Genomic DNA, 144,179 nt, shown 5'->3' with positions numbered 1-144,179 from the left:
GAAAATCCTCCTCATATGGTCTTCACTTTACTTCAGTAAATAAAAAATATTTGTTACTGTTGTTCAGTATACTATTATTCATGCACACATATGATACATAAAACTTGTAATACTTCATATTTAAAATCTCACATCTTCATCGTCGTCCTACATACGTCCCCCTGCGGGTCCGGGGGTTAGAATAGGCCTGAGGTATTTCTGCCTGTCGTAAGAGATGACTAAAAGGAGTCTCACACATTTTGGCCTTTATCTGATGGTCCCCTGTCAGGTTTGACCTCCACTTTCTAAATTTTCCTGAAGGGTGAGCCGATTGGGGAAGGGCACCTTACATGGTGCATCATGTCCATGCATTGAGATCTCTCGTCCACTTTCGCATCATCATATTGCAGTCCCACTCATTCTCCATCTCTTGGGCGAGGACACCTTCCTGGTTGCATTTTCCACCATGTACTATGCAGTGTCACTTTCTGCATGGATGATGATCATGGACTTCTTAGCACCTCATATCCAGTACATTAGCCAGTCTTGTTTGTAGCCCCCTGACCACACAGGGATCACTCTGCTGATGTCTGTGCTGTTAACTCCCCACATGTGCCAAGGAGTAGATGCCTGTCACCCTGGGGCATTGCGACTCCTGGCAGTGGCCATCCTACCAGGTGGCCCTTGCTGAGGCTGGGTGGCGCCCGTGAGGAGGGCCCCTAGTTGGAGTGGGTGGCATCAGGGCGGATGACACACCATGACGCGTAGTACGTCATCTCTTGCTGGTGGTCCTCCGCCAGCAATCTCTAAGCGGCCAAAGTCTAACTTCAATGCTAAGAAATATGACCCCAAATTGTACCCCTCCCTGGCCACATCATGCGAGGAACGCCAGGCTAAGGATAGCAGTGAATTTTATTCGGCCGGTACTTCATATGTACGAGAGTTGATGGGGAATCTTTCATGTCCATGAAGCCTCAGTTTTTTGTAGAACATTTGCAGGACAAGTTTGAGGAGGTGGAGGGCTTGTCCAAAATGCGCTCTGGGTCAGTCTTGATAAAAACAGCATCTACTCACTTGTGACAAGTTGGGGGATGTTTCCATTACCGTCACACCCCATAAGAGCTTAAACATGGTCCAGGGTATTATATTCCACAGGGACCTTCTTTTGCAGTCTGGCAACAACCTGCATGCCAATTTAGAGTGACGAGGTGTTCATTTTGCCTGGCGTGTCCATCAGGATCTGAGAGATAATCAGGTTGCCACCGGTGCCTTCATCTTGGCCTTTGAGGTTGACATATTGCCCGAGAAGGTCAAGGTGATGGTCTACTGCTGTGACATCAAGCCATACATCCCTCCCCCAGAACGGTGCTTTAAGTGTTGGAAGTTTGGCCATATGTCTTCCCGCTGTACTTCAAGTGTCACATGTCAAGATTGAGGACGTCCATCACATCCTAATAATCCATGTGCCCTGCCTCCCATTTGTGTCAACTGCAGAGAGCATCATTCACTTTGCTCACCAGACTGCAGGATTTTTCAGAAAGAGAGGAAAATCATGGAATATAAGACACTGGACAAACTGACCTACACTGAGGCTGAGAGAAAATTTGAGCGCCTACATTCTGTCATTCTGTGGCTATGACCATCTCTTACACTGCCGCTACGAGTACAGTTGTCGCCCCATCAGTTGCTCACATTCCTTTCACCTCTCAGAATATGAAGACTACACCTGCCCCCTTGATGGTGGGGGGCATTTCCCTCCCTGTTGCTCCCGTACCACCTACTTCAGGAGCAACAGCTCCACCTCCCCCCCTTAACCGTCGGGGACGTCTGAGCTGGAGAAGCGAAAGTCTTCTTCGGCCTCTCTCACTAGGAAGGTGTCCCTTGGGTCACTCCCTTCCCAGATTTCTGCTAGTGAGGAAGATGACACGTGTCAGTGGCTGGAGAGCCCAAAAGCAGCTGTTTGTGGGGCTTCATGATCATCCTCAGTCCTGGAGACTGAATCAGTGAAGACTGAATCAGCCTGGGGAACCCAAGGAGCATTGAGAGAGAGCCGAAAAGAAGGTATCCAAGACCAAGGGAACTGCAGTGGCACCCACACCACCGCTACCTGCAAGCTCTGCATCTGCGAATGAGGTGAAGATTTTGGCATCCACTGAGGACCTAGATCTCGCCGGACCCTCAGACTCAATGGATATAGACTGCTCAGGCAAAACGTCAGTGGCAGTAGGTCACCCCAAGACACAGACTGCCCCATTGAATGTTCCATGCCTTCCCAGTCTCAAGATGATGTCATCCTCCAGTGGAATTGTGGCAGTTTTTTCCACCACCTGGTGAGCTACAGCAACTGTTAAGCTTTATACTTGCCCTCTGCATTGCCCTCCAGGAAATCTGGTTCCCAACAATGTGGACCCCTGCCCTCCACAGCTATAAGCATACTACAGGAACCATAGCGACTACAATCGAGTGTCAGGTGGAGTTTGCGTTAATGTCCTAAAATCAGTCTGTATTGAAACTGTGTCCCTTCAAACCCCTCTTGAAGTGTGCCTTGTGGGGTGGCAACATGCTTACTGGTTGAGGCAGAGATGTCAAAACTTTACTGTCACAATTTGACCTCTGCCCCTTAGATACTGGGGCTGCCACACATTTCAGTGTGTCTCATGGTAGTTACTCGGCCATTGATTTATCAATTTACAGCCCAGGACTTCTCCCACCTATCCACTAGAGAGCACATGATGACCAGTGTGGTAGTGACCACTTCCCCATATTCCTGTCACTGCCCCGGTGTCAGGTTCACAGATGCCTGCAAGATGGGCTTTAAACAAGGCAGACTGGGAAAATTTGACCTCTGCTGTTACTGTTGAATCTCCCCCACACGGTAACATCGATGTGATGGTTGAGCAGGTGACTACAATCGTTTCTGTGGCAGAAAACATGATCCCTCACTCTTTAGGGTGCCCCCGGCAGAACGCAGTCCCTTGGTGGTCACCGGAAGTCACTGAAGCAATTAAGGCTAACTCTACAGTGGCACCCTTCCTTGGAGCACCTCATTGCCTTTAAATGGCTCTGTGCCTGCATTCACCAGCTTATCAAACGACGGAAGCAGTAGTGTTGGGAGAGATGTGTCTCGACCATTGGGTGTCGTACATCACCTTCCCAAGTCTGGGCAAAGATCAAACATCGTTTCAGGTACCAGATCCCAACAGGTGTTCCCGGTGTTAACATAAATGGCGTGTTATCTACAGATGCAAATGCGATTGCCAAGCACTTCACTGAGCACTTTGCTCAAGCCTCTGTGTCAGAGAAAACCCAACAGCCTTTCACACTCTCAAACGGCGGCTGGAAGGGAAAGTCCTCTCATTCACTACATGCCACAGTGAATCCTATAACGCCCCATTTACATAGTGGGAGCTCCTTAGTTCCCTTGCACATTGCCCCGACGCAGCTCCTGGGCCAGATCGGATCCACAGTCAGATGGTTAAACATCTCTCATCTGACTACAAGTGACATCTTCTCATTATCTTCAACCGGATTTGAGGCAATGGCATTTTTGCATCACAATGGCAGAAGAGCACCATCATTCCAGTGCTCAAACCCAGTAAAACCCCGCTTGATGTGGATAACTATCAGCCCATCAGCATCACCGACATTGGGTGCTGATCACTTGGCCTACTGGCTCCATGTCAGGGTGGCTTGCACCTGGGTTGCTCTACCACTGATAATCTCGTGTTCCTCGAGTCTGCGAGTCTGCCATCTGAAAAGCCTTTTCCAGATGCCAACACCAGGTTGCCATCTTTTTTGATTTACGAAAAGTGTATGATACCACCTGGTGACATCATATCCTTGCCACATTATACAAGTGGGGTCTCCGAGGCCCGCTCCCAATTTTTATCCAAAATTTCCTGTCTTTTCGTACTTTCCATGTCCAAGATGGTGCCTCCCATAGTTCCCCCTGTATCCATGAGGAAGGGGTCCCGCAGGGCTCTATATTGAGTGTGTCTCTATTTTTAATGGCCATTAATGGTCTAGCAGCAGCTGTAGGGCTGTATGTCTCCCTTCTCTGTATGCAGACGACTTCTGCATTTCGTACTGCTCCACCAGTACTGGTGTTGTTGAGCAGCGCCTACAGGGAGCCATCCACAAGGTGCAGTCATGGGCTCTAGCCCACGGCTTCCAGTTTTCGGCTGCAAAGTCGTGTGTTATGCACTTCTGTTGGTGCCATACCATTCATCCAGAACCAGAACTTTACCTTAATGATGATCCACTCACTGCAGTGGAGACATATCAATTCTTAGGACTGGTTTTCACAACCCAATTGACTTGGCTTTCTCACCTTTCTCAGTTTAAGCGGAAGTGCTGGAAGCACCTCAATGCCCTCCGCTGCCTGAGCAACACCAACTGGGGTGCAGATTGCTCTACGCTGCTGCAGCTCTTACAGAGCCCTTGTTCAATTCCGCCTTGACTATGGAAGTCTGGTTTATGGTTTGGTGGCGCCCTCAGCATTGCGTATACTCAACCCAGTGCACTACTGTCGCATTCACCTAGCGATAGGAGCTTTTAGGATGAGTCCAGTGACCAGCGTTCTTGTGGAGGCCGGAGTCCCTCCATTGCATGTTAGGTGTGCTCAACTGCTGGCCAGTTACCTTGCACATATTTGTAGTTCTCCTGCACATCTGAATCGCCATCTCCTTTTCCCACCCACGGCAGTTCATTTCACACATCGGCGGCCCAGGTCGGGGCTTCCAATTGCAGTTTGTGTCCAATCCCTTCTTTCCGAAGTGGAGTCCTTGCCTTTACCACATCTACTTGTGGTCCATTCACGTACACCTCCATGATGTTCACCTAGGTCACAGCTTTGCCTGGACCTTTCACATGGCCCTAAGGACTCAGTTAACCCCACGATTCTCCACTGCCACTTCATCTCAATTCTTGACGTTTACCGAGGCCACGAAGTGGTTCACATTGATGGCTCGATGGCTGCAGCTCATGTCAGCTTCATGTATGTCCTTGGAGGACATATCAACAGCATTCCTTGCTTGATTGCTGCAGTGTACTCACTGCTGATCTGGTGGCTACATCTTGTGTTCGTGAGCAGATCCATTCATGCCCTGGGGAGTTGTTTCTTCTGTGTACTGACTCCTTGAGTGGCCTATAAGCTATCAATGAGTGCTACCCTTGTCATCCTTTGGTAGCGACCATCCAGGAGTTCATCTATGCCCTGGAACAGTCCAGTCATACAGTGGTGTTTGTCTGGACCCCAGGTCACATCAGAATCCCAGGCAACGAACTTGCCGACAGGCTGTTCAAAGAAGTTATGGGGAAACCGCATATGGAGATGGGCTTCTCTGCAACTGACCTGCGTTCAGTACACTGCCACAAGGTTTTGTGGCTTTGGGAGATGAAATGTCATAATCTCAGCACCCACAACAAACTGTGTGCCATTAAGGAGGCTACAAATGTGTAGCAGTCCTCCACGTGGGTCTCCCGCAGGGACTCCGTGGTCCTCTGCCGGCTCCGCGTTGGCCATGGTTGGTTGACACACAGCTACCTACTGTGCTGTGATGGCCCACCTCAGTGTCAGTCCGATGCCCGGCTGACAGTGGCCTGTATCTTAGTGAGCTGTCCTTCTTTGGCTGCCCTGCTATGGACTCTTCAGTTACCAGACTCGTTACCCTTAATTTTAGCTGACAACACCTCATCGGCTAATTTAGTTTTACATTTTATATGTGACTGTGGGTTTTATCATTCCATATAAATTTTAGTGCATGTCCTTTGCCTCTTTGTGTTCTCCACTCTAATGCTTTTAGTGGGGATGGGGGATGTTTTAATGTGTCGCAGAGTGACTGGCTTTTCCTTTTTATTCTTGTGGTTGGCCAGCCACGGTCATCTGCTCTCTCATTTTTACACCTTCTACCTGTATCTTGCTTCTCTCTGTGGTTTTCTTTTCCTCTTTCATCCATGGTAGTGTTGGTTGTCCTCCTGTCATTCTTCTGGTTCTTCCTTTCTCCTGTTATTGTGCTGTCTCCTTTCTTTTCTTCTTTCCCTTCTGTAATTACTTTACCAGGAACAAGGAACTGATGACCTCACAGTGTGGTCCGTCTACCCCCCCCCCTTTCCCTTCTTTTAAACCAACCAACCATCTACAAATGATGGGAGAGTGTAAAAACAAAAAAAATGTGCAAATAATGACATAATATGGAGATGTACAGTTTCTTTTTTTCTCCACTTGAATGTCACATATCAAAGATATGCCATGGCATTTGTCTTCATGAACCATGGACCTTGCCATTGGTGGGGAGGCTTGCGTGCCTCAGCAATACAGATGGCTGTACCGTAGGTGCAACCACAACGGAGGTGTATCTGTTGAGATGCCAGAACAAACATGTGGTTCCTGAAGAGGGGCAGCAGCCTTTTCAGTAGTTGCAGAGGCAACAGTCTGGATGATTGACTGATCTGGCCTTGTAACACTAACCAAAACAGCCTTGCTGTGCTGGTACTGCGAACAGCTGAAAGCAAGGGGAAACTACAACCGTAATTTTTCCTGAGGGCATGCAGCTTCACTGTATCGTCTCCCAGGAAGTTTCATATCAGCACACACGCCACTGCAGAGTGAAAATCTCATTCTGGAAACATCCCCCAGGCTGTGGCTAAGCCATGTCTCCACAGTATCCTTTCTTTCAGGAGTGCTAGTTCTGCAAGGTTTGCAGAAGAGCTTCTGTAAAGTTTGGAAGGTAGGAGACGAGATACTGGCAGAAGTAAAGCTGTGAGTACCGGGCATGAGTCGCACTTCGGTAGCTCAGATGGTAGAGCAATTGCCCGCGAAAGGCAAAGGTCCCGAGTTCGAGTCTCAGTTGGGCACACAGTTTTAATCTGCCAGGAAGTTTCATATCAGCGCACACTCTGCTGCAGAGTGAAAATCTCATTCTGGAAACATCCCCCAGGCTGTGGCTAAGCCATGTCTCCACAGTATCCTTTCTTTCAGGAGTGCTAGTTCTGCAAGGTTTGCAGAAGAGCTTCTGTAAAGTTTGGAAGGTAGGAGATGAGAAACTGGCAGAAGTAAAGCTGTGAGTACTGGGCGTGAGTCGTGCTTCGGTAGCTCAGATGGTAGAGCACTTGCCCGCGAAAGGCAAAGGTCCCGAGTTCGAGTCTCGGTCGGGCACACAGTTTTAATCTGCCAGGAAGTTTCATATCAGCGCACACTCCGCTGCAGAGTGAAAATCTCATTCTGGAAACATCCCCCAGGCTGTGGCTAAGCCATGTCTCCGCATTATCCTTTCTTTCAGGAGTACTAGTTCTGCAAGGTTTGCAGAAGAGCTTCTGTAAAGTTTGGAAGGTAGGAGACGAGATACTGGCAGAAGTAAAGCTGTGAGTACCGGGCGTGAGTCGTGCTTCGGTAGCTCAGATGGTAGAGCACTTGCCCGTGAAAGGCAAAGGTCCCGAGTTCGAGTCTCGGTCGGCCACACAGTTTTAATCTGCCAGGAAGTTTCTGGTCAAATGATGATGGCGTCCTCTTGGGTAAAGTATTTCAGAGGTAAAATAGTCCCCCATTTGGATCTCCGGGTGGGGCCTACTCAGGAGAATGTTGTTATCAGGAGAAAGAAAACTGGCATTATATGGATCGGAGCACGGAATGTCAGATCCCTTAATCAGGCAGGTAGGTTATAAAATTTAAAAAGGGAAATGGATAGGTTACAAATAGATATAGTGGGAATTAGTGAAGTTCGGTGGCAGAAGGAACAAGACTGCTGGTCAGGTGAATACAGGGTTATAAATACAAAATGAAATAGGGGTAATGCAGGAGTAGGTTTAATAATGAATAGGAAAATAGCAATGTGGGTAAACAACTACAATGCATTACTATGGCCAAGACAGATACGAAGCCCACACTTACCACAGTAGTACAAGTTTATATGCCAACTAGCTCCGCAGATGATGAAGAGATTGATGAAATGTATGATGAGATAGAAGAAATAATTCAGATAGTGAAGGGAGATGAAAATTTAATAGTCTGGAACTCAACAGTAGGAAAAGGAATAGAAGGAAACGTGGTAGGTGAATATGGAATGGGAGTAAGGAATGAAAGAGGAAGCTGCCTGGTAGAATTTTGCACAGAGCATAACTTAATCATAGCTAACACTTGATTCAAGAATCATAAAAGAATGTTGTATACATGGAAGAAGCCTGGAGATACTGGAAGGTTTCAGATAGATTATATAATGGTAAGACAGAGATGTAGGTTCCAGGTTTTAAATTGTAAGACATTTCCAGGGGCAGATGTCAACTCTGACCACAATCTATTGGTTATGAACTGTAGATTAAAACTGAAAAAACTGCAAAAAGGTGGGAGTTTGAGGGGATGGGACCTGGATAAAATGAAAGAACCAGAGGTTGTAGAGAGCTTCAGGGAGAGCATTAGAGAACGGTTGACAAGACTGTGGGAAAGAAATACAGTAGAAGAAGAATGGGTAGCTTTCAGAGATGAAATAGTGAAGGTAGCAGAGGATCAAGTAGGTAAAAAGATGAGGGCTAGCAGAAATCCTTGGGTAACAGAAGAAATATTGAATTTAATTGATGAAAGGAGAAAATATAAAAATGCAGTAAATGAAGCAGGCAAAAAGAAATACAAGCATCTCAAAAATGAGATCGACAGCAAGTGCAAAGTGGCTAAACAAGGATGGCTAGACGACAAATATAAGGAGTTAGAGACATATATCACTACATGTATGATAGATACTGCCTATAGGAAAATCAAAGAGATCTTTGGAGAACAGAGGACCACTTGCATGAATATCAAAAGCTTAGATGGAAACCCCGTTCAAAGCGAAGAAGGGAAAGCAGAAAGGTGGAAGGAGTATATAGAGGGTCTATACAAGGGTGATGTTCTTGAGGACAATATTATAGAAATGGAAGAAAATGTAGATGAAGATGAAATAGGAGATATGATACTGCTTGAAGAGCTTGACAGAGCACTGAAAAACCTAAGTTGAAACAAGGCCCCAGGAGTAGACAGTATTCCATCAGAACTACTGACAGCCTTGGGAGAGCCAGGCCTAACAAAACTCTACCACCTGGTGAGCAAGATATATGAGACAGGTGAAATACCCTCAGACTTCAAGAAGAATATATAATTCCAATCCCAAAGAAAGCAGGTGTTGACAGATGTGAAAATTGCCAAACTATCAGTTTAATAAGCCACGGCTGCAAAATACTAACACGAATTCTTTACAGACAAATGGAAAAACTAGTAGAAGCCAACCTTGGGGAAGATCAGTTTGGATTCCATAGAAATGTTGAAACACGGGAGGCAATACTGACCCTATGACTTATCTTAGAAAATAGATTAAGGATAGGCAAACCTATGTTTCTAGCATTTGTAGACTTGGAGAAAGCTTTTGACAATGTTAACTGGAATACTCTCCTTCAAATTCTGAAGGTGGCAGGGGTAAAATACAGGGATCAAAAGGCTATTTAGAATTTGTACAGAAACCAGATGGCAGTTATAAGACTCGAGGGGCAGAAAAGGGAAGCAGAGGTTGGGAAGGGAGTGACATATAGTTGTAGCCTATTCCTGATGTTATTCAATCTGTATATCGAGCAAGCAGTAAAGGAAAAAAAAGAAAAATTCAGAGTAGGAATTCAAATCCATGGAGAAGACATAAAAACTTTGAGGTTCGCCGATGACATTGTAATTCTGTCAGACAGAGCAAAGGACCTGGAAGAGCAGCTGAACGGAATGGACAGTGTCTTGAAAGGAGGATATAAGATGAACATCAACAAAAGCAAAATGAGGATAATGGAATGTAGTTGAATTAAACCAGATGATGCTGCTGGAATTAGATTAGGTAATGAGACGCTTAAAGTTGTATATGAGTTTTGCTATTTGGGGAGCAAAATAACTGATGATGGTTGAAATAGAGAGGATATAAAATGTAGACTGGCAATTGCAAGGAAAGCGTTTCTCAAGGAGAGAAATTTGTTAACATTGAGTATAGATTTAAGTGTCAGGAAGTCGTTTCTGAAATTATTTGTATGGAGTGTAGCCATGTATGGAAGTGAAACGTGGACGATAAATAGTTTAGACAAGAAGAGAATAGAAGCTTTCGAAGTGTGGTGCTACAGAACAATGCTAAAGATTAGATGGGTAGATCACATAACTAATGAGGAGGTACTGAATAGAATTGGAGAGAAGAGAAATTTGTGGCGCAACTTGACTAGAAGAAGGGATCGTTTGTAGGGCATATTCTGAGGCATCAAGGGATCACCAGTTTAGTATTGGAGGGCAGCGTGGAGGGTAAAAATCGTAGAGGGAGACCAAGAGATGGATACACTAAGCAGATTCAGAAGGATGTAGGTTGCTTTAGGTACTGGGAGATGAAGAAGCTTGCACAGGATCGTGTAGCATGGAGAGCTGCATCAAACCATTCTCTGGACTGAAGACCACAACAACAACATTGTCTTCATTCTGGGTGTAGTGGGTGTGCACTTATTATTCACAATCTGATGCAGTGGCAGAAGACATCCATTTTTATAGCCCAGGAATTATTATTACCCTTCATACTCGCATTTTCAGTGGAGAGAACCCTGACCAACAGCATCCGTATCTGCTCGAACAACTATAGTTCACTTGTTAAAGTGTCAAGCATTGTGCGCCACAAGACTCAGAAGTTATTTCATTGCACACACATGTTCATGTCACCACACTTGACCGTCCACTTTTTGAAAGACACATATAGCTGTCCAAAACATTGTATAAATTGCTTGTCTTCAAATTTCATTTCTTCTTATAGAGTTTGATTTCCAATGAAAATTCATACAAGTATTGAACTACAACAATATACATAACATGATAGATTATACCTATGGCTGAGAGTCCATCCATTGCTTATACTATGAACATAAATTTCTTAAATTTTAAAATGTCATAAATTTTTCATTAACTGGGCTCTGTGACTACAGTTTGTTAGCTTTGTCTTATCTTCGTTCACATCACATATACAAATTAATTACATATCACATTATTACAACACAATACAAGCATATGATACTTTAATACTTCATTTTATAGATAGGCTTTTATCACTTATGGGAACTCATTTCTTCCTTGGATAGAAAAGGGAGGAAAGCATTGGAAATAGGACTTAATCGTCACTCATTGCTGATCTAACTGTGCTTGGCCCCTCCTTCTTGTTTGAGAGGGAAGAAAGGAAATGCTTATCTACTGGTTCAAGGATTTATCAGGAAATGTTACTCGTAGAATGATGGACTAGTTGCCAAGGAACATTTGCTTCATTGAAATAATGTGTACCAACTAATCACCCATGTAGTATCATTTTGTTTCTTCATGTGTTAGTGCTGTTTACTTCAATTCACATGTAGGTTAGTGTGAAATATGATGTTTTAACCATCGTAGGCTTATCTTTTTAAAATACCTGGAAATGTCATTATTCAAGCTTTCATGTGACTCAATAAAAGTTAAGTGGTTTTTGTAAAATTTCACACTTAAATATTTATGTGTACCCTGCAGTGAATAGGTATTGATAATTGTCACAGAGACACACTTCAACAATGTATATTTCATTTTTCATTTGCCTTACAACCTTTGTATAAATATCCTTATAACTAAATTGTTTACTTGAGGTACGGCCAATTTCTTCATTTGGTACTTGCTACTCTTGACGTAATTCTCTTCTTCTGCACCGTGACGATGCACTGGTCACTGAAAGATAAAAACTTGAAACTATCTTAAAACTAATTGCATTACGTAGCTCGGTGCCCACTGATAAATGTGGTCATTGCATACATCCACAGATATTTCCATAGTTTGTCTAAATTCATAAACATTCGATTATTTTCTTACCCATTATCGCCATTTACTCTGCAAAGAAAATTATTTGACATTTCTCATGGTATTTTGTCATTAGTCCTTAGCTTACATGTCCTATAAAGTTTTTCATTATGCTTCCTTTTGGTTGTAAATATGTTGTACATAGCTTAGTATTTAATTAAATCTCTGTGTGCATATATCAATAGGTTCCTTAGTTCATAGACAGTAGATTTATTTACATAGTATTTCTGTTTACTTTGTTAGGTACATTGCATTCCTATTTTGGTTCCTTCTGCCAGTCTGTCACACATGTGGGTGTGCACAGGTCAATGTCTCCTCTCCTGCTACTGACAGTGATTATTGTCAAGTGCAGACAGTTGAGCCATACATTAATTTTGTTTATACTTTCACTTCTCATGAAGCGGTGTATTCCTTCTCATTACTGTTAATTTTTATGCCTACCTGTACAAATAAAAAGAATTACTTATGCATATAAACATTACTTTATCTTAAAATACACTCCAGAAGAAAGATTATTCTTAGAATTATGTACACTATTTACAATTATCTTATGATTAAAAAAAAAAAGAAAAAAAAGAAAAAAAGAAAAAAAAAAGAAAGAAAAAATGTTACCACGCTTCATCGTTCTATAAAGGCTTTTATATCTTTGTGAGGGTGGAGACCCCTGTCTCTCCCTGTTTTCTCATAGGCTATTCTGTATGTACCAGGGTATGGTATTTTGAAAATTACATATGGTCCTGAATATAGTAATTGCCACTTATTCAGATTGCCAAATTTTGCCGATTTAGGGTGTGTCTGTAAGAGGACTTGTTGCTTTTCAAAAAACTGTGTAACACATTTCAGTTTCCTGTTATAAATTTTCCTTCTATACTTGGCCCTGTTTTCTAGTGTAACCATGGTTTGTTTGATTTTGTCTTGTAGTGTCATTTCTGTAGTGCGTACTTTTGGTATGGGCAACTCCCACTCATTCGTTTGTTTTGTCTGGAACATCAATTTGTTAGATGTGAAACCTGTTGAAGAATGTGGAAGGTTATTGACAACTTGCATGAAAGGAGTTATGTATTCTACTCATCGGGTGTGTTTGTGAAGGGTGTATGTCCTAATAAACCAGTCAAATTCTTTAAAGACTCACTCCACGGTACTTGCTTCTGGGTGAAAAGGCTTACTAATATGTGCTTCATGCTCTGTGAGATCATAAATTGTGTACACTTTTTGCCCAATGAAATATGAAGCATTATCAGTTAGTAGTACCTTTGGTTTACCTACTCTTCTCAAATAGTCTCCCTCAATTCTTTTTCTGATATTTGTGGCTGTTGCATTTTTAATGGCATACATTTTCATATGTTTCGAGAAAATATCATATAGCACTACTAAATATCTCACTCCTCCTTTACTTCTTGGATATGGACCAGTTATGTCCAGGGATACTATATATAAAGGGTTTTTTGTGAATATTGTGTGTAGCTCAGTATATTTTGACACATTGGACTGTTTTGATTTTTTACATATTGCACACTTTCTTAATATCTGTAGGTCTTGCCTTCTCAAATTTGGAAAGTAACTATGTGTTGCAATTTTTTCAACACATTTGCCTACTCCATATAGCACCCATGTGTGTGTCTTATAAATTCATCGATATAATCTTCAGGAATACACACACACCATTGATCATTTTCTATGAAACAAAACCCTTGTACTCTTGATACCATTTACTTACCTTTTTACCTTTATCTTGCTTGAGGTTTTGCATGACTTTACTCCATCCACAATCTTGCTGTTGTATAATTGTAATTTGCTTACAAAACTTGTTTTAATCAGACTGTTGTGTTGTACTTTGCATTAATAATGTTCTGAGTTCTGCATACTTCTCTGTTAATTAACCAAATTCCTCTAAACCTTATGGAACTAGGACAAGGCATCTGCAATAACGTTCTGACTTCCTTTAATATAAATGATCTTGAAATTGAATTCTTGTAAATATAGACACCACCTAGCTAATCAATGGTCTAACAGTTTACATGTTAAAAGAAATGACAGTGACTGATGGTCACAGTAAACTTTGGTATTCTTGACCCACAAAAAATATTCAAACTTTTTAAATGCCCCATTACAGCTAAACTTCCCAATTCTGACACAGAGTAAGATCTTTTTGCTTCTGATAATGTGTGACTATCAAAACCGATGACCTTGGGTACTTCTTTACCTTCTTCCTCTTGTATCTGAAACAAGAATGCCCCCCAGCCCTTGAGATGAGGCATCTGTGCATAGACAAAAATCCTTGGACATATCAGGGTGGCTAAGAATGTTTGCATTGACTAATGCTTTCTGACACGTATCATCCCATAACCAAAGCCTATTTTTTCATAACAAGTTCAGTGATGCATCACTGTTCATCAGTTGTTTTGGAACGAACTTATGAAAAAATGAAGCTAGTCCTAAAACTGCTTTTATTTGTTTTTTATTCCTTGGAGCTGGACAATTGCATATGACATCAAGTTTTTTTTGATCAGATAATATTCCTTGTTCTGACACAATATGTCCTAAAAATTTGACTTGCTCCTTACCAAAACTAGACTTTTTTAAAATTGGATGTTACTCTGTAATCTGTAAATCATTGAAGCACATGTCCAATGAGGCTGATAGGTTCCAACCAAGTGGGTGTAGCTGTTAACATGTCGTCTACATAAACAGTGACTTTGATAAGCAATTCTGGTCCTAAAACCTTGTCCTATGCAGATATAAACACTCCTGCACTAATGTTCAGTCCAGAAGGTAGAACATGGAATTCGTAACTTCTGCCACCACAAATAAATGCTGTATATTTTCAACTTTCTTCATGGAGCTTTATTTGCCAGTAGTACATTTTGAGATTGAGTATACCGAAATATTTTGTATTTTAAAACTTTAGAAGCAGTTTGTCCAAGTTGTCTGGTATCATGTGTACTGGTACTATAAATGTATTGATACCCCTAGCATTGAGAACTAATCTTACAGAACCATATCATTTGCTTACTGGTAATATTGGACTACAATAGGGTGAAAATGAAGGTTCTATAGTTCCCATTTAATCATATGATTGAACTCTCCCTTACTGCCTCTCGTTTTTCCCATGGAATAGGGTATGACATTACACAAAATGTCTCATGTGGATAGTCTTCAAATTTATATTCATAGTCTTTGATTCCTCCTGGCTCCTTACTGAAAACATTTGCATACTTAAATGACAAGTTAGAAAGTTCCTGCCATTGCATATCATTTAGTATCTGTGATTCACTTAATTTCTGCTCTACCATTTTGTAACTAACCTCAGTGTTTGCTTCTTACTCAGTATCAAATTTGTTTGTGAAATATACAGCTGGAAATGAATATTGTACTACTACATTTGACTCTGGTTCGTTTTTGTTACTTTCATCAGATGTTTCACTAAATCAATAGAAAAAAAGATCTGATCCTTTACAAAAAAAGAAGCATTTACCATTACCTATGTCAATCTGTGTTTTGTATGTTCCAAACATGTCCATGCCAATAAGACAATTAACTATAAGTTTTTCAATTATAAGAAAGTTGCACTTCACCTTAAAATGCTCAATTTGTAATGGTAAGTGCCAGATGTTTAACCAATTTAGTCCTACTACCTGCAGCAGTTTGTACCTTGCACTTTTAGATATTAAATGTCGGGGATTTTCCTCTCTTCCTCAATTCACACACACACACACACACACACACACACACACACACACACACACACACACACACGCACGCAAATGCATTTGACATTAGGTTGGTAGTTGAATCTGTATCTAAAATTAACTGTGTGTCAATGCTAAATATTGCCACCTCAATGCTCAATGATTGCTTTTACTTGTTCTTCCTTGACTTTATCTACTATATCTAACTCATACTGATACAAATCATCCTTAATGTCACCTTGTTTATCAAACCTTAAGAAACATGTTTGTAGTTTTGCTTTGCCTCCACTCCCTGAGAGGTCAATAGCCTGGGGGTTAACTATGACCAGTTAGTGTTTTCTGATGGCATAGTGTGAATTAGTTCATTACTTGGAGTAATTTCTGTGAGTTGCACTCTGTGTGTACTTTGCCAATTTGTCTCGTTAGCTGCTGTGCAGTTATTCTGCTGCCCAAAGGTCGGCCGTGGTACAGCGTAAGGCAAGGCATTGTTGCCGCGTGTTGGTTGCTGCTGTGGCTGGCTGTTTAGTATTCATGTTCGGCATAGGGCCTTGTGATGGTGAATTGTAATTCGCTCATGCATTGAAATTACCCTTGTTGTTTTGAATATTTTTTTAAAATCTTTTGTTTTTTCCATTCTCGTTACCGTACTCGTTACCTCTGGGTACATAATTTTGCTGCTGTGTGTACCATTCTTCCTGTGTGTTTACATCACATTTTACTGACTGATTTACGTAACTATGTTGTTGTTGTGACTGATTTTCTGTTGCTCTATTGGGTACAGGTCTTTCCTTGTAGATTAAGTTGACAGAATCAAGCAATGACAGAAAATATTCAGTGTTGTGCTCTGGCATTGTGACTAATTTTTCTCTACTGTGCAATGGTTAATGACTTTTCAAAATTTTTAACACGTCTACCTGTGATATTGTGTTCATCCAGTAGCGTGTCTTCTTCATGTATTTTTCAAGGTATCCATCCACCATTGAATGGTGCTTGGTTGAAAACGTCACAGCTGAGTCTTTCTTGATTTATTTTGAAGATGCTGAGCTGCGATAGGCACAATAAAAAGATTCACACAATCATAGCTTTCGGCCATTAAGGCCTTTACACACACACACACACACACACACACACACACACACGCACGCACGCACGCACGCACGCAGGCGCAACTTGCACACACATCTGCAGTCTCAGAGAGCTGAAACTACACTGGGCAGTGTAATTTCAGCTCTCTGAGACTGCAGATATGTGTGTAAGTTGCACTTGCATGAGAGAGAGAGAGAGAGAGAGAGAGAGAGGGGGGGGGGGGGGGGGAGTGTGTGTGTGTGTGTGTGTGTGTGTGTGTGTGTGTGTGTACTGCTGACAAAGGCCTTAATGGCCGAAAGCTATGATTGTGTGACTCTGCTATATGGTGAGTAGCAACATTCCTTCTCTCGTATTGTTACATTCCATCCTGGATTTTCCATTGTCTGATTTATTTTGATTTATTTATTGATCCATTTTCATCTACAGCTGCACAATGTGCAAGAGATATTTGGATCTTTATGTCAATATTAACAATTTTACATATAATATATGTTCGTACATAATAACACACATTAATATATCAATTAATGCTGAATACTTAAATAAATGTTGTTGCACTATATATAGAGAGAGATAATACACAAATGTTCTTCTGTATGAGACTACATTGAGTTAACGTAGAAAAATTTATTTTTGTGGATATTCATTTACTGTGTAAAATCAGTGATCAACCAAGTACAACTTCAATTTAGATTTGAAGTGGCCAATGTTTTGTATGTATTTAATGGTATCTGGCAAGGCACTATACAGTTTGATACTAGGATGGATAAGACTGTTTTGAAATAGCTTTGTGTTGGCATTGCCTCAGACCAGTATTTGTCGAGGAAAGCTTGTTCAGATTGGATATAAGTTGCCTATAAAAGCACATCACCTTGCTTGTATCCCATAACATATCTAATTTTCTGTGCTTCCGTCCAGTTGCTTGGAAATACATGACGAAAAGCACTGATAAATACTACGGGATTCATTCTTTTACCTTTGGTAGTGAATGTAGGAAACTGCCGATGTCTTAGCAAACCTTTGTCAGCAAAAATAGTTGATAGACACATGACATTTTAGGTCATATTTATGATGTTATTGTAGTTTCCTGTAATTCTGGCTTGTAATTATTCAGGTATTAGAGTTGTGGGTATGTTTACATTTTGCACTCTACAACTGTCACTGCTACCTGCTGTGGGACTCATGACAATTTGTGGATAAATACTGACAGGTTGTGGTTTGTTCACTGTAGCCTCTGTATTATTTACATGCATATTTTGAGATCCTGTAATAATTTCTTCTAAAAGATTGTGGATCCTATCTTCTGCAGCTTGTAGATTAATGTTTACCTTGTTCATGATTTCATTTTCTTTTTTCTGAATAGCCATTTCTATTACATCTGTGGATATCTTACAATTGGTTACTAACTTCTCTGCAATGGTATTACTTCATCTAACGTACCTGCTTCAGCTTGACTAATGATATCACTTAGATTTTCATTGATCCTGCCTCTCCTTCTTAGCACATGCTGAATCACCTTCTAATGTTTCTACTCTTAAAGTAAGCTCTTCTACAGCTAGAGATACACTTTCATAGCCTTTATTTAGTTTGTTAATGACAGTGGTTACCTTTTTTACTGTCGAAACCAAGTGATTTTGTGTGGCTTAAGTGTTTGTGTTTGGGTCACTGATTTTCTTTATCTGTGGCTCTACTAGATCGTGATGGTCATTAAAAGAATCTATCTTCTGGTTTAACTCCATAATGTTACTGTTAACTCCAGAAAGTACTTTATGCTTTACCTGTGTTTTTGTATCCTTCAATTTTTCATCAATTTCAGTGCGAAATCTTTTGGCTAAGTCATCAAATTTCTTAGAGACCATGTCTTGCAGATCCTTGAATACTTGTTTTTGTTCCTGCTTCATTGCGTTTAGATCTTGTGTAACAGTGTTTTGTTGCTGTTTTACCATGTTCATATCTTGTGTGAAATTACTGATATTGGTGTTCATATAGTGTTTCATATCATTAGATTTCACATTTATGTTAGATAGTAACTGCCGTAGCTGTGCTTCACTTGTACTACTGTTGTTGCTGTCAGCTGTACTTCCCAAGTTAATGTTTGTGTTGTGACCAAGTGGTGTTTGTAAAAAGTTGTCAAAATTCATATTGGAATTGTTCTCCAATGTTTCATTCATGAGCAGTATGTCACTCTGGGAGATGCATGACATTGCCTCATCAATTGTAAACATTGTGTCATCTAGGTTGTTCTGCTGTGGAGTGTCACTATCATTTGTCACTCCTATGACACTCATTTCTGATATATTTAAACTTTCTGGAGTAGCTATGCATGGTGCCTGAACTTCAATTGTTTGATCATGAAGTTCTACACCATCTTGGCTGATGACGTTTTCGCTATTGCTATCAACAATGAGCATATATTTTTTGGGGCCATGTTATATGAATATGCAAAAAATATAAATTTCACAGAAATGTTAAAATTTCATATGCTAATTATTATACAGGGCTATTACAAATGATTGAAGCGATTTCATAAATTCACTGTAGCTCCATTCATTGACATATGGTCACGACACACTACGGATACGTAGAAAAACTCATAAAGTTTTGTTCGGCTGAAGCCGCACTTCAGGTTTCTGCCGCCAGAGTGCTTGAGAGTGCAGTGAGACAAAATGGCGACAGGAACCGAGAAAGCGTATGTCGTGCTTGAAATGCACTCACATCAGTCAGTCATAACAGTGCAACGACACTTCAGGACAAAGTTCAACAAAGATCCACCAACTGCTAACTCCATTTGGCGATGGTATGCGCAGTTTAAAGCTTCTGGATGCCTCTGTAAGGGGAAATCAATGGGTCGGCCTGCAGTGAGCGAAGAAACAGTTGAACGCGTGCGGGCAAGTTTCACGTGTTGCCCGCGGAAGTCGACGAATAAAGCAAGCAGGGAGCTAAACGTACCACAGCCGACGGTTTGGACAATCTTGCGGAAAAGGCTAAAGCAGGAGCCTTACCGTTTACAATTGCTACAAGCCCTGACACCCGATGACAAAGTCAAACGCTTTGAATTTTTGGCGCGGTTGCAACAGCTCATGGAAGAGGATGCGTTCAGTGCGAAACTTGTTTTCAGTGATGAAGCAACATTTTTTCTTAATGGTGAAGTGAACAGACACAATGTGCGAATCTGGGCAGTAGAGAATCCTCACGCATTCGTGCAGCAAATTTGCAATTCACCAAAAGTTAACGTGTTTTGTGCAATCTCACGGTTTTTTAGTTTACGGCCCCTTTTTCTTCTGCGGAAAAAAAAAAAAAAAAAAAAAAAAAAAAAAAAAAAACGTTACAGGACACGTGTATCTGGACATGCTGGAAAATTGGCTCATGCCACAACTGCAGACCGACAGTGCTGACTTCATCTTTCAACAGGATGGTGCTCCACCACACTTCCATCATGATGTTCAGCATTTCTTAAACAGGAGATTGGAAAACCGATGGATCGGTCGTGGTGGAGATCATGATCAGCAATTCATGTCATGGCCTCCACGCTCTCCCGGCTTAACCCCATGCGATTTCTTTCTGTGGGGTTATGTGAAAGATTCAGTGTTTAAACCACCTCTACCAAGAAACGTGCCAGAACTGCGAGCTCGCATCAACGATGCTTTCGAACTCATTGATGGGGACATGCTGCGCCGAGTGTGGGAGGAACTTGATTATCGGCTTGATGTCTGCCGAATCATTAAAGGGGCACATATCGAACATTTGTGAATGCCTAAAAAAACTTTTTGAGTTTTTGTATGTGCGTGCAAAGCATTGTGAAAATATCTCAAATAATAAAATTATTGCAGAGCTGTGAAATCGCTTCAATCATTTGCAATAACCCTGTACTTGACAATTGTAATTTACGTGATGTCAAAGCCTATTTTGTATTAATTATGATGTGCAAACTATTGTGTCACAATTATTTATGTTGTACTGACAATGCATATCACACTGAAAAATTTCTGTAAATTTTTCGCAATAAAATTCAAGGAAGGGAATAATGAGGAAAAGATTTCTGCCTACTTCAAAAGAAACGCTACCGAGTGTAACCATGCAAGCAACTTGCGTAGCCGTCCTACCTTTGCTGTGCCAAACAAAACATTTTACTACTGAAAATTTTTATGTAATCTGAGTCCAATTCTTATTCCTTTCCAAAATTTCTCCTCAATTTTTGCATTTTTGCAATACTTGCTCCCCATTGTGATTCATGCAAACAGAAAATACAGACAGTTAGTCTTTATGATTCATAACAATGTCGTAGAAATTTCTTACTATAACAATTGTTAACAAACACTACACACAACCGGTGCCCTGAAGTCCTGGCACACAGTTCGCCAGTTGTGTTGTAATACAAAAGATAAATAAATATAAAATAAATATTACTATTACTAAATATTGTTGAATATTCATATTAACACACACTTTTGTAGGATATAATGCGATTGTGCTATTAGAAATGTTGTGTGCTTATTTGATTTTTTTTTGTATCGGACTTCACTTTTATTTCAATTGAAGTTGTGGGCAGTGGACTCTGAGAACACCAGCACTTGTCATAATCAAGGAAATCCTCCTTATATGGTCTTCACTTCACTTCAATAATAAAAAAATTTTGATACTGTTGTTCAGTATACTATTATTCATGCACACATACAATACATAAAACTCATAATACTTCAAGCTTCAAATCTCAGATCTTCATCGCCCTTCTACATTTGAGAGACAGTGTGTGTAAAAACAAAAACCAGTACAAATAACTGAATAAATGTTTTTTCTTTTGTCTCTGCCTTCATAATTAACGTGTTTGCCAATCCTTCTGGTCAATTGTTGTTTCATTTTTTGTTTTTTAATAAATATTAACTTTACGATATCTTAGGGGTCTTTCATCATGTACCTACATAGTGACTACATTGAAAACTACTGTCACGTACTTGTGTCACTTTGAACAGTAGTGAAGCATTCAATGAAAGTTACTTGTACTGCTATGATAATGTGTAACCTACTTTTTGAGCTCGCGCTCAAAATTAATGTGAACACACCACAGCATTTACACCACAATTTCATCTTCACATGATTGTCATCTTTATACAGACTGGAGAGTAAAAATTGAAATAAAACAGCTTGTCATTGCATTAATTATTTATTTCAGGTAAATATAAATAGGAAAGCAGTCACATTGCTAAAATAGTTTATATCAATAAACATCTTCAATCATAACAAATTTCCACCTTTTGCTCATAATCTTCCCAGGAGAAATTGTAATGTTCTGTTGAAAATGCTTCTTGCGGACAGTGTTTCCATAACTGTTTCACAGAGTCTTCATTCTGACGTTTCTGTGTTGAATTGAATTGAATCAAATTTTATTTGATCCTGTAAGATTACATTGTGTATAGTAAATGTACGTGTAATATAGGACATATCAAAGTATTAATATTCATTATCACTTATTTTTCTACACCTTTAGCTCACATTTTTACATCACTGATAATGAATAACAATATATACAAATTTAATGGCATAAGTATTCTGCAACACTGTAAAACTCTTTTTCAATGAGATAGTCTTTAAGTTTCTTTGGAAAGTAATTGTGAAGTACACTATCTTTGCAGGTTTTTGGGCAGACATCTTAGTAGTCTGATACCAGAGTACTGGGGTCCTTTTTCTAGCATTGCCAGTCGGTGGGGTATGCTCTGTACTTCATTCTTCCTTCTTGTATTGTGGGTGTGTACACTAGCATTTGTAATCCAGTCCTCACTACCTTTTGTGGTGAACATTATTGTTTTGTATTTATACAATGATGAAAAAGTTAAGATACCTAAATTCTTGAAACAGTTGCTGCACGTTTCAGAGGTCTTTCTTCTTAAAATGGTCCTAATTGCTTTTTTTTTTTTTTTTGTAATGTGAACACTCGTTTTGTCTCTTGTTTGTTTGAGTTTCCCCACACAGTCACTCCATACTGTAAGTATGGTTCGAAAAGTCCATGATACACTGTACACAGAAGGTTCTTGTCTGAATACTGTGATAGCTGCATCATTAAGAATATGACAGAGCTCAGTTTCTTACAGACATTATTAATATTTTTTTTTCCATTTCAGTTCATTCTCCACAAGAATACCTAAGAATCTAGCAGATTCTATTTCTTCCAGCCTTGTTCTATCAACATCTAAATCCATGTCTACAGCCTTTTCCTTGTTTTTAAACATTGAATACATAGTCTTTTTTAGATTTATAACCAGTTCATTTTCCAACAGCCATTGAGCTGTGACATTTGCAGATATGTATGCTCTTCTCTCAAGCTGTTCCATATTTTGGTCACTATTTAGTATTGTCATGTCATCAGCATACAATATTTTCTTTTCTTCCTCCTCAACACCTATATCATTAACAAACACATTAAATAACAATGGCCCCATTACCGAACCCTGTGGCACTCCATATTTGATGGGTTTGGTTTCTGATTGGTATGAGTTTCCTAATGATACATACTGCTTGCGGTTGCACAAGTATGATTTTATCCATTCACCTGGTTGCCCCCGAATGCCATAGTTGCGTGTATGATTTATTCCAGGTTCAGGTTTGTCATGAACTGGTCCACCTTTCCTGAATCTCTCTAGATATATTTTTATATCTTTTGGAAAATTGGCTAGTTTCGCTTGTTCTAGATGAGCATTCACAAGAGGTTTTTTTTAGAAACAGCTGACACCTGTCTTTATTATCTGGGTGGTTGTTCCGAAAGATGGTGATTGAATTAAGTCTTGCGATATCAAGATGTCAATAGAATAATATGAGTGTCTATCTCTTGGTTATTCTGGCTGTTGTATATGATCCACAGTATCCACACCATCCTTGGTACAGCTGTAGTCTCAATTTACTGTTGATTTTCCACTTTTGATGTCAATTTCATTTTTATCACCCAGAGTGGAGGGGGGTGGGGGGGGGGGGGGGGGGATCACAGGTTCTTTTCCTAGAGGCAGTCTAAAATGAGCCAAAATCATACTGAAAGCCACTAAGTGTCACTTTGAGTCCATGTGGATTACCAGGCTGAAATTCACGTGGAATTTCCTTCCCCCCTGCAAAATGCCGATAGTGGTCAACTTTTTATCCAGAAGATTCTGAGCTAGACCATGGCAAGTGTAACAGTTATCAGTGATGACATGCCTATTTGTGCTCTTGATGAATGTTATCAGTCATTTGACGACATTTTCAATTTTTATTTGATTTTAGGCATAGTCTACCCAAGTGTCTGCCACAGTATACATCAAAAGTTAGAGTATAAAATGTTTTGACATCAGTAAGGGCATATATTTTGATACTATACTTCACAGGCTATTTGGGATGTAGTGTACAAATCCACATTGGCCTTTCAAAACTTGCAGAATCTCATCAGTTGTAACAAATTATCTGACTTTAAAGTGAGCAATATAGTTATTTACAACTTTTTGAAACTCGTGAAGAGGTTCCAATTTATTTGTAGGTTTTTCTTCAATTATAGCTTCTGTGTTGTCAAACCTAGTTGCCCTAAGAAGAAAATGGAAACATTTGTAATGGAAAAGTGGTCTGAAGATAGTCATACCAGTGCCACTGGCTGACCACATTCCTCTGAAATTTGCAGGGTTTCCTTTTCTTTCTAGCGATTTAAACAATTCACCAAAAAGAGCACAATTTCCTTCAGCTTTAGTTTCTATACAATCTCCAGCTTGAGAGTAGCTGATATCACTATGATTTTTTTCTATTCCATCTGTTGGTGTGAGTTACGATGTCTCTATCATGTTTTCAACTATACCTGCTGTAACATCATGTACAGCAATTTCCTGACTGTCTTCTTCTGATATGAACTGTTCGAATTCACTGTTGAAGTCATCAGCATTTGTAACTTTCTCTCTCATACCAAAAGTGTCATCAGATTCATCATACATCAACTCATCATCCAAATTTCTGCTAGTAGCTGTAGGATCTCTTCAGGATTTAATACAATATCACTTTCTGGAAATGAATATACCCATAACACAAACATTTAAAACTTAAATATGAATAAATATGCAAAATATTGTAAATATGTGTAACAAATAGTAACTATATAAAGTTGAATGAATAGATATGTGATTAGGTTTGTCATGACAGTTGCCGCACTGCAGAGACTGGACTGAAGTTAGGAATGGTGTTACAGCTAAAGAATGGCTAGGTCATGTTTCAAACAATGTCTTACACACTCCATCTGTGATGAAGATTAAACACTAGACTGCATGAAAGCTGACTAGTAGCACCAGCCATGATTCAGAAAACTGAAATTTCTGGTGCGTATATGACAGTGTACTCACTGGAGCATTGAACTACAGCTTTAGCTGAAATAGTATTAACAAAATAAGAGTTTGAGCTAAATTACTTGATTCCTAAGTGACATTAATGAAATTGCTACATTATTTCTGTTAAAGCTGTCTCAACTGCAATAGTGTAATACCGTCACAATGAATTTTCTCTGTTTTCCTTTGATTTTATTATTTGTGAAGAGTGAGATATATAGAAAAAAATATTTTCATATAATTTTGTCTTTTGTTGAGCTCTGAAGTAACCCAGACATCAGCAATTAATAACTTAACTACAAAGAAAGAAAAAATGTTACAGCACCATATCACCAAAACTATATTTTAATAACATGATTTACCATGTATTGCTACTCACCACATACGGGAATCATTGTGCAGCAGAAAGATTATTTTCAAAGCAGACTAAGCTATAGTTTTTTCACTGTGTCTCAAATGAATTCTCAGGGTGGGGCAGGGAGTGGAGGAAGCAAGCTCTGCACACCAGCTCCCAGTACATGAGTACATGTGAGGGGGAGAGATGGTTCAGGAGAAACAAGCCACTCTTTCATCACACAGTGCCGGTGCTACAAGTGTGCCTACTGGTTGGCACACTGTAGCATGACTATTACTTCACAACAAATACAATACACTTGCAAACTGTGTTGTTAGATGCACAATATTGGCAGTGGACAGATTCAAAATACTTATTGGCCCAAATTTGACCAGCTTCAGCCTATCCAAAGCTAGGGAGCCATCATTTATAGCACTGTGAACAAATAGTATTGGACAAAGATCTCCTTCAGATTTAGAAAAATGCACACACACTTGTCCTCTGTCATTTCCTGGCGTAGAGATCTGACTACAGTGAGCAGCGATCTCAATTGGGATGGGTAGTGAGGATTCAGAAGAGAAGTAGTGTGGGGGGAGGGGCGGGGGATGGGATAGCAGGGTTTGAGGGGGGAGGGAGAGAAGCTGTAGTGCTGTCTGGGGAAGTGTGTATGGATGTTGCAGGGACGGGATAGTGCGCTGCTAATGTGGCGTCGAAATGCTATTCTGGCAGAGGGGGCGCGGATGGGAGAGGATAGCAACGTAGAAGAAGAAGGGCTATTGAGGTGAGTTAGGGGATTTTTGGGGAGGGGATAGAAGGCATACATGAAGCTGGAAAGGAGCAGGGAAGGGCATAGAGCCTGGTGGGGGCAGGTTTAGTGAATATTGACACCATGGGGGATTAAATAAACAAAGGATATGTTGCAGAGAGAGTTCCCACCTGTACAGTTCAGAAAAGTTGGAGTTGGGGGTAAGAATCCAGATGTCTTAAGCTGTGATGCAGTTGTTGAAGTCTAGCATGACATGCCACATGACATGCTTGGCAACTTGATGGCTGAGCTTTCTCTCTGCCATGGTTTGGCAGTGAGCATTAATGCAGATAGATGGCTTGTCAGTGGTCATGCCTCATGCCTGTAGAAAATGCTGCACAGTGGTCACAGCTAAGTTGGTACATTACATGGCTGCTTTCTTTGATGGGATAGAAAATGCCTGTGACAGGGCTGGAGTAAATGGTAGTGAGATTATGTATCCAACAGGTCTTGCATCTAGATCTTCTACAGAGATTGAGTCAGAGGAAAAAGGGTGGGAAGTGGAGATGGAATAGGGATGGATGAGGATATTGCATAGTTTGGGTGGGTGGCAGAATACCATAGTGGGAGGGGAGGGAGGAACTACTCATTTCAGGGTATGACGAGAGGTAGTCGGAGGCTTGGTGGAGAATGTGGTTCAGTTGCTCCAGTCCTGGGTAGCACTGAATTGTGAGGTGGACACTCCATTGTGGCCATTCAGTGGGCATGTGAAGGATAGTATGTGAATGAAGAGACAAAGGATAAGAGATCTGTTTCTGAACCAAGTATGGAGGGTAATTTCAGTCTGACCCTCAGCACATATATACAGACTGCTCATCACTTCAGATGCAATAACCAAAAGTTGGTAGGCTGAATGGAAGGGATTTCTCGATGCAGTGGCAGCTGTCAAAATTCTTAGTGGTTGGTAGGTATGATGTGGATGGAGGTACTGTTTGAGCCACCAGTGAAGTGGAAGTTGACATCAAAGAAAGTGGCTTGTAGGGCTGAGGAAGACTGGATGATGTGAATGGGGAGAGTGTGTTGTCATTCTAGAGGAATGTGGATAGGTTGTTCTCGCTCTCAGTCCACTGAGTATGTATCAGGTGAGCAGACTGAGATTCTATACGGGCCATGAATATATGAGGGCTGTTGAAAGTGTATCCTACCTTATTTTTTACTGTTGAAAGCAACAGTAGTATCAGGGCACATGCATTTTAGTGTGTTTGCCTGAAATGTTTTTTTCAGAGCTGTGGAAACAGTCAGTCACTGGCTATTTGTTGGCAAGTGAGTGCACGTAAGTGCTAGTTGTCAGATTCTGTGTTGTAAGCAAAATGAAAGACAAAGGGAAACAACATTATCATATCAAATTTTGTTTTAAACTTGGGGATTCTCAAGTTGAAAAAATGCACAAGGTTCAACAAATGTTTGGGGACAAAGCAATGGGTACCACACAAATAAAGGAATAGTACAACTGCTTCAAAGATGGCTGCTCATCACTGGAGATTGAAGTACATTTAGGTTGTTGTTGTTGTAGTGGCGGTCTTCAGACCAGAGTCTGGTTTGATGCAGCTTTCCATGTTACTCTATCCAGTGCAAACTTCATCATCTCCAAGTAACTACTGTACCCTACATTCTTCTGAATCTGCTTAGTATATTCATCTCTCGGTCTCCCTCTATGATTTTTACCCTACATAGCTTCCCTCCAACACCAAACTGGTGATCTCTTAATGCCTCAGAGCATGTCCTACCAACCGATCCCTTCTTCTAGTCAAGTTGTGCTACAAATTCCTCTTCTCCCCATTCTATTCAGTACCTCCTCATTAGTTATGTGATCTACCCATTTAATCTTCAGCATTCTTCTATAGCACCACATTTCGAAAGCTTCTATTCTCTTCTTGTCCAAACTATTTATCATCTATGTTTCACTTCCATACATGCCTACGCTCCATACAAATACTTTCAGAAATGACTTTCTGACATTTAAATCTATATTCGATGTTAACAAATTTCTCTTCTTCAGAAACGCTTTCCTTGCCATTGCCAGTCTACATTTTATATCCTCTCTACTTCGACCATCATCAGTTATTTTCAGAATGAGATTTTCACTCTGCAGTGGAGTGTGCGCTGATATGAAACTTCCTGGCAGATTAAAACTGTGTGCCCGACCGAGACTCGAACTCGGGACCTTTGCCTTTCGCGGGCAAGTGCTCTACCATCTGAGCTACCGAAGCACGATTCACGCCCGGTCCTCACAGCTTTACTTCTGCCAGTATCTCGTCTCCTACCTTCCAAAATTTACTGGCAGAAGTAAAGCTGTGAGGAAAGGGCGTGAGTCGTGCTTCGGTAGCTCAGATGTTAGAGCACTTGCCCGCGAAAGGCAAAGGTCCCGAGTTCGAGTCTTGGTCGGGCACACAGTTTTAATCTGCCAGGAAGTTTCATATCAGTTATTTTGCTCCCCAAAAAGCAAAACTCATCTAAGTGTCGCATTTCCTAATCTAATTCCCTCAATATCACCTGATGTAATTAGACTACATTCCATCATCTTTGTTTTGCTTTTCTTGATGTTCATCTTATGTCATCCTTTCAAGACTTGTCCATTCCATTTAACTGCTCTTCCAGGTCCTTTTCTGTCTCTGACAGAATTACAATGTCATCGGTAAACCTCAAAGTTTTTACTTCTTCTCGATGGATTTGAATTCCTACTCCAAATTTTTCTTTTGTTTCCTTTACTCCTTGTTCAATATACAGATTGAATAACATTGGGGATAGGCTACAACCCTGTCTCACTCTCTTCCCAACCACTACTTCCCTTTCATGACCTTTGGCTCTTATAAGTGCCATCAGGTTTCTGTACAAATTGTGAATAGCATTTTGCTCCCTGTATTTGACCCCTGCCACTTTCAGAATTTGAGAGAGTATTCCAGTCAATATTGTCAAAAGCTTTCCCTAAGTCTGCAAACGCTATAAATGTAGGTTTGCCTTTCCTTAATCTATCTTCTAAGGTGAGTTGTAGGGTCAATATTGCCTCACATATTCCAACATTTCTATGGAATCTGAACTGATCTTCCCCAAGGTCAACTTCCTACAGTTTTTCAATTCGTCTGTAAAGAACTCGTGTAAGTATTTTGCAGCCATGACTTATTAAGCTGATAGTTCCATAATTTTCACACCTCTCAACACCTGCTTTATTTTGGATTGGAATTATTATATTCTACTTGAAGTCTGAGGGAATTTTGCCTGTCTCATACATCTTTGCTCACCAGATGGTAGAGTTTTGTCAGGGCTGGCTCTCCCAAGCCTATCAGTAGTTCTAATGGAATGTTGTCTACTCCTGGGGCCTTGCTTCTACTAAGGTCTGTCAAATTCTTCATGCAGTATCACATCTCCCATTTAATCTTCACTTACGTCCTCTTCCATTTGCATAATATTGCTCTCAAGTACATCGCCCCTGCATAGATCCACTATATATTCCTTTCACCTTTCTGCTTTCCCTTCATTGCTTAGAACTGGTTTTCCACCTCAGCTCTTGATATTCACACAAGTGGTTCTCTTTTCTCCAAAGGTCTTGTTAATTTTCCTATAGGCAGTATCTATCTTACATGTAGTGACATAGGTCTCTACATCCTTACATTTGTCCTCTAGCCATCCTTGCTTAGCCACTTTGCACTTCCTGTCGATCTCATTTTTGAGATGTTTGTATTATTATTATTATTATTATTATTATTATTATTATTGCCTGCTTCATTTACTGCATTTTTATATTTTTTCCTTTCATCAATTAAATTCAATATCTCTTCAGTTAGCCAAGGATTTCTACTAGCCCTTGTCTTTACATATTTGATCCTCTGCTGCCTTCACTATTTCATCTCTAAAGCAACCCATTCTTCTTCTACTGTATTTCTTTCTCCCGTTATTGTCAATTGTTCCCTAATGCTCTCTTTGAAACTCTGCACAATTTATGGTTCTTTCAGCGTATCCAGGTCCTATCTCCTTAAATTCCCATCTCTTTGAAGTTTCTTCAGTTTTAATCTACTGATCATAACCAATAGATTGTGGTCAAAGTCCACATCTGCCCCTCAAAATGTCTTACAATTTAAAACCTGGTTCCTAAATCTGTGCTTACCATTATATAATCTATCTGAAATCTTCCAGTGTCTCCAGGCCTTTTCCACACATACAACCTTCTTTCATGATTCTTAAACCAAGTGTTAGCTGTGATCAAGTTGTGCTCTGTGGAAAATTCTACCAGGCGGCTTCCTCTTTCATTCCTTATCCCCATTCTGTATTCACCTACTGCTTTTCCTTCTCTTCCTTTTCCTACTATCGAATTCCAGTCCCCCATGACTATTAAATTTTCAACTCCCTTCACTATCTGAATACTTTCTTTTATCTCATCATACATTTCTTCAATCTCTTTGTCATCTGCTTAGCTAGTTGGCATATTAAGTTCCCCTGTGGGCCCAGGGGTTAGAAAAGGCCCAAGGTACTCCTGCCTGTCGTAAGAGGCAACTAAAATGTGTCCCACAGCTTTTGACCATTATGTGATGGTCCCCTGTAGGGTTTGACCTTCATTTTTCAAAATTTTCCTGAACAGCGAGCCAATTGTGGAGGGTGCCTTATGTGGTGCATCACGTTCAACATGCATTGAGATATGTAGCCCACTTTCTCATCATGGCATTGCACTCCCCCTCATCCTCCATCTCTTGGGTGGGGACACCTTCCTAAGTGCATTTACCTCCACCCACTACGCAGTGTCATTTTCTGCACCAACAATGACCATGGAATTCTTTGCACCTCATATCCACCATGGTAGCCACTCCATTGTGGTGGGGCCACCATATACCCTGTTGGTTGTAGCCCCCTGACTACACAGGGATTGCTCTGCCGATGCCTGCACTGTTAACTCCCCACATATGCCAAGGAGTAGATGCCTGTCACCTTGGGGCATCGGGACTCCCGGCGATGGCCATCCTGCGAGGTGGCCTTCGCTGCGGCTGAGTGTTGCTCGTGAGGAGGGCCACTGGTCAGAGTGGGTGGCATCAGGGCAAATGATGTGCACCATGTCATCACTTGCTGGTGATCAAACATCAGCAAACTATAAGAATTTCAAGTCTCAGTACAATGCAAGGAAGTATGATCATAAATCATTCCTCTCCTTGGCCACACCATGGGAGGAACGCCAGGCTAAGGATGGCAGCGAACCTTATTTTCCCTGGTACCTCGTATGTATGAGAGTTAATGGGGACTCCTTTGTCTTGATGGTGCCTCAGTGTTTTGTAGAGAATTTAGAGGACAAGTTTGGAGAGGTGGAGGGCTTGTCCAAAATGCGGTCAGAGTCTGTCTTGATGAAAACAGCATCCTCTGCGCAGTCACAGGCATTACTCGCTTGTGACATGCTGGGGGATGTTTCTGTTACCATCACACCTCATAAGAGCTTCAATATGGTCCAGGGTATTATATTTCACAGGGACATTCTTTTGCAGTCTGACGACGAGCTGCGCGCCAACTTAGAGCGACGAGGAGTGTATTTCGTCCAGTGCATCCATCAGGGTCTGAGGGATAATCAGGTTGCCACTGGTGCCTTTATCTTGGCCTTCAGGGGGTGACACATTACCCGAAAAGGTCAAGATGATGGTCTACTGCTCTGATGTCAAGCCATATATCCCTTCCCCAAACCGGTGCTTTAAATGCTGGAAGTTCAGCCATATGTCTTCCCACTGTACTTCATCACATGTCGGGACATCCATTCCATCCCAATACTCCATGTCCCCCGCCTCCCATCTGTGTCAACTGTGGAGAGCATAATTCCCATTGCTCACCAGAATGCAGGATTTTACAGCGAGAAAGGAAAATCATGGAATGCAAGACCCTGGACTGACTGACCTGCATTGAGCCTAAGAGGGAATTTGAGCGCCTAAATCCTGTGGCTATGACCTCCTCTTATGCCGCTGCTATGAGAACAGTTGTAGTGCCACGAGTTCCAGTCGGCTCTCAGAGCTGGAAGACTACACTTGCCCCCCTTGATGGTGCTTCTCTCCCTGTTGCTACCGCACCGCCTGCCTCGGGAGCACTGTCTCCCCAACCATTGGGGACACCAGACCCCACTTGTCAGCCAGAGAAGCATCAGTCTTCTTCAGCTCCTCTTGCTAGGAAGAGGTCTCTTGGGTCACTCCCTTCCCAGGTTTCTGCTGGTGAGAAACGTGACACCCGCCAGTGGCTGAAGTGCCCAAAAGCAGCTGGTCGTAGGGCTTCACGATCATCCTCTGTCTCAGAGATGGAATCAGTGAAATCCTCCCAGCCAGAGAAACCCAAGGATCAGCAAGAGAAATCCAGAAAGAAGACTACCAAAAACAAAGGAATTGCAGTGGCACCCACACCACTGCTGCCTGCAACATCTGAGGATGAGGTGAAGATTCTGGCATCTGCTGAGGACCTAGATCTCACCAGACCCTCAGACACAATGGATATAGCCTGTCCCAGTCTCACAATCATGTCATACTCCAGTGGAATTGTTGGGGTCTTTTCCACCACCTGGCTGAGCTACAGCAGCTGTTAAGCTTTAGACCTGCTTTCTGCATTGCCTTCCAGGAAACCTGCAATGCTGACCCCTGTCCTTCATGGCTACAGGGGATATTACAAGAACCGTAGTGAATATAACAGAATGTCAGGTGGAGTTTGCGTTTATGTCCTGAACTTGGTATGTAGTGAACCTGTGTCCCTTCAGACTCCTCTTGAAGCTGTGGTTGTCAGGATATGGGCAACACAGGAAATAACTGTCTGCAACGTATATATTCCTCCATATGGTGCGGTACCCCTGAACGTGTAGCCTGCACTGACTGATCAGCTCCATAAACCTTTCCTACTTTTGAGAGATTTCAACGTACATAATCCCTTGTGGTGTAGCACCATGCTTACTGGCTGTGGCAGAGATGTTGAAAATTTACTGTCCCAACTCGACCTCTGCCTCTTAAATACTGGGGCTTCCACACATTTCAGTGTGGCTCACGGTAGTTACTCAGCGATTGATTTATCACTTTGCAGCCCGGGACTTCGCCCATCTATCCACTAGAGGGCACATGACGACCTGTGTGCTTGTGACCACTTCCCCATCTTCCTGTCACTCCCCCCAGCATCATGCCAATGGACATCTACCCAGATGGACCTTAAACAAGGGAGACTGGGTAGCCTTCACCTCTGCTGTCACTGCTGAATCTCCCCCACATGGTGCCATTGATGTTATGATTGAGCAGGTTTCTGCGGCGGAAAACGCGATCCCTTGTTCTTTAGGGTGCCCCTAGCGAAAGACAGTCCTTTGTTGGTCGCTGAGGCAATTAAAGAGCGTCGGCGAGCTCTACAGCGACATAAGTGGCACCCTTCCCTAGAGCACCTAATAGCCTTTAATCAGCTGCATGCCCGTGTTTGCCTCCTTATAAAACCTTCTTGGTTTTCTTGCCGCATCAATTGTGGATAAAATCCCAAGCTTTTGATGATTACCTCCATTGTCATCGTCAGAAGCAACTGACTGTCTTCACTGCTGCTGTGGTAGCCTTTTTATACACCATGGATGGCTTCTGATTGGTCAGCTTATGATTGGTCAGCTTATGATTGGTCGGCAATTACATACTGCTGTCACAGACGGTGTCAATGTATGCAGTGGTGCCGCCACTGCTTCCGTTGGAACGTAAACCTTGGAAGGAACGTCTCTGATGCTTCTCTGAATCAAGTGCTTGTTTCCATGCACAGCTCAGATGGTATCTGCTATTGCAGTCAAAGTTCTTTTGGCTCATTCTCATTTCAACAGCCTCCTTAATAACAGAATCCCAGTGCATTGAGGCATGGGACAGAAATTTTGTTTCATCGAACAATATTTTACATTTGTTAATGATGCTGTGCTCCGCAACTGCCGATTTCTCCAGTTCTCTATTTTTAATATGGCGTTGGTGTTCTGCACAGCGGTCAGAAACAGTATGAATGGTCTGACCTATATAATTGCTACCACACTCACTGGGGATATTATAAACTCCAGGAACCCTGAGGCCGATATTGTCCTTAACAGGCTGCATCATCTCCTTAATTTTCTTAGGAGGCTGAAAAATCAGTCTTATACCTCGTCTACGCAGGACTCTTCCTATTTTGCTGGAGATCACAACACAAAAAGGAAGAACCGCGATCGGTGTTTCATCCTGTGAGTGTGCAGCATTTTCACATTTCCATTTTTTGGAGAACGCTGCCTTTATATCGCGCACCATAGCCATTCTTTTGAAACACGTACTTCAGATGGCTAATCTCAGACCTTAAGTGGTCCTTGTCAGAAACAGTTTTTGCTCTATATAACAACGTGTTCAAAATGGCTCTCTTCTGAGCAGGATGATGGAAACTCTGTGCATTCAGGTATAAATCGATATGTGTCAGCTTAAGGTACAGAGATTGGCCAAGGTGCCCGTCCCCCTGTTGTTGTACTAAAACATCTAAGAAAGGCAGTCTCCCTTCCTTCTCCATCTCGAAAGTGAACTGGATGTTCAAATTTATGCTGTTCATGAGTTCCATGAATTGTTCAAGAGCTTCTGTGCCATGTGGCCAGATCATAAATGTATCATGAATGTAACGATAAAATAAGGATGGATGGAGGGGAGCCGAATTTAATGCACATTCCTCAAAATTCTCCTTAAAGAAGTTAGCCAGTGATGGATACAACAGAGAGCCCATCGCCATACCATCCATCATTTCATGAAATTTGTTACCATACGAGAAGTAGGTGGTCGTCATCACATGGCAGAACAACTTTATAGTTTCAGGAGGAAAAATACCCACTAGCATTTTCAATGTGTCTTCCACAGAAACTTTTGTGAACAGTGATACCACATCCAGGCTGACAAAAATGTCTTTTGGACCAACTCTAATTTGTCTGATTTTCTCAATGAACATCTGGGAGTTTTTGATGTGATGTTCACACCGACCGACTATAGGAGTCATCAACTTTGTTAGGTATGTGGCCAGCTTATAAGTAGGAGAACCAATTGCACTGACAGCAGGTCCCATGGGAACATTATCCTTGTGGATCTATGGTAGTCCATACAACCTGGGTGGTCTAGGAGCTCGGACTCTGAGATTTTTTGTAACATCATCTGGCAGCCCAGAATTCTCCATTAACTTCATGGTTTATCTGCTGTACGTCGAAGTTGGGCCCCATTTAAGACATTTATACATACTGTCCTCCAACAGTTATGTCATTTTACAATGATATTCAGTAGTATTAAGGACCACGGTAACATTTCCTTTGTCACCTGGTAATATGACAAGATCTTCATCCTTCTGAAGTAAACAGAGGGCCCTCCCTCTCCTCTCTACTGATATTAGATCTGGGAAACTTAGCTGAGGCCAAAAATCGACTGGTAACAAGTCTCACTTTGTCGGCATCATCCCGTGCAAGATGGCGCACCATTTGCTCTACTCCACTGATAAGATCCACAACGGGTATAGTACATGGTGTAGGAGCAAAATTCAAACCTTTATTAAGGGCCGAGATGGCTCCTATATCCAGGTTCGTGCCCGTCAGGTTGACGACACTGCATGCTGTTTCATACAATGACTCTGATCTTTGCATAGCTGCAAGACACTCAAATTTCTTTACTCGTTTAGCTGATGTATTGCTAAGTTGAGCTCTCTGATGAGCAGCCGTCGTCATATCGACCCACTCCCAGTCAAATGGCAAGTGAAGTGTAGATAACAAAAGATGACAACCATATAAACTTCGTGCATTAAGATCCAGTCCATACCTTGTATGTCATAACCTTTCTCTGACGATTTTCTGGCTTTCCTCTGTAATATATTGTTCATTCCAACTGACTTGATATGGTGTTTTACCACAGCAAACTTAGGCACAATATCCTTATCGTGACAGCTTTGCAGAAATGCCAAATTACTGTGCAACTATGTATATTTGATGCGCATCTTCTCCAGTTGATGAACCTGGCATGTGATGTCCTCCCCGTGGAGGAAAGTAAAATGGGAATGAAGTTTTTCATGATGGCACTTATTTACGGCACTGATTTATACCTGAATGCACAGAGTTTCCATCATCCTGCTCAGAAGAGAGCCGTTTTGAACACGTTGTTATATAGAGCAAAAACTGTTTCTGACGAGGACCACTTAAGGTCCGAGATTAGCCATCTGAAGTACGTGTTTAGAAAGAATGGCTATGGTGCATGCGATATAAAGGCAGTGTTCTCCAAAAAAAGTAAATGTAAAAATGCTGCACTCTCACAGGATGAAACACTGATTGCGGTTCTTCCTTTTTGTGACGTGATCTCCAGCAAAATAGGAAGAGTCCTGAGTAGATGAGGTATAAGACCGATTTTTAGGCCTCCTAAGAAAATTAAGGAGATGATGCAGCCTGTTAAGGACAATCTCAGCCTTAGGGTCCCTTGAGTTTATAATATCCCCAGTGGGTGTGGAAGCAATTATATAGGTCAGACCATGCATACTATTTCCGACCACTGTGCAGAACACCAAAGCCATATTAAAAATAGAGAACTGGAGAAATCAGCAATTGTGGAGCACAGCCTCACGAATAAACATAAAATATTGTTCGATGAAACAAAATTTCTGTCCCATGCCTCCATGTACTGCGATTCTGTTATTAAGGAGGCTGTTGAAATAAGAATGAGCCAAAAGAACTTTAACTGCAATAGCAGATACCATCTGAGCTGTGCATGGAAACGAGCACTTGATTCAGAGAAGCATCAGAGTCATTCCTTCCAAGGTTTACGTTCCAACGAAAGCAGTGGCGTCACTGCCGCACACATTGGCACCGTCTGTGACAGCAGTACGTAATTGCCGACCAATCAGAAGCTGACCAATCAGAAGCCGTCCACAGGCTATAAAAAGGCTACCACAGCAGCAGTGAGGACAGTCAGTTGCTTCTGATGATGACGATGGAGGTAATCATCAAAAGCTTGGGATTTTATCCACAATTGACACGGCAAGAAAACCGAGAATGTTTTACATATAAGTGCCGTCATTAAAAACTTCATTCCCATACTCCTTATAAAACAATAGAAACAGGAGTGTTGGGAGAGGTACGTGTTGACCATTGGGTGCCATACATCACCTTCCCAAGTCTGGACAAAGATCAGACGTTTTTTTGGTACCAAACGCCATCTCCTTTTCCCACCTGCAGCAGGTCATCTCCCACATCAGCGCCCCAGGTCAGGGCTCCCGATTGCGGTTCACGTGTGATCCCATCTGTCTGAACTGGAGTCCTTCCCTTTACTACCTCTACTTGAAGTCCATTCACGTACGCTTCCAAGGTGTACATTTTGACCGAAGCTTCATCTGGATCTTTTGCATGACCCTAAGGACTCCATTAACCCTGCCGCTCTCCGCTGTCACTTCCTCTCAATTCTTGACATGTTCCAGGGCTCTGAAGTTGTTTACACCAACAGCTTGATGACTGATGGTAATGTTGGCTTTGCCTATGTCCACAGATGTCATATTTAACAGCATTCCTTGCCCACTGGCTGCAGTGTATTCACTGCAGAGCTTATGGCCATATCTCATACACTTCAGTACATCTGTTCCTGTTCTGGTGTGTCATTTCTTCTCTGTTCTGACTCCTTGAGCAGCTTACAAGCTGTTGAACAGTGCTAACCTCACCATCCTTTGGTAGTGAATATCTAGGAGTCCATCTCTGCCCTGGAATGGTCCAGTCGTTCGGTGGTGTTTGTGTGGACCCCAGGACATGTTCGGAATCCCAGGCAATGAACTTACTGACAGGCTGCCCCTCAGTCTGCAAGATCCGGGCAGTCGCAGAGGGTGGGCTTACTGGTAGTTGGGAGCTCCAACGTCAGGCGCGTAATGGGGCCCCTTAGGGAAATGGCAGCAAGAGAGGGGAAGAAAACCAATGTCCACTCCGTGTGCATACCGGGGGGAGTCATTCCAGATGTGGAAAGGGTCCTTCCGGATGCCATGAAGGGTACAGGGTGCACCCATCTGCAGGTGGTCGCTCATGTCGGCACCAATGATGTGTGTCGCTATGGATCGGAGGAAATCCTCTCTGGCTTCCGGCGGCTATCTGATTTGGTGAAGACTGCCAGTCTCGCTAGCGGGATGAAAGCAGAGCTCACCATCTGCAGCATCGTCGACAGGACTGACTGCGGACATTTGGTACTGAGCCGAGTGGAGGGTCTGAATCAGAGGCTGAGACGGTTCTGCGACCGTGTGGGCTGCAGATTCCTCGACTTGCGCCATAGGGTGGTGGGGTTTCGGGTTCCGCTGGATAGGTCAGGAGTCCACTACACGCAACAAGCGGCTACACGGGTAGCAGGGGTTGTGTGGCGTGGGCTGGGCGGTTTTTTAGGTTAGATGGCCTTGGGCAAGTACAGAAAGGGCAACAGCCTCAACGGGTGCGGGCCAAAGTCAGGACATGCGGGGACCAAGCAGCAATCGGTATTGTAATTGTCAACTGTCGAAGCTGCGTTGGTAAAGTACCGGAACTTCAAGCGCTGATAGAAAGCACCGAAGCTGAAATCGTTATAGGTACAGAAAGCTGGCTTAAGCCAGAGATAAATTCTGCCGAAATTTTTACAAAGGTACAGACGGTGTTTAGAAAGGATAGATTGCATGCAATCGGTGGTGGAGTGTTCGTCGCTGTTAGTAGTAGTTTATCCTGTAGTGAAGTAGAAGTGGATAGTTCCTGTGAATTATTATGGGTGGAGGTTACACTAAACAACCGAACTAGGTTAATAATTGGCTCCTTTTACCGACCTCCCGACTCAGCAGCATTAGTGGCAGAACAACTGAGAGAAAATTTGGAATACATTTCACATAAATTTTCTCAGCATGTTATAGTCTTAGGTGGAGATTTCAATTTACCAGATATAGACTGGGACACTCAGATGTTTAGGACGGGTGGTAGGGACAGAGCATCGAGTGACATTATACTGAGTGCACTATCCGAAAATTACCTCGAGGAATTAAACAGAGAACCGACTCGTGGAGATAACATCTTGGACCTACTGATAACAAACAGACCCGAACTTTTCGACTCTGTATGTACAGAACAGGGAATCAGTGATCATAAGGCCGTTGCAGCATCCCTGAATATGGAAGTTAATAGGAATATAAAAAAAGGGAGGAAGGTTTATCTGTTTAGCAAGAGTAATAGCAGGCAGATTTCAGACTACCTAACAGATCAAAACGAAAATTTCTGTTCCGACACTGACAATGTTGAGTGTTTATGGAAAAAGTTCAAGGCAATCGTAAAATGCGTTTTAGACAGGTACGTGCCGAGTAAAACTGTGAGGGACGGGAAAAACCCACTGTGGTACAACAACAAAGTTAGGAAACTACTGCGAAAGCAAAGAGAGCTCCACTCCAAGTTTAAACGCAGCCAAAACCTCTCAGACAAACAGAAGCTAAACAATGTCAAAGTTAGCGTAAGGAGGGCTATGCGTGAAGCGTTCAGTGAATTTGAAAGTAAAATTCTATGTACCGACTTGACAGAAAATCCTAGGAAGTTCTGGTCTTACGTTAAATCAGTAAGTGGCTCGAAACAGCATATCCAGACACTACGGGATGATGATGGCATTGAAACAGAGGATGACACGCGTAAAGCTGAAATACTAAACACCTTTTTCCAAAGCTGTTTCACAGAGGAAGACCGCACTGCAGTTCCTTCTCTAAATCCTCGCACAAACGAAAAAATGGCTGATATCAAAATAAGTGTCCAAGGAATAGAAAAGCAACTGGAATCACTCAATAGAGGAAAGTCCACTGGACCTGACGGGATACCAATTCGATTCTACACAGAGTACGCGAAAGAACTTGCCCCCCTTCTAACAGCCGTGTACCGCAAGTCTCTAGAGGAACGGAGGGTTCCAAATGATTGGAAAAGAGCACAGATAGTCCCAGTCTTCAAGAAGGGTCGTCGAGCAGATGCGCAAAACTATAGACCTATATCTCTTACGTCGATCTCTTGTAGAATTTTAGAACATGTTTTTTGCTCGCGTATCATGTCATTTCTGGAGACCCAGAATCTACTATGTAGGAATCAACGTGGATTCCGGAAACAGCGATCGTGTGAGACGCAACTCGCCTTATTTGTTCATGAGACCCAGAAAATATTAGATACAGGATCCCAGGTAGATGCTATTTTTCTTGACTTCCGGAAGGCGTTCGATGCAGTTCCGCACTGTCGCCTGATAAACAAAGTAAGAGCCTACGGAATATCAGACCAGCTGTGTGGCTGGATTGAAGAGTTTTTAGCAAACAGAACACAGCATGTTGTTATCAATGGAGAGACGTCTACAGACGTTAAAGTAACCTCTGGCGTGCCACAGGGGAGTGTTATGGGACGATTGCTTTTCACAATATATATAAATGACTTAGTAGATAGTGTCGGAAGTTCCATGCGGCTTTTCGCGGATGATGCTGTAGTATACAGAGAAGTTGCTGCATTAGTAAATTGTAGCGAAATACAGGAAGATCTGCAGCGGATAGGCACTTGGTGCAGGGAGTGGCAACTGACCCTTAACATAGACAAATGTAATGTATTGCGAATACATAGAATGAAGGATCCTTTATTGTATGATTATATGATAGCGGAACAAACACTGGTAGCAGTTACTTCTGTAAAATATCTGGGAGTATGCGTACGGAACGATTTGAAGTGGAATGATCATATAAAATTAATTGTTGGTAAGGCGGGTACCAGGTTGAGATTCATTGGGAGAGTGCTTAGAAAATGTAGTCCATCAACAAAGGAGGTGGCTTACAAAACACTCGTTCGACCTATACTTGAGTATTGCTCATCAGTGTGGGATCCGTACCAGGTCGGGTTGACGGAGGAGATAGAGAAGATCCAAAGAAGAGTGGCGCGTTTCGTCACCGGGTTATTTGGTAACCGTGATAGCGTTACGGAGATGTTTAATAAACTCAAGTGGCAGACTCTGCAAGAGAGGCGCTCTGCATCGCGGTGTAGCTTGCTCGCCAGGTTTCGAGAGGGTGCGTTTCTGGATGAGGTATCGAATATATTGCTTCCCCCTACTTATACCTCCCGAGGAGATCACGAATGTAAAATTAGAGAGATTAGAGCGCGCACGGAGGCTTTCAGACAGTCGTTCTTCCCGCGAACCATACGCGACTGGAACAGGAAAGGGAGGTAATGACAGTGGCACGTAAAGTGCCCTCCGCCACACACCGTTGGGTGGCTTGCGGAGTATCAATGTAGATGTAGATGTAGATGTAGAAACTGCTCCTGGAGAAAGGCATCTCTGAAACTGAGCTGTCTTATGCTGCAAGGTTTTTTGGCTTTGTGAGATGGAGTGGCATAACAGTATGCACAACAAACTGCGTGTCATTAAGGAGACTGCGAATGTGTGGAAGTCTTCCTTGCAGGCTTCTCACAGGGAATCAGTTGTCCTTGGTCGGCTCCATATTGTTCACATGTGGCTCGCACATGGTTACCTCCTCTGTCACGAGGACCACCTCAGTGTCGCTGTGGCTCCCAAATGACAGTCGTCCACCTCTTGCTGGACTGTCCACTTTTAGCTGCTCTGTAGTGGAGTTTTAACTTTCCCAGCACCCTACCTTCGATGCTAGGTGACAATGCCTCAACAGCAGCTTTAGTTTTATGTTTTGTTCATGAGGGTGGGTTATATCATTTGATCTGAGTTTTAGCGCAAGTCCTCTATCCCTCTGTGTCCTCCACTGTAGGACTTTTAGGGTGGAGGTTTAAATGTGTTGAAGAGTGGCTGGCTTCTCCGTTTTTATTCTCATGGTCAGCCAGCCATGGTAATCTGCTTTCTACTCTTTAACCTCCTCTCCCTGTTTCTTGTGTCTCTCTTTGGTTTTCTTGTCCTGTTTTGTCCATTGTAGTGTTTGTTGCCCTTCTGTCATTCTTCTGGTTCTTCGTTACTCCTGTTTTGTGCTGTATGTCTTCTTTTTCTTCTTCCCCTTGGGTAATTGTTCTACTGGGAAAAATGAGCTCACAGTTTGGTCCCCCCCCCCCCCCCCCCCTTTTAAACTAACCAACCATATAAACTTGAACTACTGTGGTAGGTGTGGGCTTTGTGTCTATCTTGGTTACAATAATGCATTCACTATGCTTTCCATAGTATCTGACCCATGCTTCTATTATTTTATTCATTATTAGACCTACTCCTGCATTACCCCAATTTGATTTTGTATTTATAACCCCGTATTCACCTGAACAGAAGTCTTGTTCCTCCTGTCACCAAACTTCACTAATTCTCACTATATCTAACTTTAACCCATCCATTTCCCTTTTTAAATTTTCTAACCTACCTGCCCGATTAAGGGATCTGACATTCCAAGCTGTGATCTGTAGAACGCCAGTTTTGTTTCTCTTGATTACAACGTCCTCTTGAGTAGTCCCTGCCTGGAGTTCCAAATGGGGGACTGTTTTACCTCTGGAATATTTTACCCAAGAGGATGCCATCATCATTTAACCATACAAAAAAGCTGCATGCCCTTGGGAAAAATTATGGCTGTAATTTCCCCTTGCGTTCAGCTGTTCGCAGTACCAGCACAGCAAGGCCATTTTGGTTAATATTACAAGGCCAGATCAGCCAATCATCCAGACTGTTGCCTCTGCAACTACTGAAATGGCTGCTACCCCTGTACAGGAACCACATGTTTGTCTGGCCTCTCAACAGATACCCCTCCATTGTGGTTGCACCTACGGTACAGCTATCTGTATCACTGAGACATGCTAGCCTCCGTACCAACAGCAGGCTCCATTGTTCATTTAGATAGGCCCTTTATATCTGTAAATAAGGTTGTTATTGATCACATAAGGACCCTGGTGATGCAGGATAGGCAGAATAAAAGAATCACAAGCAGAGAAGTTGCAGATGATGTTAAAATTGATTCCATTTTAATGGAACATTTGGACCTCAGGAGGATCTCACAGCAATGTGTTCCAAAGTTGCTAATATCTGAGCGGAAGCGACATCATTCAGAGACCCTACATGACATGCTAGATACTGTGAACCATAATCCTAACTTTTTTTAACACAGTGATCATTGGCGATGAGACCTTGGTTTATGGGTAAGACCCAAAAACGTAGTTCTAGTCATCGTTATGTAGAATTTGAGAGAGCAGCCTTGCAACACACTAAAAGAGGCTTTACAGTAATGCTTCCAGCAGTGGCAGCAGTGTTGGGGGAGGTGTTTAGAAGCTGAAGGTGACTACTTTGAAAGTGAATGTGTCAAACAATTGTATCTGAAAAAGAGATTGATTTTATAAATAAAAGTTGGATGCTTTTTCAACAGCCCATTTTTATGGCCTTGCCAATACTGAATGCTGCCTTTCTCCACATCTGAATGACTCCAAATCTATCTCCATGACCAGCTACATCTTCACTCACAAGTATCTCTCCTTCGAAGGCCGCACAAACAAACAAATCCACAGTATAGATATGCGCTCCCATATGACAACATCCCATACTAACATACACTTGGACCATCAAGAGGGCTCCTTCCTAGTCACCTAGAATCGCAACTCCCTCACTAGCTTCACATTAATTAATGATAGTTACATGATTTGGATCAAGGGTGTGGTTATCCTATCGACGTTCCTCTAGAAATGTGCATGGTACATGCAATACCAGGATGACTATGTCACCATTATCTGTGGAGTTATGTACAGAGAAAAATATACAAAGAGCATTTGTTTTATTTATATGTGGATGTCAGTTTCTGCAGGACCAATACTGGGCCTTAAAGCTCTGCAAGAAATAAAATAAAATTTGTAATGTTACAGCTTCCATAGCTGATACATATTTCATCAGTTGCTGATTTAAACAAGTTTTTTATTTAAATTGTATAGGATATAGGAAGCCTGGAAAATTCATTTTTGTCACACAGGATGTGCCTGATTTTGGAAGTATTTTGGGCTGTTTCTGGAAGAAACTATAAAACAAGAAATTATAGTGTTTTTTTTTTGTTTAGGATGAATTATAACATAAATGAAAGGAATGAGAATATCATGCTTGTTATTTGTACACAAATAACCTACTGTTGGCAGGTGGCATACAGATTTGCTTTCACACACACACACACACACACACACACACACACACACACGAGAGAGGGGGAGTGAGAGAGAGAGTGAGTGAGTGAGTGAGTGAGTGAGTTAGCTGGGTTAAATGTCGTTTAGGTATGCAGTGCTCTTGTGCTCTTCAGAATCATGAAATAGCTGATAGTGGTTTATACATTTTATTCTTTCAGTAGTAGCTTCTGATAAGTATGAAATCATATATGGTTAAAAATTGTTTCACATATTTGTAATTTCAGAAGCAGTTATAAGCTATGTTACTCATCATACTGAATCTCCTGGTTAAGTTGAAAATAAAGGTATTCGAGGTACAGGATCTATTCAAAGGTAAACTGAAAACAAACACTCCAAAATTACTGCACAATTTATTCATAGGACTTTTTTTCAAATGAGCAATAAAGTACAAGACTGTATAATAAAATGCTGTACAAATATACTGCATTACACATTACATAAAACATAAAACAAATATAAATGTAAATCATTTATAATTAATCATGAATAGCTGAGCACTCTTGTTTTTTGCAGCATTTCATGCACCGTGTGCACTTGAGAATAGGAAACATCCTTCATTATTTTTTTGGCCTGTGGTGACGCCTGATGTTGCAGCAAGTGATAAAGATCTGCATAAAACTATAAAATAAAACAACATGTTACTGTTTCAAGAATTAATATGTACAGAAACTGACTACAAATATGTAAAAATGAGACAGCTATTAAAAACAACAAAATATCATTAATTATGACTATCATTTTACAATACGAATATATCAGATCTAATGACCACAGCTATGGAAATAACACACAGTAACCCCCAGTCCCAAGCAAAAACTACAACCTGGAATATTTATTTAATGTTTTACAATGTGTTAATAGTTCAAAGCACTAAAATTATAAATGTTAATGGGAGGTAGTAGATTTCCATAGACAACTCAAGATGAGCTAGCTAACACATCAGACTACCTGTGACTGATTCCAGTGTTGATGTCTTGATACACTGGCACCAATTAATACCCCAACAAGATGTGTGGTAAAAGACATAGTGAAATAGGAGTCTGGTAGAGCCAGAAATGAGGAGGCCCAGGAAGCTTTAAGGGTAAATGGTACATTTATGATAGGTATGTAGTGCAGAAAAACATCTTAACAATTATTTTAAATGTGTTACTGATAATACGTGCCTATCAAGTTAAGTAAGTACTGTCTTGAAATATCTGAGTGCAGTCTTCACAAGTAACTTGATATGATGTGTCACCATAAAAAGTTCATTATAAAATCTTTAAAATAAACACATTCTAGTGGTTCCACATTTACATCTACACTCTGCAAATGACTGGGAAGTGCATGGTAGAGGGAACTTCACACTGAACCACATATTAAGATTTACCAAATTTGTAGCATCAGTAATGATGTACTCATACAGATATTTTACATGCTTGGGATAGGAAGTTTACCATGTTACACAATTCTTCTTCTAGAAATATACCTACCAGAAAAAGTTACTTGAGAAACCTTATTGAAATCAAACAACTAATGGGAGCTGCTGTGGAATTAAATTATGGTAACAAACTAGAATGTGAAACTGAAACAGGTTTCATTTCAAGTGTCTGCCACAGCAGTCTATGTTAGGAATTAAAAATGTGTGATTAAAATCAGTATGGATAAGAGTGAAAATTATGATTCTTTTCATTACCACTTTATTGTCATTTCAAAAGAAACTAAACATAAGAGATCTTAATATTAATAAGAGTAATAGCTTCACAAAATGCTTTATCCATCTTTACAGTATAATGATTTGCATGCCCTGAGAATATTATTTAGCTTACCTTTAGGCCAGGAACTACTTCTGATACAAATGACTGGCTGAACTCGGTGCAGTCAACAAGGGTGGCTTTCAAAGGTGTTGCATGCAGAGTACTGTGGTTTGCCTTGAACAAAGAAGTGACACTCAGTACCCAAGGCATATTATTTGTCTTAATGGTTTTTGAGTGTTCTGTCAGGTGAGATTTGAGAAGTCCCACAATGTTTCAGCAGTATATCAGTATGCCATTATCACCTGACTTGGCATAAATAAAAGGTGACATATAATTCTATGTGATTTTTTTTTTTAGTTTATCTTGCAATACCAATAACAAAATACATGGTGTAGAGCCAGGTCTTGGTGTCCAGCAAGCACAATATTTCATCAAACGACCACACTGCCATCATTAGGTGTGCTGATGAGGTCCCCTTCTGCACCTCTCAGCAGATTCTTTAATTACACAAAAGGAATGACAATTAATGTTTAATGTATCAATGACATTGGAAAAGAGCACAGGTAGTCGCAGTCTTCAAGAAGGGTCGTCGAGCAGATGCGCAAAACTATAGACCTATATCTCTGACGTCGATCTGTTGTAGAATTTTAGAATATGTTTTTTGCTCAAGTATCATGTCGTTTTTGGAAACCCAGAATCTACTCTGTAGGAATCAACATGGATTCTGGAAACAGCGATCGTGTGAGACCCAACTCGCTTTATTTGTGCATGAGACCCAGAAAATATTAGATACAGGCTCCCAGGTAGATGCTATTTTCCTTGACTTCCGGAAAGCGTTCGATACAATTCCACACTGTCGCCTGATAAACAAAGTAAGAGCCTACGGAATATCAGACCAGCTGTGTGGCTGGATTGAAGAGTTTTTAGCAAACAGAACACAGCATGTGATTCTTGAGTTTCTCCCGGCATATTTGATAATCAAAATATCCACGGGTATGCTGCCGGTCTATAGTGTCCAACGGGCACAATATTTCGGCGATCAAACATGTCGCCATCATCAGGTGAACTGACGGACTGAGCTCCTGTGAATGTGCCGGCACGGAGATCCGTACGCTATGGCTGCTCAGAGGGAACTGGGTTCGGTCGCGGCGGCAGCCGATTTAAATAGCCTCCGCCCGCGGCGCGCTCTCTCCGCCGTCCGCGCCCAGCGCCACGGTCGCGTGGTGGAACAGATTGCGACGGCGTCTGAGATGACGTCAGTGTGATGGCTCTGTCCGCCGTGGTCGTCACAACTATACACAGCAAGTTGTTCTCAATGGAGAGACGTCTACAGATGTTAAAGTAACATCTGGCGTGCCACAGGGGAGTGTTATGGGACCACTGCTTCTCACAATATATATAAATGACCTAGTAGATAGTGTCGGAAGTTCCACGTGGCTTTTTGCAGATGATGCTGTAGTATACAGAGAAGCTGCAGCATTAGAAAATTGTAGCGAAATGCAGGAAGATCTGCAGCGGATAGGCACTTGGTGCAGGGAGTGGCAACTGACCCTTAACATAGACAAATGTAATGTATTCCGAATACATAGAAAGAAGGGTCCTTTATTGTATGATTATATGATAGCAGAACAAACACTGGTAGCAGTTACTTCTGTAAAATATCTTGGAATATGCGTACGGAACGGTTTGAAGTGGAATGATCATACAAAATTAATTGTTTGTAAGGTGGGTACCAGGTTGAGATTCATTGGGAGAGTCCTTAGAAAATGTAGTCCATCAACAAAGGAGGTGGCTTACAAAACACTCGTTTGACCTATATACTTGAGTATTGCTCATCAGTGTGGGATCTGTACCAGGAGATAGAGAAGATCCAAAGAAGAGTGGTGCATTTCATCACAGGGTTATTTGGTAACCGTGATAGCATTACGGAGATGTTTAGCAAACTCAAGTGGCAGACTCTGCAAGAGAGGCGCTCTGCATTGCGGTGTAGCTTGCTCGCCAGGTTTCGAGAGGGTGCATTTCTGGATGAGGTATCGAATATATTGCTTCCCCCTACTTATAACTCCCGAGGAGATCACGAACGTAAAATTAGAGAGATTCGAGTGCGCACGGAGGCTTTCAGACATAGTTCATCTCGCGAACCATACACGACTGGAACAGAAAAGGGAGGCAATGACAGTGGCACATAAAGTGCCCTCCGCCACACACCGTTGGGTGGTTTGTGGAGTATAAATGTAGATGTAGATGTAGATGCAGACAATGAGGTCATTAGAGGTGGAGCACAAGCTTGGAGTAGGGAAGGATGGGAAAGGAAATTGGGCATGCCCCTTCAAAGAAAGCATCCTGGCATTTCCCTTAATTGATTTAGGGAAATCATGGAAAAATCTAAATTTGAATGGGTGGATGGGAATTTAAAACTATTGTCCCCCTGGAAGTGAGTCCAGTGTCTTACCATTGTACCACCTTATTCAGTTTTTGTTCAACAATTTAGGTAAGCTCACCAGTCCCTTTTCTTCATCCCTCTTCCTTCCCTTCAACCCTTCTGTCAGAAGAAAGAGCCACTGACTCTAGAAGCTTGCACATTTCTTTAATATTTATACATACTTTCTTCTGCTGCCACTTAGTGACTAGAATTTTTATCCATCCAGTCATACTATAATTCCATGTAATTCTGATAGACAGAGCACTGTGAATGCCAACTTTTTGAAGTTCAGTAATTGAGTATGCTTTAGGTGTTCATCTCGCGAACCATACACGACTGGAACAGAAAAGGGAGGCAATGACAGTGGCACATAAAGTGCCCTCCGCCACACACCGTTGGGTGGTTTGTGGAGTATAAATGTAGATGTAGATGTAGATGCAGACAATGAGGTCATTAGAGGTGGAGCACAAGCTTGGAGTAGGGAAGGATGGGAAAGGAAATTGGGCATGCCCCTTCAAAGAAAGCATCCTGGCATTTCCCTTAATTGATTTAGGGAAATCATGGAAAAATCTAAATTTGAATGGGTGGATGGGAATTTAAAACTATTGTCCCCCTGGAAGTGAGTCCAGTGTCTTACCATTGTACCACCTTATTCAGTTTTTGTTCAACAATTTAGGTAAGCTCACCAGTCCCTTTTCTTCATCCCTCTTCCTTCCCTTCAACCCTTCTGTCAGAAGAAAGAGCCACTGACTCTAGAAGCTTGCACATTTCTTTAATATTTATACATACTTTCTTCTGCTGCCACTTAGTGACTAGAATTTTTATCCATCCAGTCATACTATAATTCCATGTAATTCTGATAGACAGAGCACTGTGAATGCCAACTTTTTGAAGTTCAGTAATTGAGTATGCTTTAGGTGTTCACAGCAGTGGACTTCAACAGTACACAATCCCTTCCATGTTTGCTATGCCAAAGTCATAGAGTATTTATTAATATGAGACTTCATAGTTCAAAAAAATCTTTGAGACTACCAAGGAGAATCCCTCTTTAACTAGTGGGTAGAGAAAAGTCATCACATGATTTTTCCTGAGAATTCATCCTCGATAACATACTACTGTATGTGATAAATGCAGTAGCTGCATCCTCCTCAGGCTCCTCCTCCATTTCTGCAGTTCTACTGTCAGCATAGGGCAAAGGACTCTCCAAAACTAACACTGCGTGTAGGCATTTCAGTTCTTGAATGAAACTCTCCATATCCTAAAGGGTGTGAGCCCTGTTTACCAATGATTTGATGTTCCAATTCCTCTGCACTGGATGGTGACATCTGTTTAGGTGAAAGTACAAGTTGGTGAGCATCTTCTTATAGAATACATTGTGGCCCAATGTACCATCTCCTCTCCTTTTTACCAGTTTTGCTGGAAGAATCTGAAGAACTATATTACATACCTCTGCAGGGAGGAGATGAATCACTGTATGAAGAAGTCACTCAAGCTACTCCATCAGAGAAGCTATTGTCTGAGTACTTCCAGATTTATCAGGAGATATCATTATGAATATGTGGTGCAAATTTTCACCAAAGTGATGCATCATTTGCACTCAGTGAAAGTTAGGAGACTGAGAAAATATACCAGTTTTTACTTGATCAACAAGAGAGTGGGCCCTGCTGGAAGATAGAGTGTACCGGAAAATACAATGAGGTCCTCCTAAGAGAGTAGAGAGAAGCTACTGTGTTCATTCCATACAGAGGCACATTATCCAGGAAAATAGGATGAATTCTTAGAGACTGCATTGTAAAGAATGTCATCTGTCCACTGATCACAACACATTATCTTACAGCACCAAAAGTGATCTGAAACTATGGACTTCCAATACCTGTCAAATCCTTTGCTAATGCAGCATGACATACAAAGGGCAAACGGTATATGCCACTGAAATCATTGCACTGAATGTGAATGGCATACTTGAATACTACAGATCAACAATTTAGTGGTTGCAGTGGGGGAGGGGGGAAGCAGAAGAGAGATATACGTACAAACTGAGACGGTCAGTTCATCAACATAACTGATGATAACAGTTGTTGGCCAAAATGTTGGGGCTTCTGGACACTGACATGAATTAATTTGTCATAAATTATATGACTTATTTAAGTTTGTGCTTTTACTGCCTCTCACCCTCTACCACCCTACCTGTCTCATAGTAGTCCACCATATCAACCTGAACTTTTTTGCAAGGAGTGTCAGGAGCAGCAGCTGATTTTGGAACTAACTCTTAAATTGTCATTATTGTGACAAGGTTAACACTTTTCATTTTATTGTGGTATGTTACCTGGACTGGGAACTCCTTACACACATTCTATGCTGCTTTAGTTATTTCATGTTCCTTGGCAATGTCATCACCATCTGGTTTTGAAATACCATGTGACTCATATGATTTCCCTTGTAGGACACCCAAAAACTCCATAAGAATTTTACCTCAGTATCCATGAAGTTTAAGAACTCACAAGATTTATTGCTAATTCTGTGCACTACTCTTACTTTATACCATAATTCTATCATCATGAATTATGACATCTGCAGTGGATTGCTGCAGTTTGTTAAACTAACTATACCTGTATAATATGGATGCCTTATTTTTCTTATTTTCAATTTTTAAGATTTTAAGTGTATAACATCTTATATTGGTTAAACATTATAAAATACAAATTTTCAGTTCATTTAAAATATTTCTGTGAGCTGGGCTGAGTGCCTTTTGGTGCAGCAGTTAGGATCAATGGCACTGCTGCTATTGTTCTTAACAAATATGCTTTCAGTGATAAGTGTTGTATTTCACTGATGCTTTTGGATTTAGAATTGATTCTGGCTACAAGATCAAATTGTTTGGTGAAGGTGCCAGGTACTTCAAAACATCTACATCACGGTGGCTCCAATTAGGAAATGTAAAAATTGTCACCTACACAGATAAGTGTCAAAACACAAGCAGTGCATCTTTCCTACTGTCTATGGATTCAGGATATCCATGGGTAACAAAACAGCAGTAAATCAGCTGGTATGACTGACTCCCGCATGTGGTCCCTCTGTCAGTCATAGAAGACCACCATGAGCTCACCTCTTTCATGTGCCAGGTAATAAGAGAAGAGTTGCAGCAGGTAGAAATGTCAGCCAAATAAACTAGAGACAGCAACCACTGGTGTAAACCCCACATATCAGGAGGTAACAGAGAATGTTGAGGAAGAGGTATATCAATCTTTAGCACCGACCTCTGTGACCAGTTAAATGTACCATGAAAAATGGACTTGGCCAACTTGGTCTTACGCTACAGCTGTTAATGACAACCCAGTATCTGAGCAACATAGGTACAGCCAACTCCTCTTCCAAATAAAATGCCCCACAGAGGAACAGACATTTCAAGGAAAGAAAACAACATGCCAGTATGTTTTCACTTTAGACACCCTGAACATAGGGTATCATCCACCAATTAATCAGCACTTACACAGGATAAGGACCGAGGGTCTGCTGCTACTGCCACTGTCTTTGCCTTTGCCTCCTCCCTACGTGCCTTTCCCAGCCTTACAGGATATACCACTGTGGTGTGGACCCACCTTCCTTGTGGACATCACTGCGTCCTGTCTCTCCTCTAGGGCCCCGATGCATGCTGCTGACCTTTCTCATGATGCTTTTCTACCACCTACACTTCTGCTATCACCTGGGCCAGCACCACTGGGTCCTTCACATCAGCATTCCTGGCACCACCACCCGAGTTGCCTGAGCACCTTCATCGTCGGTGCAGTTCCGTCACTTCAAGGACTTGGATGTCAAGATGCTACCAGTGCCATTATCACCGTCCTCGCTTAGAGTACTTCATAGGGAGAAGGGGGAGGGTGGGGTGGGGGCAGCTGCTATGCATGTCAGTGGGCACACAACTTCTGACCCTACTCACCAGTTCTGGCCCTTCCACCACTCCCATCATCACTTGCAGTGCCCACCAAAGGGGCCATGGACGTGTCATCAGTCATTTTGATGCATGCATCAGAGGAGCACTCTTACCCCAAGGGAGAGGGTGCTATGACCCTGTACGTCATACATGGCACCAGGCTGCTGGTGTGCAACACTAATACCCCACTAATGGCATCTGGACAGGCCAGCCACCAGAGCCCCTCTATGACTTGTGCACATGGTGCAGCACCTGCCACACCATCTACTGGAGATTGCCTCCATAATGACAGTGTGTCAGATACCCACCCTCAGATTATGTTCTACTGATTATTGCACTTTTTTATATTTGTTGCTTACTTGACTGTGTATAAATAAACTCTTATTGTTTGTGGCCACTTTATTGTTTGTACCTAGCATTATAACATTAAGGAATAATGCTGTGTTCACATTAGTGCCAGTTACAACCAAAGGCAGCTGTTTTACACAGATTCAGCACTCAATCTATGCTGTGTTTTTTATGCTATGATACAAGGAAGATGGTATTTCATTGCTTAGTTGGTAAGCATCTCTGGACCTCTACGTACACATAACAGTGAGCCAAATTTTGAAGTACTTCAGACCCCTCCAGATGTGAAATTATATGCTAGAATAATTATATATAATTAAAAGCACTTTTAAATATTATGTGCACCTATAGATGGGAGGATATTTCAGAAACATCACCAGCACACTGCTCCAGCATTGCTTTTATTCAATTGTTGAATATCTGGAGATCAATTCATGACAAACACAATTCACGTCTTGCTTACAGTGATGCTTCACTTACAGTTAACTCTTATATTTCTTTCATTTAATTGATGTGATTATAGAGAGCAGTTCATATAAAATATAATAATATTCAACTTAAAATTAATCCTTATGTGGCATTTATAGCCTGCTATATTCTTTACAGAACATGCAAGACTGTATGTAAAATTATTGTAACAGATAGTTCTGTGCTTTTTTAGAATTTCATTAAGATGCATCCCTTATCAAGAACATGATTTTCTGGATAAATAAATGAATAAATAAACTTCTGATCATTTCTCTTCATTCAATACGGAAAAGCATCACAAAATATTTATAATTATGGCCAGGATGGATTGTACACTTTCTCTACAATTGCTGATACTGATGACCTCACATTCACTCCGGTCTCATGTTTAATTTATACTTTTTCTCTTTTATGCAATATTATCATTTCCATTTTTATTTGTATTACACATTCATTCACATTCTTTTCACTTCTTCATTCATTTTCTGGTGCTTGCCATCAATAATTCACATAATTACTGCTATATTCACCTCATCATTCTTGTTCTTTAATCTAAACACACACAAAATATTTTTGTGCCCCTCTTGAGATTTTTTGTGTTACTTTATTCAGGGAGATGCCTCTGATTTCTTCCTTCCATGCATGTCAATGTATTGCTCATCTTTATATTGCCTCATGCTGTGGTCATCCACTGTGGTGTAATGGTTACAGTCACTGGCTGGTGACATGTGACCACTGGGTGTAATGGTTATAATCACTGGCTGGTGATGTGTTGGTTGCTGATTTGATTCCAATATCCTGAAATTATTTGTTACTTAAGCTTCATTATATCTGGAAGGTTCTGGGACTTGCTTATTTTTGGAAAATTGTTATTTTCTATAACATTCTATGTCTGTGAAAACAGGAACATTCTCCGATGAGGCAGACAGTTCAACTTCATCTGTACATTCACGCATGCTACATAAATGTGCTTTAAGCATGAAGTGCCCATAATTTATACAGGACAATTGAATCTGATTGATGAAAGGAGAAGATATGAAAATACATTAAATAAAAAGGAAATGCAGATGGTAAAAAAAATGAATTTGACAAAAAATGTGAACTGGCTAAATAGGAATGGCTAGAGGATAAATGCATGGCTGTAGGACCATGCATGACCAGAGGAAAGATAATTGTCACTTACTGGAAAATTAAAGAGATCTTTGGAGAAAGGACATACACTACTGGCCATTAAAATTGCTACACCAAGAAGAAATGCAGATGATAAACGGGTACTCAATGGACAAATATATTATACTAGAACTGACATGTGATTACATTTTCACGCAACTTGGGTGCATAGATACTGAGAAATCAGTCCCAGAACAACCATCTTAGGGAGTAATAACGGCCTTGATACGCCTGGGCATTGAGTCAACGAGAGCTCGGACAGCATGTATGGGTACAGCTGCCCATGCAGCTCCAACATGATACCACAATTCATCAACAGTAGTGATTGGCATATTGTGGTGAGCCAGTTGCTCGGCCACCATTGACCAGACATTTCCAATTGGTGAGAGATCTGGAGAATGTGCTGGCCAGGGCAGCAGTCGAACATTTTCTGAATCCAGAAAGGCCCGTACAGGACCTGCAACATGCAGTCGTGCATTATCCTTCTGAAATGTAGTCTTTCGCAGGGATCAAATGAAGTATAGAGCCATGGGTCATAACACATCTGAAATGTAACGTCCACTGTTCAAAGTGTCGTTGATGTGAACAAGAGGTGACCGAGACATGTAACCAATTGCACCCCATACCATCACGCCGGGTGATACGCCAGTATGGCGATGACGAATACACACTTCCAATGTGCGCTCACCACAATGTCGCCAAACACAGATGCGATCATCATGATGCTGTAAACAGAACCTGGATTCATCCGAAAAAATGATGTTTTGCCATTTGTGCACCCAGGTTCGTTGTTGATGTGAGCAAGAGGTGACCGAGACATGTAACCAATTGCACCCCATACCATCACGCCGGATGATACACCAGTATGGCGATGACGAATACACACTTCCAATGTGCGCTCACCACAATGTCGCCAAACACAGATGCGACCATCATGATGCTGTAAACAGAACCTGGATTCATCCGAAAAAATGATGTTTTGCCATTTGTGCACCCAGGTTCATCGTTGATGTGAACAAGAGGTGACCGAGACATGTAACCAATTGCACCCCATACCATCACGCCGGGTGATACGCCAGTATGGCGATGACGAATACACACTTCCAATGTGCGCTCACCACAATGTCGCCAAACACAGATGCGACCATCATGATGCTGTAAACAGAACCTGGATTCATCCGAAAAAATGATGTTTTGCCATTTGTGCACCCAGGTTCGTCGTTGAGTACACCATCGTAGGTGCTCCTGTCTGTGATGCAGCGTCAAGGGTAACCACAGCCATGGTCTCCGAGCTGATAGTCCATGCTGCTGCAAATGTCATCAAACTGTTTGTGCAGATGGTTGTTGTCTTGCAAACAGCCCCATCTGTTGACTCAGGGATCAAGAGTGGGTGCACGATCCGTTACAGCCATGCGGATAAGATGCCTGTCATCTCGACTGCTAGTGAAACGAGGCCATTGGGATCCAGCTTGGCATTCCGTATTACCCTCCTGAAACCAGCGATTACATATTCTGCTAACAGTATTGGATCTCGACCAATGCGAGCAACAATGTCGCGGTACGATAAACCGCAGTTACGATAGGCTACAATCCGACCTTTATCAAAGTCGGAAACATGATGGTACGCATTTCTCCTACTTACACGAGGCATCACAACAACGTTTCACCAGGCAACGCCGGTCAACTGCTGTTTGTGTATGAGAAATCGGTTGGAAACTTTCCTCATGTCAGCATGTTGTAGGTGTCGCCACCGGCACCAACCTTGTGTGAATGCTCTGAAAAGCTAATCATTTGCATATCACAGCATCTTCTTCTTGTCAGTTAAATTTCACATCTGCAGCACATCATCTTCATGGTGTAGCAATTTTAATGACCAGTAGTGTATATTAATTAGTATGACCTGTCTTGCTAGTTGTGTTCTCCTTGAAGGTGTGGGAAAACATTATACACTCCTGGAAATGGAAAAAAGAACACATTGACACCGGTGTGTCAGACCCACCATACTTGCTCCGGACACTGCGAGAGGGGTGTACAAGCAATGATCACACGCACGGCACAGCGGACACACCAGGAACCGCGGTGTTGGCCGTCGAATGGCGCTAGCTGCGCAGCATTTGTGCACCGCCGCCGTCAGTGTCAGCCAGTTTGCCGTGGCATACGGAGCTCCATCGCAGTCTTTAACACTGGTAGCATGCCGCGACAGCGTGGACGTGAACCGTATGTGCAGTTGACGGACTTTGAGCGAGGGCGTATAGTGGGCATGCGGGAGGCCGGGTGGACGTACCGCCGAATTGCTCAACACGTGGGGCGTGAGGTCTCCACAGTACATCGATGTTGTCGCCAGTGGTCGGCGGAAGGTGCACGTGCCCGTCGACCTGGGACCGGACCGCAGCGACGCACGGATGCACGCCAAGACCGTAGGATCCTACGCAGTGCCGTAGGGGACCGCACCGCCACTTCCCAGCAAATTAGGGACACTGTTGCTCCTGGGGTATCGGCGAGGACCATTCGCAACCGTCTCCATGAAGCTGGGCTACGGTCCCGCACACCGTTAGGCCGTTTTCCGCTCACGCCCCAACATCGTGCAGCCCGCCTCCAGTGGTGTCGCGACAGGCGTGAATGGAGGGACGAATGGAGACGTGTCGTCTTCAGCGATGAGAGTCGCTTCTGCCTTGGTGCCAATGATGGTCGTATGCGTGTTTGGCGCCGTGCAGGTGAGCGCCACAATCAGGACTGCATACGACCGAGGCACACAGGGCCAACACCCGGCATCATGGTGTGGGGAGCGATCTCCTACACTGGCCGTACACCACTGGTGATCGTCGAGGGGACACTGAATAGTGCACGGTACATCCAAACCGTCATCGAACCCATCGTTCTACCATTCCTAGACCGGCAAGGGAACTTGCTGTTCCAACAGGACAATGCACGTCCGCATGTATCCCGTGCCACCCAACGTGCTCTAGAAGGTGTAAGTCAACTACCCTGGCCAGCAAGATCTCCGGATCTGTCCCCCATTGAGCATGTTTGGGACTGGATGAAGCGTCGTCTCACGCGGTCTGCACGTCCAGCACGAACGCTGGTCCAACTGAGGCGCCAGGTGGAAATGGCATGGCAAGCCGTTCCACAGGACTACATCCAGCATCTCTACGATCGTCTCCATGGGAGAATAGCAGCCTGCATTGCTGCGAAAGGTGGATATACACTGTACTAGTGCCGACATTGTGCATGCTCTGTTGCCTGTGTCTATGTGCCTGTGGTTCTGTCAGTGTGATCATGTGATGTATCTGACCCCAGGAATGTGTCAATAAAGTTTCCCCTTCCTGGGACAATGAATTCACGGTGTTCTTATTTCAATTTCCAGGAGTGTATTTTCAAGACCCATATCACAGAATGTGTTACTTTTCAGTTCATGAATTTTCTGTGATGTGACTGGTGAAAATCATTTGATCGTGCAGTTCGAAGTGTTCTCCTATTGAAGCTGAAACATAATGCTATCAGAGGTGTTGTAGGTAACAGATTTTTGTATTGTATTATTAAGATTTTGCAGAGTATTGTATTAAGAAGCACAGGGAGTGTGCACAATAAAACAGTATCTTCAGAATGGGGATTAACCATCAAGGGTATATCACAGGTGTTGATATTGGATCCACTCTTGTTCTTGATATATATGGATGATATTCCATCATAACTCAATAAGGAGAAATATATTTATGCTGATGATGCAAGTATTATTATAAAACCTAATGGAGTAACTGCAGCACATGGAAATGTAAATGTAAAATTGACTTGTTCCATATGATAGGCAGAGATTGAAATTATGATTGACAAAATATGGATATAACTAACTGAATGGCTAAATTTCATGGAAGACCTTCAGCACCACACATCGGTAACACAGACCTTCAGCACCACACATCAGTAACACAGAAAATTGTAAGAGGTGAGATATGGAGGTTGATACTGTCTCTTGATATTGAACTCAGATGGTCTAAAGTATCAGACTTGAATGTCAAACATGCAGAAGGCTATGAAAGAAGAATTGCTTATGCCTCCAGGTTACTCTTGAATTCCAACAAAAATTCAGTCATAGTTAAAGCTGGACAAATTTTTGTTTTGAATCTCAAATATTTCTGTCAACATTATTAATGGTTCTATTTTAAACCCATATACTGTTTTGTGCTGCATTCCACAGAGCAACTTGTGAATATTTATGTGAAAGCCACATTGCATCATCATGCTCAGTGATTCACTGCCTTTGTATAATTTCTGTATCCCACAAGATACAAACAAAAACTGTCCATTACATGTGCTGAATGAAAGTTCTGCAAAAGTATGTGCTAGTCTACACCCACTAAAGCCTGATGGATTAGATGCAGAATGTAAGGATTACATTCAGAATTTGTACCAGGAGACAGGGATGCATGACTTCAAAAGGGAACCTGCAAGTCAGTCATTCTATAAACACAATAAAATCCATCAACATTACAGTGTTAGCCATCTAAAGAGAAATCTAAAGCAAAATCTAAGTACACAATGAGGCTGTAAGTGCGGTGCATTCCAAACAGCTTCATAAAGTGGAGTCATCTGCTATAATGTACACTGTGCTGGACTTTATAGGCTGGCTGGTTTGCCCAATACAATCATTTTCAGCAGTAGCTTCTACAACTGGGCATAGCCTCCATAAGGCTCTACCTCCCAGCAATATGCCTTATTAGGGTCATATCAATATCCTCATTTGGTGGCAGATCAAACATGTCTGCATCTTCATCATTGCCAGATGAGTATACAATATCTCCCCCCATTAGCCAGTATTATGGCAGGCTGGAAGTGGTCTGGTCAGTGCTTTGCCTGACATCCAAGTCAACAGTCTGCATCTTGGGTGGGGAGCCGGAAGGGGGAGGGGGGGGGGAGACAAGTATGGTGATGACACCCGTGCCATTTATAGGCAATATTGCGGGTGGCACTTGGCCACTTTTTTTGGGAGGCCAGTGCTGAGGCCTGCCTCCCTACTTCCAATTACCTGTGTAAGAGAGGAGGTCATAGCTGAGTGTGGTGTGTACCTCAATCTCCACAAGATCACTCCTTGTGGGTTGTAGTTGCAGCACTGGATGAGCATGAGCATGGGTGCCATTCTGCTGTATAATCGGAGGCAAGGGTGATGCCTGAGAGGCAATGGAGGGCTTATGCAGCTGTTAGTGAGTATGATTGTGTCTTATTGTGATGGCTAAAGTTCATAATGATGGCTGGACTAGGTGATTCTGGATGGCCACAACTTCAAATTACTTGTGCTCCCTACAGCCTATGATAACATTTTGATTTCTGTCCAATTTATCTTTACTTCTACATAAAGACAACTCATTGTTTAACATCATCACCAAAAATCTTGAAAAGTACTTGACCAATTTACTTCAAATTTTTACTCAGATATATAAATAATATATAAAGAGGAAACATTGTTTCTAATAATCTCAGAAAGTTCCTGACAGATTACTTCAAATTTTTACAGGTTTCTCTAAGAAACATTTGGACAGACAAAGGCTATATATATAATTTACAAATTTATGTACCTATTTACACTAATATAAAAAGACAAAACTTTGTTTAATGTTATTTCCAAATATCTCCAAAAGATCTTGGCTAATTTACTTAAATTTTTAAACAATGCTCTAATAAACATTCAAATACAAATAGGCTATATATTTTTAATATATATCACACATAAAAGTATATATAATAAATAAAGGTGAAATGTTGTTAGCAAAAGTCTTGAAAATTTCATCACCCACACACACACACACCCACACGAACACAAAAAAAAAATAAAAAAAAATAAAAAAATAAAAATATATATATATATATATATATATATATATATATATATATATATATATATATATAAAAACAAAGATGATGTGACTTACCATACGAAAGTGCTGGCAGGTCGATAGAAACACAAACAGACACATACATACACACAAAATTCAAGATTTCGCAACAAACTGTTGCCTCATCAGGAAAGAGGGAAGGAGAGGGAAAGACGAAAGGAAGTGGGTTTTAAGGGAGAGGGTAAGGAGTCATTCCAATCCTGGGAGCGGAAAGACTTACCTTAGGGGGAAAAAAGGACGGGTATACACTCGCACACACACACACACACACATTGGGATATATATATATATATATATATATATATATATATATATATATATATATATATATATAAAAAGAAAGATGATGAAACTTACCAGACAAAAGCGCTGGCAGGTCGATAGACACACAAACAAACACAAACATACACACAAAATTCTAGCTTTCGCAACCAATGGTTGCCTCGTCAGGAAAGAGGGAAGGAGAAGGAAAGACAAAAGGATATGGGTTTTAAGGGAGAGGGTAAGGAGTCATTCCAATCCCGGGAGCGGAAAGACTTACCTTAGGGGGAAAAAAGGACAGGTATACACTCGCACACACACACATATCCATCCACACATACACAGACATAAGCAGACATTTGTAAAGGCAAAGAGTTTGGGCAGAGATGTCAGTCGGGGCGGATGTACAGAGGCAAAGATGAAGTTGAAAGACAGGTGAGGTATGAGCGGCGGCAAATTGAAATTAGAAATTAGCGGAGATTGAGGCCTGGCGGATAGCGAGAAGAAAGGATATGCTGAAGGGCAAGTTCCCATCTCCGGAGTTCTGACAGGTTGGTGTTAGTGGGAAGTATCCAGATAACCCGGACGGTGTAACACTGTGCCAAGATGTGCTGGCCGTGCACCAAGGCATGTTTAGCCACAGGGTGATCCTCATTACCAACAAACACTGTCTGCCTGTGTCCATTCATGCGAATGGACAGTTTGTTGCTGGTCATTCCCACATAGAACGCTTCACAGTGTAGGCAGGTCAGTTGGTAAATCACGTGGGTGCTTTCACACGTGGCTCTGCCTTTGATCGTGTACACCTTCCGGGTTACAGGACTGGAATAGGTGGTGGTGGGAGGGTGCATGGGACAGGTTTTACACCGGGGGCGGTTACAGGGGTAGGAGCCAGAGGGTAGGGAGGGTGGTTTAGGGATTTCATAGGGATGAACTAAGAGGTTGCGAAGGTTAGGTGGACGGCGGAAAGACACTCTTGGTGGAGTGGGGAGGATTTCATGAAGGATGGATCTCATTTCAGGGCAGGATTTGAGGAAGTCGTATCCCTGCTGGAGAGCCACATTCAGAATCTGATCCAGTCCCGGAAAGTATCCTGTCACAAGTGGGGCACTTTTGGGGTTCTTCTGTGGACGGTTCCGGGTTTGAGGAGATGAGGATGTGGCTCTGGTTATTTGCTTCTGTACCAGGTCGGGAGGGTAGTTACGGGATGCAAAAGCTGTTTTCAGGTTGTTGGTGTAATGGTTCAAGGATTCCGGACTGGAGCAGATTCGTTTGCCACGAAGACCTAGGCTGTAGGGAAGGGACCGTTTGATGTGGAATGGGTGGCAGCTGTCATAATGGAGGTACTGTTGCTTGTTGGTGGGTTTAATGTGGACGGACGTGTGAAGCTGGCCATTGGACAGGTGGAGGTCAACGTCAAGGAAAGTGGCATGGGATTTGGAGTAGGAACAGGTGAATCTAATGGAACCAAAGGAGTTGAGGTTGGAGAGGAAATTCTGGAGTTCTTCTTCACTGTGAGTCCAGATCACGAAAATGTCATCAATAAATCTGTACCAAACTTCGGGTTGGCAGGCCTGGGTAACCAGGAAGGCTTCCTCTAAGCGACCCATGAATAGGTTGGCATACGAGGGGGCCATCCTGGTACCCATGGCTGTTCCCTTTAATTGTTGGTATGTCTGGCCTTCAAAAGTGAAGAAGTTGTGGGTCAGGATGAAGCTGGCTAAGGTAATGAGGAAAGAGGTTTTAGGTAGGGCGGCAGGTGATCGGCGTGTAAGGAAGTGCTCCATCGCAGCGAGGCCCTGGACATGCGAATATTTGTGTATAAGGAAGTGGCATCAATGGTTACAAGGATGGTTTCCGGGGGTAACAGACTGGGTAGGGATTCCAGGCGTTTGAGAAAGTGGTTGGTGTCTTTGATGAAGGATGGGAGACTGCATGTAATGGGTTGAAGGTGTTGATCTACGTAGGCAGAGATGCGTTCGGTGGGGGCTTGGTAACCAGCTACAATGGGACGGCCGGGATGATTGGGTTTGTGAATTTTGGGAAGAAGGTAGAAGGTAGGGGTGCGGGGTGTTGGTGGGGTCAGGAGGTTGATGGAGTCGGGTGAAAGGTTTTGTAGGGGGCCTAAGGTTCTGAGGATTCCTTGAAGCTCCGCCTGGACATCAGGAATGGGATTTCCTTGGCAAACTTTGTAAGTAGTGTTGTCTGAAAGCTGACGCAGTCCCTCAGCCACATACTCCCGACGATCAAGTACCACAGTTGTGGAACCCTTGTCCGCCGGAAGAATGACGATGGATCGGTCAGCCTTCAGATCACGGATAGCCTGGGCTTCAGCAGTGGTGATGTTGGGAGTAGGATTAAGGTTTTTTAAGAAGGATTGAGAGGCAAGGCTGGAAGTCAGAAATTCCTGGAAGGTTAGGAGAGGGTGATTTTGAGGAAGAGGAGGTGGGTCCCGCTGTGACGGAGGACGGAACTGTTCCAGGCATGGTTCAATTTGGATAGTGTCTTGGGGAGTTGGATCATTAGGAGTAGGATTAGGATCATTTTTCTTCGTGGCAAAGTGATATTTCCAGCAGAGAGTACGGGTGTAGGACAGTAAATCTTTGACGAGGGCTGTTTGGTTAAATCTGGGAGTGGGGCTGAAGGTGAGGCCTTTGGATAGGACAGAGGTTTCGGATTGGGAAAGAGGTTTGGAGGAAAGGTTAACTACTGAATTGGGGTGTTGTGGTTCCAGATTGCGTTGATTGGAATTTTGAGGTTTTGGAGGGAGTGGAGCTGGAAGTGGGAGATTGAGTAGATGGGAGAGACTGGGTTTGTGTGCAATGAGAGGAGGTTGAGGTTTGCTGGAAAGGTTGTGAAGGGTGAGTGAGTTGCCTTTCCGGAGGTGGGAAACCAGGAGATTGGATAGTCAACTCCTATCCTTAATAAAAGTCCTCAGTCTTTCCTCTCCCACATCCACACCGGCTGTTCAGAGCATACTCCTACAGGCCGACCGCAAATTAGAACAGCATCCCACCCTCCACCTCAAAAAACTATCCAATCTTCTGGTTTCCCACTTCTGGAAAGGCAACTCACTCACCCTTCACAACCTTTCCAGCAAACCTCAACCTCCTCTCATTGCACACAGACCCAGTCTCTCCCATCTACTCAACCTCCCACTTCCAGCTCCAGTCCCCCCAAAACCTCAAAATTCCAATCAACGCAATCTGGAACCACAACACCCCAATTCAGTAGTTAACCTTTCCTCCAAACCTCTCTCCCAATCCGAAACCTCTGTCCTATCCAAAGGCCTCACCTTCAGCCCCACTCCCAGATTTAACCAAACAGCCCTCGTCAAAGATTTACTGTCCTACACCCGTACTCTCTGCTGGAAATATCACTTTGCCACGAAGAAAAATGATCCTAATCCTACTCCTAATGATCCAACTCCCCAAGACACTATCCAAATTGAACCATGCCTGGAACAGTTCCGTCCTCCGTCACAGCGGGACCCACCTCCTCTTCCTCAAAATCACCCTCTCCTAACCTTCCAGGAATTTCTGACTTCCAGCCTTGCCTCTCAATCCTTCTTAAAAAACCTTAATCCTACTCCCAACATCACCACTGCTGAAGCCCAGGCTATCCGTGATCTGAAGGCTGACCGATCCATCGTCATTCTTCCGGCGGACAAGGGTTCCACAACTGTGGTACTTGATCGTCGGGAGTATGTGGCTGAGGGACTGCGTCAGCTTTCAGACAACACTACTTACAAAGTTTGCCAAGGAAATCCCATTCCTGATGTCCAGGCGGAGCTTCAAGGAATCCTCAGAACCTTAGGCCCCCTACAAAACCTTTCACCCGACTCCATCAACCTCCTGACCCCACCAACACCCCGCACCCCTACCTTCTACCTTCTTCCCAAAATTCACAAACCCAATCATCCCGGCCGTCCCATTGTAGCTGGTTACCAAGCCCCCACCGAACGCATCTCTGCCTACGTAGATCAACACCTTCAACCCATTACATGCAGTCTCCCATCCTTCATCAAAGACACCAACCACTTTCTCAAACGCCTGGAATCCCTACCCAGTCTGTTACCCCCGGAAACCATCCTTGTAACCATTGATGCCACTTCCTTATACACAAATATTCGCATGTCCAGGGCCTCGCTGCGATGGAGCACTTCCTTACACGCCGATCACCTGCCGCCCTACCTAAAACCTCTTTCCTCATTACCTTAGCCAGCTTCATCCTGACCCACAACTTCTTCACTTTTGAAGGCCAGACATACCAACAATTAAAGGGAACAGCCATGGGTACCAGGATGGCCCCCTCGTATGCCAACCTATTCATGGGTCGCTTAGAGGAAGCCTTCCTGGTTACCCAGGCCTGCCAACCCGAAGTTTGGTACAGATTTATTGATGACATTTTCGTGATCTGGACTCACAGTGAAGAAGAACTCCAGAATTTCCTCTCCAACCTCAACTCCTTTGGTTCCATTAGATTCACCTGTTCCTACTCCAAATCCCATGCCACTTTCCTTGACGTTGACCTCCACCTGTCCAATGGCCAGCTTCACACGTCCGTCCACATTAAACCCACCAACAAGCAACAGTACCTCCATTATGACAGCTGCCACCCATTCCACATCAAACGGTCCCTTCCCTACAGCCTAGGTCTTCGTGGCAAACGAATCTGCTCCAGTTCGGAATCCTTGAACCATTACACCAACAACCTGAAAACAGCTTTTGCATCCCGTAACTACCCTCCCGACCTGGTACAGAAGCAAATAACCAGAGCCACATCCTCATCTCCTCAAACCCGGAACCGTCCACAGAAGAACCCCAAAAGTGCCCCACTTGTGACAGGATACTTTCCGGGACTGGATCAGATTCTGAATGTGGCTCTCCAGCAGGGATACGACTTCCTCAAATCCTGCCCTGAAATGAGATCCATCCTTCATGAAATCCTCCCCACTCCACCAAGAGTGTCTTTCCGCCGTCCACCTAACCTTCGCAACCTCTTAGTTCATCCCTATGAAATCCCTAAACCACCCTCCCTACCCTCTGGCTCCTACCCCTGTAACCGCCCCCGGTGTAAAACCTGTCCCATGCACCCTCCCACCACCACCTATTCCAGTCCTGTAACCCGGAAGGTGTACACGATCAAAGGCAGAGCCACGTGTGAAAGCACCCACGTGATTTACCAACTGACCTGCCTACACTGTGAAGCGTTCTATGTGGGAATGACCAGCAACAAACTGTCCATTCGCATGAATGGACACAGGCAGACAGTGTTTGTTGGTAATGAGGATCACCCTGTGGCTAAACATGCCTTGGTGCACGGCCAGCACATCTTGGCACAGTGTTACACCGTCCGGGTTATCTGGATACTTCCCACTAACACCAACCTGTCAGAACTCCGGAGATGGGAACTTGCCCTTCAGCATATCCTTTCTTCTCGCTATCCGCCAGGCCTCAATCTCCGCTAATTTCTAATTTCAATTTGCCGCCGCTCATACCTCACCTGTCTTTCAACTTCATCTTTGCCTCTGTACATCCGCCCCGACTGACATCTCTGCCCAAACTCTTTGCCTTTACAAATGTCTGCTTATGTCTGTGTATGTGTGGATGGATATGTGTGTGTGTGCGAGTGTATACCTGTCCTTTTTTCCCCCTAAGGTAAGTCTTTCCGCTCCCGGGATTGGAATGACTCCTTACCCTCTCCCTTAAAACCCATATCCTTTTGTCTTTCCTTCTCCTTCCCTCTTTCCTGACGAGGCAACCATTGGTTGCGAAAGCTAGAATTTTGTGTGTATGTTTGTGTTTGTTTGTGTGTCTATCGACCTGCCAGCGCTTTTGTCTGGTAAGTTTCATCATCTTTCTTTTTAGATATATTTTTCCCACGTGGAATGTTTCTCTCTATTATATATATATATATATATATATATATATATATATATATATATATATATATATATATATATATATATATATATATATATATATATATATAATTCCCACGTGGAATGTTTCCTTCCATTATATATATATATATATATATATATATATATATATTTTAAATATGTCTGCTTGTGTCTGTATGTGTGGATGGATATGTGCGTGAGTGCGAGTGTATACCTGTCCTTTTTTCCCCCTAAGGTAAGTCAATCTGCTCCCGGGATTGGAATGACTCCTTACCCTCTCCTTTAAAACCCACTTCCTTTCGTCTTCCCCTCTCCTTCCCTCTTTCCTGATGAGGCAACAGTTTGTTGTGAAAGCTTGAATTTTGTGTGTATGTTTGTGTTTGTTTGTGTGTCTATCGACCTGCCAGCGCTTTTGTTCGGTAAGTCACCTCATCTTTGTTTTTATATATAATTTTTCCCATGTGGAATGTTTCCTTCCATTATATATATATATATATAATAGGGGGAAACATTCCACGTGGGAAAAATATATCTAAAAACAAAGATGATGTGATTTACCAAACGAAAGTGCTGGCAGGTCAATAGACAACAAACACAAACATACACACTAAATTCAAGCTTTCGCAACCAGCGGTTGCTTCGTCAGGAAAGAGGGAAGGAGAGGGAAAGACAAAAGGATGTGGGTTTTAAGGGATAGGGTAAGGAGTCATTCCAATCCCGGGTTGCGGAAAGACTTACCTTAGGGGGAAAAAAGAACAGGCATACACTCGCATACACACACATATCCATCTGCACATACACAGACACAGACACACATCAACTCAGCTAATGAACACACCCGTCAACTCCTATCCTTAATAAAAGTCCTCAGTCTTTCCTCTCCCACATCCACACCGGCTGTTCAGAGCATACTCCTACAGGCCGACCGCAAATTAGAACAGCATCCCACCCTCCACCTCAAAAAACTATCCAATCTTCTGGTTTCACACTTCTGGAAAGGCAACTCACTCACCCTTCACAACCTTTCCAGCAAACCTCAACCTCCTCTCATTGCACACAGACCCAGTCTCTCCCATCTACTCAACCTCCCACTTCCAGCTCCAGTCCCCCCAAAACCTCAAAATTCCAATCAACACAATCTGGAACCACAACACCCTAATTCAGTAGTTAACCTTTCCTCCAGACCTCTCTCCCAATCCGAAACCTCTGTCCTATCCAAAGGCCTCACCTTCAGCCCCACTCCCAGATTCAACCAAACAGCCCTTGTCAAAGATTTACTGTCCTACACCCGTACTCTCTGCTGGAAATATCACTTTGCCATGAAGAAAAATGATCCTAATCCTACTTCTAATGATCCAACTCCCCAAGACACTATCCAAATTGTACCCTGCCTGGAACAGTTCCGTCCTCCATCACAGCAGGACCCACCTCCTCCTCCTCAAAATCACCCTCTCCAAACTTTCCAGGAATTTCTGACTTCCAGCCTTGCCTCTCAACCATTCTTAAAAAACCTTAATCCTACTCCCAACATCACCACTGCTGAAGCCCAGGCTATCCGTGATGTGAAGGCTGACCGATCCATCGTCATTCTTCCGGCGGACAAGGGTTCCACAACCGTGGTACCTGATCGTCGGGAGTATGTGGCTGAGGGACTGCGTCAGCTTTCAGACAACACTACATACAAAGTTTGCCAAGGTAATCCCATTCCTGATGTCCAGGCGGAGCTTCAAGGAATCCTCAGAACCTTAGGCCCCCTACAAAACCTTTCACCTGACTCCATCAACCTCCTGACCCCACCAACACCCCGCACCCCTACCTTCTACCTTCTTCCTAAAATTCACAAACCCAATCATCCCGCCCGTCCCATTGTAGCTGGTTACCAAGCCCCCACAGAACGTATCTCTGCCTACGTAGATCAACACCTTCAACCCATTACATGCAGTCTCCCATCATTCATCAAAGACACCAACCACTTTCTCAAACGCCTGGAATCCTTACCCAATCTGTTACCTCCAGAAACCATCCTTGTAACCATTGATGCCACTTCCTTATACACAAATATTCCGCATGTCCAGCGCCTCACTGCGATGGAGCACTTCCTTTCACGCCGGTCACCTGCCACCCTACCTAAAACCTCTTTCCTCATTACCTTAGCCAGCTTCATCCTGACCCACAACTTCTTCACTTTCGAAGGCCAGACATACCAACAATTAAAGGGAACAGCCATGGGTACCAGGATGGCCCCCTCGTACACCAACCTATTCATGGGTTGCTTAGAGGAAGCCTTCTTGGTTACCCAGGCCTGCCAACCCAAAGTTTGGTACAGATTTATTGATGACATTTTCATGATCTGGACTCACAGTGAAGAAGAACTCCAGAATTTCCTCTCCAACCTCAACTCCTTTGGTTCCATCAGATTCACCTGGTCCTACTCCAAATCCCATGCCACTTTCCTTGAAGTTGACCTTCACCTGTCCAATGGCCAGCTTCACACGTCCGTCCACATCAAACCCACCATCAGATTCACCTGGTCCTACTCCAAATCCCATGCCACTTTCCTTGACGTTGACCTCCACCTGTCCAATGGCCAGCTTCACACGTCCGTCCACATTAAACCCACCAACAAGCCGCAGTACCTCCATTATGACAGCTGCCACCCATTCCACATCAAAGTCCCTTTCCTACAGCCTAGGTCTTCGTGACAAACGAATCTGCTCCAGTCCGGAATCCCTGAACCATTACACCAACAACCTGAAAACAGCTTTCGCATCCCGCAACTATCCTCCTGACCTGGTACAGAAGTAAATTACCAGAGCCACTTCCTCATCCCCTCAAACCCAGACCCTCCCACAGAAGAACCCTAAAACTGCCCCACTTGTGACAGGATACTTTCTGGGACTGGATCAGACTCTGAATGTGGCTCCCCAGCAGGGATATGACTTCCTCAAATCCTGCCCCGAAATGAGATCCATCCTTCATGAAATCCTCCCCACACCACCAAGAGTGTCTTTCCGCCATCCACCTAACCTTCGTAACCTCTTGGTTCATCCCTATGAAATCCCCAAACCACCTTCCCTACCCTCTGGCTCCTACCCTTGTAACCGCCCCTGGTGTAAAACCTGTCCCATGCACTCTCCCACCACTGCCTACTCCAGTCCTGTAACGCGGAAGGTGTACACGATCGAAGGCAGAGCCACGTGTGAAAGCACCCACGTGATTTACCAACTGACCTACCTACACTGTGAAGCTTTCTATGTGGGAATGACCAGCAACAAACTGTCCATTCGCATGAATGGACACAGGCAGACAGTGTTTGTTGGTAATGAGGATCACCCTGTGCTTAACATGCCTTGGTGCACGGCCAGCACATCTTGGCACAGTGTTACACCGTCCGGGTTATCTGGATACTTCCCACTAACACCAACCTGTCAGAACTCTGGAGATGGGAACTTGCCCTTCAGAGTATACTCTCTTCTCGTTATCCGCCAGGCCTCAATCTCCGCTAATTTCTAATTTCAATTTGCCGCCGCTCATACCTCACCTGTCTTTCAACAACATCTCTGCCTCTGTACTTCCGCCTCGACTGACATCTCTGCCCAACCTCTTTGTCTTTACATATGTCTGCCTATGTGGATGGATATGTGTGTGTGTGCGAGTGTATACCTGTCCTTTCCTCCCCCTAAGGTAAGTCTTTCCACTCCCGGGATTTGAATTACTCCTTACCCTCTCCCTTAAAACCCACATCCTTTCATCTTTCCCTCTTTTCTGATGAAGCAACCATGGGTTGCGAAAGCTTGAATTTCATGTGTGTGTTTGTGTTTGTTATTGTTTCTATCAATGTACCAACATTTTCATTTGGTAAGTTACATCATCTTTGTTTTTAAATATATTTTCCCACGTGGAATGTTTCCCTCTATTATATTCATATCATCAATTTGAACCCAACTATTACATTTGTTATTGTCACTGTTGCATTTTGAAATCTTTTCTGTCGTCTTACTTTCTCTTTTTGTTTGTGCAAGTAGTTTCACTTTGTATTCACCTTCTCCTTTTTACTGATGCCTCTGTACTTCCGCCTTGACTGACATCTCTGCCCAAACTCTTTGCGTTTACATATGTCTACTTGTGTCTGTATATGTACGGATGGATATGTGTGTGTGTGCGAGTGTATACCTGTCCTTTTTTCCCCCTAAGGTAAGTCTTTCCGCAACCCGGGATTGGAATGACTCCTTACCCTATCCCTTAAAACCCACATCCTTTCGTCTTTCCCTCTCCTTCCCTCTTTCCTGATGAAGCAACCGTGGGTTGCAAAAGCTTGAATTTTGTGTGTGTGTGTGTGTGTGTGTGTGTGTGTGTGTGTGTGTGTGTGTGTGTGTGAGTGTGTTTGCTAGTGTCTCTGTCAACATACCAACCCTTTCGTTTGGTAAGTTACATCATCTTACAGATGCTCTAGTTAGCATTCAGATGGACATGGACTACATATTTCTTTAAATATGGTTTTGTTTCCTTTCTTCCAGTCAGTTTTAAATATGATAGCAGGGCATGTGAACCTTAATAGAAATGTTTATCCCATATATATTGTTTCACCTTATACATAATTTTAAAGAAAAATGTACACACAGCTATGTGCTGTTTTGTTTTCTTCCTCACCTTTAGTTTTAGAGAAAATAAGAAAGCTGTATTTATGGCTTATTGGTTTAGGTTAGAATAATACTATGGAATCTGAATTGTCTGGAACTTTCTAACCTATCCATTCACAGATTTAAAATATGTGAAATACTGTCACTGAAGCTATTATCCTCACAGATCTAGCCACTGGAGAGATCTCTATCCTATTGCATGTACCAATGATCCCAACTGATTTAACCATTCATTTTAAGTGATTTCAAACTCCAATCAATATTTTGTTTGAAATAAAAATAAAGCTGGCTCAAAGTCAGAGAAAGAGGGGGGGAGTGGAGGAGTGGAGAGAGTGGAGGAAACGGACCTGTCGGGGGGGGGGGGGGGGGGGTTGTAGGAGATGGTCAGAGGGAGAGAGGGAGTAGGGGATGGAGCAAGAGTGACGAAGGAGGAGATGCGCAGAGAGCGAGAGGGTGGAGGAGAAGGAAAAGATGGACAGAAATAGGGCATGGAGGAGATGGAAAGAGAGTGGAAGGGGGAGGGAAGGAGTTTAGGATGTATATCTAATTCCGATACATATTTTGCAATTGTGAAGCATTGATTTCACAATGCAATATCATCCACAATATGACAACTGCCAGCCTTACACAGACAAATGGTCTTATGGAATGTTTTAATAAGCTGTTGGCAGATATGGTCCTAATGTGTTTGAAAATCAACCAAAGAGAGAGGTTATGGTACTATCTGTCACAACATTTGCATACAACACAGCAAAACAAGGCATTAAAGTTTTGACTTTGTTTGTTCTCAGCCATAGTTAGGAGGCAGAAACAACAATGGGTATGTTGTTTCATTTAAATCTGATGATGCTGAAGATGATTACATCAAACAGCTCATTATCAGAACTGGAAAAGCAAGCCAACTGGCACACAGATCATTGACACCCAAGATAAGGACTGTAAATGTTATTCACCATACACTGATCTGTACTGCAATCCATGAAATTTGTTAGGCATGTTTATACCTGTGCAGGAGGGGCTATTACAAAATTGATTAAAATGCTATTTTGTTGGCCAAATATCAAAACCCAAAGTAAATAAAAAAAAATTTTAAAATATGTTGTATGAGAAAAGTCTGGCAATTTTATAAAAAAAGAAAGTGTTGATAAAATATCATCACTATAATCATATTAATTTAAAATGTCAAGTACAGTTGAACATGTATCTTGTGGCAAAATCATTTGTATTATGTAACCGTAATTATATCATAAGCCTTGACCTTTTGTTGATTGTCAATTAAAGGCGATCATAGCTGCAACAATGAGGGAAGTCTTCTCTGTCTTGGGGTAAAAAATGAAGGCTCATGTAATCAGTGAGTTTGAGTTTAGTTCCTGTGTTACAAAGAGCATAAATGAAGAATGTTAAAAAAATTGAGTTATTACATGATATTTTATAAAGCAAAATACTTGCAGACGCATAGGAATATACAATAATAAAAAGAAGTCATGTCAGGACCCTGTGGCAAACAGGAAGATATATGAATATGACCAACAATCATCGTCCCCTTTGATTCAACAGATTATAGTTTCCTGCTCCAAAACTTTTTTATCATTTTGCAAGTATCACAGTATTATGAGTGAATATTGCAAGTAATTAATATTTTTCAACTAAAATTTTGACTTGGTTTTTATCTGATATAGAGGGGAAAATGTTTTAAAACCTACATCATACAACTGAAGAGACAAAAATGCAGACATGTTATTGATGTCATTTTCCATGAAGCCCTATAGCAGGCCTAATCCAGACAGTGACGATAAGAGCTTCAGATATAAGGAACATGAAGACTTGTTCGTCAATTGTGATGGCTAGTTGGAAGTACCTCCACTTGAACATCACCATGGTGATAAGGATGTGACAACATGGCCAGAACACAATAATCCATCTACCAAGGGTCACTGACAAATCCTGATCTAGGAAGACATGATCCATTCCAAACAGTGGAGCACTATTTTTTTGAGGAGGGAGAGCAATGCTGTGTGCCGTGCATCACCTGTCGTTATTGTGATTGCTGGCTGGCAATATCAGCTAATTGGTTCGACCCCATTTCCAGCAATTATTTATAATTAACCTTTGTCACTTCTGAAATGTTCAAGGATTAATGTATGAAATACTAAAACTTGGTACTATATTCTATGTATACATAAGTATGAATACTCTCTGCTGTGCCAGTAATTCAGATTTATCTGCACTTTTGTATATGGTCAATAAACATGCTTTCAGTGTGAAATGTTATTTCTTGTTGACAAAACTGTTCTTGTAATTGTGCTTCATTCTGGATTCTAGGTGACAATATTTGCACATGTTATATAGCACCCAAGCTTTCTATGTCTTCACCATATATTACATGACGTATTCTGACAGATCGTTTATACCAACACAATCTTCTTTAATGATGAGTTTTATGTTATAAATAAATAATATGATTATAAATATCATATACTAGGTGGTTATAATTAAAGTGAATCTAGTCATAGAGGTCCTGTGTGGGCTTATCATGTGGCAGCAAAACTTGGTAGATATTCTAATGTGTTAATATGGAACTGATTTATGCTGGAAAAAGTTAGTCCCAATTTTGGCTACCTTGTGCAAATCTAATGCTGTGAATGCAAGAATGACATGTAGAAATGTTTCCAAATGTAATGAATTTAGAAATGGTCAGACACATGAGAAAGGTATAATATTGATTTTATTATTAACTACCACTTACACAATTTGTTCAATATGAGCACCAGAGATGTTATGAGGTGCTACATCCGCAAAACAACATAATCAATAGTTGCTCACAGCAGTTCCAGTGGAATCTGAGCACAGTACACTGGGCATAAGATTAGGTAGAGACCAAATGTGTCCCTGTAAAGTGTTCTCGGTAAATACATTCTTTTAGGAATCCTTAGAGCCAAAAGTAACATAGGTTCAGATAAGTATTATTGCTATTCACCATACAGTGGAGATGTTGAATCGTAGATAAGCTCAACAAAAAGACAGTCAAAGAAGTAAGCTTTTGGACAGAAAGGCCTCCATTCAAATTACACACACACACTGTCTCTCTCTCTCTCTCTCTCTCTCTCTCTCTCTCTCTCTCTCTCTCTCTCTCTCTCTCTAATGCAAAAAATATTCAAACCCGCATGAGAAATGAGCACAGTCTCAACAGCCATAGTCTGTGGTTGTGTGTGTATGAGCTAGATTTGCATTAGCGTGTGTGTGTGTGTGTGTGTGTGTGTGTGTAAATGTCTAATTCAGAGGAAGGCCTCCCTGCCCAAAAGCTACTTATTTGACCGTTTTTTTCTTGTGCCTATCTGCATTGTTCCCCCATGAACCATGGACCCTGTCACTGGTGGGGAGGCTTGCATGCCTCAGTGATACAGATAGCCATACTGTAGGTGCAACCACAACGGAGTAGTATCTGTTGAGAGGCCGGACAAACATGTGGTTCCTGAAGATGGGCAGTAGCCTTTTCAGTAGTTGCAGGGGCAACAGTCTGGATTATTGACTGATCTGGCCTTGTAACATTAACCAAACCGGCCTTGATGTGCTAGTACTGCAAATGGCTGAAAGCAAGGGGAAACTACAGCTGTAATTTTTCCTGAGGGCATGCAGCTTTATTGTGTGGTTAAATGATGGCGACGTCCTCTTGGGTAAAATATCCCAGAGATAAAATAGTCCCCCATTCAGATCTCTGGGTGGGGACTACTCAGGAGAACATCATTTTCAGGAGATTGAAAACTGGCGTTCTACGGATCGGAGCATCGAATGTCAGATCCCTTAAACGGGTAGGTAGGTTAGCAAGTTTAGAAAGGGAAATTGATAGGTTAAAGTTAGATGTAGTGGGAATTAGTAAAGTTCAGTGGCAGGAGGAACAAGACTTCTGGCCAGGTGAACGTAGGGTTATAAATACAAAATCAAATAGGGGTAATGCAGGAGTAGGTTTAGTAATGAGTAAAAAAATAGGAGTTCAGGTAAACTACTATGAACAGCATAGTGAATGCATTATTGTAGCCGAGATAGACACAAAGCCCACACCTACCACAGTAGTACAAGTTTATATGCCAACTAGCTCCGCAGACGACAAAGAGATTGATGAAATGTGTGATGGGTGAAAAGAAATTGTTCAGATACTGAAGGGAGACGAAAATTTAATAGTCATGGGGGACTGGAATTCAATAGTAGGAAAAGGAAGAGAAGGAAAAGTTGTAGGTGAATATGGAATGGGAGTAAGGAATGAAAGAGGAAGCCGCCTGGTAGAATTTTGCACAGAGCATAACTTAATCATAGCTAACACAGTTTAAAAATCATGAAAGAAGGCTGTATATGTGGAAGAGGCCTGGAGACACTGTAATGTTTCAGATAGATTATGTAATGGTAAGACAGAGATTTAAGAACCAGGTTTTAAATTGTAAGACATTTCCAGGGGCAGATGTGGACTCTGACCACAATTTATTGGTAATGAACTGTAGATTAAAACTGAAGAAACTGCAAAAATGTGGGAATTTAAGGATATGGGATCTGAATAAACTGTAAGAACCAGAGGTTGTAGAGTGTTTGAGAGAGAGCATTAAGGAACGATTGATAAGAACAGGGAAACGAAATACAGTAAAAGAAGAATGGTTAGCTTTGAGGGATGAAATAGTAAAGGCAGTAGAGGATCAAGTAGGTAAAAAGACAAGGGCTAGTAGAAATCCTTGGGTAACAGAAGAGATATTGAACTTAACTGATGAAAGAAGAAAATATAAAAATACAATAAATGAAGTAGGCAAAAAGGAATACAAAAGTCTCAAAAATGAGATAAGCAGGAAGTGCAAAGTGATTAAGCAAGGATGGCTAGAGGACAAATGTAAGGATGTATAGGCATTTATCACTACAGGTAAGACAGATACTGCCTACAGGGAAATTAAAGAGACCTTTGGAGAAAAGAGAACCACTTATATGAATATCAAGAGCTCAAATGGAAAGCCAGTTCTAAGCAAAGAAGGGAAAGCAGAAAGGTGAAAGGAATATATAGAGGTCTGTTCAAGGTTGATGTATTTGAGGGCAATATTATGGAATTGAAAGAGGATGTAGAGGAAGAGGAAATCGGACATATGATACTGCGTAAAGAATTTGGTAGACCTCTGAAAGACCTAAGTCAAAACAAGGCCCCAGTAGTAGATAACATTCTATTAGAACTACTGATAGGCTTGGGAGAACCAGCACTGACAAAACTCTACCATCTGGTGAGCAAGATGTATGAGACAGGCAAAGTACCCTCAGACTTCAAGAAGAATATAATAGTTCCAATCTGAAAGAAAGCAGGTGTTGACAGGTGTGAAAATTACTGAACTATCAGTTTCATAAGTCACAGCTGCAAAATACTAACACGAATTCTTTACAGATGAATGGAAAAACTGGTAGAAGCTGACCTTGGGGAGGATCAGTTTGGATTCCATAGAAATTTTGGAACACATGAGGCAATACTGACCCTACGACTCATCTTACAAGATAAATTAACAAAAGGCAAACCTACATTTCTAGCATTTGTAGACTTTGAGGAGGCTTTTGACAATGTTGATTGGAATACTCTCTTTCAAATTCTGAAGGTGGCAGGGATCAAATACAGGGAACAAAAGGCTATTTACAATTTGTACAGAAACCAGATAGCAGTTGTAAGAATTGTGGGGCATGAAAAGGAAGCAGTGGTTGGAAAGGGAGAGAGACAGGCTGTAACCTATCCCCTATGTTATTCAATCTATATATTGAGCAAGTAATAAAGGAAACAAAAGAAAAATTTAGAGTAAGAATTAAAATCCTTGGAGAAGAAATAAAAACTTTGAAGTTTGCCAGTGGTATTGTAATTCTGTCAGAGACAACACAGAACCTGGAAGAGCAGTTGAATGGAATGGACAGTGTCTTGAAAGGATGATATAAGATGAACATCAACAAAAGCAAAATGAGGATAACTGAATGTAGTCAAATTAAGTCAGGTGATGCTGAGGGAATTAGATTAGGAAATGGGACACTTAAAGTAGCAGATGAGTTTGGCTATTTGAGGAGCAAAACAAATGATGATGGTCAAAGTAGAGAGGATATCAAATGTTGGCTGGCAATGGCAAGGAAAGCATTCCTGAAAAAGAGAAATCTGTTAACATCGAGTATAGATTTAAGCGTCGGAAAGTCTTTTCTGAAAATATTTATATGGAGTGTAGTCATGTATGGAAGTGTAACATGGATGATAATTAGTTTAGACAAGAAGAGAATAGAAGCTTTGAAAACGTGGCATTACAGAAGAATGTTGAAGATTAGGTGGGTTGATCATGTGACTAATTAGGAGGTACTGAACAGAATCAGGGAGAAGAGGAATTTGTGGCACAACTTGACTAGAAGAAGGGATTGGTTGATGGGATATGTTCTGAGGCATCAAGGGATCACCAATTTAGTGTGGAGGGTAAAAATTGTAGAGGGAGACTAAGAGATGAATACACGAAGTAGATCCAGAAGGATGTGGGTTGCAGTAATTACTTGGAGAGGAAGAAGCTTGCACAGGATAGAGTAACATGGAGGGCTGCATCACAGCAGTCTCTCGACTGAAGACCACAACAACAAGAACATCTGTAACTGCTATATGGTGAGTAGCAATCTATCCTTCTCACAATATTGTCATTATTTTATTTCGATTTTCAGTGGATTCAGATCAGGTGATCTTGCAGGCCATGCATCTGGAAAATCTCTGGGAATAACATGTTCATGGAAGGTACATCTGGAAAATCTCTGCGAATAACATGTTCATGGAAGGTAGCATTAAGCAGACCTTCCACTGCATGAGTGACATGAAGTGTTCCCCCATCTTGCATGAAAACAGTGATTTCCATGCAGTTGTGCTCCTCCAAAGAAGAATCATATGCCCTGTGGAAAGGTCACAGTAACATAGAGACATCGTGGTACACTTGACCTGTGTCTATTCCCTTCAAAGAAATATGAATCAAGAATAAAGGCGCTTGTGAATCAACAGTGCACAGTCCCATAAGGTGAGTGCAGTGGCTCTCCATGTGCAATAGGTTAATTAACAGTACCCACTACACCCTACAGTATAAAACGTGCTTTTGATTCCATAGAACATCATCCAGCCACAAGTCACCAATTTTGGTCCATGCCAGAACAAAGCCAGAATGTTGCTGTCAATCATGAGGTTTCAGTTGCTGCACTGTCTTTATGGGTACCAGTGTAAAACACACTTCAAAGCTTTCCATACTGTTGACTATGGGGTGGACAGTTCTTGTAACACTGCATGAGCCCTAGCACAACCAGGGGCATGGGCTGCATATTTAGTTACAACAACAGCAACCTCATCAGTAACTTCCACCTCTTCTTTCATGTCCCACAGAAAACTCAACTATGTGTTCAAATTACATTATCATCTCTTTAAAACATTTAATGACATCAAGCCTCTCCTCAGACCTTTCAATCAGCAGTACTCTCTTACTGCAGCACTATAATTGCTGCTGTTAACATAAAACAGTTTCACTAACCATACTATTCACTCACATCATGGTTTGTCAAATGACAGCATGGATATTATATTGATAGTGTACAGCACAAGATTTTCACCTGGTGGCTAGGCTTTTTTTACAGTGGGAATTGGTAAATTAATTTCTAGTTCCCTTTCTTCCTAACCAACAACTTGCCTTTCCTTGCAGGGATAAAAGTCTGGTAATCACTTCTTTTCTTAATCTGACAGTATATTATCTCTCTGTCATATTTGAAGTGAAATGGTTCACAGTCTAAAAGCAAATATTACCTTTACCTGATAGCCATTATGTCTCTTACCATTCCTCATTAAGAAACATATTACATGAATTTGTTACAGCCAATATTTCTGGAACTGTTCAACAAAAAGATACAGTCACAGATAACAAGAAATTATTTGTATTGTTGTACAGTTATATGTAACAACAGTGACTTCAGTGGATGGAAAGGTCCATACTTACGAGTCTCCTACGGTCAAGATACTCTCGCATCTGTAATATCATATTACGTCTCCCAGCTAACAGATTCCAGCGACTCCAGGCAAAGTTGTAAACACTAGAAGCATGTGCCATGCAGTGATACAGGTGGTCCTCTGCCACACAGTGTTTGGGTGCAGAACCTTCCACATAACAAAAGGCATCAACTGGTGGGAAGATGTCAACTCCCCCTCTTTTCATCCGCTAAAAAACAAGGAAAGGTAAATGCACATTGTTCCATGATAACATGAGTTAGGTTGTTTTTTGGGCTTATATGTTACTAGGCTAAATTTTAATCATTTTTCTCGAGCCCTTAGATACAATGTCCAACAGTGTATGTAATTTTCATTCAGAGCTCTTTTGCAGTTCACCCACAGAACCTGGTACATGAGAACCACTTTTACAGGTGTCCAAAGGAGCTTCTGGTGGTGTTCAATTGCTTCAGACAATTACATGAATTACAATGTGAAGTTGTATAGCAGTTAAGACACTGGCTTCATATTTAGGATGAATGGACTCCAGATATAACTGAGGAAGCAGCAGTGTTTCTCAGAGTTGTGGCTATAGCCTGAGTAAGCACAAATAGAATACAGAAATGTAATGACAGAATCAAACAATGGAAACTCCAGGTAGGAATATCAACAATGTAGGAAAAGATAGATTGCTACTTACCATAAAGAAGACGTTAAGTTGCAGACAGGCACAATTAAAAGACACTTACACAAAGCTTTCTGCCACAGCCTTCATCAGCAAAAGGGAAACACACACCATTCATACACACAAGCAAGCACACCTCAGGCACATATGACCACCAACTCCAACAGCTTGAGCCAGAAAGCTTAGTGTAATTCCAGAATGAGATTTTTACTCTGCAGCGGAGTGTGCACTGATATGAAACTTCCTGGCAGATTAAAACTGTGTGCCCGACCGAGACTCGAACTCGGGACCTTTGACTTTCGCGGGCAAGTGCTCTACCAACTGAGCTACCGAAGCACGACTCACGCCCGGTACTCACAGCTTTACTTCTGCCAGTATCTCGTCTCCTACCTTCCAAACTTTACAGAAGCTCAGTTGGTAGAGCACTTGCCCGCGAAAGGCAAAGGTCCCGAGTTCGAGTCTCGGTCGGGCACACAGTTTTAATCTGCCAGGAAGTTTCATATCAGCGCACACTCCGCTGCAGAGTGAAAATCTCATTCTGGAAACATCCCCCAGGCTGTGGCTAAGCCATGTCTCCGCTATATCCTTTCTTTCAGGAGTGCTAGTTCTGCAAGTTTCGCAGGAGAGCTTCTGTAAAGTTTGGAAGGTAGGAGACGAGATACTGGCAGAAGTAAAGCTGTGAGTACCGGGCGTGAGTCGTGCTTCGGTAGCTCAGTTGGTAGAGCACTTGCCCGCGAAAGGCAAAGGTCCCGAGTTCGAGTCTCGGTCGGGCACACAGTTTTAATCTGCCAGGAAGTTTCTTAGTGTAATTGTCTTTTAATTCTATATGTCTGCCAATTAATGTGTCTTCTTTAAGGTAAGTAGCAATCTATCTTTTCCTACATTGTTGAAATTTAGTGGCAGTAAGGTATCAACTATAAAAGTTCATGATGGAAGGAACCTTCTGTGGTACACAGCCTCTCCACAGAAATTTTTGACAAAACAGAGATTACAGCATAGAAGGCACAAAACAAAGTAAAAGTCTATAGACAGAGTGATGGTGAACGAAACACATTCGATTGTCAAGAGAGAAATGTGCAGTGCTGTCAACTACTACTGTAGCAGAATATTAATGACAGATATCTCATGAAAACTAAAGGATTTATGGCGTTTATGGTCATATGTAAAGCCTTCAATGGTACCAAAGTTAGTGTCCATTCACTCAATGACAAAACAGGAACTGAAATTAAAGGTAGCAAAGCAAAAGCAGAAATGCTGAATGCTGTTTTCCAAGGTTTCTTTACGAAGAGAAATCCAACTATATTGCCAGTGATAATTTCAAAAAACGCCAAGTCCCAAACTCATGTATTAATGCTAACCTAATGAGTGAACATAAACAAAATGTTCAATGTAACGACAGAGAAATCTGTGAAAGAAATGACAGTGTAATCCACAAAAGTGTATGCAAGAAACTGTTCCAAACTAGCAGTAGAAGAAGCAAGAAGTACAAGAAGGGCCGGATTCTTATATATGGAGACAGTCATGGTCGCGAAATAGCTCAAAACATCGTGAATATCCATGATGACTTCACAGCTGTGACTCACATTCAACCTGGTGAATCATTCTCAGTAAATGATTATGTTGTTATCGTTGGTGGTACAAATGATGTGGCTAAAAATGAAGCAAATGACGCTATCAGGCACATGAAAGCAACACTCGGTAAGTTGACTGGACTTAACTAATTGTTGTTAACATTCCACAGAGACATGATCTAATGGACCAATCTATTGTGAACTTGGAAGTGCATAAAACAAATGTTCAGCTTAAAACAATATGTAACAAATTTCACAATGTGTCTTTGGTAAATGTCAGTAACCTAGATAGAAACCTGCACACAACTCATAGTATGCACGTGAACAAGAGAGGTAAAAAGATTGTGAGTATATTAATTATTGATGAAATCTGATGAAACATGACACAAATCAGTGTAAATAAGCGCATTGCTATGTAATGGCACAACCCATCCAAACAGGACTTGCCACATGCCACAGCTACAGCTGACAAGCCAGGGAAACTTGTAAACTCTGCTGGACAGCCTGGTAGCTCTAAATCTCCCTGTATGGTCCAGCAGGAGAAACTTAGCCCTAATATCATACAGTTGAACCCTTGTACTCTTAAAAACAACCAGTCTGGAACGGTGACACGTCCATCAAGTGTTCAACAATCCAAACTCACTTTCAAATTAATTCAGCAGAACTTTCAATGTCTTGGCAATAAGCACGAGTTGGATACCATTGCAGCAATTGATAACCCTGATGTTTTAGTTATAAGTGAACACTGGTACACAGATGTGCTAATTAGTGTATGTAAGCCACTCTCCATGATCTTCTGCTCTGCCTTCAGTAGAAAAGAGAAACGTAGTGGTGGGGTAGCTATCTTTGCAGCCAGTGGTAGTAATTATAGTGTAATAGATGTAAGTGCTTTCAGCATTGAGGGTGTAATAGAACTAGCAGCAATTAATTATAAGTGGGGGAAAGAGAACTTAATTATTATAGGCCTATATAAAGGACACCATCTGGTAGCCTAGATAGTTTCTTTGATGTTCTTAATGACCTGCTTGTTGACATTGACAGTAAACACTGCAATTAAAATGGCTGGGTTAACATAATACTAACTGGAGATATAAACATTGACTTGCTGTCCAATGACTCTGTATCTAAAAAACTAATGCTAACACTAGCTCAATTTTAACTTAATATTTCTGATAAATGAGCCCGCTAGAGAGGTCAATAGTGTAAAATCATGCATTGATAACATTATAACTAACATGTCCCACTTTACATGCAGCGCATCAGTTCTGAAGCTTGCCATTTCTGACCACCACACAATGCAGGTATTGATAGAAGCTGAAAATCTTTATGTCAATAGAAAAGAGAAACAAAATGTGACAAAAAGAATCACCAGTGATGCCAATGTTAAAGATTTCAACAGTCTGCTGAAAAGCTTACAATGGGGTGAAAAAAACAGCATTACTTTTAGCGATTTATCATCAGATTTTTATTATTGCTTCAATGTCTCATTCCCAGAAATGACCTTTACAGTAAATCACTGCAAAAAGATACAAGAAAATAACTGGATAAATCATGAAGTAAAAACAGCAAGAGAGAAACTTAGAGTTCTCCGATATGCAATGATAAATAATAACAATAATAATAGACTAAAGGTAGAATTTAAGAACTATCAGGATTACTATAAAGATCTTCTACTAGAAAGTAAAAGTAAATATGTAGCCACAATGTTAAGAAACTCTACTAACACTGGTTTAGCTGTTTGGAAAGTAATAAATAGCTTTAGGGATTGTAAGGACAGATCAACAAGTGATTTTACTATAAACCATAAAGGGCATATCATGAAATGTCAATGTCAGATTGCAAATGTTTTTAATGAATACTTTTCTTCTGTTGAAAAATATGTCAATGACCATTTTAAGAATCTTCAGCATAGATATAAGGGCATTCCAACCAAACAAAGCATATACTTGGCCCCAACAAATAGCAAGGAAGTCAAAAGCATAGTAATGTCATTAAAAAATACAAAATCAGAAGGCTATGATGGATTGTCTATCAGTACACTGAAAAGATGCATAGACAACATATCTGATGCCATGGTCACAACAGTAAATGATGTAATTGCATCAGGTTGTTTCCCAGATAGTCTAAAGATAGCACAAGTAACCTCGATTTACAAGAAAGGTGATAAATCTAAAATTGAAAACAACCGCCCCATCTCAATCTTACCTGCATTTTCTAAGGTAGTTGAGAAAGTTATTTATACTAGACTAATGACATTCCTGAGTCAACACACTTTAATATTTGAAAATGAGATGGTTTTATGAGAAACAAGTCAACTTCAGTAGCAGCAGCACAATTAATAGACAAAATAATATCGGCCATAGAGAACAAGGAGTATGTAACTGGAGTGTTCCTTGATCTAGAAAAAGCTTTTGATTGTGTCAACATCACCATATTACTAGACAAGCTATGGAACCTGGGTATCAGAGGAACTGGCTATGAGCTAATAAAATCATATATGAGCAATAGAAAACAATTTGTCTTGCTTAAAACAAACCGTGGGTCTTACAAATTTAAAATTACTGATATCAAATATGGAGTGCCTCAAGGTTCTGTCTTGAGGCCCCTTCTTTTCTTGATTCATGTTAATGATATACAGTATTGTTTTCCTAACTGTACAAAAATGTTGAATGCAGATTACACGTCAATAGTGTGTAAACACAAAGACTATGAGAGTCTGGAGGTGCTGTGCAACAGTGTAACTAATGAAATAGTCAAGTATTTTATTGAAAGCCATCTAAATGTAAGTGCTTCAATAGTGGAATAGTGGAATTTAACAAAAGGAAACAAATAGAATTTAACATCAAATTATCCATAGGAAATGACATTGGAAAAAAGGAAAAATGGACAAAGTTCTTGGGAATTACAATCCAGGACAGCCTCAAATGGGACATGCATATCGATTCCTTAGCATGTAAGCTGTCGAAGAATGTGTTTGCTATAAATATGATTAGTAAATATTGTAAGGACATGTGTGTACTAAAAACTGCTTATCATGCCCTATTCTCATCAAATTTAAACTATGCTGTAGAAATATGGGGTGCAACAACTCAAGCCAACCTAACCACATTATTAATACTACAGAAAACAGTTATCAGAATTATTTGTGGTGCCAAACCTCGAGAATCATGTCATAATCTGTTCCCAAAATTAGGTGTGCTTACCATTATAGGTGAATACATATTGAAAGTTATATTGCTTGTGAAAACAATAAATCCAAATTTCAACTGTGACCTGCGCCATTACGATACAAGGCAAAAGTTCAGATACCATGTAAATAGTCACGGAACAGCTTTATATGAAAAAACTGCACTTCGTGCTGGGCTCAAGTTAGCCAGTGCCCTACCAGAAAGTCTCACAACCCTTACTACTAACAAATTAAAAGATCAACCAAAAAGAATTCTAATTGAAAACCCTTTTTATTCCCTAGATGAGTATTATATCTTTATGAAAAGTGCTTCATAAGTATGTCAAGCTCATAGTTTTAAGTAACCTACAACTAATATAATGTTGATAACAACAATATTAGTAATATTGTGATTGTATACTACCAAATGTAAAATGCATCAAAATGTAAAATGTATTAATACAAACAAATCTTTAGTTTGTAATTTATTAACTGACCTATTCAGAAGAATAATCTGTATGATGTCCTGAAACTGTATTATTTCTAGGTATTGTATTTGATTATTTGATGTTGAATAAATATTATTATTATTATTATTATTATTATTACTATAAATTCTTGCACCACTGAAAAGAAGAATAGTGTAGATATTAATGTCAATAGTGTTGAGAAACTTCTGAAATCACTAAAATTGAACAAAGCTCCAGGGCCTGATGGACTCCTTAACAGACACTATACCTCATTTTCATCTGTGTTAGCCTTTCTTTTAACCATAATCTACCACTGTTCCTCTGAACAAAAAACCTTACCCAGTAGTTGGAAGAAAATGCAGGCTGCACACATCTACAAGAAAGGTAGCTGAAGTGATCCACAAAACTGCTGTCCATTCTCCTTGAAATTTTAGAACATATTCTGAGCTCAAACCTAGTTAGGTGTCTCAAACAGAATGAGCTCCTCCATGTTAACCAGTACAAATGCCAAAAAATATTAATTATGCAAAACCTAACTTGCAGTTTTTTCAGGTAACATCCTAAAAGCTACAGTTCAAGGCAGTATTTCATGATTTCCAAAAACCGTTTGACTGTATGTCTATAATCAAAACTACAGTTATATGGGACATCAAGCAAAATTTGTGAATTATTGAAAGATGTAGAGGTAACAGCAGGCATCCCCCAGGAAACATGTTGGGACCCTTGCTGTTCATGTTGTATATTAATGACCAGCCAGAAAACATTAACAGTAACCTCAGCCTTTTCACAGTTTGTGCAGTTATCTATAATGAAAAAAGTTCTACAAATATCCAGTCAGATTTTGGTATGATTTCAAAGTGGTGTAACGATGGGCAATTTGCCATAAATGTTCTGAAATATAAAATTGTGCACTCCATCAAAAAAGACAGAAATAATAACATATCCTATGATTGCAATATCAACGACTCACACTTGGAATCTCTCATATCATACAAACATCTAAAAATTATATGAAATGGATGGATTTCTACTCACTGGGTAGAAGAGGCATTGACTGACAGATAGGCACATTGGATAAAAGACTCTTAGAGATTATCAGCTAGTGCACTAAGTCCTTCGTCAGATGTAGTCAAAACACACATTCACACATGCAAACCTCACACAAACTTGGCCACTGTTATAGAGATATGAACTGGAACCATCATGTAGGCTTCATCATAAATCACTGCACATTGCACTGTAGTGCTCAGTGGGAACTTAATTCTTAGTCATCCAGTATGGCAAATGTATCATTCATACACAGAAGGCCACTTCCCCCCACTGCAAGCACTACTCACTATGCAGTTTACAGACTATATTTCTAACAGAAAGCTTGCTGAAACCATGTGACAGACTTCAGTTCATTGTTTGAATGCTGGGGAAATGCAATCAGTCTGCAACGAAGGTGCCTACAGAAGACTCATGTGACCAATCTTACAGTACTGTTCAAGTGTATGGGACATATTCCAAATACAACTAATAGGGGATATTGAATGTATACAGATAAGGGCAGCACAAATGGTCACATGTTTGTTTGACCCATGGGATTGTCACAGAGATTCTGAGAAAACAGAACAAGCAGACACTTGGAGATAGATGCAAATTATTGTGGGAAAGCATACTTACAAATTTTCAAGAATTTTCTTTACATAATGAATATACCACAAATAATGCACATTGTTCCCATAATGCTCAAGGGACAAGATTACGCTAATAGGAAGTGTAAAAATCCTATAAAGAAAGCTATTCTTGAAACCTTAGGCAAAAAACAGCACTTTTTTAATGCACTTGAACATAAATGGCATGGTTACAACCCATCAAAATGAAAGCATGAATAAAATTAATGAACTACAAATTTTATTCTCAGAATGTAAAAATATTAAAATTGTTTGTTTAAATGAGCATTGGCTTACAAAAAATAGTATCATAATTTTAAATAAGTTAAAAAATTTCAATGTAGCCTCAAGTTTTTGTAGAACAAAAAGTACTCATGGGGGCTCATGCATACTTGTAAATAACTCTGTAGAGTATAAAGTAAAAGATGATTTCAGTTTTCTAAATGAAGAAGGAGTATTTGAAAGCTGCTCAATTGAATTAGAAACAAAAAATATTATTATTGTTTCTATATATATAATCCCACGTGTAGAGATAGCAAAATTATTTTTACCAAAATTAAAAAATCTTTTACAGAAAGTCATCAATGAGAAAAAGAAAAAGGCATTAATAGCAGCTGCTTTCAATATAAATTTATTAAATCAAACAAATGACTAGATAAAGTTTATGGACTTATTCCAAGAATTTGGTTTCAAGGTAAACTTCATGGAAATCACAAGAGAAAATGAAAATACATGAAGTTCTGCTCTAAATTAGAAGAGGTAGAGTGGCAAGTAGAAGATGATACTACACTCTCTGTATAATTTAACAGGTTTCTAGAAATGTGTGTTCGTAGCAGGTTTCTAGAAAGTTTCTAACATGTACTTAATGAAATATTTCCACTTACAGTATTCCACACAAAGGTGTGATGTAATCTAAATTGGCTCACCACTGGAATAAAAATATCCAGTTGGAAGAAAAGACAACTGCACAAGGAGTTGAAATACAATGAAGACCCTGTTTTCGTAAATTATGTCAAACAGTATAAAGGCTTATTTAAAAGGGTAGTGAAAGCTGCAAAAGAAATGGTAAATAATAAATACATCTTGGCTCATGAAAACAAATCAAAGGCAGTCTTGTCTGTCATAAAATCAGAACTGGGGATGAGAACTAACAGCAAAGTTATCTCCAGAATTAAGGTGGGAAATAAAACTATAACAAATCCTGCTCTGATTTCAGAATCTTTTAACAATTTTTTTATAAATGTATCAAAATTACTTGCGGATGTAGATGGTTATACCAAAAAAGTACAGTTAGGTCAGAAGGCGGAAGAATGCTTTAAAAAATTAAAAAAAAATTTCAGCCAAAGATGTAGAGAACACTACATTACAGCTCAAAAACAAAAATTCCACAGGTGGGCTGGCATACCTACTAAAGTAGTTAAATCAGCTGCCAGGATAATAGCTCATCCCCTTTGCTCAATAATCAATAAATCACTCTAAGAAGGCCACTTTCCAGATGCCTTGAAGCATGCAGAGGTAAAACCTTTGTTCAAAAAAGGTTCAAGAGAAGATATGGGCAACTACTACCCAATCTCTATTCTCCCAATTTTCTCAAAAATCTTTGAAAAATTAGTAGCAATGCAAATCAAAAGATTTATAGAAAAATCAAACATACTGTCAGATAATGAATACGGCTTTCAGAAAGGCAAAAACACAATAGACACCATACATGAGTTTGTGAAAAAAATTTGTTCTGCCTTAGACAAGTCTAGCAAAGTTGCAGGATTGTTCTGTGACCTCACGAAAGCATTTGATTGTGTAAACCACACAAAGAGAAAACAAAGAGTAGTTATATCATCAAGCAAGGGAAATTTCTACTCTGAACGGATGATTATTTCACAAGGCATTCCACAAGGCTCAATTCTGGGTCCAATTTTATTCTGACTTTACATAAATGATCTGTCACTAAACATAAATTCACACTCAGTTTTATTCAATGATGATACATGTTGGCCTCATCGAAAGCAATTTCTCAGAACAAATTCCCTCAACTGTCACAAATCTACTAGGCAGTTTAGAAACTTGGTTCCAACTAAACGGGTTAAAACTGAATATTAGAAAAACAAATTTACTAAAGTTTGAAACTAAATACTCTAAAACAAATGAAATTCATATTACCTGCAGAAACCAGGACCTGAAAGAATCAGATTGTGTTAAATTTTTAGGAATACATTTAGACCAAAATTTATCCTGGTCTTCACATATAGAATACTTAGCAAATAAGTTAAACAGCCTGACCTTTGCTATGAAGATTTTGTCATATTCAACTAGCATGGAGATAAGAAAAGTAGTTTATCACAGCTATTTTGAAGCTGTTATAAGTTATGGCATTATCTTTTGGGGTAATACAAGCAAAATCATTAGAATATTAAAATTACAAAAATCGTTAGAAATATGTGTAACACAAGACCAAAAGAATCTTGTCACCAACTGTTAAGAAACCTAAAAATATTAAGTGCCCTCTGTTTGTACATCTATGAACTTATTTTTGTATATAGTAGTCCTATGTTATTCACAGACAGCAATTTTAAGCATCAATACAGCACTAGGAATAAGACAAACTTCATGCTTCCTACTCACATGCTAAAGTTATATGCACAAACCCCAGAATATATGGGCATGAAAATCTACAACATGCTAAAAAAAGAAACAAATAAACAGCAAGGAGCTAGAGTAACTGAAACCAAAGCTGCACAGGTTATTAGTGGAGAAATGTTATTACTCCGTAGAAGAATTTATGAATGATGATGTGGAAATCTGAGCAAGAAAACATCACCTGTAAATTAAGCTTAGCAGTTTTGTGTCAAACAATTGATTGTAAAAATATGTTCACTGAGTAAACACTGTTGTTATATATTACTTTGTAAACTGGTGTGTTGATATATTGTTTTTGTAATACTGTATATACAAACTGTAATTGTAATGTAAATGTAATGTTGACGAGTCCCCAGTAGATCAAATCTGAGATTTGACTTTGTATGATATGGGATGGTAAAAATTCTGATTCTGATTACAGCACACAAAGAGGCATTCAAACAATAATTTTTTCCATGCTCTATGTGTGAATGAATCACACATAAGTTCTAGTAACTGATACAGTGGGAAGTGCACTCTGCCATGCACTCCACAGTGGTTTGCAGAATATGGACTTGAGCAGTATTCTAGGTTGTGTCTCATAACTGTTTTGAAAACAATGTCTTTTGTACACTCATTGCACCTTGATATAGAGTCTATGTGATCATTCAGTTTCATATCCCTACATACAGTTACACTAAAGTAATTCACTGATTCCAATAGTGTGTCATCAGTATTGTGGTCATAAATTATTATGTTTGTGTGTTTTGTGATAAGCACAACTTAACATGAACATTAAAGCAAGTTGCCAACCTCTGTCCAACACTTTGAAAGCTTAACATAATCTTACTGAATATTTGTGCTCCTTTTTTCAGGCAGTACTTCATTATAGAAAACAGTTTCATCTGCAAAAAGTCTGCCAGGTCATTAATATACAAAATGAACAGTTACCTCCACTACTCACTTCCATAGCCCACACCAGAAGTGCTTCTACATCTGTCAGTGACTCTCCATCCAAGACAACATGCTATGTTTTTCTGCCAATAAGTCCTCAGTCTAGTCATACATTTCACTTGATGCCTCGATAGGACTGTACTTTTGTTAATAAGTGTTGGTGGGGTATGACTCATTTTTTTTTTTTTTTTAATTTTGCTTTTCACAAGTGCTGAATGCCTTCAACTGTGGCTTTCAGGATGTTGTGTGTGAAAAGTGCAAGTTGGGTTTTGCACGAAGGTGTTTGCAAAATTCGTGCTGCTTGGTACATGGGAAGTCATTACATTTTAAACATATCATTATGTTTGATTCAATATATGTTGTAAAAGTCTGGAACAGATGGATGTCAAAGATACTGGCTGACAGTTTTGTGGACAGCTTTTACCCACATGAAATAGCTGCCAAAACACATCTACAGATATTGTATTAGAAGACTCAATACATGGAACGACAAGCCAACAGTGGCACATCATGCAAATGATGTATGGATCCTTAAAAAAGAGTCAAAAAATTTAAATATTTATGGGAATACATACAAATAGGAGTATCAAACAATACATCCAACATAGAACTAACAGAATGACTCCAGAAAGCATACAAACTCACATGGTCACATTATAATAAGAAAAGCATATCAAGACAGGCCAGAATTAGACACTACAAAACAGTTGTATTACTGGAAGCACTATATGCATCAGAAACAACCACAACTGAAGCATCAGGCATTATAGAGACAGAAAAAATAGAATGCAAAATTCTCAGGAAAATATTTGGACCTATACACAAAGATGGCATATGGTTTTGATTTGATTTAATTTTTTATTGGTCCAGTTTTATCATACAGCACAAATTGGACAAGTCAAAGATAAGTTACAATAATGCATAGTATTAGCAAAATAGTAGACAAATTAAAAATAGGTACCTCTTACAATTAATTTTGTTACTTATTCATAAATTCTCTGACAGAATAGAAATAGTGCTTTATTAGAAATGCCTTTAGTTTAGATTTAAATATTGGATGAGTAGCATTTTTTATTTCCTCTGGTATCTTATAGTGTAGTATTACACCAATGTTAATTATGCTCCTCTGATAGGTTGTTTTATTTTATTTAGCATATGGCTTATACAGACATATCATGAAATTAAATTACATATACATTATTGGTCCAGTTTTATCATACAGCACAAATTGGACAAGTCAAAGATAAGTTACAATAATGCATAGTATTAGCAAAATAGTAGACAAATTAAAAATAGGTACCTCTTACAATTAATTTTGTTACTTATTCATAAATTCTCTGACAGAATAGAAATAGTGCTTTATTAGAAATGCCTTTAGTTTAGATTTAAATATTGGATGAGTAGCATTTTTTATTTCCTCTGGTATCATACTGTGTAGTATTATACCAACGTTAATTATACTCCTCTGATAGGTGGTTTTATTTTATTTAACGTATGGCTAATACAGACATACCATGAAATTAAATTACATATACATATGTACATATTGACACACAAGAAACTTAAGTTTGTCTTTACAACTGAATATCCAGTCCTTCAATCCAGCGCACTGCATCTGGAACTGCTAGCAGGAAGTGCTCTTTGGCGGCGTGATAGGCTCGAATCCTGCATTCACTGACGATGTGGTGAACAGTCTGGTATGGAGCCACGCAGTCACAGGCTGGATCAGGCAGCTTCTTCCACTTAAAGAGAGCATCCCTGCATCAGCCATGGCAGGTATGGATTCTGTTGAGAGTAGTCCAGGTCTTGCGTGGTAGGTCGAATCCACTTGGAAGTTTAGCACCTGAGAAGATGTTATCCAGGTGCACATCCGTCACTGCTTCCCACTGACCTTTCCATTCTTCAAGAGGTTTGAAATCCTTAGCAACCATGTCAGCAGCATCGCACAAAGTTGGATGGCGTGATATCAGTCTCTTACGATTTAAAAGTGGCAGGTCGCTATGCACAGGTAGGTTAGAATTCCTGGAGATCTTGTGGAACTCTCTCATAAGGGCAGTACATCTACGTAGATCAGGAGGCATTATACCAGTTAACAGTGGAACCCTATAAACTGGAGTAGATCTGACTGTGCCAGATATTATGCACTTTGTTGTATTCAGCTGGGTATCTACAAGCCTTGCATGACTGCTGTTCGTCCAAACAGGTGCACAATACTCAGCACTTGAGTACACCAGGCCCAGAGCTGAAGATCTCAGGGTGGTTGCTGAATATCCCAGGTAGTTCCACATAGCTTATGGAGAATATTGTTTCGAGTCCTCAACTTTTGAGCTAAGTTAAGAAGGTGTTGTTTGAAGCATAGTGTACGATACAGGATGACACCAAGATATTTTGGGTTGCAATTATGATGAAGAATTCTGCCTCTGAAACTTACTTGCAGTTTTACATTCGCCAACTGATTATTTAGATGGAAGCAACACACTTCTGTCTTACTCACACTGGGTTGGAGTCTCCAGATTTTGAAGTAATTATCTATTGCAGACAGGTTGTTGGTTAGAATCCTTCTGTTGTCTTCATGTACTGGTGTTTTACAGCTAGTGCCAGGTCATTGGCATAGCAGTATTTTCTGGACGAAGTGTCAGGTAGATCAGATAGATATAGGTTGAACAGTAATTGTGAGAGAACTGATCCTTGAGGTGATCCATTGTTCAGCTTCCTCTCCTTACTTATGTTACTTCCAGTGATTACCTGGAACTTCCGATCGCTTAGCATGCTGTTAATCAGTTGAGCCATTGTTCTGCAGGGCATGATGTGGAGAAATTTGTAGATAAGGTCTTCACTCCACACAGTGTCAAAGGCGACAGTTAGATCAACAAACGCCACAGATAGGTGGTTGTTCTGTGATATTTTTGATGTATATTTGATTTCCCTCTGGTACTATAGTTGTGTACATTTTTGTTCTGTAGCAGTTTGCCTGTTTTCAGGAGGTAGTCCCTAGTGAACAAGATAGTTTCATAAATGAATAAACTTGGAACATTTAAAACACTAAGCTCAGTAAAATGTGGTTTGCAGGGGTCCATCTTTTTAAGGCCACAAATTATTCTTAGAGCTCTTTTTTGCATTCTAAAAACCTTTACACTGTGGGTTGAGTATCCCCAGAAAACAATCCCATATCAGACTAGTGAGTGGAACTGTGCATAGTATGCCTGCAGTCCTGTTGTTTTGCTTGTTGTAGTCTTTAAGATTCTTAGGCCATAGCACACAGATGATTGTTTTCTAGACAAGTTATTTATATGTATGTGCCACTTTAAGTCTTGCTGAACCCATAGACCCACAAATTTTGTGACACTTACATTTTCTAGGGGATCATTTTTTAATTGTGCTTGAATAGACATTTGATTAGTTGGAGGAATTAAATGAAAATCGACACTCACAGTTTTTTCAATATTTATAATGAGTTTGTTTTTTTGTGAACCACTTGTAAAGTCTTTTCATAGAACTTTCTGCTGTGGACTGCAAAGTTTCTGGATTGGATCCAATGAGCAACATGCTGGTGTCATAGGCAAACAGGATAGCTTTTGTGGGCCTCATATATTCAACTAAGTCACCCACATAAATCAAGAAGAGTAGTGGACCTAAGACTGAGCCCTGTGGTACACCATATTTTATTGGTAATTTGCTAGAAAGAAAAGAGTTGTTTCTTTTTTTATTCATTTCAAAGACCTACCAATGAGTTACACCAACACACTGACAAACTCACAGACATGATCAGAAAACGCAGACTAAATTTCTACAGACACATACAGAGAATGGACAACACCAGACTTATAAAGCGAATCTTTGAGCTAATAAAACACTCAAGCCTTAAAACAAGTTGGTATCATGAAATAGAGGAAGAGATAAGGCAGCTGGGGATCAACAAACAAATGATAAAAGACAGAAAGGAATTCAGGAACAAAATGAGGAATGCAAAATTTATGGTAAATGAGAGGAGGAAGGCGGGAGCATTATGGACAGAACAAAGGAAACAAGAGCCAAGTTCTCTTCTACGACAGGATTTACAAAACACTATAAATAAAGTTTCAAGAATTCAACAATATTATGAAAGGGTCTGGACTTTCGATTGTTTGTTTAAAGAACTCATATGAAGATCTTCATCAGTGGATTAAAAGGAACTGGTCAACAGAAAATTTGTTGATTCATGATTGGCTCTATTGCATTACACAAACTATATTTAATAAGCACTGTCAGAATATTCAAAACATGTGTAACTATGTCTCTCTTTTTAATGATATGAATATAATAGAGGGAAACATTCCACGTGGGAAAAATATATCTAAAAACACAGATGATGTGACTTACCGAACGAAAGTGCTAGCAGGTCAATAGACACACAAACAAACACAAACATACACATGAAATTCAAGCTTTCGCAACAAACTGTTGCCTCATCAGGAAAGAGGGAAGGAGAGGGAAAGACGAAAGGATGTGGGTTTTAGGGGAGAGGGTAAGGAGTCATTCCAATCCCGGGAGTGGAAAGACTTACCTTAGGGGGGAAAAAGGGGTATACACTCGCACACACACACATATCCATCCGCACATACGCAGACACAAGCAGACATTTGTAAAGGCAAAGAGTTTGGGCAGAGATGTCAGTCGAGGCAGAAGTACAGAGGCAAAGATGTTGTTGAAAGACAGGTGAGGTATGAGCGGCGGCAAATTGAAATTAGCGGAGATAGAGGCCTGGCGGGTAATGAGAAGAGAGGATATATTGAAGAGCAAGTTCCCATCTCCAGAGTTTGGATAGGTTGGTGTTAGTGGGAAGTATCCAGATAACCCGGACGGTGTAACACTGTGCCAAGATGTGCTGGCCGTGCACCAAGGCATGTTTAGCCACAGGGTGATCCTCATCACCAACAAACACTGTCTGCCTGTGTCCATTCATGCAAATGGACAGTTTGTTGCTGGTCATTCCCTCATAGAAAGCTTCACAGTGTAGGCAGGTCAGTTGGTAAATCACGTGGGTGCTCTGCCTTTGATCGTGTACACCTTCCGGGTTACAGGACTGGAGTAGGTGGTGGTGGGAGGGTGCATGGGACATGTTTTACACCGGGGGCGGTTACAAGGGTAGGAGCCAGAGGGTAGGGAAGGTGGTTTGGGGATTTCATAGGGATGAACTAAGAGGTTACGAAGTTTAGGTGGATGGCGGAAAGACACTCTTGGTGGAGTGGGGAGGATTTCATGAAGGGTGGATCTCATTTCAGGGCAGGATTTGAGGAAGTCGTATCCCTGCTGGAGAGCCACATTCAGAGTCTGATCCAGTCCTGGAAAGTATCCTGTCACAAGTGGGGCACTTTTGGGGTTCTTCTGTGGGAGGTTCTGGGTTTGAGGAGATGAGGAAGTGGCTCTGGTTATTTGCTTCTGTACCAGGTCGGGAGGGTAGTTGCGGGATGCGAAAGCTGTTTTCAGGTTGTTGGTGTAATGGTTCAGGGATTCCGGACTGGAGCAGATTCGTTTGCCACGAAGACCTAGGCTGTAGGGAAGGGACAATTTGGTGTGGAATGGGTGGCAGCTGTCATAATAGAGGTACTGTTGCTTGTTGGTGGGTTTGATGTGGACGGACGTGTGAAGCTGGCCATTGGACAGGTGGAGGTCAACGTCAAGGAAAGTGGCATGGGATTTGGACGTCCACCTGTCCAATGGCCAGCTTCACATGTCCGTTCACATCAAACCCACCAACAAGCAACAGTACCTCCATTATGACAGCTGCCACCCATTCCACATCAAATTGTCCCTTCCCTACAGCCTAGGTCTTCGTGGCAAACGAATCTGCTCCAGTCTGGAATCCCTGAACCATTACACCAACAACCTGAAAACAGCTTTCGCATCCCGCAACTACCCTCCCGACCTGGTACAGAAGCAAATAACCAGAGCCACTTCCTCATCTCCTCAAACCCAGAACCTCCCACAGAAGAACCCCAAAAGTGCCCCACTTGTGACAGGATACTTTCCAGGACTGGATCAGACTCTGAATGTGGCTCTCCAGTAGGGATACGACTTCCTCAAATCCTGCCCTGAAATGAGATCCATCCTTCATGAAATCCTCCCCACTCCACCAAGAGTGTCTTTCCGCCATCCACCTAAACTTCGTAACCTCTTAGTTCATCCCTATGAAATCCCCAAACCACCTTCCCTACCCTCTGGCTCCTACCCTTGTAACCGCCCCCGGTGTAAAACATGTCCCATGCACCCTCCCACCACCACCTACTCCAGTCCTGTAACCCGGAAGGTGTACACGATCAAAGGCAGAGCACCCACGTGATTTACCAACTGACCTGCCTACACTGTGAAGCTTTCTATGAGGGAATGACCAGCAACAAACTGTCCATTTGCATGAATGGACACAGGCAGACAGTGTTTCTTGGTAATGAGGATCACCCTGTGGCTAAACATGCCTTGGTTCACGGCCAGCACATCTTGGCACAGTGTTACACCGTCCGGGTTATCTGGATACTTCCCACTAACACCAACCTATCCAAACTCCGGAGATGGGAACTTGCTCTTCAATGTATCCTCTCTTCTCGTTACCCGCCAGGCCTCTATCTCCGCTAATTTCAATTTGCCGCCGCTCATACCTCACCTGTCTTTCAACAACATCTTTGCCTCTGTACTTCTGCCTCGACTGACATCTCTGCCCAAACTCTTTGCCTTTACAAATGTCTGCTTGTGTCTGTGTACGTGCGGATGGATATGTGTGTGTGTGCGAGTGTATACCCGTCCTTTTTTCCCCCTAAGGTAAGTCTTTCCGCTCCTGGGATTGGAATGACTCCTTACCCTCTCCCCTAAAACCCACATCCTTTCGTCTTTCCCTCTCCTTCCCTCTTTCCTGATGAGGCAACAGTTTGTTGCGAAAGCTTGAATTTCATGTGTATGTTTGTGTTTGTTTGTGTGTCTATCGACCTGCCAGCACTTTCGTTTGGTAAGTAACATCATCTGTGTTTTTAGATATATGTCTCTCTTTTCTATGATAATGGCACATTTTCAATATATTGTAGAGATTGTCTTTCATTTCAGATGCATAAAATGATATTTTAACTATTTAATGATAATGGAAGAGAACAATGTTGCCAGAATACCAACTTTTTACATAAGTCTTTTCATAATACATATCTCTTCAGTATGTCCAAGAAATAACAACATATATAATTTTAACACCACATTAAGAAATTTTAATAAATCATTAGTGAGTGGAACAATGCTACATAACTAGTTTATTAAATTTAAATCATACATAATTGTAATCATGTACAGTGATCATACAGCTGCACTAAGTTCTTTCAGTAAGCCAACAATGTGGCTTTTGCAATGGTTTATGAAATTCTGCTGTAACCCAAGAAACATTGCCTACAAAAAAAATGATAGCCCAAAGGATAGGTATTCTTTGTTATCTTCCTCATCTTCCTATTCTGTGCCCTCCCAGCATTCAACTACAAGACATTTTGAAACCAATGGTTAGTCTAACTCTAAAATATAAAATAAGTGAACAGCAGTCAACAGCAGTATATTTATTTCCAGCTTCATTCACAAAGCTGTTATCCACATTGTAACACAAATTATTTTTATTGCTACAATTCTGGTTGTATCACCCCAGGATGCTTATGGTGATACCAGAAACAGGCGAGACTCAATTGCACCAGCAGCTTATGGTCACAGCAGGAACAGGTGAAACTCACATCAGCAGTTTGAAGTAAACATCATAGGTCTAAGACATTAACCAGAAAACAGTAGCATCTACAATACTAATATTGACATCAACAGTGGAGGACACAGAAGTGCAGTCTGAGCTATATACTATTGCCTGTGACTCATTTATAAATGAAGACATGTATCAGAGCAGTGGTTCAGCAACAATGTTACTGATAATATTACTTCTCATAGTAAATGTTAAAGCATTCAATACACGAGGGTTGGACATAAATATGGAAATATCAAAAAACACAACAGAGCAGCAGGCCTAACATTGTGTCAGAAACCTGTTGGCATTCAAAACAGCTTTCAGTCATCTCATAAAGAACAAATACAGGTCCTGTTTGCTTTCCAAGAGAATCTTATACTATTCTTTCTGCAAAATAGTGGCAGGTTCACATAGCAATGATGAAAATGGATAATGATCACACACCAAACTAGACCACAAAGGCTCAATAATATGGAGATCTGGTGACTGTGCTGGCCAGGGAAGATGCAACAGGTCATCCTCATGATCACAAAACCAGCCCTGGACAATGCAAGCTGTATGACCAGGGGCCCTGTCATCTTGGAACACAGCATCACCCGTGGGGAACAAACACTGTAAATGGAATGGATATAATCACCTTAAAATGATCACATAATCCTTGACAGTAATGCAGCTTTGCAGAGTAACCATGGGGCTCATGGAATATGAAGATATGGCTTTTCCTTACATTCATGGTACACTCATGAAATGGTCGTACAGGAAAACCCCCACTTCATAGCTATCTCAGAGATGCTGTGTCCCATCGCTTGTGTGCTGACTATAACACCACATTCAAACTCACATAAATCTTGATAGCCTGCCATTGTAGTGGCAGTACCCAATCTAACAACTGTGCCAGACACTTGTTGTCTTATATAGGTGTTGCTGACTTCAGCGCCATATTCTGCTTGTGTTTACATATCCATGTAACTGAATATGCATATCTACACCAGTTTCTTTGGGGCTTCAGTGTAAATAAGTAAATATTAAGACGTGGTGGAACAAAAGTTGGAAATTTCAGTAAGTATAGGCAAGGAGGGTATCAGGGATTAGGAACAAGTTTTGGATAAAGTTCCAACAACAAAATTTCTGAGGTGGTCCTGAAAATAAGATTTCAAATCACCCATATGGTGAAGCAGAAATCAAGATGATGGGTACTGTGTTGCAGAGAATTCTCTGTAACAAAGTATTAGGTGTTATCCAATTTTCACATCTGTCTTTCTTTTGTTTATATTGAAATATTCAAGGAACAATACCAACATCTGCCATAGTGAGGTCTTTCAAATTTATGACATTACTATCTTAACTCATAATTGTTTCACAAGTAAAATGTTCTCTAGCACCATAAATTCATTTTAAAGTGTTTTTAACTTACCTTAATTAGAAAATATGGTTTGAAGTATGTCCCAACAATATCTTGCAGAGCATTAGTTGCACCATTCTGCAGGGCATTTAAGCACACCTTGTCCCCCTGTACATAAATGGACAAATATAAAACTGTTAATGAGTTAAGTGTCTGTTAGCATCACTAATAGATCAAGAATAGACCAAATTTTACATTTGGGATTAGAACTGTATTTATGAAACTACAACAAAGAACCATAGGAAAGATATTTAGTGTTGTCAGTATCGGAATTAGTTTTCTATTTGCTAGCATTGCTAGAAATATAGATAAGAGTGCTGAGGGGTGAACATGAGTGAAGGAAGGAGGAAAACCAAACTAAGTGCACTGAAATGCAAATGGTATCTACAGAAAAACATAAATTTACGATAGGGAATATATAACAAATTAACATATGGGCATGCTGCCTGTGATCTCAGTGAGTTTTTTCAAAATGTAGGGGAAAGTATATGTACAGTGGTTGAGTTATAATGTCCCAGCCTGAAACAAAACACCTGTAATGAGCCAAAATAGATGCACAGTGACAGATTCACTCTCACAGGGCAGAGAACAAAACCACTGCATCTCACAAGAGTTCTGTCCATGACTTACAACAACACACTGAAAACCCTATATACAATATTTCACTCCCAGCATTTTAGGTGGGTCATACCTACATGAATTTATATTTTCACAAAGGAAAAGAGCACAATGATCAACCATAACAACATTAGATAGTGAATGAATCCAACTATAAGTTCACATGAAAGGGTTAATACAATGATGTTATTTCACATGCACATAGTACACATGCACATGGGTAGGTGACTTGAGGAAAGTATTGAAGGACTCACAAATTGCAAATATGCTCATGAGGGCACACAGACTGCATCATTTGGCAGGTCCTAGGAGGGGGGGAGGGGGGAGCTGTTGTCCTCACTAATGTTAATGTGGCAGTATGGTTCGCGGGAAGAATGACTGCCGGAAAACCTCCGTGCGCCCTCGAATCTCTCTAATTTCACAACCGTGATCTCCTTGGGAGGTATAAGTAGGGGAAGCAATATATTCAATACCTCATCCAGAAATGCGCCCTCTTGAAAACTGGACAGCAAGCTACACCATGATGCAGAGCGCCTCTCTTGCAGAGTCTGCCACTTGAGTTTGCTAAACATCTCCATAACGCTATCACGGTTACCAAATAACCCTGTGACAAAACGCGCCATTCTTCTTTGGATCTTCTCTATCTCCTCTGTCAACCCAACCTGGTACGGATCCCACACTGATGAGCAATACTCAAGTATAGGTCAAACGAGTGTTTTGTAAGCCACCTCCTTTGTTGATGGACTACATTTTCTAAGGATTCTCCCAATGAATCTCAACCTGGCACCTGCCTTACCAACAATTAATTTTATGTGATCATTCCACTTCAAATCGTTCCGTACACATACTCCCAGATATTTTACAGAAGTAACTGCTACCAGTGTTTGTTCCGCTATCATATAATCATACAATAAAGGATCCTTCTTTCTATGTATTCGCAATACATTACATTTGTCTTTGTTAAGGGTCAATTGCCACTCCCTGCACCAAGTACCTATCCACTGCAGATCTTCCTGCATTTCACTGCAGTTTTCTAATGCTGGAGCATCTTGTTCCATTTCACCACAGGGTTGCATATGAGCATTGGATTTGGGGTGCCAACAGGCGCAACTGGCACTGCAGAGAAAGCTACAGATCCACTGGCACTGAGGGTGCAGAGGCAACATGTTGTGTCATGGAAAGTGTGTCTGGGGTTGGGTCTGGCAGCAGGGGCAAGGTGATGAGCACTGCTGGTGGTTCCTCAGGGGCAGGTACCAGTGGAATGGGTGGCTCTGGCACTGGGTCCCATGCACTGGATGCTGTATCGGTGACACCAGCAGGTTGGTGGCGTCTGTAGGGGCGTCATCGTTGTCTGGTGCCAGCTTGATGTTGATCACTAGAGGTGCACAGGTGCTGAGTAGAATGAGGTTTGCAGTGTCGTTGAGATGCAGAGAAAAGGTCTTTCCTCTGTGCTTGAGGACAAAGTGAGTGTCCAAGTACTGTGGGATGAGCGGTGGCTGGCAGGCATCTTTGCAGCACATGAATGTGAGCACATCCACAGGTCCCAGTGGACAAATGATCTGCACGCACCATGGCGCTGTGGTGGCTGCTGCTCCAAAGTGGGAATGCAAGCGAGCAAGCAGGGCAGTTGCTCACCAAAACCGCCTGACACAACGAGAGGCTCACTGTATACAAACTCAACAGTGGACATCCCAAGTCGACTTTGTGGGTCACTTGAAAACATTGGAGAACCAGTGGCAGGGCGGCAGACCATGTGACAGTTTGGCAAGTGAGGGCAGCTTTTAAAGTCCTGTGAAACCACTCCACCATGCCATTTGTGGCAGGGTGCTAGCTCATTGTTACATGAATTAAATTGCCACAATTCTCGGTGAGAGTTTTGAAAAGGCAGCATGTAAATTAGTGCCATGGGCTGAAGTTATTTGATGGGGGCAACAGAAATGTGATACCCTTGTGGCAACAAAAGCCCTAGCAAAGGTGTGCACTGAGATGTCCAGGATTGGCACACCCTTCAGCCAGAAAGTTGTAATGTGTCCCCTCCTTTCTAATTCTAGCTATTACCCACAATAAGCAAAGTCTTTTATAAAAAATTTTGAGAGGAGCAAAGATTACAATTAACTTTCTAGTTTACTTAGCTCTTTGTGTAGATTTGGCTCCAGTTCTTTGTTTCAAGGAGTCTGATTCTTAGAAGCTGAAATTCTCTCATTTTTGGTCCTCATGGTTGAACTGATGTAAATAAATTTGAAGAGTGTTGTTGCAGAATTTTTGTTGTTACATTAATATATTTTGTCACATTTTAGTACATTTTCACATTAACAAAACCAAAATTACATTGTTTAACCTGAATACAAAAATACGTCCGATCACATCAGAGGCATGCTTACTACTACTTCACTTTGTGGTAATAACCATATTACAAAGGGCTTACAATTTTTCTTAACAAATAAATTTCTATTAATTTTGATTATTATTTCATAAATGAATCCAGAAATACACATAGTAAACAGTACTAGTTTAACTGTGCCAAGTAATTCATAATTTCAAATGTTTCTAAAAAAAATAACTGTACATTCAGAGATAGTACTTATCGATTGTAACATCAAAAATAAATTAATTGCTATTAATAAATTTTTGCATGAAATATAAAATACTGTGTGTAAAATTATATGAAAGTTTTCAGAGAAGCAGTTGACATAAAACTGACCCGTCCAAATTTCAAAAAATAATACAGGTATTGACAACTACAGTTGAGGAAAAGTAATGCTAAAGGAGGATGTCCCGTTACAAAGTGAACCTGTCAGATGTGGTGAGTACGTATCAATAGCCACTAGACAATATAATGAGGCCTACAATGTTGACATGTAGATGCGAGAAACAATGTTCCACTGCAGAGAAAGCAGCAATCGAAGTGTGCACATGATGGCTTAGTTTTGTGCATTGGAATGGTATAAAGGTGCATCCCCAGTTAGTATAATCTTGAAGAATACTGGGCTAGAAGAAATGCTCTGACATGATCGTCACACATGAAAAGATGCTGGGATGTGACAAGCCATGGTGGTTGTCAAAGGCTGGTTTGCAGAGGTCCGGCATATGGCGGAGGTAGGGACAGATGCAGTATTCTGAACCATCTGGGTGGTCAGGGTTTGTAAGAAGGTCACTCCAGATGTGGAAGTTGGTACCAGGGACTTTGTGCAGTTGTAGAATGAGGCCAGATGTCCCCATGCATTGCTGGGGGATAACACCTAAGGTAGGCTGCCTGACATCAGTGATGATTGTGAGTGGGGCAGTATGATGGGGGTGGGCCAGCTAGTTCACACTTTGTGTGCTTGAAACTGTCTGTCATTGAGACACATCAGGGCAAGGATTTGTTTCCTTTTGTGTGGTCACCTTTTGTAGTGTGGCAGTGTAGGGCTTACGTACGCTCACCGCATTTCTAAGGTGGTGCCAGAAAAAATTCACCATCCAAAGCAGCCGGCAGAGTTCCTTGAAGGTCGTGGGGTGTGGGAAGTCAGTTATTGTGTGGACCTTCTCAGCAAGTGGTTGGAAGCCTGCAGTGGATATAGCATGTTCCAGAAACTCGATCTCTTGAGCATCAAAAATGCTCTCCAGGTTAATTACAACCCCTGCCCTCTGGAGGCAGAAGAATAACTCCTGGAATCTGCGAGCTTGCAAGGGTAGCTTAGGATATCATCCAGGTATGAAAAACATCCCAGAGGGCCATGGAGAACACTGTCTAGAAGCACTGCTAGTTTTGGGCAGCATTGCAGATCCTGAATGACATAAAAATTATTTCAGAGAGGCCAAAAGATGTGATAACTGCTGTTTTCTCAATGTCCTCCAGGCAGACCAAAATTTTCATGAATGTTTTAAGGCAATCTATCTAGTTGAAGACTGTTGCACTGTGTACGGGATCGTGATCCCACGAAGATAGATGCTAGTATCTGACACCCAGGTCAATAGCAGACAGGAGTCGATTGTCGAGTGCTGCAGGAGGCAGTGAGATGAGTGTTGAGTGAGCAGTGGTGCTGGAGAGATGGGAAAGAATGGTGGTTGAGTGAGTAATAAATGGCAAATTCACCGGAGTATGACAAATGAGCGCGTCCCCCCTGATCGTCGTGGGGTGGACCCTCATCAATATCGATTCGCGAGTGATATGAATCCTAAAGTGACAAGTGCCAAATTACGTGTTTTCGTCAACCGCATCAGCCAGCAACAACCATGGATTGCAGTGAGGATTGTTGTGAATGATAACCATCATCATTGCGTGTGATTAAGTACCTAAAATCACCAACTAATAAAAGACATAACCGTAACTAAACATGTAAGGTGAAGGTAGCAACTGCCTCAAAATTTGTGTGTTAGTTGTTGTTGTTGTGGTCTTCAGTCCTGAGACTGGTTTGATGCAGCTCTCCATGCTACTCTATCCTGTGCAAGCTTCTTCATCTCCCAGTACCTAATGCAACCTACATCCTTCTGAATCTGCTTAGTGTATTGATCTCTTGGTCTCCCTCTACGATTTTTACCCTCCACGCTGCCCTCCAATGCTAAATTTGTGATCCCTTGATGCCTCAAAACATGTCCTACCAACCGATCCCTTCTTCTAGTCAAGTTGTGCCACAAACTTCTTTTCTCCCCAATCCTATTCAATACCTCCTCATTAGTTACGTGATCTACCCACCTTATCTTCAGCATTCTTCTGTAGCACCACATTTCGAAAGCTTCTATTCTCTTCTTGTCCAAACTGGTTATCGTCCATGTGTGTTAGTAGAAAATACATGTCAGTTTGTACATCACAACCTTTGTGGTCCTTAATAATAGACAAACTTTTCATCATTCCACTACTCAGTCTCAGAACAGCCGCATTCGGTTGAAATACCCCCAAACTACAGAAGAAAAACCGATAGCCTTTCATCCATTAATCACACAGTCATATAATCATAATAATTAACTGTTAGGTGGCTTCGGTAAATTATACAAAACCCAATAAAGGAATTTAAACAGGGGTGTTACAACTGGAGAGGTCATTGCTGTAGCTGCACAAGAGGGGCACGGGTTAATAGTTGGGAACTGTCCACGCGTTTAGTGCCTGATAGTATCCCCAAGGGTGCCACTCCTATCTTTTCTGGGGTCCATGTGAAGGGTAGAGGCCCACGGGCTTTTACAGGGGTGGAGCACACTGGCAGTGATCACTGCCTCAATCTTACCCTGAGTGGCTCTTTGCTTGTATAGTGGAAGATGGCAGGCACTGGAGAAAACCAGATGACCCTGCATTGTTGCTAGGTAGTGTACCATGTCTAGGTGCACCATCTAGGAGAGAGGGTTTGGGGGGGGGGGGGGGGGGAGGTGGGTGCTGAAAGGACAAGTGATGAGAGGAAGTGTGGTATCACATTTCAGTACCACCCCACAGGCATCATAGCAACGGAATTTCAAGTTTCCATGAGATGATGATCACAGTTGTGTGAGATCTTGTGGGCCAAATGGAGCACACTCACTGACCCACACCTCCAGTAGCTGTGAGCACCCTCTGCCACTTCAACAAAGGACAGCCAATAGCAGCTGCTCACCTCATTTGTGCTCAGAGCCACTTTGCGATGAGATGTTACACAGATGCTGCCTGGTCACTGCCCCATCATTGTTGTTCATGCTTTAGTACAGAGACATTTTTCCTTGTGGACATTGTGATAGTTGGACTCTGTTTCTTGCTACACTATTTGTAATGTTTCTTCTTATATTTGCCAACATATAAGTTAAGTAAATCTTCGGTTTACTGTGTTACAGTACTCGCTAATCACTTTTTTTCCTTTCCAGCTTTCCTATGATGACAGTTGCCCCACCAATCTGTAGACCACCTCCACTTACTATTGTGTAAGAAGTCATACACAACTTCTGGTGATGAGACATCAAGCTTATGTGTGACAGTCATCAATCATAATTGCTTTCTTCCTGTTCTGTCATCTTTTTGTTTGGTTTTTGTAGCTCTTGCTTACTCAATGCTTGCTTTGCTTGTGCTCTTTATGTTCTAGGTTTTAGGTTTGGCATTTGTCACTTTTGCCTCCCCCCCCCTTTTTCTATTTTCTCTGTGCTTCATTGTCTTACTATTTTTGCTTTCCGCTGTTTGTCTTTGCGCCTTGATTAACTGTCTTGTTCTCTTACACATTGTTAACTTATTATTTAGTTTATTCAGTTTCTGAGTCCACAAATTGTGCAGCTGCTTGAAGTGATGAATTGCTTCACAACAGTACAGGTGACTTCACACAAGACACCAGACCCAATAGGTGTAACACCACCTGCACTGCCTGTGTACGTGCCGTCGTTTCACCAGTTTGACAAGATGGAGGAAGACTGGACAGAGTACCTTGCACTACTCAATGCACGTATTGCAGCACAACACATATCAGGTACTGCCAAACATTATTATTTCTTCTCCATGGCAGGAGTGGTATATATCACTTGTGCACCAGATTCTTTCCCATATCCCACCCTGACCTAGTAGACCATGAGAACTTATTGCAGGCACTTACTAAATATTATGAGGATAGTGTTCAAGTGACAACTGCCCATTACAATTTCTTTAGGTTGTTTAAGCAACAAGGACAGACATACCATCAGTGGGTGACTGAAGTGCAAAGCCTTACTAGATAGTTTGGATTCAAATGTAACTGTGGCAAATACTACAGTGATGCAATGGTTCCTGATGCCCTCATACGCACTGTAGCAGACTGCACAGGTTCTTAAGTAATGTCCACTCTTCTGCAGGTTCTGCAGACTATCAATGAAGCGCCCTTCTTTTTTTTGTGGCAAATGAGGACATGTAAAACGTACAGACTGTGTGCTTACAGAAACATAAAACACCTCCTTCTGCAAGTTTAGGTCACAACAAGTGTGTAGTGTGTTTTTGAAGCCCCAACAGTGTGGTAGCCATTCAGAAAAGGCTCCCAACTCATTTATAATGCTACATGAAGACAAAAAACATTTTGTGTCTCTCACTATTGCTGAACAATCAGTCAATTGGCAACTTGACACTAGAGCTTCAGTGACTTTGCTCAGCCATTGCACTTATGAAGTGTTAGGGTAACCCAAGTTGTGCACATCATGCCATATGCTAACTGTGTATACCAGCCAAGACATTCCTGTCTTAGTATCTTAGGTACTTGTATCCTTCCCACAGCTTTCCAAAATTTGTCAAAGACAGTGACATTCACAGTGCTTTCCTATGAAAACAGTGATAATATTTTCAGTCTAGACTCTTTTGATTTGTTTGGGCTAAGTATACAGGATAATGAACATCCTGTTTCTTACTTTGATCCTTGGGAGAGTGTTGTTAAGTTATGTGCAGAATTTCAGAATTTGTTGCCCATGTCAAAATGAAGGCCACTGCACAGTCACATTTTGTTTGAGCTCTTCCTGCCCATCACACTCTTTGTGAACAGGTGGCTCAGAAACTTAACAGTTTGCAAGACAGAGGGGTCATAGTGCTCACTACTGCCAGTCAGTGGGCATCCCCTCTTGTCATTCTGAGGAACCTATCGAGCAGACTCCAGTTGTGTGCCAATTTTAAGGAAATTGTGAAGCCCCAAACAGTCATTGATGGTAATGCCTTGCTACATACTGGGTGCTGGTCGTCACTTTTCTAAGACTGATTTGTGTGGCACTCACAAATCCCTCTGGATTGATGGATCTTTGTATTAACACTCATCTAGGTCATTTCCAATTTTTGAGATTGCCATTTGGCAGTGCTTCCACACCCGCCATATTTCAATGCTTTCTGGAGTAGCTCACTGCAAAAATTCTTTTTTGCTGAAATTGTCATCTCAGGACACACTCCAGAAGAACACATAAGCAATCTTCACACTCTGTTCCAAGTGTTGTCTGCAGCTGGTTTTAAAAATAACAGAGACAAGTGTGTGTTTTTTCTGACTGAACTTCAGCACTTAGGACGTGTCATTAATAGTCAGGGTATTCACCCCTTGCAATCACATTTGCTTGCTATCTGTGACCTTCTGTCCCCAGGCAATCTGTGGAAATTGCAGCCTTTGTTAGTGAAGCTCACATATTACATCCAGGTTATTCCTAATGTTGTTCAAATTGCAGCTCCCTTGCATCATTCGTGAATGAAAAATGTCTCTTGTGATCAATGCCTTGTTCATTTTGATCCACCCAAACCTATGATCTGGTGTGTAGATGCTTCCTCTTACAACATTGGTGCAGTTTTATTACATAAATTTGATTCTGTTGACAGACCGACTGACTCTGCTTCAAAGTTATTGAGCAAAGCTCATTGTAATTATTCACAAATTGGAGAGGAGGCTCTCATCATTGTCAATGATGTCATTAAGATTCACAGTTTCTTTTTGGCAGAAAATTTCATGTGGTGGCTAACCATAAATCTCTACAATCTTCAATTAGCACTTCTTAGTCAGTCCCAACTTGCACAGTGCAGAAGTTGCAACAGTGGACTCTTCTTTTGCCAAATTATCAATATGACATGTATCAGCCCACCTATAATCATACCAATGCAGGTGCTCTTCTTTCTCTATCTGTTGGCCCAGATTCATATTTCAAGTCCTCTGCTTCTTGTTGCTACACAAATGCACAAGACACAGGTGTTTGCATAGCATTCAACTTAATCCATTGACTTACTAATATTTTTCCCTATATTTACCGTTTAAATTTATGAAAATCAACATATTTTGTCTTACACACTCTTATTTTTTGGTAGTAATTCTTTATAATTCTTACCTTACTGTTTATTTAAGTGATGAGGAATGAAGATAATACTGTTTTAGAAGTTTTTGTTGGTGTTAGACAAGGGCTGTTCAAAAAGTAGGTGACTTTTCAAATGGCACGGGCAACTTATATTCAGTTATTGATCTTTTTTTTTTTTTTGTTAAGTTGGTACATATGTACCGAACATATGTTCACAGTTTCAAGTGTACAGCATACTTCATTTCTTTTTAACAGATGGAAAGGTTAGATGTGTTTTAATGTGCTCGGCAATTTTCGATTATTATAAAAAAATGGAGCAAAAAATTTGCATCAAATTTTATGTGAAAAATGGAATCAAGTGCTTTAAAACACTTGAAACATTAACAGAGGCATACAGTGAGTGTGCTCTAAGTAAAAAAAATGTTTACAAGTGGTAGAAGCTCTTCCAGGATGGTTGAGAACATGCCAATGATGAACCTCGCTCTGGATGCCCCAGCACTTCAGCAACAGATGATAGCATTGAAGCTGTGAAGAAAATTGTTTTTGATAATCATCAAGCCTTCTTGGTTACCCAGGCCTGCCAGCCCAAAGGTTGGTACAGATTTATTGATGACATCTTCATGATCTGGACTCACAGTGAAGAAGAACTCCAGAATTTCCTCTCCAACCTCAAGTCCTTTGGTTCCATCAGATTCACCTGGTCCTACTCCAAATCCCATGCCACTTTCCTTGACGTTGACCTCCATCTGTCCGATGGCCAGCTTCACACATCCGTCCACATCAAACCCACCAACAGGCAACAGTACATCCATTATGACAGCTGCCACCCATTCCACATCAAAGTCCTTTCCCTACAGCCTAGGTCTCCGTGACAAACGAATCTGCTCCAGTCCGGAATCCCTGAACCATTACACCAACAACCTGAAAACAGCTTTCGCATCCCGCAACTACCCTCCCGACCTGGTACAGAAGTGAATTACCAGAGCCACTTCCTCATCCCCTCAAACCCAGAACCTCCCACAGAAGAACCCTAAAACTGCCCCACTTGTGACAGGATACTTTCTGGGACTGGATCAGACTCTGAATGTGGCTCTCCAGCAGGGATATGACTTCCTCAAATCCTGCCCTGAAATGAGATCCATCCTTCATGAAATCCTCCCCACTCCACCAAGAGTGTCTTTCCGCCACCCACCTAACCTTCGTAACCTCTTGGTTCATCCCTATGAAATTCCCAAACCACCTTCCCTACCCTCTGGCTCCTACCCTTGTAACTGCCCCTGGTGTAAAACCTGTCCCATGCACCCTCCCACCAATACCTACTCCAGTCCTGTATCGCGGAAGGCGTACACGATCAAAGGCAGAGCCACGTGTGAAAGCACCCATGTGATTTACCAACTGACCTGCCTACACTGTGAAGCTTTCTGTGTTTCTTCAGTATATCCTCTCTTCCCATTACCCACCAGGCCTCAGCCTCCGCTAATTTCAAGTTGCTGCCGCTCATACCTCACCTGTCATTCAACAACATCTTTGCCTCTGTACTTCTGCCTCGACTGACATCTCTGCCCGAACTCTTTGCCTTTACAAATGTGTGCTTGTGTCTGTACATGTGCAGATGTATATGTGTGTGTGTGCGAGTGTATACCCGTCCTTTTTTCCCCCTAAGGTAAGTCTTTCCGCTCCCGGGATTGGAATGACTCCTTACCTTCTCCCTTAAAACCCACATCCTTTCATCTTTGCCTCTCCTTCCCTCTTTCCTGATGAAGCAACCGTTGGTTGTGAAAGCTTGAATTTTGTGTGTGTGTTTGTTTGTGTGTCTATCAACATGCCAATGCTTTCGTTTCATAAGTTACATAATCTTTGTTTTTAGATATATTTTTCCCACGTGGAATTTTATTACATTTATATATATGCTACCCACACACCTGTTGAAACTGTATGCACAGACTCCACAGTACATGGGGATGACAATATATAACAAGTTAATTGGCAAAACATGTTTAATATGAAGCCATAAATTTTAAAAATGAGTCTACAGCAGATTCTGTGGGAGAAATGTTACTATTCAATAGAAGAAATCGTAGAGGATGAAATGATCATTTGAGCAATGGGTGAGTAAGTATTAGATTTTATTGTATGTATAACAAAATCGTATTATTATTATTATTATGCTGTCTGTTATCATCAGCTGTTCTTTGTTTTTGGTAAAATTTTACGATAATTTGATGTGTCTCCTAGGTCTGAATCAAATGATTTAGATTATGTGCATTATGAGGCAAATCAACCACAATTCACAGTCCCAAATATGGTTGCATTAGTTCTATAACAGCATCAGTAATCAGGATTTCTTTATTACTTGGCTCATGTTTCATGCCTGTATAAATATCAAATTCTCAACAGTAGCCACTATTTGACTCACAAATTTTAAAGAACTTTATTTTGAAATGTGCCCCTTTTTTGAGGACTGAACTGGATGTGGCAGAGTCTACTCTGAATTTCATGAGGCTTTCATCAACTTCAGTATCTTCTTCAGGATAATAAACACTCTGGGAATTTTGTTGGAAATGGTTAGTAAAAGGTTGCAACTTGTTCAGACGTTTAGATGATTTGCAGGGGCAGCATTTCCATTGTATGCAAAATGAAGGAAACTAGAAATATGTAAGAATCTTCTATATGGCACAGTGGCAGAAAAGAAAGGACTATGAGCTGATTTTTTTAGGGACTAGTATCACTGAAGTGTTGGCTTCTTCAACTGTGCCTTAAGCATACATAAAGCAAAATATGCTTGAATTTCATCAACTGTAGCAGGAAACAAATCAGTTTGATTCTGAAGCAGGACTTCTTTTATAACAATATGTTGCATATGTATTTGTTTATACTGCTACATCCTCCCAGAATGACAAATTAATGATTTTTCTGTGCATATCTAAGAGGGTTAGTTGTTGAGGGACTTGTCTTTGAACCCTAGGACTGATGCCACCAGGAAGGTCTATCCTGATTTATTCCCCATTTCCTTTTATCTACCTTCTGTTTTTTAGCAAAATCCCACCTGTTGCAGCGTTGGTCTCCTTTATCTTAACTATCAGAAACACCACTTTCAAAAACATCACTTACAGAAATGTCACTGTCACTTTTATTCAACAGACTTCCCACTTCCTTATAGAAACTTTTAATGGCACAGTATTGCTTACTCCTACACAGTTGGTGAAAAATCCTGAAAATGATTGCTTATAACTCGAAAAATATCAAAAGAAATAGAATGTATTACATACACCAGTAAACAACTCTATTTCTCAGATTTCCAATGTTATATAACATGTCATGCCATCTATTGACAGAAAAGAAGAAACACTAAGAAGGCATTACAGCTGCTTCACCTGTCTCACATCCAGCAAATGTAGTAACAGACTTTAGACCTGTGAACAACTGTGAGCCAGCTGTATAAGCCAATGGGTTTATCCACAGCAGTGGATCTTGATACACAAATTCTGTTGCACTATGCCTGCATTGGTTGGCTCTCTTGTCAGAGACTTTTGTAGCTCTGTGGTTTGCTGATATTTTGACTGTCAGCTTGCCCTTGCAATTCTACAATGTGTCATTTTGTTTTGGGCTAATAATGACCAGTCACATGTTATGGTTCCCTAGGATCTCCAGCCTGACATGCTTCTTTTACTAACAACAGTCAATGGGGCATCATTCATGCAAAGCAGATGGTGCAACATCATTGTTCTTTGCACAGTCTGGATGTGGAAACTGAACAGTTGACTTCCATTACCAAGCCTGTACTGAACATCAGTCAGCCCCACTTCAGCAGTTCTTTGAATGACCTAAACCTCAAGCACCTTGGCAACATTTGCACTTGAATTTCATTGGTACTTACTGGAACACACGTTGGCTCATCATTGTTGACAGTTTCAGTAAATACCCCTTCATGGTTCCTATGCACTCTATTGTGGCTCATTCCACAATCCAGGCCTTGTCATCGATCTTTTACCTCAAGGGATTGTGTGAAGTGATAGTGACTGCCAACAGGCCTCAATTTGTTGCCATCAAGTTTGCATGGGTTTGCACTGCTTCCTGCATCAAGCACATTATGTGTGCACCATGCCACTCACAATCCAATGGTGAATCTGAAAGCTTTGAATGAACATTTAAGCAACAGATGGACAAACTTTGTAGCTCTTCTTGTCTTCCTACTGCTACCAGCCAGGTGATGGATAATTACTGGAGGAGTTGTTACATGGGTGGGTGCCACCACACCTTGCTTTTGTTGCTGCACCCTTCACAGTGGGTGGTGCACACTCCGTCCAGACAAGCAAAGTTTCACACTAATGATTTAGTCTTTTACAGACTGTATGGCAGATGGAGGTGGTGAGAGCGAGGCACAGTTGTATGATGTATTGGATGTTTATTTCTACTGCAGCACAACCAGGATCAAATTTGTCCTTGTGATACGTGTGATCCTTTCACAAGCTTTGTGCTTTTGAATTCTGAGCCTGCCTGGATGCAACAGTTCCCAGTGCCACTAGGTCTTGTGAGCCGATCAGTGCCACTCCCAGATCTGATGGAAGTTGATGCCCTTTCCTGGTCATTGCTGTCTTGACAGACAGTGTCTTCTGGGGGTGGGCCCCTCTTCCTGGCCACTGCTCCATGTGCTGCATCAGGTTCCTCTGCAGTCATCAAGATACTTCTGACTCTGTCTGCTGCTCTGCCTCTGGATGTGGGTGCACACCATTGGACAAGCTCAGGGCATATGCCGGGGCATAGGGAAGCTCAGCATTGGCCTCAGTTTTGGCTCCTCTCATTGCCACCTGCACCCAGCCCCCGCCCCCCCCCCCCCCCTCCAATCATTGTTCACTCAACTACACTGACAACAAGGTTGAGGTCAGTTGTGGGGAAGGAATGTGATATCATGTATTGATACCACCCCAAATTTGCAAGTTTCTGTGAGATGCTGATAGTGGTTATGCCAAATGTGGCAAACTCAATGGAGCACACCCAGGGAGACTCACCTCCAGCTGCTCCACACTTTAAGTAAATCTTAGTTTTTCTGTGTTAACTTGCTCACTAATCGTTTTTGCTCCTGTCCCACTTTCCTAGATGACAGCAGCCATGCCACTCTGTAGTCCACCTCTCCCTTAGCACTGTGTACAGAGTTATACACAACAAGAGGGAATTCTTCAAGGAGATCAGCAAAATGGCCAAAATAAGATACCTGCATGGTGGTGGACTGAGTGGCTATGCAGGATATATGGGGATGTAATAGGGGATGTGCCATTTATAATGCAGTGATTTGCCAGATTGAGAAGCAGGCCATTGTGGGAAATGAAATGATTGCCAAGGACAGGGTCCATGTTAGTGGAAGATAGTGGAAGGCCGTGAGAAATCTCGACTGATTCCTATGCCAATGGAACAGCCATGGGAGAAGTAATTGGTGGTGACTGAGCCATTAGATGCAGTGAGGAGTAGGGGGGGAAGATGGGTGGTGGCCATGAGAGGGTAACAACTTACTGGGAAAAAATGGATAGGTCAGATCCAGTATCAACTAGGTATGCTATGGGGAAGGAAAGGTCACAATGATCATGTACAAATAGGTACTGTGAGATTGCAGAGCTACTGGGGGTGCCTAGAGCCAGTTGCTGCTGATGTTTGGGGCCATTAGCACAGTGCTTAACAACTTGGGGTATTGCTGCCAAAATGTTCATGGTACCAGTAAAGACACCCACACCAAAAAACTCTAGGTAATTGCCAGGGGTTGGGTGTGGGAGTAGGGGAGGGGTGGCCACACCAGGCAGGTTTCCATCAGGTGTGTAGGTGTCATGAATGTAACATGCACCATGCGCACAGAACTCTTGGGTGTTGTTTGGCTGAATCTGGCATTGAATGGTGAAAGGTGAGCAAAGGTCAACACCATCTGGAATACTGAAGGGATAGCTCACATCTGAGTGGCAGCGATCCCTGTGACCTTCATATGTAATAAAGATAATTCTAATTCTTGAAATGACTTTCCTACTCAACTTTACCAAAACACAAAACTATGTATATTTATACACTCTAAGACAAAAAAAAGTGAGGCGTCATGAAGGAATTATCTAATGGGATGCACATCAACAGATGACATGCACATGTTAAGACAAACAAATGATTACAGTTTCACCTTCCACTTGTGAATCTATGATGCTGGTAGACAATGAAAACAGCTTAAAAACAGGTTAAAATCATTTCTGTTTTATAATTATTTCTACTCCATGGATTAATCTCTGAATAGACAATGTTCATATGTAGTTGACTTCCATTGACTAAATTTTAGTGTAGATTAAGCTAAAAATCAATTTTTACTGTGATAATGTGTAACATCTGTAAGTTTACTCACATGTTCAGTATGACAGCAGGTTATCACAAATACGATCTATGGAACATAGGAATACTCAAATTAAGTTTATTGTAGCCAGAGGTAGCCAAATATGGTAAACTGGGTTAATATTACAACCTGTTGTAGTTCAAATCCTTCTGTTTTCCCTTTGTCAAAGCACTTTTGTGATCAGGTCCACTGCTCTGATGATAGAAGAATTTTCTTTTGTTTCCAAGCCATTCCAAACATATTTTTTATGTAGTCTGTTTATGCATCTAGTGCTGTATTCACCAGTTAAATAAACATCATAATCTGAAGGGTAATAAATAAGAAAATCTTGCTTTCATCCCAGAAAAAGAGTCATCACAACCTTTGTGGCACATGAAATTGGCTCTGGTCTTTTAGGTGCAGTGCCAGTCACCCACTCATCTGATTATCTTTTCTCTGTAGTGGACCCATTTGTTACACAACAACCAACTGGTGCAACAAATAAACTGATCTCTTCTCAAAACATTGTGAACATTGAGAAATTTATTTTCACAAACATGTGTGATCAATATTCAAGTAATGCTTGTAAACTATTCAGAAACCTTTAATTTCTACATTCAGTACCATATTGTGCACTTTCCTTATATTTTCATCCTTTGTTGAAGTTTTGGGGTGTCTTTCATATGGATCATCTTCAAGAGAAGTATGGTTACATTTAAATTTATCTGCCCATTAATCAACTATTACAAATGAAGCAAACAGCCTTTTCATATGTTTTCACCAGCTTTGGTTAAATTTCTTTTGGTGATAAATCATCCAAAACAATGACTTTTATAATGGCATATTAGTTAAGTTCACAGTTAAAGAAAAATATGAGCAGCATAACTACTTTTAAAAGCCACATAAAAAAACTAATGTGTATATCAAGTTGATGTTAGTACTGTATGCCACATGTATAAATGTATTAAAAGCAAAGTTTAATTGATAGCAACACCATCTTCTACTGCCATAATATTATTTACTTGTCATATGCAAGTAGTTATCTGAGACAGTACACCAATTTACACAACTGAAACTTGAAAGTACCTCATCATTGTTGGAACTTGCCTCTTTGTCATAAAATAAACATACACTGCATGTTATTTCATACAACCGCATTTCTAACCTTTATATGAAACTCCACAATGACAACTGTAGCTGTTATGCTCAATATTATTCCCCCATTCTTGAGGTCAGGTTTCATTTCCCAAGACTGGTATGGGAGGTTAAAATAACGATAAGCAGCAAGGCCTATTGGACCAAACCTCCCAAGCCTAAATGTTATAACCTGAAACAGATATGAAACATGTGCATCATTACACAGTCTATGTTAATCACAGGCTAGGCAAGAACCAAGTGGAACTAAAAATAAAGCTGATAATATTTTATCAAACAGTAATTAAATTTAATTGGATGTGACAGACCTTCACCATGTTACAGTTTCAAGTGACTGTAGATCCATAGGATGCAGGCTAAAAATAAATACAAACCTGGGAAAAATAGACTCATCAGGCAAGATGGCAGAAATACAAATTATGATTATACGGTTATTTATTTGAGAATAGGGAGGTATAAGAGATCAAATTAGGCAATATGTTCAGCACCTTACAAAATGAAGATTAAATATAGCAGGAAAATTTTGGTCAAAAGTAAATAACTTAGACATAAAGGGAACCACTCACCAAGTAGCAGAGATGTTGAGTCATTGACGAGCACACACAAAAGAGAAGGAAAGTTTGCTTGCTTTTGGAGTGACTCGTTTCTCAAACGAGAGTACTAATACATGCCTAAAAGACACACATACACAGGATGGGGCAAGATTTATGTTGGGTAGTGTGGGTAGATGGAGAGAGAGGTGGGAGAAAGGAAGAGGGTTTGGGGTGTGTGGCTAGTGGCTTGGAGGGAGGCAGTCAATTCGCTGGCTAGGAATGTGGGAGGGGGAGGGAAGGATGGCAAGTGCACAGGCTAGGTATGATGATGTGAGGACATGAATTGGGAGGGAATGATAGGACAGAGGAAAGGGTAGCTGGTGGGTGGAGGGTATGAGAAAAGTGAGCTAAAGAAAACTGAGGCCAACAGGGTTATGGGAGTGAAGGAGTGTTGCAAGGAGAACTCCCATTTGCATAGTTCTGAAATGCTGGTGATTGGGTGAAGGATCCAGATGGTCCAGGTTGTGAAGCAGTCACTGAAATCAAGCAGGTTGTGCTCAGCTGCATGTTGTGTCACACGGTATGCAACTTTATTCTTTCCTCAGTTTGGTGATGGCCGTTCATTCGTGTGGATAGACAGTTCATTGTCATGCCAACAAAAAAGTTGTGCAGTGATTGCAGCAGATGTGGTATAAGGCATGGTTGCTTTAACTGGTGGCACCTTCCTGCACCAAACGTTTTCTGGGCTATCTACAGAAAACGTTCCTAGCCTCCCAAAACCCCAAACCATTATTCCGGTTAAGGTTCACTGATGATATCTTGATAATATGGCCAAGACACCCTATCCTCATTCCTCCACAACTTCAAAACCTCTCCCACACCTAAAATCCAGTTCAAAAACAAATTTTCTGTGCCATTTCCTCACACACCTCTATACTCTAAGCATCCTCAAGAATCAGCTACAAAGATGTGTCCCTCTAGTAACCCATTATGGTCATTGATTGGAGCAACTGGACCACACCCTTTGCCAGGGCTTTGATGATTTATCTTCATGCCCAAAAATCCTTCCAACCCCTCCTAAAGTGATGTTCTGTTATCCACCCAACCTGAACAACATCCTTGTCCATCTCTATGCCACTCCCCCTCTCAATCCCTTGCTCCAGGGAGCATATCTCTGGGGAAGACCACGTGCAAGACCTGTCCAATCCACCCATCCAGCACTACCTTCTCCAGTCCTGTCTCAGGTTTATCCTACCCCATCAGAGGCAGGGCCACCTGTGAAAGCAGCCATGTCAGATACCTAGTCTGCTGCAATCACTGCGCAGCTTTTGATGTCGATATGACAGCCACCAATCTGTCCACCATAATGAATGGCCACTGCCCAACTGTGGTCATGCTCGATTTCAGTGGCTGCTTCACAACCCAGGCCACCTGGATGCTCTCCCCAACCCTCCCCCCACCCAGCCCACCACCACTAGATTTTCTGAAGTATGCAGATGGGAGTTATCTTTGGAACACATCCTTCACTCCCATAATCCTCCTGGCCTCGCAGTCTGCATTAACCCTCTGTTCCCAAACCCTCCACGCAGCAGTTTTCCTTCCTCTGCCTTATCAGCCCCCCCTCCCCCCAAATTATATTGTATGTCACTACCCATCAGCTCTGACACCCATGCATCACATGCCTAGCTTGTGTAGCTGCCACCTCCCCCCCCCCCCCCCCCCCATCTTAGCTGGCAAACCGGCTGCCTTCCTCCAGGCTGCTAGCTACCAACCCCAACCCCTTATCCTGTCTCCCACCTCTCTCTCCATCTACTCACCCCACCCAAACCTCTACCCCACCCCCATCCATCAGCCAAACTGCAATCACAGTATTGTGCTTTGGGTCAGCTCTGTGAAGCGGCACAATGTGTGTGTGCATGTATGTGTGCATGGTATGCAAAGGTATTCACTATCCTACAGTATCAGTTCGCAATTAGCTACGATACGAATCAAAAATTTGTGTGAAGATTTCAGAATTTCAAATCTCATGCTAATTGCTCTCTTGAGGCACGCATTTTAAAATCTGCTTAAATCTAAGTTCTTCACTGTAACTGAATGTGTGCCAATTTACTGTATTACTCATATCTGTAAACAATCCAAACTGCTTGTTTCTATATTTTAGAATGAGTTGGGGACTGGGATGGAGGGTTGAAGAAAATGGATGGTGCTTGGGAGAGACTGATTATGTAACACCCGTACCATTCTTTGTAAACACAAAATTTCTGTTATGTTTTCATTGCTTCGATTTTCTATAAATATGTTGCCAGTATTCATTATTAAATTATTGTTAATGTGGTCACTAGCTTTTGTATAAATCTTTTTCTCATTAATGTTTGCCTGTTTCATAACTATGACAGAAAACATGATAACAGCATCTTCAATGCTAACACTTTTACAAAGACAAAACATTTCTTTCAAATGTGTTGTTTTTAAATGTTTAACCTGAAGAATTGGTAACACTGCTGACCACTATACTAACATCTGATGGACAACAGAAGCATTGTAACATATATAAGGTAACAAACATCTGTTTAAAAATGCATCTACTAATATATTCCACCCATTTACATTAACTAGAGGTGCGGTATTTAAGTACCAATAGGAGTACAAATCAATAGGGCGACTGCACTACAAACTGCAATCGCTTGAGGAAAATAGAAAAAAGTCCTTCACATTGACTTCTAAACATGAAAGTACAAAAGGAAATTGGAAATCATAGTGTGTAAATTGTTGTGGGTTGGCAGGAGAGCCAACACCGGTTACTGGAGGAAGCTGAAAGGCACGCGTTTTAGCTCACGCAGGCTGGCATGAGGTCTGGAACAGGTCAAGGAAATTAGAATTTAGAAAAATGGACATAGCTGGTGGAATAATTAACTTTAATCCATTAATGATGAGCATCGGTCTTGACTGTACATTATTCACAATATCAATAGTAACTGAACATGGCGCCTTGCTAGGTCGTAGCAAATGATGTAGCTGAAGGCTATGCTAACTATCGTCTCGGCAAATGAGAGCGAATTTGTCAGTAAACCATCACTAGCAAAGTCAGTTGTACAACTGGGGCGAGTGCTAGGAAGTCTCTCTAGACCTGCCGTGTGGCGGCGCTCGGTCTGCAATCACTGATAGTGGCGACACGCGGGTCCGACGTATACTAACAGACTGCGGCCGATTTAAAGGCTACCACCTAGCAAGTGTGGTGTCTGGCGGTGACACAACATTCCTCCTCCACAAACTGGCGCACGGTTGTGGCATAAGGCTTCCGCCCGCCGTGGGGAGGACCCCATGTTGACGTATGCGACAAGGTGGGGAGCCTAATAACAGGCAAGGCTGTGCCACCCGCACCCTGCCATTCAGACCACAGGGAGCTAGGAAATGCCTGAAAACCTGCTCCAGGGTGCACGCCAACATGCGGTGTATGCGCCCGCAGAGAGACAGGAGGGGCCGAAGGGTCAACCTCCATCGGGCCGGGGCACCCGACGGGCGAAGACAACATACGGTCCAGAGCGGGCAAGAGTTCCATGTCGGAGGACAACTGGTCACCGGAAGTGATCAGCAGTGCGTGACACAGGGAGGCACCCAGCAGTTGTAGCGACGCGTCCACTGCAAGCGTCGCCGGCGGGAGAACAGGCGGCGGCGGCGGCGGTGGTGCGCCGCCATGGGGCAAAATGGAAGGCAGCGTCGGTAACACCTGGGGCTAAGGTGAGCCAGTAGATGGGTCCCCAGGGCGCTGACCGGACGGCACCATCGCTGAAAGCAGACGGGGAGCGGCAGATGCCGTGCGACGACAGAGGCGCAGCTGATTGAGATGCCGTCGCACCTCACCAGAGGCCCCCAAAACCAGATACATAGCACGGCCGAGGCAGCGAAGAATGCGCCCTTTGACCCAACGCTGTGAACCTTGATAGTGACGGTAGTAGACAACGTCGCCTGGGGCAAAAGCAGGTGTCTGCCGCTGCACAGGAACCTGATGCGGCGGATGTAGCAAAGACATCAAGGTGCGATGAGGGTGACCGTGAAGCAACTCAGCCAGCGAGCGGCCATCTCGGGGCTGAGAGTGATACGACGACAAAAAGAGCAATAACGCGTCCTCCCGAGAATGCGACTCTTTCAACTTCAACATCTGTGACTTGAAAGTCCTGACAAATCGTTCAGCGGCACCATTTGACTGTGGCGAAAACGGCACGGACGTCAGATGTTGAATACCATTGGCCTTGCAGAATGACTGAAATTCTGCGGATTTGAATTGTGGGCCATTGTCGGAAACAATAGTCTGTGGAAGACCTTCAATGCAAAAGATAGCAGATAATGCTTGGTGGCAGATGACGTCGTGGAAGACATCCGGACAACAAAAGGAAAATTACTGAAGGAATCTACCACAACCACCATCGAGCATTCCAGAATGGACCAGCAAAATCGATGTGTAAGCATTGCCAAGGGGAAGTGGCTTTTGGCCATGCAAAAAATTTCCGCAGCGGTGCTGATTCTTGTTCGGCACACACCACGCAAGAAGAGCACATATGCGTAATCACGGCATCAATTCCGAACCAAGTACAGTGCTGACAAGCAAGTTGTTTCGTTCTCACTATACCCCAATGTCCTTGGTGGAGAAGCTGTAAGACAGAGGACTGTAACGAACGTGGTACCACGACCCTGGACTGATCATTATCAGAATGCAACAGCAAAACACCACGTCATACAAAAAGTCTCTCCTGGTGAGCATAAAATCGGCGAACCAACGGATCTCCGATCCGTGACTTTGACAAGGGCCATTGCGTAGCAATAAAATGCAGAATGGTAGCAAGCACAGGGTCAGCAGCTGTGGCTGTAGCTACATGATGAAAATCAATCGGAAACGATTCGACCACGTCATCGGTTTCCGAATCAATGAACATGCAAGCAAGTTCGGAGGAATCGAATGCTCTATCCTCAGCAACAGGCAAACGGGACAACGCATCGGCATTTCCATGCTTAGCAGTGGACCGATACAAGATATCGTAGCGGTACTGCGAGAGGGAAAGAGACCAGCGAAAGAATTTCTGTGCTGTACGTGGAGGTACAGGCTTGGTCGGATGAAAAAGCGATGTCAAAGGTCTGTGGTCTATGATGATGGTAAAGTGACGACCAAACAAGAAATCATGAAACTTTGTAACACCAAATACGAGAGCCAATGATTCTTTCTCGATCTGTGAATAATCTCGTTGCGCAGATGAGAGCAATTTGGACGCAAAGGCGATTGTGCGATCCATCTTTGTGTGCAAGCACAGCACCGATCCCGAAATCCAATGCATCCACAATCAACAATAGGGGCTTCCGGGGATTGAATGGCGTAAGGCAAGTATTGGAAAGCAACGCTGATTTCAACTGGCGAAAGGCGCGTTCGCATTCCATCATCCAGTCGAACGGAACACCTTTACGGCGTAAGCGATAAAGTGGAGCTGAAATGGAAGAGGCATGGGGAACATAGCGATGATAATAGTTAATTTTGCCCAGCACACTCTGTACCTGCTTCAAATTCTGCGGTGAAGGCAAGTCTTGTATGGCACGGAGGTGCTCTGGACTGGGATGTATGCCTTGGGCATTGACTACATGTCCCAGGTAGGGTTAGTCACGAGCAAAAAACACACATTTGTCCTTCCACAAGTGAAGACCATTTTGTTGCAAGACCTGAAATAATGTTCTGAGATTGGCTAAATGTTCTTCTTCCGTCTTTCCGGAGATCACAATATCGTCCAGATAGTTTGCTGCAGTAGGGACCGATGCACAAACAGTTTGTAGATACTGCTGAAACAATGCAGGGGTGGATGCACACCCGAATGGCACTCGTTTGAATCGATACAAACCAAGATGCGTGTTAATCACCAAAACGCACTGGGATTCTTCGTCCACCGGTATTTGCAAGTATGCATCTGCTAGGTCCAACTTCGAAAAATATTTACCCAGGCACAGTTTGTCAAAAAGATCTTCCGGGCGGGGAAAAGGAAAAGTTGCAGTCACTAGTTGTGGATTCACTGTTGCCTTGAAGTCCACACAAAGTCTCAATTTTCCGGAAGGTTTTGGCAAAATTACTAAGGGCGATGCCCAGAGAGAAGCCTGCACACGTTCAATTACACCTTGTGATTCCAAATCGTGTAATGTTTTTGTGACCTCATCACGCAATGCGTGGGGAACATTGTGCGCTCTGAAAAATTTCAGTTGCGCGTTTACTTTCAGTTCCAAATGTGCTTTATAGTTCTTAGCGCAACCAAGGCCCGGTGCAAAAATGTCTGCAAATTCTTCACATAGACGAGAAACACTGTCTGAAGGCACAGTCTGGTTCACTGATAGGACCTGATTTACTATAGACAAGTTAAACAGCTGAAATAAATTGAAACCAAACAAGTTCACTGCAGAAGAAGAACGAAGGACGTAAAATGACACAAGTTTTGTTTGTCCGTTGTATGTTGTAAGAAGGCTGCACTGTCCTAACACAGGGATCTCTTGACCTAAATAGGTACTTAACTTAACATTTGCGGCACGCAACAGAGGTGTGCCCAGCAGTTTGTAAGTGTCTTGATTGATCAGTGAAACTGCAGCCCCGGTATCGAGCTGGAATGGTATCACTTTGCCGTTAATGTCCAAGTCCACAAAAGTTTATTGCCCTGCTGACGACAAGAGTGACTGTCTCGTGCAACGTGAACTGACACTGGTACAAAATCACTTGCGACTTGACGGGAGTTCCGGCAATGTCGACACACACTATTTGTGGGACGAACACAGTAACTGTTAGAGAGAGCGGCACTGGGTGGAGTGGAATGAACTATATGAATTTCCATGTGTGAAGTGTCACGAGCCTGAGTATCCTTGGTTCGATGCTGATTCCAGCATGAAGCAAAGGGCCTGGAATGGTTTTGAGCTTCCGTTCTGAGCTTTTTCTGGCAAACACTTTGAACATGTATTTTTTATTACAGTAAAAGCAAATAGCTTGCCGTGACAGGCAATTCTCACGCGAATGTCTAGTAGCACACCGCGGGCATGATTTTAGCACTGCATTTGCTTGCCGGCGCGGTACACATGGCTGAGAGCCTGGCGGCAGCGGCGCGGCCGGGCGCGAGGACTGTTTACTGTTCCGTGCAGCTCGCCCAGCGGGTCGGTTAACCTGACACATGGGTGGCGAAGTTTCAAATGATTCCTGAGCAAAGTCAAGTGTGTCCTGCCGATTCAATATGTCCATCACTTGTTGAAGGGAGGGATTGACTAGTTTCAAAATCTGTTCCCTTATACGAACATCAGAAACGTTCTGTGCAATTGCATCACGTACCATAGTATCTGAATAAGGGAGTCCACATTGACACTCAAAAGCACAATCCCTAGTAAGGCCTTGCAAGGTTGCAACCCACTCCCTATTAGTCTGACCTGCCGTACGTTTTGTATGAAAGAAGGTATACCGTTTGGCAACTACATTGACTGATTCTTTGAAATATGCATCTAATGCAGACAAAATTTCGTCGTAGGACAGAGTTGCTATGTCGCGTCGAGGAAATAATTTGACTATCACACGGTACGTGTGCACCCCTACAGAGGACAACAAAAAAGGCTGCCGCTCGCTACCTTGAATTCTGTACGCGGCGAGATGGAATCCAAGTTGGTGTGACCACTGTGTCCAGCTTTCCAGTGCAGCATCAAAAGGACGAAAAGGTGGTGCAACTGCGTGTTGTGGCTGCATTAGCAGTGGGGCGGCGGCTGCCGCATCGTTTTGCATTGCACGTTGACCTTGGATGAGCTGTCCCAGGGCATCCAGTAAGGCCTGCGTATGCTGATTCTGTAAGCGATAAAATTCGGACAGTACATCTGGAGATGTCGGCGAAGCCATTACACAAGTAAATCAGGGCAGTATAGTTACGAATGCAGTATTGTATCATCGCCAATGTTGTGTGATGGCAGGAGAGCCAACACCGGGTTACTAGAGGAAGCCGAAAGGCATGCGTTTTAGCTCACGCAGGCTGGCGTGAGGTCTGGAACAGGTCAAGGAAATTAGAATTTAGAAAAACGGACGTAGCTGGTGGAATACTTAAATTTAATCCATTAAAGATGAGCGTCGCTCTTGACTGTACATTATTGACAATATCAATAGCAACTGAACATGGCACCTTGCTAGGTCGTAGCAAATGACGTAGCTGAAGGCTATGCTAACTATCGTCTCGGCAAATGAGGGCGTATTTTGTCAGTGAACCATCGCTAGCAAAGTCAGTTGTACAACTGGGGCGAGTGCTAGGAAGTCTCTCTATACCTGTCATGTGGCGGCACTCGGTCTGCAATCACTGATAGTGGCGACACGCGGGTCCGACGTATACTAACGGACCGCGGCCGATTTAAAAGCTACCACCTAGCAAGTGTGGTGTCTGGCGGTGACACCACATAAATGAAATACATTTATTTGCCACATACTAAAATTAAAGATGTTGATACAGCACGGACAAGTTTTGCACCAAGAAGAGCAATGAAACTAAACATATTGAATATATTACACAAGGAGACTACTTTCTCAGAAAGTACAAGGTAGTACTAAATGGAGTTCAGTAAATAAAGCCTGAGAGAGTCGAGTAACACAGCAGAGTTGTGTCATAAGCATGATCATGTAAGCTCCAAAGAGGTAGAAGTATTTTAGTATCAAAGGTGTCATTGTCTAAGCAGTTGGGCAGCTAACAGAGATTCTCATGCAGGCAGCAAGGGAGTAATTGCTAAGGGCTCTGAAATATATCTTTAGAGAATCACTAAAGCCAGTGGTAAGGTCTATGTCATGAACTTAGTTCACCTTGTATTCCTCTACTGTTGTTTATGGTGTGATGATACCTCCAGCAACTGGGTTTTCCATTAGCTCCTTGTCTAAACTCATGTCCAGAGGTACTGAAGAAATCAAAGTAGGAGTGAAGGGAATATGTAGTGAACTGGCACAGATAGCAGCAGATAAGAAAATTGATTCATAATCTAAGATAAATCAGTGCTCACCTTCAGCAACATGATTCCACACATAACTTGCCAAACATGTGCTAGGGACCTACACAATATTATAAAGTTATTATTACTGTACCTGCTTATCTTCATTAAACTTCGTGTCATGACAGTCTTCAGTTGACCAGAAACCTTTCTCACCATCCCACCTGACCACAGTTGGTGGTTCAAACCAAAGAACATTATCAGGTAGCCTGCAACATTGATAGAATTATATGGATTTCACCAACTGAATAAAACAATAGTCAACAAAGCATCAGAGACAGGAAAGATAAGGTTGTAAGAGAAATTATGTCACTAAACAAAGGATAAGGTGATCCTGTAAGTATGTGTGCCACCTCGGATTCTGGACTCCTTGTGGGTCAGTGTTCTGTTTTCATTACTGCTGGCACAGCAGTGTCCTTGTATCACATGTTCAAGTGCAGTAAGCATATATTTATTATTGTGCAGTCTTTTCTGGTTTGTGCACTGCCACAGTCACACTGTAGTTGCGTGTAGAAGCTCATATTAACCGAAAAATATCATGAGACAATTGGCCAAGATCAGTGGTGGGTCCAGAATTTGTAATTTGAGAGTGCTAAAGTTTTATAGGTGTTTAGTGCTCCAGATGCCTAAACTGTAGTTGTTTAGTGCTGCAGCTACCTAAGTACTGCATGACAACAGCAACAAAATGTGGTATGTGTGGTCATGGTGCTATTTAGGTATGTACAACTTGTGTATCTGGACAGGGCAACAAAATTACAGGGGCAGCAAACTTTTGGCATCAAAAAATTATTTTTTAAGTATATGTTTAATGTGCATTGCATCAACACTCAGGTGTTCAACAATTTATTGCCAAAGTGTTGACAAATATTTCTATCTGTCATTGAATTTGTATTTTATTGTTAGTCCATTTGTATAAAATCTCCTGTGTACAAGCCTACAGGCTATGGCATGAGATAGCTCTTGACCTAATAATGTAGCCTATGAGGTCATGCCTATGGGGCGTTGTTCAGGTTTTCATACATTCATTGTTATGATGGCACCATACACATCACAACATTATTCCATGTGGTTCTCAAGTTAAAATTAAGGTATGTAGTTCAGAATTTGGAATCAGTTCAACCTCCTTCAGTTGCTGAGAATCAGAAAAGGAAATGTCAGATTAAACACAAGAGATTCTTTGATGAGTCATTTGACTCAGAAGAAGCGCCCCAGTGCCCTGAAGAAGAAAGAGGATCAGACTTTGTTGATATCTGGAGAAGAATGAAAAAGTCATATTCTAGGATAATACAAACTCCTCAAGATGTGTTACAGAAGAGAGTTAATGTCTACAGAATATATAACTTAATGTTTTAATTTCTCTCAAACATCACTGAACTAGAAGGTGTTCAGATTTATGATGCTGCAAATAAACTTAGCGTTAGAACAACTTTGGTGAAGAATGTATACATTTTAAAAGCTATCTGACATCTGAAGAAAGTAGATGGTGACAAGTTGTCCTCTCTTCTGTTTCTCTGTAGAATATTGTTTAAAAAAATGGCAATATCTATCCAAATGTGTACACAGCACTCAAGATTTATAACTTTTCTCCAGAGCAACAAACTGTTGCCCTGAAAGGTCCTTTTCTTTTTTAAAATTGATTAAGAACTACCTACAGGCATTGAGAACAACTGGTGAATCTCATAGTACTAGCCTCAGAATCAGGCATGACAGTCAGTCTGGATCTTGAGGAAATGAAATATGAATTCACAAATACAAAAGTGAGAAGGAAGTTAAAAGTAAGTTCACTAAATTCTGGAAAAGTTCAAGTAATTGGTATTGTATCGTATACTTTAGACTGACTAAATTTCACATTTAACTGACATAATTTTGGTGTACAGTATTAAACTGTAGTGATTTTCTTTTTGTTCTTACCATATATTGTGCCCAAATATACTGTTTCGGTAGCAATTTTTCAGCAATGGGGACTACTGAATTGTAGTAGTATTTTATTATTTTTGAATATTTAACTTACATATGTGCTTTGTGTTACATCTTATTTAAATACTTCAATAAAGTTTAAAACTAAAGTTAATGATTAGGCAGCTTTATCATTGGTATTCCACAAATAAATAGCAATATTTAAGTTTAGGAAGGGGGATGTAAAATAAATTATTGCACAGGGGTGTAACATACTAAAAATATGGCCCTGGCACAGAAAGCTAATGCTTACAAAAGATTTTATGCCTGATGATGCTAAGCTCACTTTGATATAGCTTCAAAGACATCATTTCCGAGAGCATCAAGGGAGCTGTCAAATACTGTCAAGTAATGGTTTGGGTAAAAGATGACCACTGTTTTCCTGCTACCTCCAAATCTCCAAAATATAGTATTCTTCAAAGAAGTGCATCTCAAGGATATTGCACTGACAGTAGAACAGGGAGTGAACTGGACCAACCAGCTAATCTTCAGTGCAGCACTATAGCTCAAGGCAAGTGCTCACATTTATATGTAGCTGTTGCGCCCCTCCTCACTGTTTAAGCAAAAATGGAAGACAATGCAATGCGTAGCTACTGCTGTGTAGCTGAGCATTTGTGTGTCCATATTTGCATTTGAGTTCACCAGTATATAAAAACTAGAAGAAAAGTGGAAAATCAAATATTATGATCTTTTAATTGCAGCTATACACAATCCATTTTTCATCAGCAGGTGACTGGTTGCCTGTACCCTGTTTTTATATGGTTTCCACACTGGATTTTTTCATTTGTCATAATATGTTAACTGTTCCACTGTAACTCTGTGGGAGAACTGATATTACAGGGTGTGGACAAAAATACCATAAACATAACACATTACCATGCCGAAAATGATGCAGGAAAACTGTAAGCATTCAAAGCAGTTTCCAGTCATTTCAGAAAGGCCCTGTATGGTTGTCAAGGGAATATTGTACCATTCTTCCAGCAAAATGATGGCAAGTTCTGGTAATGATGATGGAGTGGTTAGCTATCATGCATCTTCCTCTCCAAAATAGACCGCAAAGGCTCAATAGTACTGAGCTCTGGCGACTGTGGTGGCCAACAAAGATGCAACAGTTCACCCTGCCACTCATGAAATGAGTCCTGGATGATGCAAGTTGTGTGAACAGTGGTCCTGTTACCTTGGAACATAGCATTACCATTGGGGAACATACTCTCCTGGAAATGGAAAAAAGAACACATTGACACCGATGTGTCAGACCCACCATACTTGCTCCGGACACTGCGAGAGGGCTGTACAAGCAATGATCACACGCACGGCACAGCATTTGTGCACCGCCGCCGTCAGTGTCAGCCAGTTTGCCGTGGCATACGGAGCTCCATCGCAGTCTTTAACACTGGTAGCATGCCACGACAGCGTGGACGTGAACCGTATGTGCAGTTGACGGACTTTGAGCGAGGGCGTATAGTGGGCATGCGGGAGGCCGGGTGGACGTACCGCCGAATTGCTCAACACGTGGGGCGTGAGGTCTCCACAGTACATCGATGTTGTCGCCAGTGGTCGGCGGAAGGTGCACGTGCCCGTCGACCTGGGACCGGACCGCAGCGACGCACGGATGCACGCCAAGACCGTAGGATCCTATGCAGTGCCGTAGGGGACCGCACCGCCACTTCCCAGCAAATTAGGGACACTGTTGCTCCTGGGGTATCGGCGAGGACCATTCGCAACCGTCTCCATGAAGCTGGGCTACGGTCCCGCATACTGTTAGGCCGTCTTCCGCTCACGCCCCAACATCGTGCAGCCCGCCTCCAGTGGCGTCGCGACAGGCGTGAATGGAGGGACGAATGGAGACGTGTCGTCTTCAGCGATGACAGTCGCTTCTGCCTCGGTGCCAATGATGGTCGTATGCGTGTTTGGTGCCGTGCAGGTGAGCGCCACAATCAGGACTGCATACGACCGAGGCACACAGGGCCAACACCCGGCATCATGGTGTGGGGAGCGATCTCCTACACTGGCCGTACACCACTGGTGATCGTCGAGGGGACACTGAATAGTGCACGGTACATCCAAACCGTCATCGAACCCATCGTTCTACCATTCCTAGACCGGCAAGGGAACTTGCTGTTCCAACAGGACAATGCACGTCCGCATGTATCCCGTGCCACCCAACGTGCTCTAGAAGGTGTAAGTCAACTACCCTGGCCAGCAAGATCTCCGGATCTGTCCCCCATTGAGCATGTTTGGGACTGGATGAAGCGTCGTCTCACACGGTCTGCACGTCCAGCACGAACGCTGGTCCAACTGAGGCGCCAGGTGGAAATGGCATGGCAAGCCGTTCCACAGGACTACATCCAGCATCTCTACGATCGTCTCCATGGGAGAATAGCAGCCTGCATTGCTGCGAAAGGTGGATATACACTGTACTAGTGCCGACATTGTGCATGCTCTGTTGCCTGTGTCTATGTGCCTGTGGTTCTGTCAGTGTGATCATGTGATGTATCTGACCCCAGGAATGTGTCAATAAAGTTTCCCCTTCCTGGGACAATGAATTCACGGTGTTCTTATTTCAATTTCCAGGAGTGTATATTGTACCATGAGATAGACTTGATCAGTCAAAATGGTCACATAATCCTCAACAGGATAACCATGTGCAGGATAACCATGCGGTCCATGAAATACCATGATATGGCTGCCCAAATTATCCCAAAATCCCCGCTGTATTTCACTCTTGGGTTGTAAATTTGGTCAAAAGTTCAAAACAAGACTTATATGAACAGTCTCCTGTTGTGAGCATTTGCGCCACTGATGAGTTGAATTCCAGTTTGCCGTGCAGTTCCTTGTTTATGATGCCCACTTTATGTTGTTATGGTGCTGACAGAGTTTGCAAGTGTGACATTAGGTTCTGCTGTGACTTTTGCATCTGTCATCCTCTTTTTTTTTTTATCATAGTTCCTTTCAATGACTGTCCATCACAATACTCAGTACACACTTTCACCTACATTGTGACTTAGCAAATGATGTTTTTCTGCTTTGCTTGCATGTGGTGTAAATCTTCGATATGGTGCCTTTTGAAATACCAGCCACTTCAACTCCCTTGGTTAAGAAGTACTCACTATTGAACACCAATAATTTGCCCATGTTTGATTTCACTTAACTCCAATATAATGCACTCAAAACCATACAGAACCATGTTCTGATCATGACTGAGACTCACAATGTATTGAAGACATTGTGGTTCAAGATCAAATACATCAGCACACTCTGCAGGCTTCATTAGCATCTCCGTTTATGTTCAAGTGTGCATTTGTTGCAATGTTTTCAAACTTTTGTCCAACCCCTGTATATCTGATACTGAATAGACAAATAAAGCTTTCTCTAGTCATAACTGAAAATGGACAGCTCCACATCTTACTCTATACTTATGAGAGCAAGTTCATTCAACTCTTGCTCTTGCTTTCTGAGCTCAGCTTCAATATCTTCTGGAAGTCGCTTCTGCCCTGGTTCTGGTGGTGGTGGTGGTTGGTACCTAGCCCAAAAGTCCACTGGTTGTAGCTGTGCTGGTAAGGGCACTGTGACAATATTTAAAACAATGTTAGCTCATAACATGTCAATTAAGACTGTTAAGATCTGATTATATTTGAAATAAAGCAACATTGTTATTACAAAAGATGCTGTCCACTCAAAAGTTCTCCATGTTATTCATAAATATAACAGAAATCATTAAATGAGTAGGAAGTAATAAACAACACACACAGAAAAATAATTTCTATGCTTCAAATTACTTGCTAGTAGTAGACATACACTGGAACAACAGACGACAAACACAGCAGGAAAACATCAGACCAATTTACAATGAAATGTTAACAAAAGACAAGATTTGAAAACCTGGAATGGCAGTGGCAAAGAAGGAAGCTGACATGTCATAACAAATTTATACATTCATTCAGTCATTCTCTCACTCAATTGGGAGACCACTTGTCAAAGAAAGGCAAAGGTTCTATGTTGGAGTTCTGGTACAGCACACTGTTTTCATTTGCCAGGAAGTTTCATATCAGCACACAGTCCATTGCAGAGAAGATATACATGTTCAACATGGTTAAGACAATTATATATCACAAAGAAAAAAAAAAAAAAAAAAAAAACATGAATCATAATAAACCAGATAACGTATAAGAAACAACTTTAAGTAGATAGAAAAATACACTAGACACTCTGCAAGCAGGTAGCATATTGAAGTGAAAAGCACAAAACCACATGAATCTAAAAGAAAAAAAAAAGAAAAAAGAAAACGCTGTACGCACTGCAGTCAAATAACACTCTGAATAGTACTCAGCCATTGGAGGGCTCCTCTGGAGACATTGTGGATGCCTTCAGTTCCTTCTCCTTTGAAACCATAAATTACACAGTTTATAATATGATCCATAATTTGAAGTCCGCCATGCTCACAGAAAGGGTCACCTGCAAGATACCAATTTATTATTAAGCTTTCACAGCAACCCGCTCCAGTATTTATTCTGTTTAGTCTTGTCCGGAGTCTTCTTGGAAGGTCAAAACCAGAAACTTATATGCTTACATAGGGAATCCATTTTGTGTGATGTTTCTTCACCAGTGTTTCTGCTAGTCCCTTTCTTCCTCAAAAACTTCTAGTCTATGGATGGTTTTCCAGAGATGCATCCTCAACTTCAGTTGATTGTTTGTGTGGAAATGATGATGAACAGGGAGATCACATTTGTTTGATATCTTCTTCCACTCCTTTTTTATTGCAGAGTGAAAATACATTCTGGAAACAATCCCCTCTAGGCTGTGGATAATCCATTTCTATGCAATATTCTTTCTTTCAAGAGAGCTAGCCCAACAGTGTATGCACAGAACTTCTGTGAAGTTTGAAATGCAGATTATACTTAATGATGAAAATAAAGCTGTGAGAGCATGTTGTGAGATGTGCTTGGATGGATCTGTTGGTAGATTACTTGCATATGAAAGACAAAGCTCCCAGGTCTGTGTCCTGGCCCAACATACAGCTTTAACCTGCCAGGAAGTTTAAAAATTAGTTATACATTTTAGGAACTGCAAACTGTTCACATCTTTGTCAGAACATTATGAATATGCTGCATATCCTCAATTCATTATAAGGCAGCATACATATGTGACAAGCATAATTTTGGAATTAGTAAAAACAACTGCTCAGTATACAGAGGTGGCATTAAACACATGAATAATAATTAGCACGCAGTACTTCAGTTTGTAACTTGTGTTGTGCCACAGAGCACACAGACACAACATTAATATTATCCCTGCACTGTGGTCTGACTAAGGTGTGGGTTGTGGTAGTGAAGTGGGTTAAATGAACAAGAAAAGGGTGATAGTAAGAAACAGATTAAGGTAAGAGATGGGTAAGAATTGGAAAAAGCAGAGACAGCTGGATATTGAGAACCTAGGTAAACTTGTGTATCCATCTCCCAACTGCCAAACTGCCACTCTTATATCACTGCATGGAACGAGCTAATACTTCTACTTGTGCCATGTGAAACTTTCTTTTGTGCTGTGTTGTTGTACTGTTGTCCTGCTTTCTCTCCTTGTCCTTGATCTTGCTCCTCAGTTCCCTTTGCTCCTTTCTTATCATAACAACTTCTTTATTTACTGCACTAACACCATCCAATACAAATTCTCACAACAGTGAAGCCATTGTACCAGGGCAGAGTAGCTTCCATGGTACTGGAGAGTCTTCTGCACCCAACTGTGCCCCTACCAGCTGGGGCCCCAGCAACTGTACCTGCCTACACTATGCAACTGAATTCACATGTCAAGACTGAATTCTCTTCTTGCACTCCTGCTGCTTGTAAAACGTGTGGTTTTGTCCCTAATAACCAGATTAGTACAGCTACTGTGTGCCAGTCTCCTAGTGCCTACAATCCCAATTTGGCACCACTCTACACTGCTACACCATCTGCACCACCAAGTAGTGTGTTTGCTGCACCGACAGTTCCTCAGTACCTCGCGCCTAGCAGATTCCCAAAACTACCAGCCCTACAAACAGAGAACCCTAAGACATGGTTTGCATTAGTGAATAAAATGTTGGGCGTCCTAGATGACGGAGCCCAATTTGTGTGCCTTCTTAGTCACCTGCACGATCACATGGATCTTATTAGTGACCTGCTGCTTTCGCCTCCCGTGCAGAATAAGTACGTATTTGCTAAAACTTGTATCGTTGAACGCTTATCCCGTCCTCCTGCTGAGCTGATCCAATGCATTATCCATGAGGAACACATCGATGACCGTACCCCGTCACAGCTGTGGCGCCACTTGTGGACACAGAATTTCTACCAGACGTCGCACTTTGGACAATTTGGCTACTTAAACTTCCTTCTGAGCTACAACTGCAGCTATTGTCCCATGTCTCTGAGCCCCTCGAAGCATGCCTGTTCATTGCCGACCGTGCCTATAGCATCATTCAACACCGGTGCCTCCAGCATTTGAGTCTGGCATCCACCGCCCCCACGCATTATGCAGTAACAGAAGCCAAGCGTACCTGCGGCCATGGCAAGACATGCGCCTCGCTGTCAGTGTAAGCAACGGCCCTGCCACCCCGTGGTCACCTGACTGCACTACCTACTTTTACGTTGCCGCCCCAGAGGTCATCGGAGACGGTCGAGCGAGCACCTGAGTACACTCTGGCTGGCGCAGCTGGCCGCCTCACCGTCCAGCCATGCTCCTGCACCGCAAGCTGGCTCTCCTTATTGCTGGTTCCACACTAACTTTGGTGATGTGGCTCACAGCTGCAAACCCCTGTGCACTTTCACAAATGCTTATGGCGGGCACGTCTAGGCGCCACGTCCCACCGCGCTGCCTCACGGCACCTACCGGCATCCGCCGCCTGCTGCACTGTCATCTGCTTCGCGCCTATTTGTCGAGGACACCAACACCAAACTTCATTTTCTAGTGGACACTGGAGCCGACATTATTGTTATCCCGCCCTCCCTTGCCCCTAACGTAGATCCCTTATCTGCACCGCCACTGATGGCTGCTAACAATTCCCCGATTCTGGTGCTAGGTTCCTCACATCTCCCGCTTAAATTTGCCCGAGATCAGGTTTTCCCCTGGACATTTTAGGTCACAGAAGTTGATGCGCCTGTACTGGGCCTCGATTTTCTTCATCACTATACCCTCTCCCCTAATCTGCAAGTCGGCTGTCCGACTCACGTCTCCGGTTCGAGTGTTCCTGGTGCGTCACAACATTCCCCCCCTCAGCTCGAAGTTTCTACTGACTGTTCACACTCTGTCCTTTCAGAGTGTATGTCACTTGCTGCAAACCTTTCTTCTGCTCTCTCAGCTTTCTTGTGCAAGCGTTCAGACATCGATGCATTGCGCACTCAGAATGTTGACCTGCATGTTCGCATTTATGAAGTCTATGCACAACTGTTGCAGACACAACAGCAGCTTCTGCAACTCCGCACACCGACTCTTGCAATCGTGGACATGTCTCCTCAGCCTGGTCATTGTTCTGCAGCTGTGACCTCGTTAACAGTTCGGCCAGCCTCTGCCCCTCCCCCATCTGCCCCTACCCCCTCTGCCCCTCCCCCATCTGCCCCTACCCCTCTGCCCCTACCCCCTCTGCCCCTCCCCCATCTGCCCCTACCCCTCTGCCCCTCCCCCATCTGCCCCTACCCCTCCTGCCCCTACCCCCCTGCCACTACCCCCCCCTTCCCCTACCACTCCTGTCCCTACCCCTCCCTGCCCATACCCCTCCTGCCACTACCCCCCCTGCCCCTACCCCCCCTGCCACTGCCCCTCTGCTTCTCCCACGTTTTTGCATGCAATTGCCAATGGCACGTGCTACAGAATAAACACGACTGAAGGACCCCCTGTGCGACATGAGGCGCGCTGCCTAAATGCGCAGAAACTTTGCCGTGCCAGAGACATTGTTAAATATCTTTTGGATTCCAACATTCTCCGACAATCTGAGAGTAACTGGTCGCTGCCAATCCATCTCGTGCCGAAGAAGGACGGTACTTTCCACCTCTGTGATGACTACCGTGCTCTTAACGCATCACTGCCATTGATAACTACCCTATCCCCCACATTCAAGATTTTATTCAGATGTTGCATGGTTCCCAGATCTTCTCCATTCTCGATTGTAGCAAAGCATATCATCAGATTCCCATGTTCCCCGACGACATCCCCAAGACAGCCATAATCACTCCATTTGGCTTCTTCGAGTACTGTTCCATGCCATATGGTCTCAAAAACGCCACACAGACATGGCAATGTTTCATTGACTCACTGTTGTTTGACCTCCCTTTCGCCTATGCCTACTTAGACGATATACTGATTTTCTCTCCCTCACCTGAGGAACACACTCTCCATCTATCCAGAGTGCTTGCACTGCTCGCTGCTAATGGAGTGGAGATCAACCACGAGAAGTCTCAGCTTGGCAGTCCTGAGGTCACCTTCTTAGGTCACACAGTCACAGCCGAGGGCGTCCGCCCTACCACCTCTCGGGTTGAATTCATACTTAGCCTCCCTCCCCCAGAGGACTTCGTGAACTTTGCATGGCATGGTGAACTTCTACAGGCGCCACCTGCCCCATGCTGCATCTATCCAGATCCCTCTGACCGACGATCTGGTGGGTAAGGATACTAAAGGCAAACACAAACTCGTTTGGACACTGGAGATGGCCGATTCATTCAAAAATCTCAAAACTGCCCTCTCTTAAGCTCTCACACTTGCTCACCCTGCTCCTGGCACACCCATTTCTATTACAGCTGATGCGAGCGACACTGCAATTGGCGCGGTCCTTCAGCAACATGTATTGGATACCCCCCAACCCCTCCATTTCTTCTCCTAGCAATTAACCAAATCCCAGTCCAAATGGTCCGCCTTTGACCGTGAACTCCTCGCCCTGTACAAGGCAGTCAAATATTTCAGAGCCGATGTCGAGGGTTGCCCATTCATGATGTATACAGATCACAAACCCTTGGCAGGTGCAATCCGTAACCCCTCACACGATCTCCCCCACGACGCTTCTGCCATATGGATTTCATATCCCAATATTCCACTGATGCACAATATATCCGAGGCGCTGACAATGTAGTCGCTGACTACCTGTCTCACATCAACATCATCACTACCCCACTTAACCTTACTGACCTGGCCCACCGGCAAACCAAAGACCCCAATATTCGTGCCTTGCAACAAGACACAGCCTCTTCCCTCCAACTGGAACAATGTGCATTCCCTGGCACCACAGAACCGGTTTGGTAGCCCCTTCCCTCTCGTACCTGCAGCTCTCCACAGCTCTGTTTTTGATGCATTCCACAACCTAGCTCACCCAGGCATCAAAGCCTCCACCAGACTGGTCATGGAAAGGTACATCTCGCCTGGTGTTAAACATGATTGTAGGATGTGGGCTCGCACCTGCGTACCATGTCAGAGCTGAAGTGGGCCGCCATGGACTTCCTCTGCCAGGCACTTTCGACACCTACGACATGCCCATATTGATATCGTAGGTACCCTCCCTCCCTCCAAGGGCTTTCGATATATCCTGTATGTTATTGATAGGGTCACTAGATGGGTCGAGGCAGTCCCTTTGGAAGATACTTCAGCTGAGTCTGTAGCTCGGGCCTTCGTTGCCACTTGGATTTCCCGATTCGGAAGCCCTACTTCACTGACCACCGACCGAGGAAGGCAGTTTGAATCACAGCTGTTCGCCTCCCTCTGTTCGTACTGTGGTGTCGCGAAGTTTCACACAACCGCTTATCACCCCCAGGCCAATGGACTTGTGGAGCGCTGGCACCGCACGCTTAAAGCCGCACTTATGTGCCACGGTGGCCAGTGGTCTGACGCTCTCCCCTGGGTTTTACTAGGCCTTCGCACTGCATACAAAGAGGACTTGCAAGCCTCCCTCGCCGAGACCCTTTATGGGGAGCCTCTGATTTTACCAGCCGAATTTGGCGGGGATACGCCGCTACCAAGCTCTTCTGAGCTCCCAGCACTCATCGAGAGCGTCCGAGGGCACATTGCACTCATCAAACCTCCCTTGCCTTCTGCCCACTGTAGGCCTCGTGTGTTCATGCATAAGGAACTGGCCACATGTGAATTTATCATGTTACATGACGACACAGTACGGTCAACCCTGCAGCCTCCCTAACCCTGCAGCCTCCCTACGCTGGTCCGTTTAAAGTCCTGTCCCGAGGCCCTTTCACATTGTTGATACTTAACAACGGCAAACCAGTAACTGTTTCACTCCACCGGGTGAAACCTGCGTGGACCTTGTAGGAGCACTCTGCAAGTGACCCTGATGTACACAACACCTGCCCTCCTTCCCAGGAATCCCATCACGATTTGGACAGGCCCACCACGCCTCTCCCCCTTCCTCCCCCCTTGCAGCCTACATCACTGGCCGGACGACTGGTGGTTCCACCCCACTGGCACAGTGATTAAGTCCTAGCTTCAGTCGAGCTTGCTACACCTACTCCCAAGTGTTGTGCGTGTGATATCACCACGGACAAGTGCTTTTGTGACCATCAAGTGTCCCACCCCCACCGGGCTGGCACAGGACTTGATGCACCACCATGCTCCGCACTGCAAGGGAGGGGGGGGGGGGGGCACGGGGGGGTGGGGGGGGGGGTGACAGGGGGGGGGGGGGAGGGGCCTCTGTGGCGACTATCGACTCTATGAGTTATATATCTCTGCTATAGCAGGCTCTCTGACCCATGTGGACCTATTGTGCGCCGCCATATTGCTTTCCATTCTGTTTTGTGATGCCGACTGTATACGAGGTGCGGCTAGAAAAAAACCGGACTGATGCTGGAAAAAACATTTATTTACAATTATTTACAATTTCATGTTATCTCCTTCAATGTACTCTCCTCCTCGGTCTCTACACCGCTCCATACGAATTTTCCACTGTTCATAGCAATGCTGCAGATCATTTTCGGTAAGTCCATACATTACTTCCGTCGCTTTTTCTTTTACTGCTTCAACAGTCTGAAATCTAGTTCCTTTCAAAGCTGCCTTGACTTTAAGGAAAAGAAAAAAGTCACAGGGGGCCAAATCAGGTGAGTAGGGTGGATGATCTAAGATGGGAATGTTGTGTTTTGCCAAAAAGTCTTCACTGACAACGCACTGTGAGCTGGGGCATTGTCTTGGTGAAGGATCCATGACTTTTTTCTCCGCAAATCGTTCCATTTTCTCCGTACTCGCTCACGTAGGGTAGCCAGGACGCTAATGTAGTAATGCTGATTCACTGTTGTCCCTCTGGTACCCAATCAATGTGCACAATCCCTTTGATGTCAAAAAAAAAAAACAATCATCATTGCCTTGAATTTCGATTTTGACATTCGTGCTTTTTTTTGTCGTGGAGAACCAGGAGTTTTCCAATGCATCGATTGGCGTTTAGTTTCGGGATCGTAAGTAAAAAACCACGATTCATCGCAAGTAATAACATTTTGTAAGAAGGTGGGATCACTTTCAATGTTTTCCAGGATGTCAGAACAAATCATTCTTCGGCGTTCCTTCTGTTCAATTGTGAGACATTTTGGAACCATTTTTGAAGACACTTTGTTCATGTTGAAACTTTCATGAAGAATCTGCCTAACACTTTCCTTGTCAACTCCTGTTAACTCAGACACTGCTCTGATTGTTAAACGGCGATCTTGTCGAACAAGTTTACCAATTTTTTCAATGTTTGCATCAGTTTTTGCTGACAATGGTCTGCCAGTGCGAGTGTCATCACTGGTGTCTTCGCAGCCATCTTTAAATCGTTTAAACCACTCAAACACTTGTGTCCGCGATAAACAATCATCGCCATACACTTGTTGTAACATTACAAACGTTTCACTTGCATATTTTCCTAGTTTGAAACAAAATTTGATGTTAACACGCTGTTCTTTCTGTACACTCAACATTTTCCGATGCACAGACAAAATGTCAACTACTTAAAACAGACGCCACGGGCAGACTGAGTGCAGGAGGCAGATGAAACTCGAGCAGTAGGCGGAGCGAGAGTCACGTGACAGGCCACGCGACTTTCAGCCTTATTGCATTCGTTTTATTGTTTCACCAGTACTAGTCCGGTTTTTTTCTAGCCACACCTCGTAAGACGTTGTAAATATTCACACATAATAAAGTTGTATTAATGTATGTTGGTGTGTTAGTTAATGATCGCCACCGCTCCGCATATCAAGAATAACCACATATGTATGTTCATCCTTCTGCTTTGAGGAAAAAATATAGAGTGTAAGCTTAATTAATGTTTTGCAATTCTTGTTTGAATACCTGTCCACAGCTTAACATATACACTGTACTCTGTGTGTTTACCCTTACTAATTCTACTAAATGTATCTCATTAACGGTTATCCAGTATGATTTCATTCACAGATAAAATCAGGGATCATTAAGAATGGGTACAGCAAGTTTAGAGCTCATCCTTCACCATGCTAGCGAGATTTGAACATGTAATGAGAGAAATATAACTGCACGCTGTAAGGCAATGTTATGATAATTGCCTCCTGATCAAATAGTGAGGACTGTTGAAAGCTCAGATCATGATTTTAATCATCGTACCAGTCTGAAGCTGAAGTACAACATGTTTTAATTTGTAAGGCTAAGTTGACTGAAGGCAAAGGCTGCAATAAGATGACTTGATTGAGATATGAAGCCCGACTGCCATCTCTCCTCCACTTGCCTGATCAAAAATTTTCAGTGCATGAACAGCAACAAGGAAGGGAATTATTACACTTTTTGGATATTTCATTCGAGCAACTTCAGAGAATTACTAAAAGTCAGCATCACAAACTTCATGGTGAAGCAAGCAGAGATGTTTCCAACACCTTTTACGTATGGCCAATTCAAACTTTCAGACTGCAACAGTAGGAATTCTTTCAGAAATGAAATTTTAGTCACTGGGCTATTCATTTAACAGAAAAAGAAATTGAGCTCAAGTCAAAAAGCCAATAATAAATCCCTACTCATATTGCTAGCTTACTGTAAGCTTTGAGTGAACTTTGATGCCATTAGTGAGAAACCTGACACATACTGAGGTTTTTGCCTTTCTTCCATGCTTAATGTGGACTTGTTATCACAGAATTATCAATACTCATCTGTTACATTTTAGCTTTTCAATAAAGTTTCCATTAATTTTAAAGCACTTATCGTACTGGTTAATGAGATAAACATGGTGCTTATAGTATTCTGCATATTTTGCCCTGATAAAAATTAAAACAGTACAGTCCACATTTATGTCAACTGAAAAACTGTGATGTCATAGTATTACTGTTTAAGGGGAAAATGCGTAATTCATACAGTGCATACAGACATTTACATACTTGCAGGTCTAGTTTGACAAGGACAAGACAAAGTCAACCATGGTCATATGGTAGGAAACATGCCAACATTTTCCTAAAGTAATTTAGGGAAACTGCTGTAAACCTTAATCAGGATGCAGCCTCCATGCTATGAAAAAAAAGGCCAGTCTGTTTAAACCAGTGAAATTACATTCAATTTATTTCTAGCGTACAATAATGTTTTGCAAAGAAGTCATTTAGTAATGTAAAAAGTTGGGCTACTCTGTTCATTCATCTACCACTACCAATAACACATTACACACACTATATTCATACTATTTCATAATTGCACAAACTTAATCTTTCATAAATAATTTGAATTCTCTTTTGTATCTCAAAAAAAGTTGTCTTTCAGGAAGAATTTTCATTTTCTCTCAGAAGTAAATAGCGCTGTGCAAAGTAATTAAGTTTAACAGTTGCATCTGAGGTATGTAATACAACTGTGTCAACTGTGTCTAAACAGCCATCACCTTCAAACTATTTTATAAAAATATTAAATTTAGAAATGCCTTGTGTGATGTCGTTTTCCAATCAAAGCTTAGTAGTTGAATACCTTGACTCTCATAATGAATGAGTGTGCAAATTGCCGTAGAATCATAAGAAACGTCAGTCTGTGAGAAGTATGCCAGCATTATTATCATGTGGAATGTTGTAATACGCCCTACATGAGGAATGCTAATGGATGCTTCTCAAGATGCTGTGGCTCACACAACAACTACACAATTCTTGGAAAAAAACAGCTTATCTGGAAACTTTGAACTTATTTGCCAGTAGTGCAGGAAGAGGTAGCAGCTTTGCAAGCTGCAGCAGGACTAGAAAAGAAGATTGGATTAAATCAAGTGCTCCAAATAAGTAATAGAACCAGGAAACACTACAAGTATGATTGCTTCACTCTATTTGTTTCAGAGAGAGTGAAGAAAAGAACAAAAGGATTAAGATAACCCACGAAGAAGCCCAGAAGAACTCTGCAATACAGAACATAAAGTGCAAGCTAAGTGTAACAAGGAATGTTTTAAGAAGCCCAAGAAGGTCTTACTGCTTCATAATACTCAGTAGAGGGGAATGGCAGAATCAATACAGAACTTGTTTGGATGTGATTACCAGGTAATCAGCATTTATAAGGTCTCAGCAATGTCACCTGCAATTAAGGCTCACTAGGGACTGATATTGGAATGGAAGATCATGTAATAAGAGTAGGAGGTGCAGACAACTGTTTGGATTGTAACCTTAATTGTAAAACTAAGGATGAAATCAAATCCACTGTAGTGAATGCTCCTTGCATTTTTGTGAAGACTGTGTCACTCTTTGAGAATTGTGATAAGGCAGTAGAACATGTTCATGCAGAGATGGGAAACTGCTCAGGGGAGATGGATATTCATACATGTGTGTGACTAATATATTTTCCTCCATGGTTTGTATATGAATTTTTCTGAAAAGAGGCTACTCTAGTAGTGAATTACCAGAGATATACCTCATCACAAAATAGTAACTGTCCAGTCCCACTGATTCTGATGTGTTCCCTAAGCCTTTCTTTTAGGGAAAATTCATTCAAAACTTACAGATGCAAAATATATATAGCTACAGCCATAACAGCTACTGGCATAACAAGATACTGCAGCTTGGAGATAATAAAAAGCATTTCATGCATTCCATCAAAACATTAAAAGCTTCATAAATAGAAAAAAAGCTTCTATGTAAAATAAAGGAAATGCAACCGCTCATCTTTAGCAAACTAATACGTGGCACATAGACTCATGTAAAAGAACACAGTATTAACTAGTTTCTGTGCCGTGGCTCTTTTACTGAGTTTGAAGTATCTTGTGCTAAGAAGAGAGAATGCTACCTAATTCAGAGGACAAGCTGTTGTAAAGAGTTGAAACTCAGCTGCCACCAGCATTGTGAAATCCTTCTGTCTGCTATTAAAAAAGTAAAAATTATGTACTATGCTCAAAAAATGAAACACTTAAAGAATAAAGCAAAAAACATTTACAACATCATTAAACAAGAAACTAGCAAAAATAGCAACCCACATCAAATGATCTCCTGGTAAATAATTTGTTTTTCATAGCAGACTGGTGGTAACTGAGATTCAACTGAAATTCAATAATTATTTTTTTACAGTGGCACAAAACTTTTCACTCTCTAATAAAAAATCAAATACAGACAAATTACATTCACTTGTGCAGACACTGCATGTCCCAGCAACAGACATTAGTTTTTTAAGGTCACCTCCTAAGGATATTGTAAAATTCATCATGTCACTCAAAATTAGTAAGCCTACTAATTAGGATGGCCATCCTAGCAGAATACTGAAATCTTGTGCTGAATTGATAGGATTACACTTATTCTATCTTTGTACTCAATCAATGGCTCCTTTTCCTGATAGTAACACCCACTTTTGAATGGATTTACTCCTTAATGGTTTCCATTGTTAAGAATAAAAAGATAGTTCAATCTGATATACGTAATCACAATACAAGAAACAAAAATTATTTTCAAGTAAATTTTGCCTTCTTGTCTAGGATTGGCCTGAAGACCTGCAACAGGCTCCCATGTAACATAAGGCAAGAAATTTGGTATTATCTGAGCACACGGAATCAAGGATTGAAAATTTTTGTTCTGGTGTTCACTAACAGTGTCAGGTCCATTATGAACTGCTGCTATGGCAACACTCTACACACATAAGTGAGCTACGGAAGATACAACAAAAAGTCATAAGAGAAATATGTAGGGCTGGTCCAATAGATCATTGTCAACCTCTGTTTAGTAAACTTAATATATTTACTGTTGTAAACCTGTACATATGTGTCTTGTCACTCTACATTAAATGAAATGCAAAATAATTTCAAATGAAAGGAGATAAACAATAGCGCAACACAAGCGGAAAAATTAAAATGGGTATTCCAAAACACAGTCTGGTAAAAGAAGCCAACTCGATCAGAGTCAGCTCTCTAAGAATCTTTAACAAATTAACAATTCAGCATGGTCTGCGTCATGTAAATTATTCTGAAAAATTGTATAACTTTTTGGCTGGAAGTACATTTTATAATGTAAAAGAATTTTCTGATGTACAAGTTGTGAACATATGTTAAAATTTAAAATGTATAAAACTGTCTAATTGTGTGTATAATTAAGCACAGTGATAATGTGAATCACAGATGAAGCCTATTCCATTGTCTAAGTGGTCAATGATGAACACAGATGACAAGTGGTAAAGTTTTAAAGCTGTGTGACAAGTGGTAATGTACTGCACACAGAACTCATTATTTACAGATACAGTTAACTATTTTATGAGAAAAATGCCAGTGTAATTAAGTAAATATTAAGCTACCAACGTTAGACAAACAGCAGCTATCTTATATAACTGAGGAAGTGGCAAATTTTTCTTTTTAGCA

General features: G+C 41.8%; 1 protein-coding gene across 1 annotated transcript; it reads right to left on the bottom strand.

The window, feature by feature from the left end:
• Positions 1-44,609: 44,609 nt before the first annotated feature.
• On the bottom strand, positions 44,610-134,993 carry LOC124545750 (dynein axonemal intermediate chain 7-like). Its single transcript, XM_047124693.1, has 8 exons — positions 134,708-134,993; positions 130,854-131,010; positions 125,583-125,697; positions 115,954-116,115; positions 99,143-99,238; positions 78,896-79,114; positions 45,938-46,039; positions 44,610-44,747 (listed from the first exon to the last, which is right to left on the bottom strand). The coding sequence occupies exons 1-8, from the start codon at positions 134,991-134,993 to the stop codon at positions 44,610-44,612; spliced, it is 1,275 nt and encodes a 424-aa protein (XP_046980649.1).
• Positions 134,994-144,179: the final 9,186 nt, after the last annotated feature.

Source organism: Schistocerca americana, chromosome 8, assembly GCF_021461395.2.
Source record: "Schistocerca americana isolate TAMUIC-IGC-003095 chromosome 8, iqSchAmer2.1, whole genome shotgun sequence".
In the NCBI taxonomy this organism is placed as follows: domain Eukaryota; kingdom Metazoa; phylum Arthropoda; class Insecta; order Orthoptera; family Acrididae; genus Schistocerca; species Schistocerca americana.
Note: the sequence above shows the minus strand (reverse complement) of the source record. Positions and strands in the feature narration are given on the sequence as shown.

Excerpts from the sequence above, each read along its gene's own strand:
- LOC124545750 (XM_047124693.1), bottom strand. The coding sequence starts at position 134,993 with ATGGGGGAGGGGCAGAGGCTGGCCGAACTGTTAACGAGGTCACAGCTG. Across the intron at positions 99,239-115,953 it reads TTGTGGAGTTTCATATAAAG|GGGGACAAGGTGTGCTTAAA; the intron begins GTTAGAAATGCG and ends ATTTATGTACAG. Across the intron at positions 44,748-45,937 it reads AAGTAGTTCCTGGCCTAAAG|TTTTATGCAGATCTTTATCA; the intron begins GTAAGCTAAATA and ends TTTATTTTATAG.